The following is a 144,179-nucleotide window of genomic DNA, read 5'->3' as shown; positions in this document are numbered from 1 at the left end:
TATTAGAAACATATCTCATCATTTCAACAGGGCTACAGTCTCCAGCCTTCAACATTAAGTTCTCTACAAACAATTTCAACAAAAACTTAAAGGAACAATTCAGCCCCAAATCAAAAATACATATTTTTCCTCTGACCGGTTGGTTGATTGTTTGATTATGAATCAATTATTAAATTAATCAGCAGCTGTTTTACTAATGAAATAATTGGTCTGCATATATTTCTTTTAGAAAAACAGTCAAAATTCTCTGATTCCAGTCTCTGATCCCTTAAATGTGAATATTTTCAGGTTTCTTTACTTCCTTTACAACAGTAAATTCAGCATTTGGGTTGTGAACAAAACAAAACATTTGAGGATGTCATCTCTGATCCACATTTTCACCATTTTCTGACATTTTATAGATTAAGCAACTAATCAATTAATCAAGAAAATAATCGACAATGAAAATAATTGGTAGTTGCAGCCTTAGATGTCTGCGTTCTTTCCAGTATAATCAGGTTAGATGACAGTCTGCTTGTGGTGCTCAAAGCTTTGAAAAATAAATTAGAAAAATTCAACGACAGTGTCTCTTTACAGAAATCATGATCTGGTCACTCAAGACAATCCACAGATCTTGTTGTGAGAAGTTTCACAGAGGAACTACTTTGTTTCTAAAGCAGTTCCAGTAAATTCCACTGCAGAAAGTAGTTCCTACACGAAACTGCTCACAACAAGGTCTGTGGAGTACCTGTTATGATTTCCGTAAAGAGACACTGCTGTTGAATTTTTCAGATGTACTCTTGGTGCTTTGAACACCATGAGCAAAGTGACATTTAGTTAGAGTTTGCTGTAGGACTGTTGCATTAGACTGCATTAGTTTTAGCTAGGTGTTTAAGGGTTGATGTGATGTCATATACTGTGACGTTGTCATACATGGTAGAATATCATCTGTAACTCCTTTGCATTGTGCGCAAGGTCTCCTTGCCCTTGTGTTGGTTACTTTTGGGTGCTTCAGTCTAAAGATATTCATACTGCCAGGTAAACTAGAGACCCCAAATTCCCCCCAAGAATAGAAATGTGTGTAAACGTGTGTTTCTGTCTTTGTGTTAGCTCTGTAAATAACTGGCAACCTGTCCAGAGTGAATGCTGGGATGGGCTCCAGCCCCCAGTGACCCTGAACGGGTATTAGCAGATGTAGAAGATGGATGGATGTCTTGGCTGCAGGTTGGAGTCATTTTCTGAGCTGCTAAATGAGCCATTTGTCAGCAGGGTCAGCCGTGACTTTGACCTATGGTTGTCAGCACAATTTGGCTTCTGTTATGCAGAGCAGGTTGCTTCAATCCAGACGAGTCGACTGTCACATAAAATGTGGAGTGTGGGGTGTGAGGAGCCTAATTCAATGAAACATTTGTAAATGTAGATGCCAGTGAGATAAACCACAATGGAAAACCTGAATCCTGCTCTGTTACGTTTAATCGACACAGTTTGAAAAGATCCTATTAACTCTGAGACATCTCAGACATTTTAAGCTCTGGAGCGCTTCTGCTTTTTAGTACTTGAGCCTTTTGTCAGTGTATGACCATTATAGCTGTGAAAGGGGGCACGACTTACAGGTACATGCCCTCCTGTAAAACTGAATACAATGCAGTGAAAGAGTATTGGTGCCATTGGTGTCGTAGGGGATGTTTTCCTCTCTTCAATTACAGATTGCATCAAGTATCATGAGCTACCCTATAGGTACAACAGTTTTAGTTTTACATCTTGCACAGGTCAAACTCTACAATCTTCAGAAAACAAACAAAAATGTAAATTTCATATTAATAAATGACAGTTAATGACATTATCAGAAATGACAGTAAAATTACAGCTAAAAGGCTGTAGGACAAGTCCACCACAAGCTAAAAGTATATTTTATGGTATATAGAGCCTGACCAATGTGGATGTATTTGACACTTATATTAATTTAATACAGGAAAAATTCACAGATTACTGATATGGTGGCCAATACAGTGTGAAATTTTGAGCTAGAATAAAATTCGACCTTTTCTACAAGGATCGTGCACTGATATGACTGTTTTTTTCAATGTATAACTTTAATACAGAATACTATATAGTTAATTTAACATGTTAAATAATTTATTATATACATATGCCAACTAACTGTAGAAAGACACACTGAGAAAAGAAGAAATAAAACTAAAAAAAATTGCTAAATATATCAATTATTATATTATATATACATACACACACACACACACACACACACATACACACACACATATATATATATATATATATATATGTGTGTGTATAATGTATATATACTCTATTGGCCCATATCAAGCCAATATTGGGCGATATATCAGTCGACTGATATATTGGTCGGACTGTAATGCTGTGCTAGGTCAGGTTAGGGCCCATATTGAGACCATGCATGTATAATTCATTCACTAGACACATAGTCGCTGCTCAGTTTTGCTTCCAGTTTTTCCCCAGTGGCCACAAAATTTTCCCCACAGCCTACAATTACAAAAGAGATGACACGTTGAACTGCAAAGAAGGTCTATTATGACTTTCTATTATGATTTTTTTATCCACAGAGGTTTTATATTTTTAAAACTCCTGTTGGCTCCTTGAGCCAAAAAAGCGATTTGAAAATCTGTGAAGTTTATAGGCTGAAAGGGAATTTGTAAGAGGGGCCAGCGGGGGAAATACTACTGTGCATATTACAGTACATATTACAACTTTTTTGGCGTACGCGACAGGTGAGCATTTCTCATTGGGCCAAACAGGTGCCATGTTTGCGTCACAGAGGACAATAGTTCAGTCTTCTATGGCAGGGTTTGTGGAATTCTGAATTAATCTGGAAAAATCACATCCCAGATGGTTTATTTCTACATACCTGCTGAATTTGTTTCTACAGTGATATCTAATGTGGCTGTTTTGTTTTGTTGTATGTTTAGTCGTGGCACATGGTTCACTTTGATTAAGACCGTTCACCAATGGACAACAAATTCAATTCATCTTGCCACAGACATCAGTGTTAAAATTGACCTTTCTCGCAATGCTAAAGAAAGGGAAAAATAATTTGTGTATCTGCCATGTGACTAGGATCTGCTCCTCAGCTCATGCTACATCCTTCCACCAAGTTTCCATAAAAATCAGGCCAGTAGGTTTCCATTCTGCTGACAGACAAACAAACAGCACCGAAAACATAACTGCCTTGGCAGAGGTAGTAATAAATTTTGACAGTGTGTAATATTGGGTAAAATGCAGGACCCACTTAATGCCCCTTACATATTTAGTTTTTAATGGTGCTTACAAAGTAATCTATGATTGAAGTAGAACAAACTGATTGCTGCAAAGAAAACCTGGAACTTTTGGGGCCCCTAAAAGTCTGAGTTTCTGCGTAGATACACAGATTAGACTCTGACCAGCAGAGTTGATTCTTGAAGACAACCTGAATCATCGGCTCACTCCTGGCTGCACTGTGCACTAGAGTGGAGCACTGTAAACAACATTTATCAATGAGCAGTAATACTGCAGCGTCATACATCTTACCTACGACTTATTACTTTCCTTATCATTAAATCTGTCAGTCCAGATCAAATTAACAATCAATTAACCATCCAGTCCACCTGAGACTTAAATATTGACAAAAGCACATCATTTACTTCCATAACCTGAAGTGATATCTCTTCAGACTGTTTATTATGTTTGACCAGCAGGCCCAAAGCCCCACAAGTCTTCATGTTACAGACTCAAGCAGCAAACCGCAGCAGTGGAGAACTGGCAAGCGTTTGGTGTCTTTAGCAGATAAGTGACTCAAACTAATTAGCAAAACCGACGATTAAGTTTCTGTCGATCAGCTGGACTCATTTGTGCTCTGTTCTTCTTGTTATTACGTAAGCCAGTCTGACATTATGTACCGTACGCTCACTTTCTTTCCACCTCTCCTCTGTGTCCTTTGACAGGCATGGAATACTTTTGGAGAAATAACCATAAATAACTCTCGCTTTGTCACATGGCCCGGCCATATGGTCTAAATCTGCACTACAAAGACTCACCATGCACGTGACAATGGGACGCTATGAGCAGTCAGAACCATTCAGCTCTGTGGCTCTGTGGCTCAGGATGATACAGGCTGTTTTCACAGTCGGCTCAGCAGCTACAGGCCTAAGAATATGCCTGACCCACACACTTTGCTTGAAAAATGTTTTGGATTGCGCCTCTTGCCATAAGCCACATTATGTAAGTGTGAAGTGTGAGGTATCAAGAGAAATTGGCCCCATGCCACAATGGTGCTCTGTGTGTGCATGTGTGTGTCCATGTGTTTGTGTGTGGTTGTGGGTGCAGGTGTTGAAAATATCTTGTATGAATAGTTCTTCTGAGGATATGAACACACAGTGCAATAAATTATTATCCGCTGATGCAGTGATTATGTGTTGAGGAATGCTGAGAAGCACTGATGGAGTGAGTGACAGCCTTTATGGATCTACTGCATGAAGACAAAGGTCCATTGATTGAGACAAAAGTTGGCATACTTGTAAGTGCAGTATGTAGTATCTTTATTTTTATCAATACTTAAAACACTGCAAAGTGAAATTTTAACTTGTTAACTTTTCCCCCAACATGTGACACAGTTTGTAGGATCCATTTTGTGTATCATAAAGAAATGCTGACATATTTCAAAATCATATATGTTTTGGAGTATATACTGAATATAAAGCCTGACTGATACTGGATTTCTGGGGCAGATGCTGATATTCGGGAGTAAAAAAGTTCTGATACGTCGGCTGATATTCTTTATTTATATATATCAGTGGTTTTCAAAGTAGGAGACGTGGTTCCCCACAGGGTCTCCAAACAGTTTTAGGGGAGGCTTGGTGAATGGAAATGAAAAAATATTACAAGGAGATCACAAAGAAAAGCCTAAAGGTGAGTGACGTGGTTAAAGAGATGGTTCAGATATACAGTTTAGGGGAATTTTACTCCACTTTTCTGGAGTCAGAAACTGAAAAATTCCTACCTTTTCTATGCATTTATTGTAGTCTGAAGAATGTCAACAGCAAGATTAGGCTATTTTGGCTCAACTGTTGAGTGTCTAATGAGTCAAATAACATAATCATGGTACCATAGATGTCTAAGATTTAAGCAAATCAAACAAGTAAACTAAAGGGAGGTGTCTTTTTCTGAGCTTTGTCTGAGGGGAGGCCTTAGATTATACATATATATATATATATATATATATATATATATATATATATATATATATATATATATATATATGTATATATATGTATATATATGTATATATATATATATATATATATATATATATATATATATATATATATATATATATGTAGAAAATCCAAAAAGACGAGCACTTAAACAGTATACTTTCAGTGGTATTTTTAATAATTATAAATAGCTATACATAAAAAAGGTCACAACTAGAACAATTTTAGCTAAGAAAAATGATCAAAAATACATAAAATGCTGCCTATAAAGTTAAAAAACAAATACAAACTAAAAACAATCTGCATTATGGTCTGTAAAAAATATCAGACATCACATACACCAGCACTGATACAGACTGACGTGGCTGTGCTGTGCCAATATTGGGCTGATATATTGTATGCCTCTATATATACTATATTTTGTAATTCTATCTGCAAACCATGTGACCTCATGTTGGACAAACTTGAGAGGTTAAGAGTTAAGACATAAAAATACTCTGCTTTCAATATGTTTTTTTGTCTGGTGTAATTATTATTTTCCACAAAAAGTTAAATTACCTATTTGAAAGTTTTTAAAATTACATAAATATTTTCAATTTCACAAATTAAGATTTCTCCTTAACTGAAACATCCATTCTCAGTGTTTATGCACCTGAAGTTCCCACTTCACGCTTGTGAAAGTTTCAAACTAGCTATGAAGTCTAAAAATCCTGCTTGTGTGGATATGTCTTAAAATGAGATTTAAGGTGAGCACAGTTCAGACACGTAAAAAAATCCTATCCAAACGAAGAAACAGGAAGAACGCTTAAAAAAAAAAAAAAACTTTTCACATTTACAATCATACAAGTCATGATTTAGGTTGATAAATGAGATGAAATGATAAGTGAAACAATGTATTCTGGCTTCATGTGTCACAGTGTCCTCATGCTACATGTGCTGTGGAAATGAAAAATACTCTAATTAAGGAGCTGGACTGCAGAGACAAAACAAGAAAGATTAAAATCAATGGCTGAAATGTAGAGCTGCAATGATTAGTTGATTAATCAATTAGTTGTCAACTGTTAAATTAATTTACCAATTATTTTGATAACTGATTAATCTTTTTGAGTCATTTTAAAGAAAAAATGTCCAAATTCTTTGATTTTAGCGTCTCAAATATGAATATTTTCTGGGTTTTTTTTACTCATTTATAATATTTATCATTGCTCTTCAGCTTCTGGAAAAAGTGATCAACATTTTTAACCCTTTTTTTGACATTTCTGGGACTAAAAAGAAAATGTTCAATAAATGAATTGATAATGAAAATAATCATTAGTTGCAAACCTACTAAAATAAATCATATTTAGATGTGAGTACAATTAAGACTGCCAAACGAAGCAGAGCACGAAATCTGTTGCATTTAAACATTACTGTCACTGTTATTTAAAAATAACTACTGGTCTCAAGCTTCAGCTGAAAGGTAGAATCAGTAGGATTTGTCCGAGCTGTTCGTAAACGCACCATAAATACAGTTGATTGCTGAGTCTCATTGCCAGGATGACAAACACTGATGAAAGTGTCTGGAGCACAGCAAAATAATTAGAAAAGAAGGAAATGCAGTCAGAGGGCAGGATCTCTGTAGATACACACACAACACACACTTCTACTGAGTCATATGTGATGATTGAGCGGGATTGTGTTTATATGAGTTTATACTTTTTGTGGGGAGTGGGGGATTGAATATTATGCATTATACCTTATAGGCAGCAAAAAAGTTAAAATGTTCACATTTGAAATCATACAGGTCTTGGTCTAGGCTCACAAAAGGAGTGAAACTATATATTCTGGCTTCATGTATCACAATGTCCTCAAGCTACACCTGCTGTGGAAGGTGAGACTACTATCAATAAGACGACTGGACAGCAGAGACAAAACAAGAAAGACTCAAATCAATAACTAAAATCAATTATCTTTTGGTGTTAACACAGTCGAGACTGCCCACCAAAGCAGGGATTAAACTCTGACTTTACTTTGACTGTGTGTGTGTGTGTGTGTGTGTGTGTGTGTGTGTGTGTGTGTGTGTGTGTGTGTGTGCGTTTAGTAACTAATGTTGTCAAGTTTTAGCTCAAGAAGTGCATTTGTAGACTTTTCAGATACAATACTGTTCAACAGAATATCTTGTAAATGTGGCAAATCTAACACCTTTGGCACAAGTTCTCAGCAGGCTGACCTGATTTCACCTCAGATGAGACAATTACAGCTGTTATGAATGTTAATGTGTTTGTAATATTGTTGGATATTATACCTGAGTATTTTTTGTACAGGAGAAACATTAACTGACCATATAATGGCTGGAGTATGCGCCATAAACGGTCACCGTCCATCTACAGTATTTTACGCACTATTACGCACGCGTAATAATGCGTCATTCTTTGGTCTACGGGACAACCAAATGTTGAAAATAAAAGTCAGGGTCAGATATGATTAAATATGCTCTATGTCTAAATATGAGTGCTGTGTTTATCATCATTATTGGCTCAGCTACATGACACTGCGAGTTGTTTTCATCACTGGATAATCATCACTGTGACACACGAACTGCAGGCTCTACATACCTTGGAAGACATCCACATCCCGGCGATCCTCTGAGCTCGGAGATAATCATAGTCCTCTTGAGAGAAAAAAAAATATTTTGTGCACGAAGTCCAGCGGACAGGAGAGGAAGTTGCTCGCAAACTCCACTCCGAGGAGTTTCCATGACAGAGTCATTTTTGCTATAGCTTTCCATCTGCGTCCGTTGTAAAGGGATATTGTCATTTTGAGGTGGTTTCTTAAATGAAACTGGGGAGACTGTTGTTGCCAAGGCCCCCAATAAGCCTGTCCGTACAAAAAACCTGGCGGGGGCAAGTCACTTCTCCAGCCATTATTATTTAACTCTGGTGATTCCTGTGCTTAGCTCTCGGGGTGGCTCAACAACATTAACACAAGGCTTTGTTTGGCCTGTTGTGGAAAAGCATATTTCTTATGTGGATGTCATAGAAATAACTCTAGCCCTGGTTTATTTGATGACTGCTAAATGCTATGTCTTATCAATGAGCTGTTTTTTGTTCATATTAAGTCTTGGAACAGTAACAAAAGTCTTTTATCTGTCTTCGGCTTTTCCTTTAATGGAGTCCAATTTTTTTTATTGGCAGCGTATGAAAGAGGTTATTAATATCCTTTAGTTTGCTCTCTTTGAGGAAGTTACTCAAACATTCTTCGGCTAAATGGTCAGCTCAGGATAACAATGACTAAAATGTTGCCACTTGCATGGCCTACTACAGTTTCTGTCTCGAAAATAAAAGTCAGCCAAAACCCAGCGCAGATTCTACATTTAGTGCAAACAAATTTTTAACTTTATTGCATAACAGCAAAAACGACCATCCCCACTACTACCCCTTTCTGTTATTGACAGATGAAACTCATAAAGTGCGAATGCATAGCCTGTCTTGTATCGAATTTTGTTTTTTATGCCAGATTTGGAAGCCCGCACAGGATAGATGAATTAATTAATCAATCAATTAGGAAAATATTGGTCATTGAAGTGGATTTGGGAGAAACTATTGTTCTGGGATGGAGAGAGTGAAATATTTTAACCTGCGAATTTGTGATCCGTGTGTGTCTGTGTGTGTGTGTGTGTTTAGGCTCTGGGTCGTGCGTAAAACTTGCTTTAGGGGGGGACCACCTGCTCTTGGGCACACAGTATCTTTATAGGGCGAATTCTTCCTTGGACAAAAAAACGAAAAAAACAGAAACTCTACTTGTTATCACACGTCAGTCTGAATGGATTTAGAGTTAGTACTGTTTTTCCTGCCTATGTCTGTGCCGTTTCCTTTACTGGGGCTCTTGTCCAGCCCGCAGAGCGACTCCGTCACCCCCTCCTCCATCTCCATATACTCCGCTTTGTCACCCAGAGACGAGCCGGAGGGCGAGCCTTTGAATTTCCTTAGAAAGTCCGGGAAATACGGGCAGCCCGGGGGCATGCTCTCCACTACGGGCGTCTGGTCTTCGTTGTCGGTCTCCCTGTGATAGAAGTAGTTGAAGTTGGACACTATGACCGGCACCGGGAGCGCGATGGTTAACACTCCCGCGATGGCGCACAGGGAGCCCACTATCTTCCCCCCGACCGTGATGGGCTTCATGTCACCGTATCCCACCGTCGTCATGGTGACCACGGCCCACCAGAAGGCGTCGGGGATGCTCGTGAACTGAGAAGTGGGCTCGTCCGCTTCGGCGAAGTAGACCGCGCTGGAGAAGAGGATGACACCGATGACCAGGAAGAAGATGAGGAGGGCCAGCTCCCTCATGCTGGCGCGCAGAGTGTGACCCAGGATCTGCAGCCCCTTGGAGTGCCGGGAGAGTTTGAAGATGCGGAACACCCGGACGAGCCGAATTATTCTCAGGATGGCGAAGCTCATCGCCTGCTGCCCGTTGCCTTGGTGCTGCGCCAGGTCCGTGCCGAGAGTTATGAAATAAGGCAAAATGGAGACAATGTCTATCGAGTTCATAATGTTTTTAAAGAAAGCCGCTTTGCTGGGACTCGCAAAGAAGCGGACTATAATCTCAAAGGAGAACCAGATGATGCAGACCGTCTCCACGATGAAGAACGGGTCGTTGAAGGGAGTAAATCCGTGGTCGGGCTGAGAGGAGTTGTGTCGTGGCTGTAGATACTCTTTTTCATCCCTGAACTCCGGCAGCGTCTCCAGGCAGAAAATGACAATAGAAATCACAATAACGAGCACGGACACCACCGCGATCCCCCTGGCAGGACTCGAACTCTCCGGATACTCGAAAAGCAGCCAGATTTGGCGCTTGAACTCGTCCTCGGGCAGAGGCTTCTCCTCCTCCTTCACAAACCCTTCATCCTCCCGAAACTTGAGGATCGCCTCTTCCCCGAGTTCGTAAAACTTCACTTCCTCGGAGAAGATGTCAAACGGGACGTTGACGGGTCTTTTCAAGCGCCCCCCTGACTGGTAGTAGTACAGGATGGCGTCAAAGCTCGGTCTGTTCCTGTCGAAGAAGTATTCGTTCCTCAGCGGGTCGAAGTACCTGATCCTCTTGTCGGGGTCTCCCAGGAGCGTGTCGGGGAACTGAGTGAGAGTCTTGAGCTGAGTTTCAAACTTGAGCCCCGACACATTGATCACGACCCTCTCGCAGCAACCGCACTCGCTGTAGACGTTCTCGTATCCGGACTGAGGGCGCCTGTCCGTTAGCGACACCGTCTCCTCCTCATCATCCATGTTGCACAGAAAACTCGACCTCTTGCTGCCCCGGTGGCCCCCCTCCTCCCCCTCCTCATCCTCCTCCTCCTCTTCCTCCTCTGCTCCCTCGGCCTCTTCCTCCTCTATCATGATGTCCTCCTCGGATCCGAGCAGCGCCAGCTCCGAGTGGCGCAGGTCCCCGCCGAGACTCGTCCGGCTGCGTCTCCAGCGTCCGACGCCGCGCTGCTTCTTCCGCTCTCTGAGAACTCTGTGCTGCTGCTGCTGCTGCTGCTGCTGCTCGGGCTCCTGCTGGTGCTGCTGTGGCGGCTGCGAGGAGGAGGTGGAGGAGGTGGTGGAGGAGGAGGGGCGCAAGGCGGTACCGCCGCCGCCGCCGCTGATGTTGGTTGAGGAGGTGGTGCGAGACTGATGCTGGCGGTTGTTAAGGAGATGAGAGGAGGAGGAGGTGGTAGAGGTGGACCCCCCCGCGCCACCACCACCACTACCTCCACCACCCTCCGCACCCTCAGCAGCGGCCGCCGCAGCCGCTCGCGACTGGGCAGCCTGGCGCTCCCTCTCGCGCTCCCTCTCCCGTGCGCGAGCTTGGGCATACCCGTACGGCAGGTGGCTGCTGCACCCGCCGTCTGCACCCACCATGGCAAACTCCATCTTTTAAGTCAAAGAGCGGTGCGGTGACCGCCTCAGCAGGCCGGAGAGGAAAAGTTGCAGCTCAGCGCGCGCACACACAGAAAACGAGGCGACCAATCAGCGGTGAAGAATGTCAGAACAACAAACACACCTCATTCAGGTCCATGTTGAGGAGCGGTCCATGTGGCTACTTACATGATAGGAGGAGATATTGATCAGCCTGTCTTCTCCCGCTCAGGCCTCCAGCGTTTTATGACATCATTAAACCCAAACCTGGCACAGACAGCCTGTTGGTACGCAGCCGCTCTCCTCTCTGTGTGTGTCAAACTTGCAGCGCCCTTTTTTTTTATTTGTTGAGCATCATAAATCACCAAGTCAACAACCAAAACACTCCTCTCTGCTCGCTGTCTCCGGCGCCCATCAGGTGGTTAAATCCTCCACGCTTCCAAATGCGTCTTTTGATCCTCCGTGGTCACTCCTGGATGCCATTTTATTTGATGAGATGTTAAAAAACAGCTCCTTTGCGTGTTATATTCTGGAGCCCCGGTGAATCTGAATGAGTTTATCCCTCTGACGCTCTGTGGAGCTGCGAGAAAAACACAAGAGAGGAGAAAACAGCAGGGAAATTATGCATCTCTGTTGTTTTGGCGAGGATACTACGCATCTTTTGCAAAATAAGGGCGGTAAAACTTGATTGGCACCTCATTATCATCATTATTATGGAGTAAACATGAACACAGGCTCTCGCAAATGGATGCATTGCATCTATTTATCATTACGCACGACATTTTGCCCATTAAAACAGCCTCCCTTCATTCTGACATTCCTACTTACATGTGAAAAGGGGCCAAACGAAATCGCCTCAGCCCTCCTACAAACAAATCTGCCGGAGGATGAGGAGGAGGTGGAGGAGGAGGGAGGCTACGTGAGGATGCAGTTCTTCGCTTTTGCCCAAATTCCCTCCTGATTCTGGGGGGTAATATCACAAATCCCTCGTTGTATCCAAGCAGCGAGCATATCATCCACTACATGCATCCGTGCTCTGACGCACTCCGAGGAGGACACTTTTTTGGCTGCGTCTCGACGTCTTGTCTCAATTCAACAGGATCTATCGCCACTTCAGCCCCCGTTTCTGCTGCATCGCTCCTCATATACTGGCAGCAATGATCATTGAAGAAAAAAAAATGAAAATAAAAAAAGAAGCAGGTGTGCAAATATCAATGACAGCTCCACACGGTCACGGCGAAGAGAAGATGCGAGGGTGGGGAAAAGTTTACCTTCACGCAGGCGAGGGGAAATGGCCCCATGGTGGAGTCTAACCATCACACATCTGTCTGTCTGTCTGCCGCTGTAGCCCTACCTATACTCCGGTATCCTGCCCATTGTGTGTGTGTGATGATGGAGAGGAGGCTGCCTCGGTGAGAAAGTCGTTCATGTACCGCAGCGCGTGCAGGCGGTGCTCGGTCCTCCCCCAGTGGATGCAGCCGGTCACTGCGCACCGTGCTGCAGTCTCACACCCGAGCCTCCTCTGCCCTTCATCATCACTGCTGGGTGGCAACCGGTGTCCTTACCCAAAAAAAGTAATGCATTACTCTCCACTCGTTCCTCAAGTAACGTCAATACTTGTGACTAGCTGGGAGTAGAGTGTAGAATTCAGGTGCACTCGCAGTTCTCTGTTAAATTCATCCTCCAAACCCACCAAAACATTGGCTGATTTTGTCTTATTTTAACTTGAGACCTTTATACTCATTTTAGTTGTGGGTCACATACAGACCAATTGGATCTCAAGAGGCCAGACCAGTAAAATTATTGCATAATAACCAATAAATAACAACATCTTAATCCCCTACACCCTTTTTAATGTAAAGAAGTACAATATTTTTTGGTCGATTGATTGATTTTTATTTATTTATGTGTCCTGCACCATATGGTGAGCTTACAAGACACACAAAGAAGCAAGAACAACAGCCAGGATGACCACATGACAAATTAATAATATACATTTCCACAAATTCAAAACAGAGAAAATTTCAAAGCATTCAATTTACTTGATAGAAGCATCTTATTATGTTGAACACAGTGTTCTCTATTTTTATTGTCACGCATTTTCTATAAATCTTGCTAAAACAAAAGTCTGCTCATTAAGGAGCCAATGCAACATATTGCCTTCAGATGGATTTTTTTCAAACAGATGGTTCCTCAAGTCACTGTACACAGGGCAGTGAAACAGAAAATGAAATTCATCCTCAACAACACCACCAAGATAACAAAGAATACATATATTGTTCTTCAGGGATACCTTTATCTGCCTACTTCAGTTGCCAGCGATAAGGTACCAGTTCTCAACTGGGCACATAAGGACCTCTGCCCCCTTTATACATTAAAAGTTATGTAAGTTTCTGTGTAGAAATCTTATTTGAATCATTTTCTGAACTTTCAATTAGACCACATCTCTTCTTTCCATTGTTACTTATGGATCTTTAGTTTGACCATAGTTGTATTACACTGCAAACTGCTCCTGAAAATAAAATTTAAATGAGAAAGAGAAAGTATTACAGAAATATCTCTTGGGCCGAAGATGACAGTGAGCTCTATCCCAGCAAAAGATCCTTTTGGTCAGCAGTTCCTCTGGCAACTGAACAAGGCAGTTACTATTTAACATCTCTGTTTCACAACACATGACTTTTCAAGTGCATTTGGAAAATGTTCACAATTAATGAACCATCCATTTACAAAACAAATGGTGAACAGCCTGAGATGTCTTGAGTTAAATAAAAAATTACTATTTCAGTGCTGTCATTACATGTACATTACAATATACAGACCGCAGTGGAGCAACAAATGCAAAAACATTTATGTATTTTGGAACTGAACAACAATATAGTATTTTACTTTTTTATTATTTAAAAAACTTGATGAGATCTAAAAAATCTAATTTTCCTGACATGGATGTGGGATAATGAGGAGAAGGATAAGTTACTCACTGCCTCACAAACCATTTACACATCAAATGCTTTAGAGGTGCAGGTGCCTTATCAACCGGGCCTCACCAATATTATTTTAAGATGGAAGTCTGATAGAGATTATTTTGTACTGAAGCTGCTGGTTGACAATATTTTGCACAATGTTCAATATCTTTTCATTTGACCACAATCAGTATTAACTGTTTTTTTTTTCAGTGAAGCTGTATTCTGATGTAGGATTAATGACTGTTCTGCAATTTATGTTTTTTACACTTTACAAAGTCATCCAGTGGCCCGGATTGGATCCCTTGACAGACTGGTGCTCTGACCTTTCGTTTGACGTCGCTGCTTTAGACATTATTCTGGAAGAAGGTGTCTGCACATCTTTGAAATGCTCAGAAATCTTTATTGAACACTTTGCCTTTCAATATATTGTCTTTTTCAGGTGTACGTCACGTGACCGTATGTACATGTAAAGATTTCACCCGCACCTGCACAAGTGTGGGTCCCAAATCAGAGTTTATATTCAAAACAATTCAATAATAATTCAATCATTTACTTTCTGATAGATACTGGCATATTAATGGGGCCCCTTATACCCCTTTTTCCTGCTCACATAACCCAAGATACCTGTATAAAGAGCAACTACATGCATCATAACATGCCGATTAAGTTTGCGATAGAACTAGGGCAGGAAAAAAAAAAAATCAATATTCACCTCACATAGTATAGATTGGAGTATACAGGAGGGCGAAAACAATAAAAAGAAAAAAACATGCACAATACACAAAACAAAACAAAGTAAATGGAAACACAATTTTCAATATAAAGACCAGACTCTGGATTGTATTCTGTTTAATTACAGTTTGATTCTTGTGCTCATTGGGACTAGTCCACGACTGCTACACCTCATCGTCTCATTTCTCTGCATGTAAACACAGATGTAGCATCAGGCTAATCAATTCATTATCCCATATTTCACCCCCCAAAATAGATGTTTAGCTCTATGTTTTATAAACATTCAGAAATCTTAATTAATATACCTGCAGTGTCCTCCGTGAGTAAACAAGAAAATTGGTTATCATTAATGTCCACTGTTTCTGCTGTCCCTTTGATATTTGAATCAGTGAATGCCACCCAGTGTAGAAGTGAATTCATTTATTTGTTCATTATCTCATTACCACATCCCAGAGCAGTTCAGTCAGTATAAATCAGGAAGAAAACCACTGAATTTGTGTTGATGCTGCGGCTGTTAAAGCACCAGCTGCTCACACAAGTAATGGGCTGTTACAGAACAATACAATCTGACATTGGTGTTTATCATAGTGGAAATCCTCAGCAGTATAAAACACTAACATTCCTACATGTAAAAACATCTCATTGGTTATGACATCAGACTTGTATGGCCAAACAAGTGTTACACTTAGAATTAAGGTTTTTAAAATATACTTTTAAAGTAAAAGTGTCCCTCAGCTGCTATAAACTAAAAAGAATTTTTTATACACTCAACATTTATCACTAAATTAAAGTTAATCATGATTTCTAATCTGTTGAAGTTTGGCTTATATCATTAATATTTGAAAACAGCAGTAAAACTGTCTTATATTTTTAATTGTCAGGTGACAAACACAAGAAAATGCACATTATTCATCATTAATACAAACTCTTTAATTACTAATGTAAATGTATATTCAGAATAGCCAAAGAGCAGATGAGGATGAGGTCAAAGACATGTTTCACTAAGACTGAATCAGTATCTCAGTTAAATATTTTGTACAAAAAGTAATTAACATATAACACTGAATGAAACACAATACAACATTAACATAACCAGCAAACTGGTTGTAATATGAGGGCATCACGTCACAACCAAATGCTCTGAGGTTTGAATCAGGTGCGTACCTGAGAATTATGAGCTACATTCAACATGAAGTGACTTTTATTCAACTATACACTGTTTTCCCCTCATCCTCACACCACCAGCAAGAAACATCTGTCCACACAAACACACACTATCATATTTTTAGGAAGTTTCACAGGTTTGCAGGCTTGTGGATTTCAAACAAACCTTATTTAAAAACAAGTAATATGAGTATCAAACATTTGATATTATCTATGGCCCGTGGCCACAGAAAGTTACCCTGTGCCCACCACATACTCCATGTAGGTTCCAGGTATCCCCCTGTTTTCTCTCCATGCCGTGAGCCTTCATCAACACAACATTACACTTTCACAAGCATCACAATTCCTTTGCAGCTTTTAGTTCAACAGTTTACAGTAATAGTGAACAGCACTCGTTGCTGGCTAGCTACCGATTTGTTGGCGCTACTGAAATATGGGCTCACTAAGCCGACTCAAACTGCTCATGCGATCCTTACAGCAGAGCCAGAAACACAAAAGGCGGCCTATGAAAAAACTCAACGATAACAAAAAGACTAGAATATGTCACATACAGTATAAGGACATAATGACAAACTGAGTCTCGCTTGTTTTTCATTGGAAAACATCACACCACAATTCATGGGAAAAGTGGAAAACACAAGTGTCACTGTCAAGGAACGCTGTGTTAAGTTGCATTAAACAGCCTTTTCTGCGTTTCTTTCACATAAGTTCACATTTGGGCCACAAAAATTGACTTATCTACAAATGTAGGCACTTGGTGGCCTGTGTGGCCAGGGCTAAAAAAATATTAGCATCTATCTTTGTGTGAGAATGACGGCAGCTTTCTGCTGGATGGACCTGCCATCATCAGATCTCTGATAAAACCCCAACAGCTGAAACAATGCATTTGTGTTTCTGTGTCACCCAAAATGACTGAAATGTAATGAGCATAGTGTAATCACACTGCAACAGTTTCAGACATTTGCCTGTCTAATTTGAATCATAATTCAAAACTATAATACACCAGTTCATATACTGTATAATTCAGAGGTCATCTTCTCACCGAACACTCCATAGGTTCTTTATCTTTCAGATGAAAGAGACCTGAGCTGACTTACCTGAGTGTTTGAGAGAATGCAGTCATCAATTTGAAGACTGTAACACAACAAGCAGTCTAACAAATGACTGTGCTCAGATATTAATTAGTCAAACAACGCATTGCTATTGAAAAAGCAATTAAGAATGCATTACTTTTTTGAGTAATTACTATTGAAACCACAGACCAGTCAGTATATTGAATATCAGGGTGATTTTTCATTAATGTTGCCACATTAGCTCTTTTTTATGCACAGGTATATGCCGCAATTTTGTGTAAATAATTACATTTGACAAATAGGACACAATAAGACTTACTAATTCTGCAAACATTCTGCATTAATTTGAACTCTAATTATTGTGAAACGGGCAAACGAAGGGCTCAGAATAGAAATTTCAAAGGTAGACTCTGCAGCTGTAGAGTTGTTGTTAGAGAAGCAAGTATTTGTATGTTTCCTGAATGTCTGAAGACATATCATAGTCATTTTATGATGAATTGCGGTAAATATATTACAGATTTTGATGGAAAAAAATGGGAAGGATCACCTGCATGCAAAAATTATGTTTTGTTATGTTATTTGTATGCAGATTGAAGACAACAGAATGATAATTCTGTAATATTAACTTTACTTCAGCTTGAAAATCCAATGTTTGTGCTGTTGGTCATTCCCTGAGAAGTCAAAAGTGCACATAACCTCTAAAAACTTTAAAAGCCAACATTTCAGTACCTGGCGAGGTAGCTGTTGAGTCACTGTTATTGATCACCCTATTGCCACCACAGATTTATTTGGATCATTTTGCGCTATGGGACAGTAAAAGTCTTATTCATTGCACCTTTGAAAGCTCCCAGCTTTAATTTGATTGTGCAGATAATTGGTTTTTCTGCAGGTAGCACTGCAGGCCTGGTGCTGGGATACACAGCAATCAGCAGCAATAACCCACTCAGTCCAGTCCAGTTTGATTCAAACTATTCATTTGACTCAAAAACTCTAATTAGGACAAGAACAGCCTGTTATTCCAGAGCAGAAAACTGATGCAATATTCCTCTAAGGAATCCTAATCATTCCCTGAGGTATTTTAAAATCTCTAGTTGTAATATTCCTGTAGGGATATTTTTGGTTGCTTGTGCACTGTGCTTCTTTTTCGTCAGAGCAAATCTGAAACAAAATGTAAAATCCAATGCAGAGGCTTGTGCTAGTGAAATAATCGGTACTGCTGACAGTGCAAATATCACTCACTGACTCTTTAAAGTGCTCTTCTTCACACTCATCTCTCTTCTCTCTGTATTTCAGATACTTACCAAAGACATTAGAGGAGCTCTTTTCTAGTCTGCACAACATGTAGGCAACCTTCCACCCACCACACACACTGTGCACACACTCACCCCTTGCACTTCATTGAGCATCTACCTCAGTCAGCACCAGGGGGAGTTGTGAGGTCAGTAATAATAAGAGGTGATAGAGTGAGGATGGAAGGTGCCTTATTACACACAAGTTTAGCTGCACTTTGAACTGATGCCAGAGCTGCAACGCAGCTGCATCTGTTGACAAAATCCTCCTGAATCCTATTGAAACGCACTTTTATTTACAATTTGCCCATTTGTTCATCATTACAGGACTTGTAACTGAGGAAAATAGCAAATCATTCATTGAAAAATAACTATGAAAACTGTAAAAAAAAATAAATAAATAAATAAATTACTTTGTGTCATTTTTACAAGGATGTCATTCAGAATTCGCTGATGAAGTCAGAAAAGAGAGTTAAAGAAAAAAAAAGAGTTAACAGTGCAGTGATAACCTTTTAACATTGTCAGCATTATGGAAAGTCAAGTTTTGCATCAGTAGACAACAGTCAAATTAAATTTAGTCAGGTACAGATTCCTGAGAATAAAAATCATTCAGATAAACTGTTCAGTTCATGTAGAGCTTGGCAATATGGCTGATAGTGTCATGATATAAAGAACACTGGTACTATCATGATATGGAAGATGTGTGAAAATATGAAATTAAATTTAAAGCTGGAGTGTGTGGCTTTACATATAAATGACTGATTGAAGGTTTGTTTTTTGTTCTTTTAAAACTAACTAAAAAACTAAACTATGCATTTAAGCCTATCACTGTCAGGGAAATCTGTATTTTGCTGTAAACCAGCAATTTTAAGTCTGGTGCTGTGGTGATATTCCTGCATTGGGGCACATTAGTGATCTGTTTTACATCAAGCAGTGCTGATTGGTTTGTCAGAGCTGAAGCGGGAGCAACTGTAGCGAGTCAGGAGTTGCTGAGTGAGGTGGGCCGCCACCTGAAACAGTAGATGGCACATGGAGCCGGTTTCAACCCACGAGATGCAAATTTTTATGAATGTATGAAGAAATGTTAATATTAACTCCAGCATTAATGTGTTTCTTCAGTAATATTATTTAGTTTACAGCTCAAAAACTTGTTTAAGTGTGTAGTACTTTTCTAAAGAGTAAGCCCCAACAAATTCTTTTCTTTGCTGACCTCCAGTGGTTTCACTTGTCATCTTGCTGTGGTGATGTACAGATGTACTCCAGGATACTGTGACATCAGTGTTGGGTGTGGTTATAGGTTCAACCATGCACACTATGACCACATCCATTAGTGATGCTGGATGTGGTTAGAGGTGAAACAGACTTGAAACTTTCAACCAGACAGAGTGTTATCAACTCTTGTGACTCCAGAGGGAGCTGCACCATGTCTGTTGTATTACATAAATGGCTTCAAGTGTTGTTGCTAGAGTCGCTGTTGATTGGGTCTGAAGTATACGAGTTTGAAAATGAAGAAATCTCGGGGTGTGAAGTTAGAAAGTTCAATCAGGAGAGACAAGTGAATCAAGCAACAATAATTGTTTATTATACAGATGATAGGTGATAATTAATCTTGACAGAAAGTCTATGGAGCTGAGACTGCACAGTGAGATTTTGTATTTGGGGGACGTCTGCCCTGAGCAGCAGCAAAATAAAACCCAGACGCTGGTAGAGGTGGTGGTGGTAGCTGATGACTCTGCTGGGACTGATGAGTCTGATGAAATGATGAATTTGCCAAGAGTGGGTGAGTGATGGGGCGGTGGAGGGATGCACACACCAGCAGCATGAAGGACTAAAGGCAGAGAGGGAATCATATTTAAAAAGACAGCAGCAAAATGATGAAGGATAACAATGAAGGTGTGCTGCTGTGCTATTGGATAGAGGTGACCAGCTCATTGAAGGCCCAAAACAATGACAGCAAGGAAAATGCATGAGAATAGTGAAAGGCAGGATATAAGAGAAATAAAGTACAGGCCCAAACTTGCAAAAGAATATTCTTCTTCTTCTTCTTCTTCTAAGACTTAAGAAGACTTGAGACTACATTAGCTGCAACTGGTTTTGATAAGGGAGAACAATGCAAGGAATAAAAAACAACAGTATATCTGGTTCTGCTGCTTTTTTAACTGTTCATCATTAATTTGACAATGTACATTTAAGATCATCTTTATGTTTAAAGCAAACTCTTCGAATATGTAAAACAGAACTTATTGATAGTTTTTAATGCCATTTTCCTCAGAATCATTCATTCAGAATGTAGTAAAATAGATATTAGATATAATAAAACACAATATGATCATGTCTTGATGCACTAATCATTCTAAGACCAAAATACACAACAGATATTTTTGGATATTTTTTGGAATTTCAGGGGAGTAACATTATATGAAAAGAATCTGACAACATATTGCACAGGAGGGCTGATTCTGGTATTTATCTGATATATATCTTAATGCTTAGCTGTTTTTAGGCAAAAAAAAAAGAACTAAATAGTTAAAATTAAAGGGATTGGGTGTCCACCAGAATTACATACAGTTTAGAGAAGGAACACCCTAATGTAAAGAGATATAATAGTTAAATTAATAAATAAAAATGAAGTATTTTCAGATTTAAAAAAAACAAACATTTGCCTGAAAAACATTTCCATTGAGTTGTTTTTTTTTTATGACTACTCAAATGTCTGAGGTGGGTGGGGTTGTTTTGGGGCGGTTTGGACAAATTACCTCAGTTTTTTTTAATTTTTTTTATCCTGGCTACAGATCAGGACCGCACAGTTTAAAAGACCTCAGTACCTAAGTTACATATGATCTGTTTGATGTGGTCGTAAGATATTTAACAGACAAAAGAACTCAGGTGTGAGAAATAAGAAAATAGACTTGGTTATGAAAAATGGACAGAGAACAGAGAAAGTAGAGAACAAAAGACAGTAAAGAATCATCAGCAGTCGATACACATAAACACACCTACCACCTACGTCCACTCAGCCTGCACACAGAAACATCCAGCAGTCACTAAACAAAAGTCTTGTCCTTGGCTGCGCTGTGGAGGCGTTTTGTTTAGACCTGATGCAACGAGGGTGAAAACGTGAGTGTGGGGTGATGCGATGCGTTCAGGGCCTCAGTGAGCGTTTTTTTTCCTGCGACATGAAGATTTTAAAGGAGTGTGTTTCTGTCTGCGACTGACTGTGATCACGGACTCAAACAGTAGCAGATGGAAGCGGCAGAGGAGGCGAGGCTCTGCAGAGAGGGGAGCAAGGTGTGACTGAGTGGGTCTGTGGATGCTGTCAGTCCTGTTATGGCTGTGTTTACGGTGTGTTGATAAAAAAGAAGTGAGAGGACTCAGAGCCAATGACCCATGACGCAAATCTGTGATGTTTGCTAGACGTACGGCTCTGAGCTGTTTTATGTGTGGCTTCATATAAAGCTTGTTTGAGCTGTTACACCCAAATGAGGTTTTCTTTTATAGTAGTGCTTTAAGTTATGAACCAGAAAATCATCCCGGGCACTGAAACCATCACCTCGTCCATCATTTTCAAATTGATTCCCAGTGGACAGACAGGACAGACTTCTCTTTTCATGGCTGTGAGACAGAGAAATAAGATGCTCACTCAGACATCTATTTTTAAAGGACAGTTCATCGTGAAATCAACTAGAAGAGTGCGCTCTGCAGTTTTACCACCACGCAACCTGAAATGAATATTTGGATGCAACCCCTTTGTAATTGCCAACATTTTGTTTAGTAACTGTAATTTAATTCCATCTCTCTCTCAGCTAATGTAACAGATTACAATTAAATTCATTTTTAAATTTAATTACATGCAACTAGTTACGTGTTAGTAGTTACACTCCAGCACTGCTATCATCTTGGCCATCTATGTGAAATCTTATCATAATGAATTCTTGAGTTATGGTCAAATACTTGAGGTCAAAGTGACCGTACATGTTGACCTTTGACCTCTGAAATCAAAGCAGTTCATCCTTGAGCCCACCTGGAAGTTTGTACCAAATTTGGAGAAATTCCTTCCAAGTCTTCCTGAGAATGTGAGGCCACGGTCACCTTGACCTTTGAAATCTGACCACCAAAATTTAACTAGTTCTTCCTTGAGTCCAAGTGGACATTTGTGTCAAGTTTGAGAAAATTCCCTCAAGGCGCTCTTGAGATATTGCTTTCACAACAATGGGCTGACCTGAAAACAGAATCACAGATGCCCTTCAGCATACAGTCATGAATGTGCAAAATAAAACTCATGGCTCCAGTAGTATGAGAGGTGAGGTCCATTGATAACGCACTTACAAACATGCACACACGTAGGCAATTGCATGATGCCCTCCAGGCTCACACACGGTTGCCTTGTTTTGGAGATATTAGCTGTAGAGATATCTGTCTTCTCTTGAATGTAATGAAACTAGATGACGCTCAGCATGTGGCTCAAAACACATTTGAAAGGCTTAATGACTCTTTCTGAAAATTTTGACCTGGTTAGATAATCTAAAGACCATGTTGTGAGAAGTTTCATGTCGGAACTATTTCATTTTTTACCAAACTACACCTGCTAAGCGTATCACCACATGAGCTAGCGTAGTGGTTTGTTTTTCTCAGCTCAACTGAATATGCCATCAATGTTAACTAGGCCCACGTGTATCAAAGTATTATGGTATACAAAGACATTAAGAAACCTGATAGTATGATTTTCAATACTGTTAAAAATACAAACAGTCCTATTGAGGCGATGCTTTGTAGTGTGCAGCACGAACCACCAGAGGTCAGTCTGTCTACTGGTGGACAAGGCAGTGCAGCTGGGCTGAGGCACATGGCATCTGGGGGATAATGTTACAAGATAAGTAAAAGAGAAAAGAGTCACGACTGGTCAGAGTCACGTAATGTGTCTCCTCAAGGCACTCACACACAGCTCCAACTCCTGTGTGTGTTCATTCTCAACTGCTGGAATAGTGTTGCTAGTGTCGACTTGAGCTGTTTTACACAAGATTTACACAAATATCCTAATAATACCATGTATCCCACTTTATACCCCAGGCAGTCACAAGTATGAGCCACACATCCATGAATGGATGCGTGCTTTCTTCTGTGCGATGACACAGTTGGCTGGTGTTGTTCGATAGAAAAAAATAGCTTCAGTTGCTTACTACAAGCTCTGTGTGTAACTGGTTCATGATTTCTTGAAAGAGACACTGGTGCTGAATTTTTCAAATGCATTTTTTGATGCTTTGAGCACCACAAGCTGAGTGCCATCTAGTTCCATTATGTTCAAGAGAAGGCAGACGTCTCTGAAACAGTCTAAATGGACTAATAGCACTACAGGCAAAAGGAAAAATATGTATTTTGGATTTTTGGGTGAACAGTCCCTTTAATGCATCTTTAGTGTTGTTTCTTTTAACTTGCTGCAGCAAAAAATAGCTATTTTTAGGACAATGGTATTGATGTGAACATAACAGTCTCACCTGGCCTTTTGTAAGTAAAACAAGGTGTAAATGTAATTAGCATTTCAATGGAGTGCATGTGTGGAGGTAATGTTTTCAGCTCCACACTCAATAAATCAAGTTTCAGTGCAGATGTGCTCATTTTAAGAGGAATTACCAGCTGTTATTTAGACTACTCAGAATATGACTAATGATGTGTTCTACTTTGTATACAAGATTAATCAACTATGACTGGTGTTCATTAAGGCCAAAATGCATGCTAACAATGATGTATTTCAGCTGAGGAAGTGGAGCCTTGGAGGACGACGGTGACACTCTATAAAAGTCCTTGTTAGGCAGGTATGGCAGTTCGGCAGGATGTTGGGGGAACCTGAGTCCCTGGTGGCTGCAAGGGCAGACGGAGCAGCAGTTGGATGAACCGTGGCTGCTGCCCAAGTACTTATATTCTACTGTCACTGCAGACTGTCCAGCTCGTGGTGCAGTGCTAACTTTTTACTGAATGCAGCAGACTACAGAATGTCTCAAAACACACACAGTCGCAGGCTTGGAGGCTGCTTCAGCTGCATCAGACAAAAGGGAGGCAGTGGAGTAAAACCACTAACATTCACTCAAGTACAGTACTTTTTAGGGGTACTTCTACTTGAGTAGTTCTGTTGTATGTTACTCCATACCAGTAGGGGAGAAAGTATTCAGATTATTTATCTGCATTGAAAATGATACTTAAAGGAGAAATCTGTAATATATTTACTGTAATATAACATAAAATAACCACAGTATGTCATCAGATACTAAGGAAACATGCTAAGTTGAAATACTTGCTTCTCTGACATCAACCCTATAGCTGTGGTGCAGGATTACTTGTTTTTGTTTGTCTGTTTTATGTTAATTAAGTTCAAATTGATGTCAAATAATCGCTGAATGAGTAGGTGTCTGTTTATGAGTTGTAAGAAATCATTACTAATCTTGTAGAAGGTGTAGATGTTTATAACAGACAGGCATTCACTGAACTCAAAGTCCAGAGTGTGTCTTTTCAGAGCAGTGGGCTTTTGTTTTCAGGATAACAGGCTTAACTTTACATTGACAGCACACCTGCAGTGTTCCTGCAGCCTGTGTGAGTTTCTGGAAGGAGGGGGCAGGGGGAAACAACTCACTTCAACCACAGTTTGTATATTAAATAAGATTTCAATTTACTTAATATACCATCTGTGGCTCCAACTCGCTACTTGTACTCCAGTACAGTTGCTAGATATTGCTTCTTTAAAGGTGCAATATTTAAGAATCTGAAGTCATTTACATGTATTAATCACTTTGTACTGCCAATGTGTGAATGGATTGTGAAGTATCTGATAAAAAAAAAAAAAACAGTCCTCATCTTCCGTGGCTATAACAGCACATGGACTGATTTTTATGTGAAGGACTCCAGAGGATGGATGTTTCTGAGTGCCTTCTCTTCCGTTCCCCACGCTGTTGAACTTTACCTTAGAAATGGAGTCCGCTTACGTCAGAAAATAACTGGTACCTGCCGCAACACAAAGCCAATAGTCAATGTCCAGGATGATGCTCGCCTACACCTGCGGAGCGCATGTGCAAGCCAGAGGATCCTGTCTGTGGTTCACAGCCTTTAGTCAAAATATATCATCAATGATATCACTCTCAATAAAGCCACCAGACTCCTTTGCTAAAATCAATAATTTTACCTTGCAGGACATGAGTTGCAGTCTGCCACTGCCTCGATCCATTAGTTTGTATTATGGTTGGGCGATTGGATGTATATATCGATTGAGTTTTTTTGGTCGATTTTTAGGGCAATATTTGTCATTTTATATTGCTAATATAATGGTCTGCACACTATTTTTTTAGGTGGACCCTTTTAAGTGGCTAAAAACATTTTGCTGCTGTCCTTGTCCTCAGCAGTACTTTGCTTATATTCCTACACTGGTACTCCTGCTGCTTCTCCAAACTGGGGGCGTGTCACGTGCCATCTACTGTAGGTAAAACACTGACCTCATACAGGACAGCCCCACTTCATATAATCCAAACTATCCCTTTATTGCAGAACTTTTACATGTAATAGAGTATTTAGTCAGGGTGGGATTGGTGCTTGGTAGAACTAAATTGCATCTCATCAATTAAAAAAATGTTTTGGAGAGAGTCGACACTTGTAAACTTAGACAGATTATTCATACAGATTGAGAGTGCTGATGAGGTTCCCTGCAGTTGTGGGCGCACAGAAAAATACTTAAAGCCACTGTGGGAAACTCTTTTGGCTTTGGTTTCCCATAGCGGTGGAATCAAAAAATATGCTCTGGCACTGTTTTTTTCCCCAATACGACAGTGACTTGATGTAACACACTCTGTTCCAATACTCACTGGGAAGGTTTCATTTTTCATGAAACAAAAACCAATGCCAGAATTATTTAAAAGATAATTATATAAAAATACTGTGTTTGTGTGCTTTTGGAAATATAACAGACTTCACATGTTACATAATCTCGGTCTATTCTCCTTTTACGCATTTAAGTTTGTCTGCCATTAGTCTTGCACAGTTAACTCTGTTCACACAATTCAGGTGATCATGACCTAATCTGAGATTTAAACAGATATCTGTATATGAATGCAGACTCACAGACAAGGGACCAAATACTAGTATCATCAACATTCTGGTTTCTGTTTTTATTCTGTTTGTAGGCCAAGTATTGTTGACTGATCACATTTGTGCAGGCTTTGATTGTGTGCAGTTTAACAGACTGCGTGGGAAGCAAAAGAGACGGAACTCATGGCTGAAATGCAATCTCCTATCCTCCTGGCTATCGTCTGATGAAGATTTAGCTTTTCATTAGCTTTTTTCTAAATTTACCTGCATACATCTGTTTATAGAGACGAGCATCTGACTCCACTCTCGTGTCTCAAGTTGTTAACCAGACTGTACACAATGACCAGCCCACTGAAGAGAAAATCTTGTGCTGGATATCTGTTATCCAGATATTCGCTGGCTACACCAGAAGCCCTGAAACATTGACCATTGTCCGCAGAGGATAAATTGTCATCAGATGATAGCTGATGGGTTCTGAGATTGTTCACAAACTGATAATGTTGTTTTTATATGATGAAAGTTCAGCAGAAAATTCACAAAGCTTCTTTGATAACTTGTAGGACAATTTTACCCTGGTAGAAGAGGTAAAATAACTTCAAATATAAAAGTGAACATTTTTTTCCATATATATCAGGGTGGGAATGGTATTTGCTAGAACTAAATTGCATCTCATCAGTTTAGAAAACAATGTTTTGGGTAAAGCCTGTGGTTGTAAATGTATGATTCTTGCAGACAGATTATTCATACAGATTGAGACTGCAGATGAGATTCTCTGCAGTTCTAGACATTTATGTATCAGTTTTTAGAGCCTGCACAGAAAAATATTTATAGCTACTGGTGGAAATTGTTGTGGCTTTGGCAGTCCTATAGTACTGAGATCAAAAAAGACACTCTGGCATTATTGAATTTTTTGCCCTGGATATCCGCTATCCAGATATTCGCTGGCTACACCAAAAGCCCTGAAACGCTGGCCATTGCCCCGAGAGGATAAACTGTCGTCAGATGATAGCCGATGGGTTCTGAGAGAGTTCATGGACTGATAAGGTTGTTTTTATTTGATGGATGTTCAGCTGAAAATTCAAGTTTCTTTGATAACTTGTATGACAACTTTAACCTCAGTAAAAGAGAGAGATCACTTCAAATTTAAAAGTAAACATTTTTTCCATATATATTTGTATGTAATCATTAAACTGCATGAACATGCATGTGTTACTGCCATTAATACACTGGATAATTAATTACTGATGCTCCTGCCGGTGTTTTCCATCTCACTGTGGGGGCAGATTTATCTTTATTCCTGTGGTCCATCTAAGCCTTTCACTCATGTACTGTAGTCTAAACAAGATCTCTGTAGATACCAGGCCTCGAGCCACACAGCCATCCTTGAACTGTTGAGGGACAAAAGACGAGGATTTACTTCTAAGTCCAAACAGGTTGGAAAAATAGCACCAAGCAAAGGTTGAACAGATTAACGGGATTTAAGAGAAGCACTATTTAAGTAACAGAGGGGACGGACACAGGTGGACAGCTGCTGCAGATGTTCAGAGAGTGACAAGAAAGAAACAAGGTTCAAAGCGACAACAGAGCTCTACAGGTATGTGCAAACTGAAAACGTATTGATGACACTGCTTTAATAAAATAATAAGCTTGTAGTTATGCAGCTGGTTTGAACTTTTACAAGACTTTGATTTTCTGTGTTCATAAGAAAAATATCCAGTTTCAGCACTACGTGTTGTTGAACTCCTGCTCATTCTAGTCCATTAAAATCAACATATGTGTGAGCGAGTTCTGCGTGTTGGTTACTGAAGCAATAGGAGAAGATATCTGGTTTTGATCAGTATTTATTCCAGCAATCAAAGTTCAGTATACAGAGCTCTGGGTCGAGATCTTCTATTCCCTGACAGCAACAGAGTATTTGTTAGTTCGCGAAGTGAATTCTATCCTGACCCAGTCATTTATACTATACAGAGACAAACTAGAGATTGTAGGTAGATCTCTCTTCCGATTGGCTGTTGACCCGCTGGTGGAGTGTGTCGACTGGCTACCTCCTCTCAGCAACAGGGTGCACGCGCCTCGTTCATCTGTGTTGGCGCCCTGTTTTGAGGAAGTCAAGTTGGAAACATATGCACAAACAGCTCCTGTCTGGTATCTACCGCTCACCTACGTCTGAACCCTAACTGATAGACATATTTTCTCGTGTGGTTTTAACACAGTTCCTACTTTTACCTGTTAAAGCAGTACATTTTGTGCCAACATCCTGTCGTTCAGCTCTGTGTACGTGACTTTCTACCTGTTTGCCCTTCTTAGCATGATTATTCTTAATGCACCAGTGTAGACGTTTAATAGCACACTCATAACTGTCTAAAAGCTGTAATCAATGTATCAATGTATAAAAGCTGTAAAAAAGAAAAGGAACCTATGTTCACAGTGCAAAGAATGTAATTATCTTGTATCGGGGTAGTTTTGTCTAAATAATATCTTCATGTATACGCTGTGTTTCTAAAGGTCTAAAGTCTGGTAACTCTAAATCCATCACAGTTTGGTAGATGTGAGAATTAAAGTCTACATAGTTTAAAGTCTCAAAGATTATGTTAATGATCACTGATGGTCTCCTCGTCTCTCTTTTATCCCCAGTCACATTTTTTTCTCCTGGTTTTGTTAAAGGACATTTTCAAGAATATGCTTAATAAGCAGGGTTGGGTCAGATTACTTTGAAATGTTGTTAGTTATTTTACAGAAATTCCATGGCATTTTTGTAATTAGTAATATAATCCATTGGATTAAAATTGGAAGAAAGAAAATGTAATCTAGTCTTGCTTTTGGGTTGCACCAAAATTAAATCAAAATTTGAACAAATTAAATATAAACATTTTAATACAAACAAAATGCATTTTTGCAGAGGGTCTATTTTTGTCTCACCAGGTCCACCACAACGTGGAACATTTGTCTAAGAAATTCATCATTAAAAGAAAGTTTAATCATTTTAGAATGGCTGTGCTTTAAAGATGTAATCAAAAATGTAATAAAATAGTAACTACAGCATAAACTAAACTAAAAAAGGCTACCTTTTTTGGGTAATCTGATTACGTGCAGCATATTATAATGTTCCTTCTATCATACTTGATAAACAAGTTTCTGAGATGCTGTAGTGGAAAAATGGAGGACAGTATCTCAAAAATATGTTGTTGAGTTTTTAAGTTTTATTTTTTAATGTTTTGTGCAACTGAAACAAAATTCCTTCCACCTTCATTATGTTGGGGTGGAAATCTTCAAGATGTCTCAAATACAACCAGAACTATCTGTACATCTGCATCTAGAGAGGTATAATTTAGGTGAACCAACCCTTTAGTCTGCAGGGTGACTAAAAGTCTGAAGGTGAAGAGTTGAATTTCAGTTAATAGAGGTACTAAAAAAGCTATTTGGGTTTCCGCTATTTTTTTTTCCTTAATACTTTTAACACCATAAAATACAGTCATTTACATGATACGGTACACAGTTAAACTCTACAGAAAATTGCTGCATTGGCACAAAACAAAAGAAGAATAAACAAACGAATGCTCCTCTTATTTCTGAAAATGGTAATCTATACAAAATATGGTATATTAATTCCAATATATAACAGCTATTCAGATGAAACATAAAATTTCTGTAAATCCTTAACATGAATGATGACGGGCCTCATTTTTATGTTCAAAGTGTTTCTTCTCTATTGTATATTTGATTAAAGATGAGGTTCTATTATACAGCACATACATACTATGACCACTTTACTACCTGTACTACTACTTGAGTTTTACAAACTCTCCTACACAGTTATGTAGATTTGAAAAGCCTTTCTGTTCTAGATGGTGTTAGACATTAACCACAGATGATTTCATTGTGTTCACGTAGTAGCAGAGCTGATGAGATGATGATGACACAGTGCCTCACTTCAGTCCACATTAACCTGTTGTGTCTCCTGATGTGAAGTGTCTGACGTGAGACCCGATCCCCTCTTGTGGCAGGCGTCTGCGCTGCACCCGGCAGAGGATGCAGCTGGTCGTCATGGCAGCAGTGCTGGCACTGGCGGGGGCGGGGCAGGGCTGCAGCTTCGGCTGTCATCCAACCAACATCAGCATCCCCGTAGAGAGCTGTGGCAGCATCGAGTTCGTCTACACCACCATATGCGCAGGACAGTGCTACCACGAGGTAACAGATCAGGTTGATCTGATTATTCATCCCCACTCTGCCAACAGATCAGGCTCCAGTGTGTACAGCTGGCACAGTATGAAAATGTTAGATAAGCTTTGGGGAGTTTTTCCAACTAATTGATTTCACCTCAGTTGAGCTTAATGCAACTTAATCACCAGTATTGGGAAGGTGACTTTTGAAATGTAATAGGGTGTAATAAATCACTACGTATCCTGTTAAAAAAGCAATATGTAATATAACTATTTTCATTACTTCAAACTATTGTTATATTTGATTTCTTTCTAACAAATGTTCTAAACTGGGTGATGCAGCTGAAACGTCCTTAAAACAAATTTAAACCAGGTAGTATAAACCTCATCTTTATTTTATGTGACTGACTGCGGTTACATTAATTTACCTGTAGATGTTTCCTCACAGTAATGTCAGAGCCCTTTTCTGATTTCTTTTATTTTTCAGTTCTTTAATAGTTTAACCAGCTACAGAGGCAGAGAAATATCCTTGTGGTTACAGAGAGCAAGTCTGCAACATCTGCACCATAAAGCTTAACCACCAACCCTTCTCACTATCCTTTTTTTAAAGAGTATGCAAAATTTGCAAGAACTAGTTCATATACTGAAAGAGGGATGTATGACTTGTAACAAAGATGTATACTGACATGTTGACAGACAGTCTGCTAAGTTTTCTAAAGGTTAAAACAAAAAAAATGGTTTGGAAATCAGGCAACCTTTTCCTTAGACAGTAGGGAGAGCAGGAGAAAGAAGAAAAACAAAATGTATATTAATTTGTTCTCCATGAAGTTTTACTGTGACCTTCATACATTAAAAAATCCATTTAGGCCATAACTTAGTAAATCTATCCATTCATAATATGTACATATATTTCATTAACAATATCTGGCCATTGTTTTATTGTGGGGGAGTCAGGATGCAGCCAGTGCCAAGTAATGTTTTTCTTACCAGCAGATATCAGAACACCAAATAAATATTCATTGATGTTTGAATGAAAGTCAGCTTTTCCTAAATAAAAGCTTTAAACTGGTAAGGTACTCTTGTATTAAAGTCCCTGTAAAGGAAAACGGTAGAAATGATATCTGTTAGAACATAGTTGCTGAAAACATATTAAAACACCGAGAACTGTGCAGTGCTAAAATTGAGCACATACTGCCCGGTGATACTGCCCCGTCTAGACGTAGTAACCTTTTCTGCACTTGATGGTGTTGCACTCACATTTGGCTTTGCCTGACCTTATTGTCTGCACATATACCAAAAAAAAAAAGACGTTCCTACACGACAAAAAGATGCAAAGTAACAGACTGAACGTTCTATATATGAGCTTTTCACACAAAAGACTATGTTCAGATGTAACCTCTGTAATAACCAATATTTTTTCTCATTATCTGTAACAAATTACAATAACAGACACTGTTCATCACACATTTATCAAACTGCTGAGAGAAACCCAGTGTTCTCTGTAGTCTGGAACAAGAGCTCATATAAATGAGACCTGTTGCATGTTTTACTTCTCTACTTCTGTGTTTCTCTTCTCGCTTCTTGAAATTGCCTCCAGGTTTACTGTTGTATTCACAAATATTAGTTTTAGTTCTTTTATTAAAAGACCTGCCAATCACTCGCAGATTATAGCAGGCTGCAATCCTGTGTATTAAATTTTAGTGGTTAGACAGCTTCTTTGTCTCCGTTCGAAGTGTCTCTTTATCTGTTTGTGTCTGTGAGTGCAGGTAGAAGAAGTCAACAGTTTATATTGATCTGCTGTATAAAAGCTGAGGATGTTGATTTAAAACCTGAAGTGCTCTGGATTAAAGATCTTGTTCCTTTTTGTTATGGTTTGTCATGTTACCATAATCACTTTTTTTGCATTTATATCCATATTTTTCAATCATACACTCACTGTCGTCTATCGGTGACAGGATCCGGTCTACATCGGCCATCATGACTGGGCTGACCAGAAGATCTGTAACGGGGACTGGACCTATGAGGTGAAACACATTAAAGGGTGTCCAGTGGGCGTCACCTACCCTGTGGCCAGAAACTGCGAGTGCACCGCCTGTAACACAGCAAACACGTACTGCGGGCGCTTTCACGGAGACATACCCAGCTGTCACTCCTTTTAAAGGAACCTATCATCTGTCCTAAATTTTACTTTTTGTCTTTGTGCCACTTGGTACTAAAATAAAATGTATCACTGAGGAACTGGGGGTTTTGTCTTTTATTCATAAATTATATCATTTAAAGGTCCGGTGTGTAAGATTTACAAATATCTACTGGCAAAATATGGAACAAATGGAATATAATATAAATAAGTAAGTTTTCATTAGTGTATAATCACCTGAAAATAAGAATTGTTGCGTTTTTGTTACCTTAGAAAGAACCGTTTATATCTCCAGAGGCAGTGGGTTCTCTTCCACAGATTCTACTGTAGCCCAGAGTGGACAAACCAAATACCGATTGTAGATACAGCCCTCCATGTTTTGTGAGAGTTTTGCTACAACTGTAGGTTCACCTACACAGAACAGGTGAGTGAAACGAGCTCACTGTTAGCTGCCACAAATTATTTGTTTGTTTATTTGTATATTTTTAAAAGCATTAATTTATTTATTTATTTATTCATTAGAATAAATCTGTTAAAAAGAAGAAAATAAATGTGGAAATATATAGAAGAATACATGTATCTTTCACATTAATTTGTTAATTTATTTCTGTATATAGTTATACATTTAAATATATATGTATATTATTTCTGCACATTACTATATTTTCTGCATATTGTTTGAATGTATTTGTTTTTTATTTAATGTCATTTATTTAGTTCTGTCTCCATTGTAACTTATTATTTTCCTTATTGCTTTTGCTGTTCGTTGAGGGTTAAAGCTGTCAATCAGCTTGCTGTGGGCGGGCTTTCCTGCCCAGGGCTGAACAGTCAGTTCCTGCACACATGAATCTGAAAAATAATAAATGAAAAAAAATTTAAACATACAGAAAAAATAAAGTAACCTATATGCAATAATTAAGTAAATATATGACTTATTCTTTTATATTTAGTTTTTTGTCCTAATATGAACTCATTTATTTACTTATCTATTTATTTTTATATTACAACAGATTTTATTGACTTATTCTTTTAAAGATTTATTCATTTTTATGGCACTCCAAGGACTCCATAAATTACAGCTTGGCCACAAGAACACATCTGTCTTTAATCAAAATCATCAGTCAGTTATTATTATTAGCTGCATATTTCAATCTTCTCTGTTCTGTGGTTGTTAACTCTGCCAACACAGAGGAAATGTCACAAGTCAGTGCGTAAGAAACTGCTTGTAGATGTAGCAGTGAGATAGCTGAGTGGCTTTAAAGTTTTAAAGCCCGGCTGAGAGATTAAATGTCCCAACAACAGTTTCCCCTAAATCACTGACCCTGAACATTCAATAATCCCGAGACTCAAGTTTTCGTGCTGAGAACCGGAGGTCGTCCTATGAGAAAAAGAGCAGGCCTCACCTCTTTTTTGACAGGGGGGAAATGAAAATATAGAGTTTGCGGTTCTCCAAAAGCACCACTAAAGTGCCTGCTGATCAGTGGCTCTCTTCAGTCAGATACACTAAATTTAGAAATCGCTCAGTAGGCAAACTCTTCCACTCACCAGGACTCTTTTTACAATGCCGTATTGTTTGGGTGTAGCAGACACAATGTCAGGAAGATAATGTTTAGGACATAATGTTATGCAACATGAGGGATGAAAACTGTATCAACAAATTCCTACACTTGAGCCATTATTACAACAGGGCCCTGTGTGTGTGTTGATCTGCACTGTTGTTAAAGGAAGAGTTCAGGATTTTAGGAAATATGCTTATTCACTTTGGAGCTGAATGTTATTTCATGCACTTTTTAACAATATGTGCCTGAAACATGCCAAAGAAAATCCTTGTCTTTGTATACTAATATCAAAAGCCAATCACGTTGTCTTCCTGTAAAACGGCATGTGCTAAAGTGCTTTTGAACCAACTAATTTCAACCAGTAATATCATGGCGTCCACCCATCGATCAATCTTGAGCAGCTTATAGCAGCCCAGAGATTCATCAGTCTGCTAGCTAAGACCAGCGTGTTACGTCAGGTTATGACACGCCCACTTTTCAGTGTTCAAATCACATTCCTTCCTACGTTATGTCCTGCCGGCCTTTCCTGTTTCACTCTGAAATACTTCATGATACAGATGCTGCATCACTGATCGCTGATCACAGCAAACACAATCTCATTTTAATAAGTAATAACTGAACAAGCATATTTATAAAATGATTACGTTAATGTCAGTACTTCAGTATGTTTACACACTATATGACCTCCATACCAATCATTTCCCAAGTATTGACTGTTCTTCCCTCATTAGCAGTTTGGCTCTGAGACACACACTTCTCCTAATGGTTAAAGGAGGTAACTGCTCATCAGGTTGTCTTAAACAAGAGGACATGCAAGCGGCCTCATTGTGTGTTTTATCTTGAAGACAACAGCAACAACAACAAAAATCTGAAACATTTTTTCACTTGGTTTAAAAGTCAGTGCAGTGCTTTTACTCTGCAGGACTGCATTACTTTTTTTCTCTCTCTCAAACTGAGTTTTGCCTTAAAATTCAGGAAACCATCTGAATCCAAAAGGCAGAACTAATGTTTGCAGAGAAATGAGAAGAATAATAAATCATCTCTCTACTCTGAAGTCTGCTGCAGACTGTCATTGTCTCTGTGATACAGTATGGAAACAGCCTCTTTTAGCGAAAAGCAGGTGCAGCTTCTGAGTCTGCAGATTGTTAGAGTAACATCTTATTAATCCAGTGACATGGGCAAACCTGAGGCCTCTGCTAATGACAAAGAACTCACTCATTAACAAGACAAGCTGTTAATTACTACCTACAGATCTGGCAACTCACCAGCTTTACACTATTATGATCTCTTTTAGTGTGGACATCATCTAATTCAGGCTAACAATATAGGCCTATAATGTGTTGCCAGCATTAGTGCAGTGAAGGAATGTCATTGAGAAAATCAGCATGTTATGATTTATTTTAGTGTTTAATGTTTGCTCTGAGGCATAACAGCGATGACCCCAGTGGGAGGGAGCAGGACTAGCTGTTTCTATTTCTAAAATGTGTGAAAAACTGAGAAAAAAGAAAACACGAGGTGCTCCAAATTATGAAATATTTATTTTTACTGCTCGCAAAATGGAATATTGAAGCTCAAATATGGTCAAGAAACAGACAGAATAGTGACACCACACTGGCAAATACGGGTTTGTTGTGTAAGTTTAGTAATTTTTTTCAAGGACTGTAAAATTGTTGTACCACCATATTTGACAAGACTTTCTCATAAATGGGCACTTCAGCAATTTAGTGTTGCACTTTAAGGCATGGATTAAAGAAATAATGGTCGAAGTGGAAGTTGTCGCTGCAGGGGCTGATATATTTTGACTTGTAGTCTGCGTATGAAAGCAGTAGATCCTATATATCCAATAATGCAGCGCCACAGCATCTTTCTTTCTGCATGATTAGGGTTATTTTTTCAAACTTTGTAAAGCTCCCTCCAGAGCCAAAAAACGCAATCCACAACTGTTTTCACCAACAAATGATAATAAATATACATAGCTACTTGGTTAGGTTTCTGAAAAGATCATGGTTCGGGTTAAAATAAGTATCTTTGTTACGTAAGTTCAGATATGTGGCAAGTGCTGGCAGCTGGTTTGACTCGCTCTTTATACTACGTCACCTGACTTTGATGGCACATCAGAGCATAACACTGGAGCGGCACCTCCACAGATGATGCTACCGGAGTACCTGCAGCTTCATAGTTTGAAGCATAGAGGCACAGACCCAGCTGCTGTATTTACAGAGGTGGCAGTGAGAATGAGCCGGCCTTTACTCCTTACTACGAGTAAACTGAACTTAAAATCGGCAGAGTGCCCCTAATATACTGTCTAAGAAGGAAAGTGTTGATAAAAACAAAGTGTGGTTACAATACAACAGAAAAATATATATCTCTAAATATTTCTATTGTTGTTGAAGGTACTATGTGAAGCAATTTACATGTGTTAATTGCTTTGTATTGCCAATGTCTGAACAGGTTGCAATGTCACTTAAAAAATTAGACCTTCCCCCGACTTTCATGGTTGCCTATGACAGGCTGTGGACTAGGGTTGGGCTAATACATTGGGCTATGTTACATTTTTCCATCCAGCAACCATCAGCCCATCAACGGGTGATTGCAAATCTATTCCCCCTCTGTAGACTAATTTCTATGTAAAGGACTGTCTTCAGTTAACCTACAGCACCAACAGTGTGCAACACTACCTAACGTTAGCTTAGAAATGGAGTCCACTATCGTCAACAAACGACCAGCACCCATTGTAAGTCTATCAGCATGGTGCCTTCAAATCTAACCTGGAGCCTTAATCTGGAGTGATTTTACTGGAATTTGTGCAACTGTAGAGACTTGTATTTAAAGGATGTCAATATTCCAGTCAGACAGTAGAGTAGAGTCAATGCCAAAGTGCCCTAACAAGTGAGACAATCAGTGAAATAATTAATGACAGACCATAACGGAGCAGGATGATCAATGATGGAGAGGAGGTTGGCAAAACAAAATAAAATCTGGGACAGTCGCAGAAAGTATTTATGCACTTTAAGACCGCAGCATATTGAGGCGAGTTCAGGAAGAGAATGTATGAGAAATAGAGGGAGGTGAAGTGTGTACTCGACAGACAAGTGTTCAGCTTTCTGTTTGGAGGCTGGGAGGGAAAAAAAAAAGAGTTGAGACTAGATGGAGCGATGACCGACCCTGCAGGCGAAGCTGACCTAAGTTGCTTGCAGTGGAGGAGTACGAGCTGGCATGTAGAGATGGACTGTGACCTGAAGGTATACTGTGTGAGTGTGCTGCTCTCTTAGCCTGCACTATATCACAACATCAACATTTTTTTTTATTTCAGTACAAGCAGCCTGAGGCACAGAGCCAGACGAGGGAGAGCAGGATAGATGTGACATGAAGGAATCTCAGGAAGATGGAGATAAAGGAGCTCTTCTCCAGAAATATCGGCGCATAAAAGGTATTAGAAGGGAACAAACCTCCACCAGTGCTGATTAATTCCCCAAAGACATCATTTCTACCACTTACAGCTTCGGTTAAATTGAATTAATCGATCCCAAACCCTAGAGCTAAAGTTGGGGATCGATCTTTGTTATCTCTGTCAGTTTCATAGTTATGGCTACAAAAAGACAATAAAGACTGAATGCCAACCTTTAATCAATCGTTCTTTGGCCATTTACGAGGAAATCTGAGGTTTTGTTTAAAAGATAAGCGGCTCACAAACAAACTTGCACATGAAAACATGAACTTCTTGCCAAAGTTTAACCTGTGGATTTTTGCCCATTACTAAATAGACAAAAACAGGACGGTAAACGGCTTTGGAGATGGAGGTAATGATTATATTAATTGTTGGTTAATGCCTCTGTTATTTCTTTGACTCATTATTTTCTTTTCTTTCTTTTAAAGAATATTAAAATGTAAAGTGGCATCTTCAAAATAGGAGTCAGGGTGGAGCTAAAACCCAAACATATTACATTTCTTAAGATATAAAACAGCAACAAGCAGTGAATATTCACATATGAAACATGCTAAGGTCTGTTAGGGTTTAGCTCAAAGACTTAAAGTTTTGATGTCTGAAAAATGGTCGAAAAGATTATAAAATGATCAAAGTTTGTAGTTCTTCCTTCATGCTACACACATAAATAACAGCAACAAGATGATGACATGGTTGATACCTTCACCTTCACATAAAAAGTTGCATGACCATAGACATAGCAATATATCTACCTACATATCTAACACACTGCAGATTTGTGAACACAGTCAAGAAAAGTAAACCTACTGGTTGACCAACATGTTGGCTCATACTCAGAGGATAAATGAATAAATGGATGGAACAGCTTAAATATAAGTTTAGTGGCAAAAATCCATCTTTCTGGGGGATAAAACTTCTAAGACACTTCTCTGGAAAATAACTATTGCACACCCACATTTTCTCTGCAGGTTTGGCTGGGAAATTATGATTTTTCCAAATAAACTGCACCCATTTCTGTGATTTTCATATCCTTTGATAATACATGAAAGCATAGCCTTTCTCCTTGTTGTAAAGTTGCATTCAGAAACAGAATAAGTCTCATGGAAAACGCTTTGGAAATAATGAAATTTAGCTTGTAAAATACCATCTCATCTGATGTCCCTCATTTCACCATAGCAGGTAAGGAAAGCTCCACCCTGCAAGTTGACAGGATCCGTCTCTTCTGAGAGTCACTGGTAGATTATACTGCATTTCCAGTTAAACCATGGCTTTAACTGCGTATTTCGCTCATGGTAATTCTTCTAATGTATTTAAACAGGGTTCCCTACGCAGTATGGAAAAGTGTGGATTTTAATTTAAATAATTTCCAGGTGTGGATAAGTATGGAAAAAAGAAAAGAGAGTATGGGAAAATGTTTGTGTTTCCAGACTATCGCCCCTATTCTGTTTTCTAAAGTATAAAATTCAGGATTTGTGAAAAATAAATAGATCAAACAAGCAAAGTGTAAGATATTATTTGGAGCAAGCATTCAGTGCAAATTTAATTGTTAATTATTTGTCAACTCATTTTGGTTGTTGTGGTACAATTATATAATATTACTTATTCAATATGTCAAGGGAAAGGTATACGAGTATATGTAGCACTGGTTAGTTTAGCCTACTTACTCTTTAGGCAGAGATGTTTGATGGTGAAATGTACAAATTTTTACCTAGGAGTATGCACTGAAAGGTCAAAATGGATACCTGCAAGTTTTATGAGTACCAGCTGGACATCCCAAATATAAAGCCTTCAAAGCTTATTGAATGTAACACGTTAACAGTTGTATTTTAAACCCATTTATTCAGATAATAAACATAGTGCTATTTGTACTTAGATGTCAAATATGGTCTGAAAAATGCTAAGAAGTGTGGAAAAGTTTAGTTTAGATCACTTTAAAAATATATGGACATGTTAGCAAGGTTAAGGTCTTTAAAATAAAATGGCTCTTCATCCACTTCCTGATAGTATATATACTTAACTGCATACAGATACGGGGTGAAAGAAGGGACAGCCCCATTACTTCGTCTTCTCTGTCAACATCCAGGCGGGCCGTCGACGTCCTCGCTCTCATGTTCATAGATTTTGTTTCAGCCTTTGACTCAAGCAGACTCCTCTGTCACGTCTCCAGTTCAGTGTGAACGCTGCAGGCTGGAGATCTGCTGACAGATTTCTGTGCGTTCAGGTCATCGCTGTCCTTTAATAGCGGCTTGTTTTTATCCAGAGACTCCCTGGAGGTCCGTGCTCTCCTCTCGCTAATGACTGCCGCAGCCAATATTTAGATAGACGTTTTATCAAGTTTATAGACGAGTCTGTCGCTCTGCTGGAGGGAGGAAATGGATGCGGTCATGTAGCGGATGCTTTGTGTCAGGCTGTGATGAATTCTTCCGCAAGCTGAATTTCCTAAAAACTAAGGACATTATATTTTTCATAAGTTTATGGTCCAAAGCACACTATTATCATTACTACCTTTTATTAACGGCTGTTGAAGGCACACAGGGATGTGAATGGGCCTGTGAGTGTGTACTTTAGAGGAATTTGAAGGAGAAAACTTTTGATTTGGATGGAAGTTACATTGCTTTTTTTCTGTTTTATTTTTGTATGGTATCCTGGCATGCAGCTTGAATTTAATTACTGTGATTTAAGCCAGTGAGAGTACTGGTGTGAATGAGGCAAACCAAACTGAAATGTTTAAGAATCAGAGCTGCAGCCCTCCTCTGACACAACCAGTAATTTATTCATTCCCACAGCAACTGGGCTGCTTTGTGTTAGCAAATGAAATTATGTAGCCTATTAACAAGACTAAGAATCTACAGCCATGCTAGTGGCTCTGTGGGGCTCAGCTAAGGCACAGTGGTGCTTGGAGCTAATGTCAGTGTGCTAACATGCTCAAAATCGCTATGTCTACATGAGCACTAATTCTCCACTGTTGCTCAGAATATGACAGTATTCCAAATTTGATACAGGTTATTCAGTTTGGATATTAATTATGCTTTATTCCAAATATAGCATTTTCCAATTAAGATGTGGGGAATGCCAGTTTTATTCAGGTCTTAAGAGCGTTCTTTGGACGTGTGCATTATGTTCAGCTCTCTGTGTTATAATCAAACCCACTAGCCAACAGTTTGCATGGTTGAGGCAGAGATGCAGGCACAATAGCAAAGCCCACATGTCAGGTTGGAATGAGAAACACACCTACTTCTGCATATTATGTAACACTTGAATATCAACAGGTTTTTGGATATGTTCTGGATATGATATAAACCGTAGGACGAATGTCATTCTTGCAGGCCTCACTGGAAGCTTCTTATTAACAGAAATATTAGTGGATTATTTGTTTTATACAAAATGTAAATGGCATCGTAGAAATATTGTCTTTTTGGAAAAGGACAAACACTGGTTAGTGTTATAAGTTATTCCAATTCATCCTGAGGGGAACTTGGATGTCTATCAAATTTCATGGCAAGCCATCTAATGGTTGACAAGACATTTCACTAAAAACTACAAACATCAACCTCACTGTGGCACAACATATTATTGTACTGGTTTTCATGGAAGTAAATCTAATAGTTACTGAGATGTTTTACTGAAAAATAGTGGCTCTCGAGGAAAAGTCAGTGGAACTTCATTACAATTCATCCTCTGGGGACCATAAATATCTGTAACAAATTTCAAGTCAATGCAAATGCCATCCAATCGTTGTTGAGATATTTTGTGCTGGGTCAAAGTGATGGACCGACTGGCCACGCCTTCAAACCATGTTGCTAATTCCAAAACGTAAGAACTTTCGACATAAGAAAATCAGGTAATATTTTGAATTTACAAATGTGTTCAAAAATAAACTGCTTTCCAAAATGTCCTGCTGTTGTACCAACATGCCTTGACACCAACATAACAGTAACTTTTGCACTTAAAGGGTGATTCTGGTATTTTTAAACCTGGGTTCTATTTTTACATATTTTGGGATCTAAATGGCTGATAGGTACAAAAAGTTTTGGAATTGGTCCAGTAAGCAATCTTTCTTTTCCAGTATGGCAAAGGCACAACCCGCACTACTCTGCCTCTCATTGGTTAACCCTGATATTCTTACTCTAACCCTAACCAAATCACTTCTCATACGTAAACTTAACCAACCCAGCCAACCAAAGTAACAAGTATTAACCAATCATAGTCAGAGTAGAGTGGGCCATGAATTTCCTGGGGAGAAAAATGACCTCTAGTCGATCCCTTCAGCCGGCATTTGTGAAACAGGCTGCAATGGATGCAACATTATTCTTGGGGGCAAATGCACCCGTCAGAGTACATCCACCTCGGTGTTTTTGACATGTGTTAAAAAGTCACACAACAACACAAACTAATCGATCTAGGCAGCAGTTCATCACCAACTATGTGTTCTGAGTGGTAAAATTGGTCTTTTTGTCAAAGAAGTCTGGTGACTATGAAGAGTTATAACAGCTTCAGTTCCCTGTCGTATTAGTTCTATTTGTGGAGCGATGCTTTCCGTAATGTTGTAAGACACTTAAGATAATAAGAATCTGCAGGTTCTTTGACCTGCACATTTGCCTCCAAGGGTTACGATGCAGCCATTGTAGCTCGGTTAGCGTCTGCTGGCTGAGGCGATTTACTGGACTAACTCAAAAAGTATTTGTGCCAATCGTCATTTAACACACAAAATATATAAAAAGAAATAGGGAGTAGGTTTAAAGATGCTGGTATTGTCCTTTAATATTCCTGTCAGCCATCAGACAGAGTAGGTGAAGGCTGATATCTTCTTTCTCCTGTACTTGGAGTTGGTGCAACACGAATTGTCCCACTGGGAAAATATTTCAACTTGAACTTGAGTTTGCAGCAAAACTTGAGCTGCTTTGATGAATGGCTTGTTTGCATCGACTCTCTCTCTGCTCTCATCGACTAGGTTTTATAAATATTAATAAGCTTCATTTATATGTAGCCCTTTAAAAAAGAGCTATAATACACATTATGGAGACTGGCAATGAAAACAGAAAAAACAACAGAGAGGCACACTTTTATTATATTTACATTTAGTAAAAGACAAAGATTTAATTTACATTAATATCCACCGTTGTAATTCCTCAAAAGTCAAATTTGGCAGGACCATGTTTTCCAGAAATAAGCAGAGGATGTGGAGGCAAAGCAACCCTGGACTGTGTGACATTTGACCCGCAGCTGAGCTCAAGGACAGCAGGATGTGAACAGATGAGACATTACTGTCTGAGCAGTTCTGCAACTCTTTCTTTAGCCAGCGTGATGAACTGCTGTGTCATGCTGCCTTTGGCGAGTGTGGTGGGGGGAGTAAAAAAAAAAAAAAAAAAAAAAAAAAAGACGGGTCCTCTAGTGAGATAATCGGCCAAAAAAAATGACCTAATGGAAATAAAAATTAATTACATTTTAAAAGGGCATTTATTCACCAGGTGTATTACTGAGATGACTCACGCAGACGCATTAATTAATGTCTTTACTTGTTAAAAGGACTTCATATAACATCACACTGACAGAGCTCGTTCTATAGCACACATAAATAGAGTTATGACTTTCAGCTGCCATAAAAAGGAGCCGTGACACTGGACAGATAATACAGAGAGACTAAAGGTTTAGGCCTCACTTTTGAACCACATTTTGCTTCATAATAGATAATATTCTAATTCAGTGGTAAACAGCAGCTCCTGAACTGGTCGTGATGCTTTACAGAGATGATTTTTTTTTTTTAACAGATATTTTTCCATAAACAAAAACACATGAGAAAGACAATAAACAAAACACCCCCCTACCACCTCCCACCCGCAGCCCTGGTTCGGCAGAAATTTCTCCCTCGTTCGCAATTGGAAAATAGAGGAAAAAATGCGATCAAGTAAGCTATGAGGGCCGACTGTATGTTAATAAGGTATATATTACGACATTAAGCAGACAACGGGAGCACAGGAGGACACGTTTCCATACTAATTCACTAGCCATGGGGGAGTGATGATGGGAGCAAGGCCAGGAAAGAGCTCCATATTTTTTCACACATTGCTGGTTTCCTCCTTAAGATCTTTTCAGGTGAACTATAGGATGTTAAATCATTTAGCCATTGCCTCTGCTTAGGAGGAAGACTTCCATACTTTTATTTTGGGGTTTCTACTAGAACGGGTTCACATGCTCTCATGTTCAAAAAGACATTATTTTTTCTCTTACTGGCTTTGAAACACTCTGTTTTGGCTCCTCTCTTTAAGGCCCCAAGCCCATTTTAAATTCATTTCCAAACTAGTTGCACATCATGCAAATGTGTTACATCCTGATGTCACCACGTTACAGGACAAAGGCTGGATTACAAACCAGGTATTCAGGAGCAGTGTTTTCCTTTGGCACAGACTCCTTCTGACTGTTAGCTGCACAAAAACCTCCATAACACATTAAAGGAAAGGGAAAAACCCAAAAAGCATAAGGCCACTTCAGTATCTAAAGTTATTCTAACAACATATTTCCCAAAATTCTTTCAAATATATGAGGTAAATCTCCATGACTGGTCTCCCATCTCTGGCACCTGGGAGAGACACTGTGGTATATTTTGTGCAGCCTTTGTGAAGCATAATGGGTTCTATTAAAGATATTAAACTATATTTGTCTATGTTAAATTGAGATCAATACAGTCTGAGACATTTCAAGGATATCACCAATCAGCATCATCGTAATTGCATTTAAGATCTTTTTCTAGTTCATTATTTTTAATCTCAATCTTATCATGGATTTTAGATTAATTACTGAGCTTTCCAGACGTCTTGCTAAGCTTTTTTTTCACCCCCCTTTTTGTTCACCGCTACACTCGGTATGTTTCTGTTAGATGAACTGTTATTTCTCAGTTTTCCAGATTATCAGATCTGACTGCGATGAACAGTCCCTGAAGATGTTTGAGTGTAGATATCACAAGAGAAGTCGTACATGAGGAGATGTTTTGAAGCTTGAACACGACAAGGACTAAAATATTTTTCTCCTTTTACTATAAAACATTGTCAGGGATTTGATAAATCTTTCAGTTTTGCATTCAGTTTCTAAAAGAAAAATACTCCTTATAATGACTCCAAATTGTCATTTATTACTTAGAAATACTAAAAGGTTTTCTTGAACATTTTGGTCAAAGTTGTTTTTATTTTAAACAAAACTATACAGTGTGTACACATACATCATTCTGTCATTCGTCATCAAACCAAATGCACTACAGGTTACATAGTTCGGTGACATCCTTAATCTCTGTAACTCTTAAATTTTTCCTCCTGATGCCAGTTGTCTGTTTCAGATCTAATATGATTCCTTACTTCTTCTTCCCTTCTGTAAATACTTCAAGCAGAAAATGTCTTAAAGTACACTGAACAACACGCAATTAAAGGGAAAATTAGGCACTTTTTATGTGGAGTCAGTGTTGATGGGAATTGCAGTCACTTGAAGCAATAAATTTCAGTGTTTGCCAAAGAAAGCTGAGCTCTCCTGCTGCAAAATCTGTTCTGTCTGCATCCACTGATGTCACTGTGATGTCATTGGTTTGAAGGAAACTGCAGGCCATTTCAGCTTGGATTTCTAGTCTGCATCTCTGGGTTGCCAGGCGGCGTGCTTGATGATACATACACAGGCACTGTGATGGCAATGTCGCTGCCATTTTTGTTAGGTCAAGACTGACCTGTGAACAAACACACGGAAACATGGAAGCTGCAGTTTTTTGGATTAAAAAGCTCGATAACATTTATTTCTCAACTGATCTAGTAGGAGTAAGAAAATTTACTCCACACAGTCTTGACCTTTCCAACATGGCAGCGACTTTGACGTAATTCAGCAACAAGCCGAAGTGGTCAAGGCACGTCTACACATAATATGTCAGTGGTTTTTGTCACCCAACACTATGTTCTGGCCAACAAGTAAAAGTTATGGTGGTGAAGCTTGTGCACAATGCTTCCTGGTACCTGTAGGCACTGCTGGCACAGCTCTGAGCAGGAGAATCAGCTTTCTTGGTCAATACGGCACACCGCAAGGAATTTATGGCTAGATTTACCATCACCAGTGATCAGCCATCCACATGAAAGTGCTGAGTTTTGCCTTTTAGCAGCTCATTGTGACAAACTGGGATTTGGGATTTCACTTTAGACAGCTGGACATGAAAACATCAGGTGAAGTTATTCCCACCTCTGCAGATGTAACAGCACATCAACATTGCAGACATTAAAGAAAAGAGTTTATTAAAACTGAATGGCACGTAAGCATGGTTTTTACTGCAGTGCCCGATGTGAACAAATAAAAAAAAACATTAAAAAGGAAACGAGTAACATTTTTAAGAGCAACAAAATGCACATCAGACATTCAGCAGAATACTTAAATTGTTCTGCATAATCTTCTACCATCTGCAGAAGCTTTGCGAAACCTGATTGATATCAGACAACACTGTTGAGGATTCCTTCAGAAAAAACAAACAGTCTTGAATGTTCCATCAGATGGACTCTGCAGTGGAGTTCAGGGAAAGAGCACATTTTCATTCCCCTGATTCCAAAGTTGAGCATTTACAGCCTAAATGAGTCATTGTTAACTAAACAGCAAACTTGTTCCGGATGATTTCTCCACCCTCTACCTCCACCTGCTCGTAAAGCCACTTCCTGTCGCAGCGGCACTCGACTCCACACTTGCGTGAGCCGCATTCGGGGCAGGGGTAGAAGCAGCCCATACAGTCCACGTCCAGACAGTCACACATGTCCTTGCTGTTGGAGAGCAGTCGGCCTTTGCTGTCATACACTCTGCTCTTAGCTGCGATGCTCTGTCTGCGTGCACGGGATGAAAGAACGACGTTAACGACTGACTTCTTCACTCTCATGCAACAAATTCATTGAGTTTTCTTGAAGCGTCCTTCACCCTCAGTGTTTTCTTTAATTACCGTTTCAGTTTTATTTATATCTGACAGAATAAAATGATCACAGCTGAATATAAAGTCTGCATAAATTTACATCTTTAATGGCCAAGCGTACACCAGTGTGGCAATGACAATTAATATTATGAAACATTCACTTAGGGGTGAAAACCTGGGGACAGTTTTGTCTTTCACATCATTATGAGACAATGATCAAATCCACATTCAGATCTAATTAATTTCATTTACCAACGCGGTGCCTGAGGGAAAAGAAAACCTCTGAAAATTCAGACTCAGACTGGGATGTTTAATGTATTCCAGCTGTTGTTCTGTCATAAACTGTGCTGCAATTTATGGTCTCTTGGGCAGCAGTATTCAGAAATGGTAGCGAGTTTATCTGGGATGGGCTACATGAAAAGAGCTCAGTGTTTTAAAGGACACTCAATCACTTCACTGAAGAGCAGAGATAAAGAGGTGAAAAATGCACAGACATGCTTCTATTGTACAATTCAGTAGAGCTGCTGTGAGAATGAAGAAACACCCACACACTGTCTCACCTGTCAGACATTTGTTTTCCTCCACGGCTTCCTCGTCCACCCTGTGACAAAATAAATATGTACATTTTATGCAAAAGTAAATAATCCACATAGTAGTTTATACAATTGCTAAAGTTGATCATAAGAAGACATCTTTTCGGGGGCTTTTTGCAGAGACAGCTGAAGAGCAGACAGGAAAGAGGGTAGAGAGAAAGAGGGGACAACATGCAGCAAAGGGACGCATGTGGGAGTCAAACCGGCAGCTGCTGCAAAGGACTAATAGCCCCAGTCCATGGGGCGCATGCTCTATCAAATGAGCTACAGTGGCACCCCTGGTTTACTGCTCTTAAGGAAGCACAGAGACGGCTTTGTTTCAAATGATTTGATTTAACCAGTAGATGCTCGTGAGTATTTTACTGTAGATTATTGATTAATCTGCTGAGTATTTTCATGATTAATCAAATTATTGTTTATGCTAAGAAATATTTATCAATTTCCCAGAACCCAAAGTGCTGTCTTCAAACTGCTTCTGCTATCTAACCAATAGGGATGAGCCAATCCGATACTGGCCAACAGTCATGACGCTCAGGGATAGATGTATTGCATAACTGTGTCATATTGTGGGCTATGTATTCCTTCCTTTGGGGGGGGGGGGGGGGGGGGGGTATTTGTTTCACAGCTTGAGCATGATGTTTTTTAGATGGCTAGGTTAAGCAAAGTGTAACCATTAACAAGCATTAATACATTAAAGGTATTATTAACAGCTTAATTAATTAATTGTCTTTCTATCAAAAAAAAATCCCCTAAGTTTGACTGTTTTAAGCCAGAAGGATCAAGGTGAAAGTCACTGAGTGACCGGTGCTACTGAATTCACAGGGAATTTTAATTTTTTCATCTGGGACATCAGGTTGTGCTTGTTACTCTTCTAATTATGCTACAATGTGGCTCCCCACTGGGCCTCTAATGAGAACTCTACAAAGTTAGTGAGTCTCCAGTATCGGTTGTCCTTTTGACTTTATTTTGATGGTGTACCAGTGTAGCTTCTAGTCTAGTCTAGTTTTTGTTACAATAATATAATTTTCGATTCTGCTCTGCAGACGTTAATTAGGCAGATTAACATACAATAGACTTAACAGAACTTTTTAAGATTGTAAGAAAAAACCTTCTGAACTGATATTATCACTATTAACTACCATCACTATTATTACTGTTAGAAGTAAACGTAGCAGCAGTAAGAGCTGGATTATACTCCCAAAGGGACACACACAACTGTGGACACCACAGATGCCTATTCTATTCTGTTCTTCTCTCCATTTCAAATATATGCAATAGATGGGCTTCTATAGTAGCCATCATAACAAAATGGGGGCAAGCGGGTGTCTGCACAGAGTCCAAACATTGTCCTAATGACAAAATTTACGCTGCATGGACCCTAGTGGATCCTCACATCTTGTGGACATGTAAAGTATAACAACACCTTGACAGAAGCATGAAATCGTGATTGTGGCACAGGCCGTTTTTCAGCCTCCATTTGTTGCGCTTGTGTGACAATCATGGTACTGAGAGAAATTAAGAATTTAAGGTATTTTTTGCAGGTTTTAGCCTAACTTACCACTTAAAACTTAAAGGTATCCCTCAAAAAACAACTGTCTTTAATGTATACACCACCACATTATCTTACCACAGTACAGACAGCAGTTACAGAAAACTCACCCTCATTCCTCCTCTTTGTCTTTCTCTGCGTAGATTGGCCTCTCTTGCTCTGTCTCTGTCTGCTTGTGTTCCCATTTGATTTGCAACATTTGTCTCCTTTGGTATCACGCCTCTTTTACGAAGTTCAATCTGTGGAATTTTCACAGTTACTTATTCACTTTATATAAAGGTAAAACAGGATGACTGGTTTGGACTGAAAACAAACTGTTCAAGAAGAATAATATTTAATTTAGTGAAACCACACCTTTGATGAATCCTGCCCATGAGTGAATATGGTGGGTACTGCATCCTCCCTCAGAAACTGTTTGCCGTTGTAGTCCCTGAAGCAGTCGGTCCGGAAATGCTCTGAGCAGAGGCAGGTATTGGCTGTCGGGATGAAGTTTTTCATCCCCAGGCTGTGCACCCATTTGCTGGCAAGTTGAGGCTTGCTGAGTGGAAACCTGAAACACAGGAGAGGGAGGAGACGGTTTAGGACCAGGCTGCCGGATGATGAGTTCAATCGTGAGACCTGTTAAGATAATGACTACCAACCTGATGGTAATCTGTCTGTCAAAGTAGACAATAACAACTAAAGCCTAAACACTGTGGACAGTTATACAAAGGGAATGCGTGCTTTGTCAAATTCATAAAGAATATTTATTATTTGTCTTAACACCACACCAAGATGCTTCCCAAACCTCTAAATTATGTCTTTTCTGTATTTTGGAAATATTCAAGTGAACATATGTAACCGTCTGAAGCATCAACCAGAGAACAAAATCTGATGCAGTAACATTTTTATCAAGTCATAATAAGTTCTCTGCATCCCACATGTTGAAGGGCTTAGTATGCTGTTTGGTTTGTTGTGTACTCACACTAATTTTAGGAGTATTTTTTATTATCTTTAATTATTATGTTTGTTGATTATTATTGACAATATTATTTTCTGCTCATCACTACAGCATGGTGTTTAGCACTGTTGCCTCACTGGAAGAAGGTCAAGAGGGCCTTTCAGTGTGCAGTTTGCATGTTTGCGGTGTGGTTTCCTACCACTGCTCCTAATATGGACCAGTTAAATGCAGAGACTAAATCTCACTGTACTTTGTACTAAGTATAATTTTATATATAACTATAAAGATGACCTTTACTGCTTGGCAACTCTTTATAACCAACCATGAAATAACATAAAGCTGATGTTGATGCTGCTTGTTCACATTATCAGGTTAGTTTAGGATAATTATATTTCACTAAATGCAGCAGTGGAAAGAGCTGCAATGGACAATCTTTAGGATGCATTATCGTGTTTTTATGAAAAGTGTATTTTGTGAAAACAATTAACATTTATTGTGCTGTCACAAAATATTTACACAATGTGATTTTAGATAAATAATCATCCTTAAGGGTGGATACAAAGACTAAGTGGGTAAAGGCAAATAATAGAACAGCTAGAACAGTCTGGTAAGTTCAGAAATATAATGCATATAACAGTCCAATACCTATTTTCATAACACAGTATTAATATAATGTTAATACATTGCCCAGCCATAATACATGGATGGACAGAAATATAAAAGCAACAAGTAATGAAATTAATTTAAAAAGCTCAATAAAGATAAGACAAATCTTTAGCATACTGTATAAATATCATTAAATACATATCTATAGAATACACACGATAGTAATATATACAAGAACACACTATACTAGAATATAAAAATATTACAATATGATAAAATTAAAGGAGTGTGCAATTAGACAGAGTGGGAGTTTTAAGATAAAGGTGTGCAAATTAAGCTGCAGGTAAAACTGTGTGCTGCTAAATATTTGGATAGGCAACGTGCTGTGTTGTGCATTTAGGACCAAATTAGAAAAAAAAAATGGTCAGACGAGAAACTGCACTTTAAAAGAGAAATGTTTGAGGTTTGTGTGGTTAAGTATTTCAGTGTGCTAGCTTATTTTTCAACCTCGGATATGGTTTATGGTTTAGTCCAGTTTAGGACTTCCTCATCACAGTGTGGGAGAGGGAACAACTTCAGCAAAAAAAAAAAAAAAAAAAAAAAAACGCACACTAATACCAGAAAAGATGCAACACGAGGTCATTGCACACCTTTAATTGTTGATCATTTAGCGTTAACGTTATTTTAACTACGAGGACAACCGTTTACGTTAGCACAGATGCACCATGGTACCAGGAGGCGTTCGTTAAAAACGTTTAACGTTATTTAAAACGTACTGTGACCACGAGGAGATATCATTAATAAAAACATAAGCTAACCTATTCAATTTAAAAGCAAAGTTTTTCATGTCGCTTTGAAATTTCCGTTAAAGCTCCTATGCAAAATGATGAAAGATCGGCTGTACATCAAACTCCCTCTCCAGTTAACCGGTGAAAACTTACCTGTAAAATCTGATTTCCGACCCTTTGACAAACTTGTTGTTGCACCCTGTCGCCGCACAAAAAACGGGCATTGTGTCCTTTTTGTCGAAACTATGCGATAATGCAGAAAATTGTGCTTAAAATGTGCAGAGAAAAGATCCGACACTAGCGGTTTGTGATTGTTTTCCCTTCAACTTCTTCTTCGGCGATATTAAAAATGTATATCCGCTTCAACTTCCTGTTTTGCCTTGGACGAGTCTGCCCTCTAGCGGCGGTTCACATAACAAGCAGAACATACTGTAGATAACCTTTTCCTCATTGTCAGAGAAAAGGAGAGTCAACAACTGCTTTATAGGTCTATACCAGAGCTAAGAACATTATACTGTGCACGTTGATTCCAGATTTCGAGAATAAAGTCTAAGTTTTTAGTATTAGATCCAGACATAAGAAAAAAAGGGGTGAAGATGATGATTAGGCTTCCTCTGATCTACTTTTTCCTATGCCTGGCACTAATACTGAAAGTTTGACTTTATTCTCAAAATGCAAAGAATAAGATAAATTAAAAAAAACAAAACAAATATTTCTCCCTCATGCCTGTTTCTAAAACCCTTCCATAGATATAGGTGATTATTATTATTATTTTTGTTGTTGTTGTTGTTGTTGTTGTTGTTGAAATCTAAGAAGACCCACATGTAAAACTTTTCTCTAAATGTTGTACAATGTACAAACTGCTACTTTTTTCTTCAAATCAAAACAAGAAGGGGGACTGTTGGCATGGAGAGGTATTTACTCTGTGCTGGGATACAGTAGTAATATTTTAATGCACTTGTACTTCGAGTATTACCATTTGTTTCATTCATATGAAGCTACATCTCAGTGGAAACTCTGCTTTTTACTACATTTATTTCACAGCTGCAGTCACTAGTCATTTACATACAAAATATTATATCCATTTATATGACCGATATGCTGACATAGATTAATGACCCAAAGCATGGCAATAGTAATCCAGTGATATATAAGAATATTAAGATCTATTATATTATATTAAGATATATTATATAAGAATATATTATATAAGAATGCTAACAGGAGCCAGTCTTTGTTTTATAACTCTTACTTTGTTTTAGTGCATTTTGCTGATAATACTTCAATATACTGTCAGTAGGACCATGACATGCCCAGTCATTTACCAGTAGAAAGCAGTGTGAGATATTTCACATAGATGAAATAGGAAGATTTTTGTTGTTGTTGTTTTTTAGGCTAACCCCTCCATGGTATTTTTAGTACTGGCTTTTTGATAAATTAAGAAAAAAGATGTGTAGCTAAAAAGGGCTGTAAAATGTTTTTCTTTTTTCAACAAGATAATCTCAGCAAATAAACACTTTTTAAAAAAACTATTTTTATCATATTTAATCTTTTGGGTATTCTCAGCCTAAGGGTTTTCACCCCCTGACTTTATGCCCTGAATTTGACTTGTAAGGGACACTAAAAGTCATATAATCCTCTTTCTGTAAAGTTTCTGTTTAAAATGTTAATTTTATCAATGTCTAATTTAAAAGCCTTGGACACTGACTATAAAGCATTTATTTATTATTGCATATAATTTATTATTAATTTACTCAGTGGACTGAACAACCAAATTGGCAAAGCAAGCAACGACCCCAGGCCTCAGGTTCACTGAGTGTCAGCTGGTTTTGGGCAATTTGACTCACAGAAAATTTGTTTGGGAAGTCACACCAATGAATTACAACATCAACTAAAATCTAATCTAATATATTTTAATACATTTTTTTTGTTTAATAATTATACTATTAGGCCTGTGCATTGTATCATTAGATTATTATTACTCACGCATTAATGTTAAATCAGGATTTCACTTGGAGATGGCTAAGAGGAGCTTATTTTGAACTATTTTGCTCTAGAATGCAGCTACTAATTATTTACATGATGGATTAAACTGCTGATTATTTTATCCATAATCTGAAAATTGTGAGAAATGCTGTCATGAGTTCTCAGAGTCTAAAGTGATGCCTTCACAATGTTTGTTTTAGGCAACCAATGGTACAAATCTCAAAATGATTAAAATGTATTGAAATTATTAAACTAATCAACAGGAAAAGCAGCAAATCACATTTGAGAAGCTGGAATCATGCAGTGTTTTTACATGAAAAATGATGATTATTAAAATAGTTGCCAATTAATTTTTTTGTCAGTTGACTAATTTATCAATTGACTAATCATTTCAGCTCTGCTTGTATAAACTTTTGGGTAGTTTAATTAAGAACAAAACATATATCATATATATACATATATCTTTGTATGTTCATTTATTTGTAAAGTAACTTGTAAGCTAACCAAAACTGTCAAAATGTATATTCCAATTTTTCACATGGGAAGATACACATTACACCATGAAAATCCTCTAAAACTACACAAGCTCCATATATTTCACATGTGCTTTTTCATGTGTGAATGTGTACTTCTTTCTGTAAGAGATGGTATTGATAAATTATCCAATATTCCAAACAAATTAAAATTAAAAAAGAATTAAGAAACAGGGATCAAATATACACATATGGCTGTCTATAAAAATGAAATAAATAAATTTGCATTTTGTTGTGTAAAAAAACAGTTTTATATCAGCGCATATCAGACAACATACATATATTTTGTAGGTCAATATCGGGACGGTAATATCAACCAACGAATATATCTGTCTGGTACTAGTTTTATGTCATGTCATTTACCTCTGGAGCCCAACGTTTTTTTCTGCTTCTACCTGAACATTATGATTTGGGTACGTTTACACGCGCAGGTTGCCTGTAAGTCTAAACTCTGGGCTGAAATCTCCTGCGACTCTGCCTGATGAAATGCGTCTCCTGCTGCGCCAGCCAGCCGCAGCCTGAGCAGCTACCCGGGGACGCTCAATCACATGATAGGACGACGCTGGCTAGCGAGCTAACATGCTAGCTTCGGTTGTCAAAGCCGCTGTCAGCAGCCACGAACGGACGAAGTAACCGACCCCAACTAAGAAGTAGTCGCAAACTCTTGAAGTCTCTGGCAAGTCAAGCAGTTTTTCCTTCTGTCATGTTTATGGTGTCTGCAGTGTGAAGTTAGCCTAGCTAGCTAAGTTGAAGTTGTTAAAAGGGAGTTCCTTTCGAGTGCGGGGGTGTTAGGCTAACGATATTGGCCTTGTTTGGATTGACTGTGAAGCTAATCTTACATACACATCTTGTTGTAATTCTTTTATTATCAGTGTAGTGAGTTAACGGTTCGTACGTACCCATATTGTTAACGTTAGCTTGTGTTTACTAGCCGAACTTGTGGCTAGCTTGTTTGTTTTCACAGGAGTTAACTAACTAGCAGGCTGATTAACTTACTAACTTGGCTAATGTTAGCAGCAAGTATGTAGTCGAAACAACCGCGACACAACAGTGTCAACACAAAACTTGTCAAATGTGTTTTTCGTCGGCACTTGCTCTTTCAGTTGTTTACATAACAGGGTTGCGAAACAACGTCAGCTCTGCTAACACCAACTGACAGTTGACAACTAACAAACTAAAGACCGAGGCTAACTGCAAATTAGCCGATTTAGCTTGACAAAGACTGCCAAGCTGTGACAGTTTGGTTTGCTTCTTCTGGTTTAATATGCCTGGTTGTATGGTGTGTGCGCGTGTGTGTGCGCGCGCGCCCGCGTGTGTGCTGAGGGTGGTTGTGATCCACAAACCGGGACCCCCCTGTACTTGTGGGGTTCAAGCACCTTTGTGCACCCTATAGAGTTGGGGTTTTGGTGTTAGAATTAGGTTTGGATTAAGGTAAGGGTTAATGTTGGGCATTTAATAGGGTTAGGGTAAGACGCAAGGGAAAGAGTCAGCAACTTATACCACCAAGAGTTGGCCAAAAGAAAAAAGCAGGGGGTGTCTGTCTAGAGCAACTATTAAATTTTGTATTATCCTTGCAGAATTTTCTAGAGCTGCAGTGATCAATCAGTTAATAGATAGTTAATCGCCAAGCAAATGAATGGCTAACCCTTTTGATAAGCGCTTAATCATGTCAAGTCATATTTGAATCAAAACTGTCCAAATTCACTGATTTCAGCCTTTCAAATGCGAATATCTTCTGGTTTCTTTACTTCTCTTTGACAGTAAACTGAATATATCTGTGGACAAAACAAGACATTTGAGGAGGTCATATTTGACTGATCAACACTTTACCCCATTCTATGACATTTAATTGACAAACCAACTAATCGATCGATTGAGAAAATAATTGCTATTGAAAGTAATTGTTAGTTGCATCCCTAGACATTTCTTTTTTTGAATTTGGCATCCACAGCCATTTTGGCAAGACCCAAGACTATCCACAGGCAAAATTTAGAGGAAAAGGCAATGAGCTCATATAGGGTTATGACTATGACTTTCATTTCCATATAATTTTTTGTCAAAGCCACGGGCAGCCACTGGAGAGGGGCAAAAGAGCTGCATGTGGTGTCATGGGTTGCTGACCCCTGGCCTGGGGAATACATATTTTCAATAATGAGTCCCCACAAATATAGCAACACAAATCTGTGTGTGTATGTCTAAAGCAGGGATGGACAATTATTTTTCACGAGGGACCACATGAGAAATAGATCAGGCTGCCATTGGCCAGACACAAATGTTATAGGATCCTAATAATGGCCAAATCTCTAACAATGGAATGGTCAAAAGTGTTCTGTTTAGGGCACTTCTCCTATTGGCCACCCTTTCTGAATTGCCGTGTGATAAATTTTGGGCTAATTTTTTGTTACAGTTACAGTTTAATATTAAAATATACAGTTCATTGGTTACCAGTGAACCCAGCACCTACCCCTTTGAAAATAAAAGGTCTGATAAAGAATTTAATGGTAAACAAATTGACTGTCTTTGCCAGATTCTTAATTTTTGGTATTTACAAGATTTGTGGCCTTGAGGGCCCCATGACACCTGGGCCACATTTTGCTAAAGATTGTAACTGAAAACGCCAAATAGAGCCGAAAGAGTTAGTTGATTAAATGATCAGCCGATGGGAAGAAATTTAGCTGTGCACCTATTTTGACAATCCGTTAACGGTTTCAGTCTTTTTTTCTTTTTTTTTAAGCAAAAATGTCAAACATTTGTGGCTCCCAGCTTCTTAAATGTGAGGATTTGCTGCTTTTCTTTGTCTTATGATGGTAAATCTTTGGGTAATACCATTGGTTGGACAAAAGATACAATTTGAAGACATCACTTTGGACCACTTGTCAAATTCAAGGCCTTGGGGCCGAATCTGGTCTGGCACCTCTTTTTTTTTTTTTTTTTTGGCCCTTAAGAACTTGCGAAGAATATTATTTGCACACTATGTTTCAATGCTGTGTTCCTAAAGTGCAGTGTTCATAAACTGTATGTCCCAGAATGCTTACAATCTTACAGTTTCATTTAGCAGACGCTTTTATCCAAAGTGACATACATCTGAGAGCTGATACAACACAAGCAAGGATCTAGCACCCAGATTTTGCAAACATATGCAAAGGCAGCGGCAGTTATGTAATATGATACTAGATAGATACATTTATATAGTCCTACATTTACAACTGGCCCTTTGATCATGCTGATGTCTCCTGGGATAAAATTGAGTTTGATATCCCTGGACCTGACAAATCATGATGACCTTTTTTTTTTTTTTTTTTTTCAACGGACCAAACGAGTAATTGACTAATTGTGAAAATAATTGGCAGATTAATTGATAAAGAAAATAATCTTTGGTTGCAACAGTAGTCCCTAAACATCTCTGGTCCAGTCACACAGGTGGTTTCATTTATTTTGCGTAATTATTCCTCTGTGTGGTCGTGTACAAGCTTGACATCTGTTGCACCTGCTGTTAGTGTGCGATGACTTACATCTTTATCATTTTTATTAGTTTGGTGACCTCGCATAATTCCTGGCACAGCTCCACCCAGTGTTAACCTGAGCAGAAGTCTCCAGTGAGAAGAAGTGAAAACATCTGGGTGGGTCTGCAAGGCGTTGGAAGCACTGACTGTACTTCTTCTTATTCTTCCATCAGAGTGCTGGTGGGAACATAGATTAATTTTGGAGCCTTTGACTACTGAAAGCACTGACTCTTTGCTTTCACACCACGTTGTTGCTGAGTATGAGACTCCGTTTTTGCTTCACCGGAGAGGCTTACATCCGTTGGTACTCTGAGACTTTGAGAAAAGAACATTTCCCACTCAGTCATGCTGACTGTATTTGTAAGCTGATGTATGGTTTACTGATTTGAAGGCATTTATAAACACAGCTTTCTCACGATTGCACTGTAGCCACCAACTTGGCAACTTAAAAATTATTTTCATTATCCGAACGTTCTCGATTGATCAATTCATTGTTTCGTTTATAACATGTCGGAAAATTGTAAAAAATGTACATTATAATTTTCTAACGTCTAAGTTTACGTCGTATAATAGCTTATGTTTTCTGATCAGTAGTTCAGAACCCAAATATGTTCAGTTAACTATCATAGAAGATGAAGAAAACCAACAAATATCCTCATTTGAGGAGCTTGAACCAGTATAATTTTAGTGTTTCTGCTTTGAAGATGATGAAATGAATAATCAGCTATCTAGATTGTTGCAAATTTATTTGCTATCAATTGGCAGATTTTTCAATCAAGTGATTATTTCAGACCTAGTTGCCAAATAATCTGAAGTTGGTAGTTGTATTTACACTTGCTTGTCTCATAAACAGTCTTATTTGGGGTTTTGCCAAGATATTGTCTTGTCTAATGTTGTTGGATTGTTTGTCATGAAGCAATCCGGGGATTAAAGTGATATTTCGATTGGATTATTTGAAGTGGGGTTGAATGAGGTACTTATAGGCAGTCAGTGTATTATGTTTATGTGTATTATCTATGTCTATTATCTAATATATGGCAGTCGCAGCAACCCCAGTCTGGAGAAGCAGTGGACTCAGCAGAAAAAAAGTGTTTTAGCCACTTAAGAAAAAGCTGATTTCAAAAAATCTGTTTCAGTTAAAATGTACGCTATATTTTGAGATTTAGCTTGCCACCAGACACCCTTTTCTCACTGCACACCAAAGTTACCTCAACTCAATAGTGCTCTCTCTCACTTACCCAATTTCAACTGGGGAAATCTGTAATTTTACCTTGCAGAAAACAGGAGTCGCTGGTCTCCTGCTGCTTTGATTAGTTAGTTTGTTTGTGTTATTATGTGACTTTTGTGTTGTGTTTTGTGTTGTGTTTGTTGGGATTCACCAAAGTCTTCAATAACACAAAAAAATAAACAGATTAATACAGTGATAGACCATCAACTCCCATGGTCCGTGTGATAAAATAGCTGGTTTTGCAAATGGAGTCTGCTTGAGTGAGATAGAACAATATTTGGCTCCAAAAATTGTGGTTTGGTTTGGCCCTGTAGCTCAGTTTGTAGAGTGTCTGCCCCATGTAGGGAGGCTGTTAGGACCTCTGCAGCCACCACTGCTTTGACTCCTGCCTTTGGCCCTTTGCTGCGTGTCGTCCCCCCTCTCTTCACCCCGTTTCCTGTCTGCTCTTCACCTGTCCCATGTAATAAAGGCAAAAAAAATGTGGTTTTTCATCAGAGAAGGTTGTCTGATGGCAAGGTTAAGTTGTGAAATGAATTTAAAATAAAGACCCTGTGTGCCTGTCCACAGCAGTACATTGCTTAGCGTCCTACACCATTACTCCTGCTTCTTCTCCAAACTGGGGGCCTGTCAACCTTCATCTATTGTAGGTAATACACTCACCATTGATAAGTACCTCATATAACCCCACTTCAAATATATACGTACGTATGTAAGTACTATCCCTTTGACTTGTTGACATGCAAGATAAGACATGGTCCCATCTTTTAAGCTAGATTCCAAGTTATGATAGTGACTTTGTGAGTTATAAACAGTTTTGTAAAGTTTTAAACTACTAAACCATTGTGGACAAAACAATTTGGCTTTTATTCGGTGCTTTATTGATTTTGTTGGTGCATTCATTTAATTTCCACGAGTCTATGAAAACATGCACATGGACAAAGGTGGCTGGCTGATAAGATGCAGGGGACATTGGACTTGAACAGAGTCACTGGGGGTGGGGATGACATAAGTTCACACAGACAGAGTAGAACGGTTTTACAACCAGAATGAAGAATGTGAATTCACCCAATAAAAGCTGATACCTTTATGATTAACAGACCTATTGTCTGTAAAACAGATGTTAGAACTTGTTATAACAAAAATCACACAAGTATAGACCTACGATCTGCCATGCTGAGATGGTATTTGACATATTGATTCGCGGTTTCTCAATATGTGAGTATTAGAGTGCTCTGAATCTCAGTACCCCCTCAGGTTTCTCTTTCAGTTAAAATTTTGAGGCATTCAAGCCAGATGTAATATTGTTTTTGTGAATTTTCTTTTGTCTTAAAGTCGTAAAAGCCTTTGGGATCTCAGACAGTGGGTGACAAGGCTGGATATATTTTAAAAGAACTGGAGAAAAGAGGGGATCATCCTTAGGTGTCTGACACTTTGAGTAAAATTGGCTGCTTAAATACTCAAAGAGGAAAAGGCTGGAGCACTACAGCCCTGTGGGGATTTAAGAGCCATGCACATGACCAATAGTAACCTCTTGTGTTCCCTCTTTCACCCTCCCAACTCCCTCCTCCTCCCTCCCTCCTCCCTCCCCCTCTGTCTCTCTATCTGTTTTCACTCCTGTCTCCCATTGGGCATTGTAGAAAGGGACTCGTCTTCTTTCCTACACACTCTCTTCAAGATATTGAGTCATTAAACTTCCGCCCAATAAGCCACAGGGGTTTTGGCATCCTCAAGACTCCTCAGGCAAGCAAGTCCTCCATCAACGCTGGAATATCGACAGACTGAGGTTGTGGACTCGCATGGGGAAGATGGATAGGCGATAAATAAGACATCAACTTCAGAGGTAAGGTCAGTCTAAACACCATGCCTGTCACAGAGTCCCTACAGCACTTTAATTTGAGTTAAATGGAGCTTTGTATTAAAATGCTTTCCTTTTTGTTTTTATTTAGTCACAGATTGATGTGATTTGGAGCAAAACGCTTCAGTGGAAACATTTAAGTTGTTTTATTGAAAAAATATAGACTATTACTGAAAAATCCCATTAGAATCTCTGCTTAATGCTGATATGGATCTTTTAAAAGTAAAGATAGAATTAGTCATACCTCACTCACTTTAGTATAATATTATTAGCCAACATTAAGTGAACACAATCACAAAAAAGAAACCACCAAGGCATATTTAGACCAACAAGTGTTTCCTTCATTATTACTTCCTGTGTGAAAGCTTCTGACTTGTACTGCTGCGACAATGACCACTTTACAGGTTTACTATAGTATTTAGGAGCTTATCAGTGAGGCGTAAAATTACTTCCGTCACTGCTGTAGTGGCTCCTTCATGTATTATGGTTTTCCTCTTTATTTTGTAGAGAACATAGTCTGACTTGAGTTATGTAATTTCAGACAGTCCTATGTAATCAGAGTTGTACTTTCATTCTCTTCTATCTTTCCAGTTACCTGAGATTACCTGCCATTTTGTTGTGACTGTCTTTAGCAATCTTATTGATAATTTTTTGTGCTGTATTATATGGCGGGACCGGACAGTAAGTTTTAGAAATCACTGCCGGGCTCATTACCATAGTTGTCACATTTAAGTTGTTTGAAATTGCAGCAGTGTTGGGTTATTGTGTCCCATATTTTAGTGATGAGAAAAGCAATATCACAAACGTTTACATAATACAAACTTTGTTTTTACACACACACACACACACACACACACACACACACACACACACACACACACACACACACACACACACAGGTCCACAACAGAAGAATGGGACTACTAGCAAGCAGCTCAACTTTAATAATTAGGTAGTATTTATAGTGATAGACTAACGTTAACAAACCAATGTCAATCCACAGCGTACACACATTGTTACACACGTTTATATATATATATAGGAAAACTGATCTATTGTTATTCCCAGTCCCATGATGAATAGTGAAATTGTCTCCTATCTATCTCTCTTAATATAATTTGAAGACTGTAAGCTAAAATAAGTGACAATTAGAGTTGAGTGCGGGCGATGATATTGACATAATTCACTTATCATATGTCTGACTGATGTCACAGATCCATGTACTGATCCAGATCCCATAATCTGATGTTTTTATGAATTATAAATGTGTGATAAAGTAATTTTAAGTTCATTGCCAAAATGTTGAAACTCAAATGAATTATTAGTAATTAAACAGTTCGGTCCAGCAGTCACCTTTTTTTTTCCTTGTCTCTCCGAATTCTATGAATTGGACGTACAGGCAAAGTTTGAACCCGCCGTAATGTCACATGAGACAGTCGACTCGGGTAGTAACGTTTTGGCATTGGAATTTAACTGGGATAAAAAGTTGATCGGTGCATCTCTAATGGCATTATCTGTTATACTATGGAGGTTAGCACAGTCCTTGTGCACTATTATATTGTGTGTAACTGGTGGTCCTGTCCTTGTCACAGTGATTATTAGGATCTGTGAACCGGGTACCAAATCAAATAGCCAGTTTTGAGGCCAATTTTAATTTTGAAGCCCAATACCACAGTGCTCTGACTGAGCTTACTGTCTGCTCTCACCATGCTATGAATTTAAAGTAAAAATAAGAGGCTCAGTGCAAAAGAACTAGCTAGTCTATGGTCCGAATCAATGAGCAGGACTGCCTTATGGTAATATTGCAGGATTTATTTTATCAATATGATAAGGTCATTTGTCAGGTGTTAAATTCTCTGTATTTTACAGTAACCGATATCCCCATCTGGTTATTTAGTCCACCTAATTTATATAAAAGATGTTAAGTATCAGAAGCACCTCATTGGATAATGCAGTACAGTTCAACTGCACCACAGAGATGACTGTAAATTTGAATCATCACCCCTCTAAAACAGTTTAAACAAAAACAGAACATTATAACCTTCACGAAGGGAGGATTTATTGGCAAGGCTGATTGACTTTGAATTGATGTAAGAGAGTCATGAATTTGATATGAAATGGGTGTTTAAAGGTGGTACAAGTGATTCTGGAGAAAGATAATTGGTAGAGTGTGTGCGTGCCATGCACTGAGGCTGATTCCTCTGCAGTGGCCGTGGGTTTGATTCCAGCCTGAGACCCTTTGCTGCGTGATGAACCCCCATTCTCTCTCTACCTTTCCTGTCCTTGCTTCAGCTGTCCTATCACAATGAATGCACCCCCCCCCCCCCCCACACACACACAAAAAAAAAAAATAGATGGTTTATTGTTAATTATTCTTTATTTTTTTGAGTTATCATTTTCTTTTGTCACAACAAATTACAGAAAGCCTACATTTTTAAACTGGGTGTTCCTTTATGCCGGCTAGCTAAGAATAGCCATAAATCATGCATTGTGTGTCTGCTGAATCAGTTTCCTGAAATGCGTCCATATGTGACACATGACAAACTTTCATTTCTGCTTTTACGGCCAGTTGGCTTTCCTGTACACACAGAATCTGAGTCGATTCCAAAACTTGGCTTATTTTAGATCTTGAGTGCATGATTATGCTTTGTAAGATCATGATTGCCTCACACTTGATGTAATTTAACCACATCCCTGTTTTGAATGTGTATAAGGTTACTATGGGCAGTCTTTCACCGTGTCAGCAGGTTTAAGGGGGATTTTCTTGGTTATACTTTGTTTTGGTTAAATTGCCATCACAATTGAATATGATTTTTTTTTTGTGGTGCAGGTACATGTTGATTTCGTTATGACAAGCTGCTGTGCAGAAGATGTCCACGCTGTCTATGACTGATATCCCAGATGTTGGTCATGGTAAGAGGAACCACTTCTGTGTTACTCCACTATGTTTTACTGTTTCCACCTTGTTTTACTATGCCACAGTGTTTGTCCACAGTGTTCTTGCTGTATGCTCGAGGAGTAGCTATCCAGCCTGATCTTTTTATTCTATTGTCTATTATTTTGTCCACCTAAAAGGAACATCTTGATTTAGAATAAAATCAAGTTTTCGCATGGGTGTCTGCTAAATCAGTTTTCCGAAAAGCATCCGTATGTGGCACATGACTGCTTTGATTTCTACAGTCTCGAACAAAAGAACAGCTTCAGCAGAAAACAAGGTTCCTACACAGTATGGAAAAGTATGGAATGTGATTTTAATGATTTACAGATCTGGATAACTATAGAAAAAAGGAAAGAGAGTATGGGAGAGTATTTGTGTTTCCAGTGTATTGCCCCTGATCTGTTTTCTAAAATATGATATTCAAAATAAAATAAAAGCAGAGTGGTTTTCATGGCATGTCCAACAAATGAATGAATTATCTGTAAAATAAGAATAGCTATCTACACACTGTGTGGCTAAAATGCACAAGAAGCCTAATTCTCCTTTCCAGTAACTCAGTACTTAAAATCAGGTAGACAAAATAAGCAATAATAAAGATCAGTGTGTATATTGGAATAGTAGCATTAGAATGTGCAGGAGAATACCTAATTTGGACTTTTACAGCCAAATGTTTTCTCCAGACCCCTGAGCTGGCTATTTTTTTTCTCCCACCATCCCTGAAGAAACCCCTGCTTATGAGTTATGCAGTTATCATAAAATAAACAGCTTTTCTGTGAAAGGAAGCACTATCTTTATATCTGTGTTCGTCATTTCCATGGACACAGTAAACGAACAAGGTGGCAAATACACTGAAAATGATTTTACCCATTATTGACTTAAGACTATAGAGGAAAGAATAATATATTATTTATTCAATATGTTAAAGGAAAAAGTAGTATAGGTAGTACTGGTTAGTTTACTTCCTCTCCTGGGCAGAGATGTTTGACAGGGGAACATTGTCCAAATTTCTGCATCAGACGCAACAGGTACAATGGGTAAATGCAAATTTTCAGATGGCTGGCTCAAAAAATCCCAAATGTAGAGCCTGTTTGGCTGAGGATTCCAAACAGGAAAAGAAAGCTAAATGTCAAATATGGCTGGAAAAATCTACTGAGAAGGAAATTTGAGATTGGGGGGGGGCGTATGTAACTTTGGAATGGAAATGTTGTGTACCAGCTGCTGAACAATGTTTATTTTGGACACCTGTCACAGTTGTTGTTTTGAATGTAAATGTGTTTGTATGTCATCTGTCAGATGAGAGTAAGGTGTTTGACGGGGCCTCTGAGCTGCAGCTGGACTGCATGGTTGAGGAGAGCAGTGGAAGCACCACAATGAAGCATGAAGGCCTGCTGTCGCTGGCCGACCTCTCCCACCCAGATGACTTCACCGTCCCCCCTCATAATGGCCCCTCACTGACCGAGATGAGCAGCCCTCTGCCGTTAGAGCCGAGCGACATTAAGCTGGACCCAGCTGCAGGTGACACATCTGCCAGCACAGGTGAGCGAGAAGCATATTTACTTTAAATAGCTGCAGTATGCAACCTTGATGTTTTTCTACAGATACCTATAAGCAAAATCAGTGTGCAATTGCTGTAAATATTGCTGCTTTCATCAACATTGGCCATGGTTGAGGGAAACGGTGCATAAAATGAAAATGTCAGAGCGGGCATCTTGGTCAACATACAGTGAAGTGCAGAAGTACAGTGCTTTTAAAGCCTCTGAAAACTTGAGATAGTAAAAATGCATATATGATATCATAGTTGTGTGTCTCATTAAGTGTCCACAAAAAAAGAGTGGGACAAAAAAAAAAAACATTAGAAAACCTAGTTGAAAAAAGCAGTTCTTGCTGCTTTTCAAGACTGTTAAGTCGTGGTGATCATGTTTTGATTGATATCTTCCTCAAAGTACCAGCATGGAAGCTAAGCAATTTACAACTGTCAGCAGGATCAGCAGCAAAACATTTTAGCCACCTAAAAAATCAATGCCATTTTAAGTGTATGCTGTATTTAGAATGTTTCGCTGCTGTGAGACTGCCTTTTCTGAGGGGGAACTGAGGCAACCATGTATGCTTTCTTCAACTCCAAGGCTTCTTTGACAAAAAACTGTAATTTTATCTAGCACAAGAGGTACTACTGGACCACTGCTGCCTTAATTAGTTAGTTTGTTTGTGTTATTGTGTAACTTTGGTGTTTTAACATGTTTGTTTGGATCTGAAGTAACGTTACTTGCTGCAGATTGAGGCAGAGGTAGACTAGAAACTCTCAGGTTCTGCAAGGTGAAATGACCTTTTGTCAACGGAAACTGGCGCAGTATAACAGCTTCAGTTCCCTGTTGTCAAGTTGGTTCAGACTCAAAGAGACAGGCTGAGCAGGAGCAGAGAGGTTTTGTTGCACTCGTTTTAGTGGGACAACTGACATTTTTTTTGTTGTTTGGTTTGCAGAATTAATTACATAACTTCTGTAATAAATGTTTGAGGATGATCACACTCAATTCAGACCCAATATCAGGAAACTATACAAAAAGTAAATGATAATATTTATTTTTCATTATTTTTTTCAATACCCATTATATATGGAAGACCATAACATAGAGTTTATTGTGTATTTGGGTTTACAGTGATTTAGTATATTTTATAGCACCTTCACTGTCATATACCAGTCTGGAATATAATAAAGTAGTGTGTTTGTCTGGTGTGTTCTTTTTAAATGTCTGTGACAACTTCCACAGTCCAGACTATCCGGTATTTTTTTCTTTTTGCTAATTCCCTCTTAAACTCAGACATGTCATGACCGTTTCATGCTATGCTAATTGTTGGCATCCTTATTTTAGTTTAAAAGTTAGTTTTAAATCTCTATCTTAATTGCAGAATAAGCTTTTGAAATCGATATAAAGGTTAGACACTGAAGTACTAGTTTGTTAGGTACCTGCATCCATTTAGCCCTTTAGTTATTCTTGTTTTTATGAAGAACTGTTGGTATATTAACAGAGACAAAGAAACTTCAATGCAGTCCATCAAAAGTTATAGCCTTAAATTCACTACAGTTGACTGAACACATCGGACACAACAAAATTAAAGTTTTGAGTTGAACTGGAGCAGATTGTCCAAGTGTATCTAATAAACTGCTAACTTTGTGTATTTATTATTTTGCAAATTTACTCTCACTTGATGAAGTATGTCTATTTGAACCACAGATCCCTTTTTGGTTTAGAAATGAAATGTTTTTTCTTTGAATGTACAGACAGTCTGGACTTCCAGATGTTTTACAGGATGTGCGTGACTCAGTGAATTTGCTTTGTATATCTTACAGTATGTGCTGACATATTTTGCATACAGAGCTGTCTCTGACTTATCTCTGTTTAGATAGGATGCCTAGAAGTACTCATTTTTTCTTAATTCAAATGAGAGTAGACAAGCAGACATTGCCGAGCCTCCAGCACACATCTAATAACCCTCTGTATACAAGTTGTTGTCTAAGAGAATTTCCTTGTCAAATACTGTTGAAAATGCTAAATATGATTTATCCCCTCTTTATTATTTGTGTGAATAGATGGCCAGCCAGTGAAGAGAAAGAAGGGGCCTGCTCCCAAGATGCTTGGCAATGAGGTGTGCAGCGTATGTGGTGACAAGGCCTCTGGTTTTCATTACAATGTGTTGAGCTGTGAGGGCTGCAAGGGCTTCTTTCGACGCAGCGTCATTAAAAGTGCCCAGTACTCCTGCAAGAACAACGGCCGCTGTGAAATGGACATGTACATGCGCCGCAAGTGCCAGCAGTGCCGCCTGCGCAAGTGTCGGGAAGCGGGCATGCTGGAGCAGTGTGAGTGTCTGTGTGCCAAATGAATCAGAGATAGAGAAAAGTTAGATTCAATGGCATTTTGGCATGTGGGATTCCAGCCAGAGTGAAAATCGTGAGAATAAAATGGAACATTTTATTTACTCAGGGATTGAGCTTTAGTCAAGATGTGCATCCCTCTCCGACCTGTAGGTGTGCTCTCTGAGGAACAAATCAGACTGAAGAAGATGAAGAAGCAGCACGAAGAGGAGTCGGCCCGCTCGTCCACAGTGGTCACCCCCACCCCTCTACAGGAGGCAGCGGCCCTGGATCCACAGCAGCAGGAGATGATTGAGAAGCTGGTGTCCATGCAGAAGCAATGCAACAAGAGGTCTTTCCTTGACCGACCGAAAGTGACAGTAAGTGTACACGTCAGAGGATACATTTGGGTTGTTTCTGACCACCACTGTCTCTCGTGTAATATAAACCATGTAGTGACTTCAGTGACTTCATTCAGTAAGCCTTTTTAAAGATACAGCCAAAGAAACAGTAATAGTTTTAAGTTGTTGGCTAGTTTGTCAATGCAACAATGAATATGAGAGCGTGTCGGGGAATGACATGCAGCAAAAGGCTGCAGGTGGGATTCGAACCCACAGCCGCTGCAGAGGACTCACAGCCTTCATACATACTAAACAAAGCTATCCAGGTGCCCCTACAGCCAACATCATCAAAAAGCTCATTTCGGTACATGTCCAAAGAATGCTGCTAATGCCCGAATAATATTGGCACATAACATGTTTTGTTTATTTTTTTAAATCAAAAAATGTTACATCCAGAGTAAGGCCTAATTAGGAATATTGAAATGGAATATGCTGTTGTTACATTTGGAATAGTAGTGGAAAATTAGTGTGCATGTTAACATAGTCAATTTGTTTTCCCAATAAACTGGGACAATAAAAATGAGCTTCACTGAAAGAATAAGTAACAGGGGCTGCATTCAGGGTAGATATTCAGTGTGGGTGGCCAGCATTCTGCCAGGAGCTGGCAGCTGTAGGAGAAAATATAGCTGCTGTAGAGATAAAATGCAATTACTGTGTGACTGCTGATGTGTGTAGGTACATTGAGAGGTGTGAACATCTGTAGTCAATTTCTGGTTCAAACATACTTGATTTGAGCATCTCTCCTGTCCAGGTTAACCAAGACTATTCCTCTCTGCTGCTCTGAAAACATCAGGGAAATGTTTACTCCCCACTAATCACTTCATACATTTGTGTCTGCATCCAACAGCCGTGGCCACAGAGTCAGGACTTGCAGAATCGAGAAGTGCGTCAGCAGCGGTTCGCCCACTTCACTGAACTGGCAATCATGTCAGTCCAGGAGATTGTGGACTTTGCTAAGCAGCTTCCTGGTTTCCTGGAACTCACCAGGGAGGACCAGATTGCTCTGCTGAAGACGTCTACCATTGAGGTTTGTCATGATTTATCACAAGATATTGTTACTTATAGCTGTCGCTTTAATTTGGAAATGTTTGTTAAACTCTGAGTGCAAATTACTGCAAGTATACATCAGTGAGTTCAAATCAGTCATTTCTTGAAGATGTTACAGTATAAGTGAACTAAATGCAGGAACTTTAGAAGAAAGAACAATGGATTCATTTCAAAATATGGTACAAAGGTTAATTTTTTTGCATTTTTAGCAGAGGGTAGACATTCTACTCCTCAGCAATGTTGTTCTGAAAACTTAATTGTGACCTGCATAATTATAACAACTTGTTTGAGTATCTGTTGCATGTGAGTTTGTCTTAGTTTCACTCTTTATTGATTTTCCACTCACCAAGATGTGTTTGTCTTCCTCAGATTATGCTGCTTGAGACATCTCGGCGGTACAATCCTGCTATTGATAGCATTACATTTCTGAAGGACTTCAGCTATAATAAAGAGGATTTCGCCAAAGCAGGTACATTTCCTGACTTCTGCCTGTCAACTCTTTATGGAAGACATGAATTTTAGGCATTGTTTAAGCTGACTGGCAAACGATATGAGCAGACTAAACCAAGTTTTGCATGATTTCTCTTAATTTAAATAGTTTTGTTTTCTTCTTACCCATCCATGTAAATTATTGCAGCAACTACAGTCACCATCAAATATAAATGAAACTGATAGTGCTGTGTACAGTTGTGACAAAAGGGCACGTTTGATATGTAATTTATATAGAAAAAGAAACATTGGTTGCTTTTCACACACCTTCTGCTACCTTGTGTCCTAACTGAATGCTACGTAACTGAGTGACAGCGACAAAATCAGTTCAGCTTCATTTTTTGCCATTGGCATATCCTTCTTGGCTTCTAGCAAAGTTCGATTCATCAGTGTGGTGCTTTTTATACATGTTTATTGAATGAATGTTTTCTGTAGTATCTTAACATAAGGAAATATTAACTTAAATAAGAAATTGTAGATAATATAAAATGTAGAGGATATGAAATGTAACACTGAACTTTGGGTCTGTTGCCTGGAATTAGGCCACTCAGTGAATTCATTTTAAATAAAATATGTTATCCATCAGTCATGTCAAACGATTGCTTTCCATCTTGTATTAGTCCATATCTAAACCTTGACTGAGAGACTAGATAACTTGAGGAGTGCCATCACGCCCATTTACAGTATTGTCTGGTGGCACGAAAGGAGGAGGAGTTTCATTTCATGCACAAGCATATGAACACACATTCACACATGACACAGTGATCTTCTCCAGGCTGCAGTTTATAGACACCGTTTATCAAGTGTAATAAATAGTTGTATTCACTCCCGTCAAGCACAAAGTCACAGAACAGCCCTTGAAGTGACTGACAAGCACTCACATTCAGATACGACATGGGCTAAATGTCAATGTGTATTTTTGCAACACATTTCCCTCTTTAAAGTGACTTTCTGTTTCCTTGTTCCTCTCTGAACTCTCACCTCCTCAGGGCTCCAGGTTGAGTTCATTAACCCCATCTTCGAGTTCTCAAAAGGAATGAATGACCTGCATCTGGACGAGGCTGAATATGCCCTGCTCATCGCCATCAACATCTTTTCTGCAGGTCAGAATTTATAAAGCAGGCAACCTGCAGTGAATCCCTAGTGTGAAAATTATGTAGAGCTAATGCTGCAGCTGATAATTCTTAAAGGGACAAGTTTGATCATCTGTAATAAAAGAGATTGACAGTTTTTTTTTTTGTTGTTGTTGTGTTGTTGTTTAGATCGGCCGAATGTGCAGGATCATGATCTGGTGGAGAGGCTGCAGCAGCCATATGTGGACGCACTGCGCTCTTACATCATGATAAAGAGACCAAATGTAAGTGCCTATGGGTTCATGTAACCCCTTCTCTTACGACCGACAGTATGTCAGCATAACCTGGCTGTCGTCATCAAAACAAGCACATTGGGTCAGGGCTGAGGTTACATTGTGTTGTTCAGACTGGTGGGCGGCTTAAACAGAAGCCCAGATGAGAAAGGCCAAACTGTTTTTATTGTAATGCAGCTACAAAATGTGAGCCACTGAACTCCTGTTTTAATTTTTTTTTTACTTACAACATTTTAAATCGTTCTCATAGAGAGGCAGCAGAAGTGATTGTAAGGCAGAAGGCCTTCTGTCCTCATAGTACAACCCCAACACCCCCCCAAAAAAGTCGGGACACTGTAAAACAAATTCAAACAGACTGTGATCATTTATTAATCCTTTTTGACATATATTCAATTGAAAACAGACGATATATTTAATGTTTTACCTCAACATCTTCATTGCGTTTCAAACAAGTTGGGGCAGAAGCAACAAAAGACTGGGATGTTTTCTTTAGCATTCCACAACTTGCCCAAAGGTAAACAGGTTAACCGGTGATAGTATAGTGGCAGGCATTAAGAACAACTATCAGTAATAAATTGAAGTGTTTTATAACCAGTTGAAAACTCCTTGTACCAGCTTAAAAAAAAAAAATAATGAAAATTACAAAAAGAGGCATCCTCGAAAGGCTCAATTGTTATAATTAAGGATGGGGTGATGTTCACCACATGATTGTAAAAAAGATATACTACATGGCTCAGTAACACTTTGTACCCTTGTTGTTGGCGAACACAGTTTGTTTGTTAATCTGCATTCTGTTTTTATTTGCATTTTACACAGCATCCCAACTGTTTTGGAGCTGGGTTGTTAGATTTATTTTTTAAAATGTGTTTCAATGGTTTCCTCAGGATCACTTGATGTTTCCCCGTATGCTGATGAAGCTGGTGAGCCTTCGTACACTAAGTAGCGTCCACTCGGAGCAGGTTTTTGCCCTTCGTCTTCAGGACAAGAAGCTTCCCCCGCTGCTCTCTGAAATCTGGGACGTAAACGAGTGACTGCAAACCACACGGTGGCTTGATGAAGCCTTAGACAGACATGGCACCGAGCAGGAACACTGACTCCTTCCTGTCCATCTGGCCAGGGATTGGTTATAGCATTGAGATTTTTTTTTTCCTGGTGGGAGGAGAGCATCTTTGCCATTTGCTCTCAAACAGACTGCGAAAATGGTTTTGTGTTCATGAGGAGACACATGAACATTTAGTTTTCTTTGAGCGTTTTGTTGTTGTTCTGTTTGTGTAGATGCTGATTATGGCGATATTAAATACCAGCATCAGGCTCTTTAGCCAGTTATTTCTGATTTAATATTTGTTGAACGTTATGTTGATCTCTAGTGCAGTTCTATACTCATCATCTAAGAATTATAATCAGACATTTCTGAGCAGGTCTTGGCTGTTGCTGTCTCAAACATCAGGATTTACAGCTGCACATTCAGTTGAAATGGTGATTTTTGCAGTCGTGCAATAGGTGGAAATGGATACAGAGTTAAGCATGAACAGACGCATGTCTGCTGTTCACTTTATTGATGTTGGGGTAAAATTGTAGGCCATCTGGTCGGTATTGTGCATCGTGATATGGCAGCAAATAGTTTGTGTTCCTTTGAGGGCAAATGCAGAAATAAGAATGGTTGGTGTAGTCGCTCAGGTAAAGTAATGTGAAGTAGACCTCTGGGAAATGGAGGCTTCTTTAATTTCTATTAGGTTAGTTTTCTTCCAAGTGCATAAGGGACCCTTTTGGTCATTTATAGATGCCCATTAACTTTCATGTAAATTGTGTATTTATTTTCACAATAAAACTGTACAGAGTGCACACATGAAAAGTATCCACAAGATTGTACAATCACATACTAACGCACAAGAAAGTAAACCTCTGCAGATGACTGCGCCCTCATTTACAGGAAATGGTGATGCGACTAAAAAATTTTTTTTTCTTTGTTTTTTTTTTGTTTTTTTTTATACAGAGCACTGGTACCCTGAAATAGGTGGTACTAATGTGTCTTCAAATTCCATGTAAAGATTAATTGTTTAGAAAAGGGCATCAAACCATCATCTCTGTGAGCCTCTTTTCAAATTAATAAAACTCAACCTGACAAAGTTGTATCCTTAAATCAAAATCGAAGAAAGGACTGCCTCCATTAACAACTTATTTGTGTGTATGTGAGATGTACTTTTACTAATTTCATTACAAAGCAGTACAGTTATTTTCATATGTTGAGTTGTTTGTGTTTTTGACACAAGCATTTAAAGGTTTAGTGTGTAAGATTTATGGTTGTTTATTGGAAGAAAGTGGCAGAAATTGAATATAATATTCATAAGTATGTTTTCATTAGAATTGAAAAATAAGATTTGTTGTGTTTTCATTACCTTACAATGAGCCTTTTATATTCCAGAAGGCACGGGTCTTTCTTCCATGGAGGTCGCCATGTTGCACCGCCATGTTCTGACAATAGCTTGAACAGACAAACCAAACACTGACTCTAAATGTGGACTTTCTTGAAGGGGACAGTGAGATGAGGTGTTTGTAATCTGCAAACTCACTGCTAGATGCCACTAAATCCTACACACTGGTCCTTTAAAGGTGAGAGAAACTTGTAAGTAACGTACATGTAGTTTGAACAGGATATAGAGAATTTCACTTTTATTTTTGATAATATACTGTATGAATGATTCTGAGGAAAAGATGTATAGCTGAATATCTGGATGAAAACTACCATTAGTCTTAAGTATCTTCATGTAATGGATACTTAACATCCAACAGCTTTAACAGGCCAGATTCTGTAAGGTTTTGCTAAAAAACTGTACCAAAATCTTAAATAACAGGGAGCAGAGAACAACAGGCAGTGAGTAGAAACATTAATATTTTCCGTTAAATAGACTGCAGATATTTAGATGTTTATATTCATGCTGTGTTTTCCATGCATTTTCCTGTGCAGTGTAAACTTGAAATACGTAACGGTTGATAAAAAGAATGTCAATGCAAATTCATAATTGTGAAGTTTATTCTCCATTCATACTCGATGTTGCAGCGAGCGGGCTGAAAACTGGACAACACAATGCCATTGAAGCCCATTTTTTTGGACAGTAAACTCAGTGCCAGTTGAAATCAGGCATTGTCCATGATTGTAATTCTTTACCATTTTGAGCTATGATTTCTTAATGGCTTTTAATTAATAAAATTCTATTTAACAGCTAACATGTTACATGATTCTTCACATAAGCACAGATGCACCAATACACATGACTCAGTAACACACAAGACATAGAAGACGTGTCCTTCTCAGTTATACTAATAGACAGGCCTAGTTTTGATTTATTTGGAATGAGATAATCTTGTCCAAAAGCACTTTTTGTTTTAATCATTTGAATTTCAATGTTATCCTTGAGTTTTTTTTCTCTTGCTTCATTCATCAACATGTCTGCATTGCATAATGTTTTTGTTTAAATTAATGACCTGCTTTGGATCTCCCAGATGGTCAGACAGTGTTATTTTAAAAACAGGCCTTTTTCACAGCAAACATTATGATCTGTTACAGTGGGGAAAAAATACACAGGTGTTACTGATGCTGTTAAAAAGGCTCTATTCTATTCAAGTGTCCCAGTGAGCCATGGGGGCAATTGGCCACCATGGACCCCAGCAGACCCCTGAAACCGAAGCAGCTAAATACAGTTCAGACATGATATTTTTTTCTATTTACACCTGTCCTTTTCATAGAAGCTCTGAGAGGCAAGTGAAAAAAAAATTGGTGTTTCATTTTCTAAGTCTGATCTTAATTGTGAAAATAAGAGTTGTTGTGTTTTCATTACTTTATTATACGCTATATATGTTTTGACAGTAGCTAGTAACGATTTTCATGGCCACCATAGATAGCCTTTCACGCTTGAAAGAAAAGAGTGAAACTTTGTTAGGATAATCGTTCTAAGTTCCTTCTTCTTATTATTTTATTTAATCAGTGAAAAGGGGAACAAAACGTTTCACCAGGTTGAAAAAATTGTCGCAAAACTCATTTTGGCTAAAACACAGATTAAAACTCACCTGGAAAAAACAACATGAATGCTTTTAATCTGGTGGTGCACTTCAACCTCTTGTGGCCAAAATTAGTATTACAACAACAAACACCTGACAAAAAAAATAAAATGAGAAATAATAAGAAAAATTCACCCGCCCAAACCTTTTTTCCATCTACTCTTCAGTCATAAACACGAGGGAGAAAACATGTAGATCAGACTTGGATGAATCACCACAGTTTCTTTTTCCTCACTTCCCTCTCAGGGCTTCTATAGATTTTTCTTAGTGTGACATACAAAAGATCTACTGTTTTATATTCCTGTCAACTGCACTGTCTTTGACACAGATCAAGGAGATACAGTACTCACTAAGACGACTCTGATATGGCAAAAGCATGAATTGGTGAGTTAACTGCTTAGGTTTTATTTGCAATTCAATATATATGCAAACAGGAACAGTAGACCATAATTCAGTACCTCTGCCAGGTGCATCGTTGATCTAGTCAGGTGAACACTGACTTCAGATTTTAAAGACTTACCTCTTGCACCATAAGATAAAAAGACTGCAAATGGACGACACACAGCGAGCTCAATCTACTGGGTGGCTGAATGAACACAAACATCCTTCCATGTTCTTTATTGTATTAACAATGGCACAGTATGTTCTTGAGTCTGCAGAATCATAACAGAAACAATAGCAGCAACTGCACTGTGTTTTTCTTCCTCTCCTCCAACAGTCGCTCAGAAAAACACCTGACGAAAGGCTCCGATTATGTAACTGTTTCTGCTACTGGAGGAAAGTGCAGTGCACGAAGAGCTGAAGTTTCAGTCTCATCTTAAGCTGCATTGTGTTGCGTTGCTAATTTGAAAGTTGCCTGAATTAAATGTCAAACTTAATGTCAGCAAACTCGATTATGTTCTAAGTATAAAAGAAGAATTTCTGAGGCAGCAGTAACACATTAAGTCACAAGTCAATGGTGTCCTGGCACTTTTTGACCACATATTATATCAAGCCTTTGCCTTCCCCCTCAAAATTTGATTTGCTTTTAATTAATGCTCTAAAAATAGGGAGATGTTTTTGTATTGATTTTCTTACATCCTTTTGTAATGTGTTTAATGGTTTTTATTTTGACAGATAGATCAATATTAAAAGAAGTAGATTAATGTGGGAGTGTGCAGCACTTTGAAACCATGCCAGTGCTTTGTTTCAGTTGGATATGCAAGATTTTCTTTTGGGTCCCTTTGAAATTAAATGTTTGCTCTTGGGTTTTGATTTGCTGCTTGCAGGATGTCTCTAGCCAAAAACTTACCATTAAGTTTAAAAGTCGCCTCTGTAATATTGGGTTGAATTTCCCACCATGCCCTGATTCAACCCCAGGTCAACCGACATATGGAACTCATGCTGTGTTGTGCTCTGATCAAACAAGCAAAAAGCACCAGTTGTTGGCTCTTAAATAGTTGTTTCATAGTGTACAAGTTATGTTAATGCTGTATAGGTATCAAGTTTGATTGTTCTGTATATACTGTAATTGTCATCTCTGATCTCATGTAATTCCTCTCTTTAAAGGGTGACACTGTAAACACTGATATATAGAAATGCAAACCTATTTTAATACTTGTAACTCTTGAAGAGCCTCTGTTTTGTATGTACAGTATAAATTAAAGCTATGCTGTAGTGCTGATATGCTCATTTGTTTGCCGCTCTGGTGTGTTATGTGTTTATGCTCAGGGACTCAAGTCAGACCAACTTGGCTGGAGACAAGACCTTAGTGACTGTACACTCAGATTTATTTGGTATTCAAATGGGACATCATCCTGCCTTGGCTTAGTTGCTGGAGAGCAAAAACATTTCTATTATACATTTCTGAAACATTTATATAATGTTACTGTCTATATATAGTTTTATGTAAGACAGAGAGAAAGGAGGAAAGAAAGAAAGCAACTTTATTTATCTCTCTTGGGGAAATTCAATGTTGTAAGATATAATATGTATACCTAAAAGGATAACATGAGAAACATAAGGGGTACATTATCATAGAAATATATTAAATCAGTATGAACATGTCATATTAACAATAGATAAAATACAAAAAGTGTTCAAAGAAAGTTTGCTCCTGACCTTAGAAATAGTACTTTGATTTAAAAAAAAAAAAAAAAAAAAAGTTTTTGAAATGCAGTTGAATTTTCCAGAAAGAGCTAATGAGTCCACTTTGAGTAAAAATTTAAGGTCCAAATCATGTTATCGAATCACGCTCAGGGCTTTTCAAACTGTTCAGGCTGATTATTCTGAGTCACAGTAAGTGGTTTTCATGAGGTCGATCCCATTTTCCATTTTTCTGGTGTGCTTCAGAAACATCAGAAATTGTTAGAAATATTGAGGACTCTACTTAAAAATTTGGAATTAAGGGAATTCATAAAATATTTTGGGATCTTGACAACACACTTTATAGTCCCTTTATTGAAGTTGTGTGCCAGTGTCTTCTAGCCAAGGGCACCTCAAGTAGGGGGTACAAGGAGCCACTGGCCTCTCCACTTTACAGCCCTGTCCTACATTCTTCTCAAGATGTGCATAAAAGTATCCCTGTAAAATCCCCTACATTGCAGATGATTCAATCATTTCAGTTCATGGTGGATGTCTAGACTGCAAGTTTGCCAGCAGCATTTTTTACTCACACACTCACGCTACAGATACAGTTTTATTTTTATGCAGCTGCACTGCACTGGTGTCGTGCAGGCTTGTGTCTCAGCTTTGTCTCTGGGGTGTAACCACAACCTAAAGTGTTTATTTATTGTAGTTGATGCAACTACAACTGTGTGTTGATGCAATATGTATCATAATACAGTGGGTTACAATTCAATATATTGCGATATGTTGCAATACTGTAAGAAAGATGATGTTGCTTTTTTTTTAAATCTAATTTTAGGAAAACTGTCATTGTATAAAGAACAAACCACCATATGGATAAATCTGAGTTGAAAAAAGTTGACTTTGTCATGCAATCAGAGCAGTGTAGATGGGTAACAGCAATGCTTCCTAGCGGTCAGGGGTTTTAACACAACACAAAATTAACCGCTGTCCTGAATCCTTGTATTTATCATCGTGATACAGTGTTTTTAAAACCAGTATAGTATCACAAAATATAATATTGTGATATTTTCAATGTTTTCTCACACCCCTAATTCAAAGTCAGCCTAACATTTGGTCATGTGGTCAGTTATAGTATGTAAATTTGCCACAGGCTTATTGGCTATCCCATCCACCTCATGCCGATTGAAGGTTGTTGTTATTTATTTAGTCCACAAAACACTGCTGGACTTTCAGAAGAAAGCAGCATTGCAGAATCTCCCTACAGCGAATATTTAGGCTAAAAGCAAAAATGACATCTTTCTGGTCAACTTGGCATGCTGAGGCTTTAAGAGGCTTGGATTACACCAGACGAGCAGAATTGAGGCATTTTATATTTGTTTTTTTTCAGTTGTTGAAAACTGGTCACCATCCACTTACATTGTTTTGGGAGATTCTGCTACGCTCCTTTCCTGTGAAACTCCAGCAGTGTTTGTGTAGTAACAAACTAAACCCAACCTTCAGTCTGCATGAGGGGGAGAAGACAATGACGGGGTGAACTATCTCTTTAAACTCTAAATAAAAGTGGTATTGATATTCCTTTTTATTACATGGCTTCGTTAAATACTCGACTGATTGGTCAATTACAGCATTCTAAGGTCTGTTGTTATGAAGAACAGACCGTTGCTATGGACACTGTTCATATTATAAACTCTGGAGGAGCAATAAAGCAATTGCTAAATCACTAAAATTATTATAAAATTAATATTTTTGCATCAAATTATTGTTTTTTGGTACATAACCATGTAACAAGTAGGATAATGTACAATGAGCAGGTCACTCTTGCAGAATAAAGCCACAAAAATCTTTTCAAAGTTAATATTTTGTGTCGCATAAATGTGTGCTAAATATATATTTCTTGTTAAGTAACCATTTAATAAGTGGGATTATGTACAGTGAGCAGGTGATTATTGTGAAATGAACCCCTTCAGGATGATTCAAGACCCCCCTGCTTCATGTTGGGGTCCTGCATCACCCTGTTTGGATTAATTTCACCCAGAATTTGTTTTCGTTTCAGTAATTTTATATGTCATAAGTTTTAGTTAATAATTGAACAGTTTGTGGGTGGTGGGGTGGCCATCAGGTTACACTTATAGGTCCCCAAAAAGGATTTGTCCGGCCCTGCTAGACAATAAACTATAGTAAAATACTGCAAATCTTGAATGAAACTACTAGCTACTTCCACAGACACTCCAAGTAGCATTGTTATTATTTTTATTATTTTATCAAGCTTGTGAGTGGCTTCCGTTAGGTCGGGCTGTGAGTATGCGGAACTCGATGCAGACGGATGATGATGAGGAGGATGTTGTGAAGGCAGGTTGTAACTGACCGAGCCACCCGTTCATCGAGCAGCAGAGAGGCGGACACACATTTTGCATCATTTATGCTGCTGCGAACCAGCTGGACGGAGAAACGAGCCTTTTCAGCCGTCGTTCTTGTCCAGCGTCTCCAATGATAAACCGTAATCTGACAGAAAGAAGGCTGAATTCGGACAAACAGCGCTACCTCCCTCCCTCTGTGACCGAGGAGGGCACCCACCACCCAGGCCGTCATCAGCAGCTGGCTCCGCGGCGAACGTTAGCGGCTAATCGGCTAATGTAAGCAGGTAAGGATGTTGTTACTTAACGTCCGTGCTGTTTAAACCCGACCAACTCGTTCGTGCTGTGTGTCCTGGGCTGTTTTCTGGTGTCGCTACCTCTGTTACATTTGACAGGTTAGCTACTATTTATTAGCTACTGTTAGCTACTGAAGCTACTGTTAGCAGCTAGCTAACGGTTGACAGCTAGCTAGCTAATCCATCCGTGACGTAGGAAGCCGTGAAGCTAGCAGTAGAGTGGAGGTGAGAGGAGCATCGTTAGGACGAGTCAGGGCCCGACAGCTTGTCATAAATAGAAAGTAAAGGATAACACAGACACACTGTACACCACCAGCCCTCTCTGGACTATCAGGAGGCGTTGGCATCGCCTTATCACGGCTGTCATGATGTTACCCCGAGTGTTATCCTCCTTATGTCGTTACTGTAATCCCCAGTTAGCTTGTTATAGGAGGCAAAATTCCCCATTGCCCCTCGTATCCAACGTTAGCTCTCATGGGATTTGTACAGTGTAACGTTGCCTGCCACCCATTCCTTGCAAAATCGTGTGTCATTGTAAGCTCATCACTCATCACGCCATTAGCATCGTTACACAATGTCAAACCAGCATCCGACAAAAACATGACTGATGAGACAAGGTTTCTAATTTAACTAATCGAAAAACTGACTGAATGACAGTGACACTGGAGTGAATACAGAGATGGTTTACAACGTCAGCAAGGTGACGAACATTATATAGGATGAATGAACCTATGTTATCTTTAATATTTTAGAATACATTCTGATTTGTATTTGGGCTGCACAATCATCGAAATGGCAACATTAACAAGTGCAATATCCAAATCGCAGAACCAGGAACAAATCCCAATTTGTGAGAAAACAGCATTTTAATGTGGTAGTGTAGTGCTGCATAGAGACCCTGGCCTAAAAACCTCGTTCTCCAGGTGAAAGAAAACATGTTTGTTTGGTACAGACCCCAATAAATGTCACATCCTCATGGTTTAAATTATTTTCAGAAAAATGAAAATTGTAATACAAAAATGACCTTTCCCAACAATGGTATCATATATCACAATTGCAATTTCAGTCAAAATAATTGCAATGTGACTTTTTATACCATATTATAAGGGCATTATGATATACATTTTTTAAAATACATTTTAATGTAACATTGTCAGGTAGAAATTAGGTCAAAATATGAGAAAGCTGTATGTCAGGACTGAAAACTTGAATAGTGTAAGCAGCCACAGATGTCATGGATTAGCTTTATATTTATGACTTGAGAAAATATCAGCTTCGTTTGATTTCTTTTATTTATGCCCATAAGGAAAACATTAATCAGCATATCTGTAAATATGCCAATGTAAGTCAGCTGGCTAATTTTCAACTGTGGGCCATTGGCAAGATGTTTTGAAACCTATAAATGATAGATTTCACCCTGAAGTAAAATTGAGGGATGCACAATATGGATTTTTTTAAAGATGATATCAATACTCAATAATTTTCTGCTTCTTATAGCGGATACAGATAAGATGGCCAATGATTTCACATTTTAGTATTGTAAAAAGAAGTCCATGAAACCCATTGTTCATGGACACCCATGGGAAAGGAAAGAGTAAGATGCATTGAGCAAAGATGGATGATTTAATATTCCACAGCTTTGACCAAACAAAATCTAACTGACATCAGTATAACTACAAAAACAAAGGATGATTCTGACTCTTCAAATGTTATTTTTTCTTGCAAACTATATATATACTAAAAAAACTTTCACAAATAAGCTTTTGTTAAATAGAAAATGTTTGCAAAATAATTTAAATTAAATGGTTTTACATAATAACATTATTTAACCCAGTATTTACTGTGCATCCCTAGTAAGGACAAAATGCTCAGAATAGACTGAGTGTGAGCGGCTATACGTGTTATGGACCAGCTTCATATTTATGACCGAAGCTAATATCAACTCCATTGATCCTGAAATAACATTTGATATGGATTTCAATGCCTGAGCAAAAACAATAAAACAATGACAAATGGTTCATGGGGCAAATACATCATCTGTCATACACTGGAGTTAGGCTGCTGTGGATCAGCAGGGTCACCTGTGTGCTTTTAAGATGCAGCATGACTTGGAAGCTATTTTAATAACTGACTATTTGTTTTAGGCATTTTTCAAGCAAAAATGTCAAACATTTGCTGGTTCTAGCTTCTTTAATGTAAAGATTTGCTGTTTTTTTTTTTTTTTCACTTGTGATAGTAAATGATGAGTCATCATGCAGCCCTAATAGAGTCGAGGGATATTTTTAAGAACAATATATATGATTTATTCTGCAATGAAAATAAGGTATGAATGTCATCATTATGTAACCCACAACTCCCTCCCTGTTACCCAAGAAAAAATAAAAGCTAACCATTCTCAATTTGATGTGACAGCTTACGTGATGGCACACGACCCAAATGCAACCTGTTACCACACCACTGCCCCCAGCTATCACTGTTGCTACACAAATGAAAAGTGACCCTACAAGAATTAATACAGATTAACAAATACAATTATTTCCCCATTGACAAGCAGACAACAGAACACTATAAGTGCTTTGGTTATTTGAACTTTGCAACCAAAAGTGGGAGTCACAGCCTGGACAAGTTCTAGAAACCTTTTAGAAGGAGAGTATTGTAGTTTGTTACTGTAGGTTTTGGGAGTATCGGGCTGTCATTTTGTGCTCATTGTTATTAATGGAAGAAAAATAGTTTTTATCTGTTCATCATCGGAACATTGTACCATTGGCTTGGTAAGAAGAGATTGCAATGTAAAAGTGAGAATACAGTGATCTATACTTTGTTCATCTACACTTCATCCCTCTCTCGTCTCGTGTGTGTCCATTGCTAGTTACTGCTGTTCACTGTGACTGGCAAGGATTGCTATCCACGTTGGAGGCCTGTGAATCATATCTATCTCCTCTCTGTGCTTATATAACCAGTGAGTGCTGCCTGCAGACCACTCTGACCAGATTCATCTGTTGTGTTAACCTACACCATTATCTTTCCTTTGGAGATTACACAGTACTGTGGTGATTCTTTTATTATTCTTTGTTTTAGAGAGACAAACAGGGTTCAATACCAAGGTCACTCATTAAATACAATCAGCAAAGTGGCGTAGTCTTCTGTCGTTATCTAAAAATAATGCTGTGGTCTGTCCTGTATCTTTGTGCTGGATGAGTCTGCCTCCAGGTCTGCTGCTTCATGAAATAGCCATTTTGGCTTTGCACCAGGAAGCATTCACGTTGCCAGACCTGCACGTTGATTCATTGTCTTGATGGTTTTGCAAGATAAATAGGGTTAGATCTGTAATCTGCATAGGCCTAGGCCTCACTGGAATATATTTTGCTGTTGGAATCATTTCCTCTCTGTAATTTGCCATTGCTGTGAGGAAGGATCAAGTTGTTACCACTCTCCATCATGCTCAGAATTATGCCATGTATGTAGTATGGCTGCACAAATCAGCAAAATAATATCGAAACCACAACGTGGTCAAGTGCAATAGCAAATAGTGAAGCTGAAACTTTTGAGAGAAGAAAAATGTGGGGCAAAACATTATCATAATGATACAATGTAGTACTGCAGAGATGCCCTAGTCTACAAATCGTGTTGTCCAGGTGTAAAAAAAACATGTTTGTTTGGTACAGAACCCAACAGATGTTAGATTCTCATAATTTTTCAGTGAAAATTAAAATGGTGATGCCAAAATGATAATTTCCACCTATTGTGAATCAGATTGCAATCTCAATAGCTGTCAGAATAACTGTAATATATATATTTTTAAATATCCTGCAGCTCAAGTATGCAGAAATAGCTAGAACTGTGTAAAGAATTTGCTTTCAAAATGGAGTGTTTCAACAGGAGAGTGTGTATTCTTACCCGTGTTTCAGAGAGAAAGTATATGTATTAATGTTAAGTGACAGTTAGCTTTGGTCTTCTTGTTCACTGACATGCAAAAAGCAAGTAGGAGACTGTCAGACGTACAGTGTATTTGAATAATTTTACCAATGATGAGTGCTGACATTAAGCTGACTCAACAAGACATGGTTCAGTGCTATATGAACCGTGTTTGAACTGTGCCTTCTATGGCACTACGCACATCAAATACTTTTGCATCGGACAGTGTTAGCAGTTTACTCATTCCCTAAGTTAACCCTGTCAGCTTTCCAATCATAATAAGAAAGTACTCTGTAGCTAAAGTGGCTATGGTTTGATACTAATGTGTCAGTGACCAGGGTGTAAGTATTCTCTATTATGGGTCTATTTGGTAATTAAGTAAAATTTTGACCATTTTACCATCGTGTTCCATCAAGATGCCCCTCTGTGAATGACTCCTCTACTGAGAATTGGGGCTATTAGACATAATTAGACCCATAATGCATCTGGAGCCTTCAGTGATAAGTCACCCCTAATGTCCACTGGATACAGCTGCGTCACTCGCTGCCTGTGCTCGCTGCTGGGTATATGACAGCCTATGTCAGGATGTGAGACTTTGGTGTCCCACTTATGACTTGCATACAGTCTATTTGTCTTCCCTGTTATGTTTGAGTGCCTGGTCTGTTTTGCTTGACAAGCTCACATCTATGAAGCATTATTCTCACTTGTAAAATGTCAACTTTTATTTATAATTGACTGCAGCTACACAATTAATTGAAATATTATAGAAGTCTCAGTATGGTCAAGTGCAACATCCAAATCACAGAACCTGCAATTTTTTGATAAAGGAAAAGTGTGTGACAAAACAGCATAATAATGAAGCAATGTGGTGTTGCAACGATCCCTTGGCCTTAAAAATGTTCTCTCCAAAATTAACAAAACATGCTTGTTTGGTACAGACCCCGATAAATGTTAATCATCATGATTTTAAGAGGGTTATTGTCAGTGAAAATTAAAATTATATTGGAAAAAATTATCATTCCCACTTTTTATGAATCACATCGCAATTATAGTTATCTGTTAAAATAATTGTAATGTTTTTTTTTTTACCATATCGTGCAGCCCTAATTTCAACTGGTATCATTTTTAACATTGAAGAGAAACCAGTGTGATATTTACAGTTAAAGCTATTGAAAGAGAAACAGTTTGACAAGTCAATAGCATTCATAACTGAAGTCCAGAAACCATGTAAAACTAAAAAAAAACAACAAAAAAAACCCAACACAAAATCTGCCAGGCTGCTTATACTGCCTCTGAAATGTAAGCAGAGGACATTGACACTATCACAACTATATGGAAGTGTGACTTTTATAACAGCAATAGAGTTTTAATCTTCGATACAATACTTGTATAAAGAAAAGATGCATCTTTTGATACCAAGGCAAAATGAAAAAAAGAAGTCCTAGATCTTTTTATAGTAGCTTCAGCACTTTTGATACTCTATTTAACAAATCTATTATTTTAAATGTGGCATTCAAAAAGTACTGATGTATTGATACTTTTGACAACCTTTAACAGCAGTGAAACTCGTACAACAGCACTGAAACATGAATTTTTGCACAAAATGTGCCCAAATTCCAATGTTGTTGTCATTTATTAAACATTTGTCTTTATGTAATATGTCAAAATAATAATGAATCTATTAATCTTTCTTGGCTGTAGGTTTTTGAATTTAATAAATTTGCAAATAATGAAATAAAATTAAACTTGAAGCCACTGCAGACCTCTGTCTGATTATCTAAAATATTAAGAATTACTATTTTCACAGCATGGATCTGGCTTGTAAGTGAGAGGTGTGGTCAGTTTAAATCAGTGACACATTTTATAGTCCTTTACTTCCAGGTTACTCTTAACTTTTTCAACTGGAATGTATACATAGTATGTACAGTTGCATTTATGTTTGAGATAATAGACCCATTAGCTTATCAGCGCGGGGATAACAACCTTAGGAGACAGTTTAAAAAAAACCTGCTCGGGGTAAAGTGTTTGTGTTTCAGGGTGGAGTGTCGGCATGTGCCATTTGTTCAGTAATATGGTATGACACTCTGGTTAAAGTAGATCCTGTCACCGTAGATATTCTTTTTCACCACACATTTATCAGAGTTGCTAATGCGGACTTGTCCTGTCAGATGGGTTTTAACACCTTGGGATTTTTTTCATACAAATATAATGTATGAAGTGTAATATAATATATGTGTGTGGTTTTAAGCAGTATAAAGCATCAGTAATTAACAGTCAGGTTGTGGGGCTCCTCCCTCAGAATGAAACAGCATGGGTTTCTTTAGAGAGCCACCATTTTGTAACAACGTTTAACAATCATGCTGAGAGAAATCTGTTGTGGAGGAGACAGAGATACCAAGTTCTCCTCTGACTGTAGTCTTCACTGCAGCCACAAGCTGTTCTTTGAAATGAAAATGCCCATTATGCTCTTCCGATGCTGTTTACGTAACTGTAAATATAAAACACAGTGATATTAACAGTAGTTAACTAAGATTTAAATGAAACAGGTTGCGTTTGATCTGACTTGTGTTGGGGGGTGTCAATTTCTAATGTATATAACATTATTGCAGCGTATAGCATGACAAGATATCTGGGGGATGTGAAAATAAATAGTGTTTCTGTAAAGGCAAAGTCTTAAGAGTTGAGCCTAGCATAATCCCTTTCCTCTCCTGGTTTGTTTGTTTGTTTTTTCAATTGAGTGGCTTATGCATCCTCATCTTACCTTTACAAGAGTACATCCAGGACACTGTTTCTTTGAGATGATTAAGTACCAGTGTTTTTGATGTACCTTTGTTTGACATAAGCACAGCCTGCACGCTAGTGATATCATGTCACCGAAGCTGGGGAAATATTGTTTTTAACGTTGTAACATTGCCAGGTAATAGCTGTGCAGTTGTAGATTATGTTGTCATGTAAGAAATTCTCATCCCAATGCGTCAAGTTAATATTGTGACAATTGAAAACATGTTGGACTGTAGCTCCATGTGGCTCCACGGTGGGGAATAGTAATGTGTAGAGATGCTGGTTGAGTTTGCTGCAGTTACCTGTCTGTCAAAGGGCTGTAAGGGCCATAGTACAAGCTTTGAAGGGTGCTTATTCCACCAAGGCCCCTAAGCTGCTTACTACATCACCGGGCTTCTACTGCAAAGTCTTTACCCTCTGACAAAAACAACCAGCTAACATAATCATCAGAACAGAAAAATCTGTGCAAAAAACTGACAAGACTGTCAAAGTTTTATAGGAATGTACCATGCATTGCACTGTCCATCCTGTTCAGAGGGATGCTTTTATTTCCTTTTTGTTATAATGTAGGCAACATTGTTTTACACCATGCCGATGCTGGCTTGTCAGGTCTGACATCTTTTGTGCTCCTCCAGCTTTGTCTTCTTGTCTGCCATGCACCCTGTCTGGTGATCACACTGCAAAATGGGAATTTGTACTGTCAACATAACATAATTGTTGTCTTTCATTTCCTGCAAAGTAAAATGTAGATGTGACATTGCAGTGACATTTCCAGCAGAGGAACAATGCTGTTTGATAGCAAGAAAACATCTTACAAAATTAATTATCCCTGTCCGGTTTGATCGCTTTTTCGCCCCAAGATTCAGATTTTTCACAAAATAATGAACTGTCAAACAAAAAGGAAATGAATCTTAGACGTTGTTACTGGCAATAGCCTCAGTAAACTGGAATGCAATGTAACTACATTTTGCATCTTTGCTGATGTGTCATAAAATTGTTTCCTTGATGGGTTATCTGTTGCAGGTTTGAACAACCAGGGACAGCACAACAAAACATTTTTATTTCTCTGTCAGTTTTTACAAGAACTGAAAATCTCCTGTCTCATGAATGTAGAAAAGCTTAGTATTTTTCATGCCTTACCTAACTTACCTGTATGTGAGCAATCAGCAGTCATATGGGGTTTAAAAAGTAGTTAATACTGACTGAAGTAGTAAATGAAACAGGTACAGTGAAGTGAAGACTACTGCAAACATTAGTAGCCTGTACAACTTCTTAAAGTGAATAAGATGGACTATAAATCATGACAATATGAGATCATGTTTAGCCCAGTTTTGCAGCTGTGAAAAATCATGTGACTGGGCAGTGTTATGCAGTGGTAGTGAACCAGATTTCTTCATAATGCATCTAGATTGTTTCTCATTGGTTTGCACTCCCACAGAAACACATGATTTAATATTTTTTCGTTATTTTCTTGTGTTACAGGTTTGATTCATTTTTCCGAACTATGACAATGATAATCAAGGAGCTGTGTTTCAACTTTACACCCGAGCCTTCCCATTTGTGATGAAAAGGCGCCACTGACTTAAGAGGGACTAAATCTTGGATGCCGTGACATACAGGGTGTGGTCAATCCAAGATGGAGAAAAAGAAAATGTGCCCTCGCCTTCTCGACTACCTGGTGGTGGTCGGAGCAAGGTAAGAACTCTGACTTTAAGAAGTAGTTTTGGTTTCATGAAATATCTGATCGTCATAAGGGCGGCTGTAAATATTGCTTTGAAAATTTTGTGATGCTTACTGAAGCAAGTGGTTTTGTTCTTTACAACAAATTCATTTTCTTGACAAGCCAACTTGGCATCTTGGCCCCATCAGACCAACAGTTGTACTGTGCCAAAATTGCAAAAACTCTTTCATGTCAGTGATGCAATGCATTGCTGCTGTAGAGGATGTTGTTGCAAACGTTCCAGTAGATAAATGCAGGGTAGTCTTGCAAAAAATATAGGTTCCAGCTCTACCTTTGTCACAGAACAAGGCAACATCATCACTCACAATGACAACATCAGATACTGGAAAGCACAGATAGCGCACACCCATATGACGTAGCATGCATAATGAAGCATAGTAGCACAGTGTTTCAGGCACAGTAGCCACAAGGGAAAATGATGATTCACATGAACACAATGAAATTAGAGAACTGTCCAGTCTGTCACTGTTTTTAGAGTTAGCCACAGATATTTTTGTTTTAAGTGTTCTGCTTGAGGGATTCCAGAGTTGTTCGATGGAATGCATTTTATTTGTTTTCTTTCTCTGAGCAGATTTTCCTAAAAGGTTCTTGGATTCTTGGCTAAACATAGTTATAAATATGCTTCTCTTAACCCCCAGGCTACTCTCAGGGCTTTATTAGTCATTGTGTTGTACTATCAAGTGTTACAGCTTTGATTCATCCCTTATGAAATACTTCTCATCATTAAATGACCCTTTCAAATTCAATTCAAATTTTTTTTATAGAGCCTAATATCACAAATCACAATTTGCCTCAGGGGGCTTACAATCTTTACACTAATGTGACAGTGTGTGACCCCCCCCTGTCCTGTAAAGCCTCAAAAGAGTAAGGAAAACATCCCACCCCCAAAAATTCTTTTAACAGAGAAAACAATGGAGGAAACCCCCTCCCAGGATTGACATACGTGCAGGGGATGTTGCATGTACAGAACAGAACAGCAAAATCACATTAAATGCAGGACACATATAGATTATAATTACAAAAGTTAAGAGAATCATTGAGACTGCAACTGACCAACCGAAAGGATAATGTTAAGAGGTGCAAGGCCTGAACTAATCAAAGAATAAGCACTAGTTAAAAAATAAGGCATACAGATGAGTTTTATATTTGGATTTAAAGGCCTCAGAGTCAGATCATCTGATGTCAGCAGGGAGGTTATTCCGGAGAGAGGGGACATGGTAGAAAAACACCCTGCTGCAGGCTGACTTCATTTTGACTTTATTCTGAGAGTGAAGAGCACAGGATGGGACATAAGGTTTAATGAGATCATAGAGATAGGATGGAGCGAGCCCGTTTCCAATTTTGGAAGTCATCAGAAACACCTTAAAGCCTGATCTGACATGAACAGGAAGCCAATGAAGTGAAGCTAAGATTGGTATAATATGATCAAATTTTCTGGTTCTAGTTAAGATACTAGCTGCAGCATTCTGAACCATTTGAAAGCTTTTAGTGCTAGCATAAGCGTGACCAGACAACAAAACAGCACAATTATCAAGCCTGGCTGAAACAAAGGCATGAATTAAGATCTCTGCATGAATTCAACACTGTTTACACATGAGGGGAGATTTATTTGCAGATACATACAATATGAGTTGAAAAATGCACAGAGTACAGTTTTTAACCAATGCTGGATGCAGCACTACAACCTACGTAGCTGCTTGAAAAACAAATTTTTGTCCATCTCCCCTTTAGGCAACCAAGCAGTGACAGTGTGGCCCAGACGCCTCAACTCCTCCGCCGCTACCCGCTGGAAGACCACCACGACTTCCCACTTCCACCAGACGTGGTTTTTTTCTGCCAACCAGAAGGCTGCCTAAGCATACGCCAGCGTAGGGTTAGCCTTCGTGACGACTCCTCGTTTGTTTTCACGCTGACCGACAAGGACTCAGGAATCACTCGCTACGGAATCTGCGTCAACTTCTACCGCTCTTTTCAGCGAGGACATCATCGCACTCGTGGGGACAAAAGCAGCCACACAGAGACAGCAGCACAGGCCGCGGAGACTGCTAGTGAAGGGTCGGACGGCAGTGGTGGAGGCCCACAGTCCACATTGTCTCCACCCAAAAATGCAGAGTCAGCACCTCCACCTGCCTCTGGAGAAGAAGGTGTACAAGCGGCTGCCGAGCAAAACGCTGGCAAGTCCCCACAGCACAGACGAAGCGCTGCTAAGATGGCAGCCAGGAACCGCAACAGCACGCTGACCTCGCTGTGCATACTCAGCCACTACCCCTTCTTCTCCACCTTTAGGGAATGCCTATATATTCTCAAGAGGCTGGTGGATTGCTGTAGTCAGAGGCTAACTCAGCGAGCTGGGCTCCCTCGCGCCACCCAGAGGTGAGGCTTAAGACTGTATCTTAAAATGTACATGCAGCTCTTCTGTGTTGCTTACTTTTACACTACCATTTCACCCTGGTGCACCCTAGTGAAATAGTTAGACAGTTAAGAAAAAAACTTCATTGCAGAACCAATCCCAAGTCTTTAGGGCAGGCCTTCATATTGGGGTGGTAACATTATGTGCTTACTGCTGAGGAGAATGGGAGGAGAGCATTGTTTGTGGTAAGGTGTGTCCTTGAAAAAATGTAAGGGGCAAAGTTTTGTTTGTGGCTGTTGTCACTGTCATTCAAGCCACTAAATTGCATTTAGAAATCCCCAGACTGTCAGGTATCGGAAGATACGGATATTAATTCAGATTGCAGGGTTATTCAGTAAGACTGATGATTTTTAAAAGTAACTAAGTAGATTACATAGTGTAATGCATACTTAAATATGATTATAGTGACAAACTTGGAAAGAATACTAATAAAATAAAATGTTTTGTTGTAATTAGTGACTTCCACCTCTGCCCTGGTGCACATTAAAACCTACTCACATGGCTATTAAAACAAACATTTTACACTAGAAATACCAAAACCTGGTTGATTATTGTGAAATTGCTGAGCACATTTATTATGATGGTCATTTGAAATTACTTTACCTCAGTGTGCAATTATTTTCTGAAAAAAGAATTCATGCTTGCAATTATGGTAGATAAACACTTACTGCTTTTGACACTCTTTGACCTTTTTTTGTTGTGCAATCTTTAGGCCAAATGTCAGCTTTGGTCGCAAGAGCTCATCATCTAACAGGCAGATTGCCGTTAAATTTGCTGAGTACATTCATATTACCAAAGGGATAAAACCTTTGATTTTAATGAACCCAGGACATTTACTCTGACGTCACCAATTCCAAATCCTTGACTTGCTCAGTACATCTTTCATTCCTATCAAAAATGTTGTATTATATAACGTAATTAATTTCATCGCCTCTAGGGGGTAAGACTTAAAAGCAATTGGCCCATAGTAAGTCTACATGCACACCCATTAATTATTTAAAAGAATGAATATCACTGCTTAAAAATGCAAGATAATTAGGTAAATATAGGTCATGCTTCATCAGCTCTGAGCCGCGGAATAGCATGACGTGGCATTGCGTGCAAATAAGGACTGCACAATTAATGTGCAATTTCACAATTTTTTGATATTGGAAATATGTCAGACAGCATTATAATGAAATCCTTTAGTGCTGCAGAGATGTTCTGGCCTAAAAAATCTTGTTCTCCTGATGTAAGAATTTTTTTTTGGTACAGACCCTGACAAAAATCATGATTTTAAAAGTATTTTTCAATGAAAATGAAAATTGTGATGTAAAAACAGCCATTCCCTCTAATTCTGAATCATATTGCAATCTCAATATCTGTCACAGTGTTTGCAGTATAATTTCTTTTTATCATATTGTGCAGCTTATTGCAGATTATTGACCACACAAACACAGAGTTCATAGTTTTTTGCTTCAGTTTAACATTTACAAGGCTAGAAAAGTTGTGAAAACAATAGCAAATATGTGTTGCTTTTACAGTGTTCCCGCTGATGTTTTCTTCAGTGCCCACTGCTTTCTTTCTCCCCCCATCTGCTTCTCTCATTGTCCACCTGTTCTGGGTATGTTTGTGTTGCAGCATTAACACAAGAGCCTTTGTCCGTGGCTCTGTGTAGTTTTGCAGGCCATCTGCAGCCTGTGTCATGTTTTCACAGAACACTTTATGCTATCACACTCCACCTTGATGATAAATAATGGACACCAAAATATCAACAGTGCATTTAAAAGATTTAGTTTTGAATGATCTATATTACAGCAAATATTAGTTAACCTGGTGTTATAGGGTCAGAGGCTGCTTTTAAGAATGACTGTTGTACAACTTTGTATGTTAAGTCATTTCTCAGACATGTGACCAAAAATGGTCATGTTGAGAATTAGTTGCATATGCCAGAATTTGTTCATGATAGTTGCTTGAGAGTTGTGTACCTTTTCTATAAATGGGATGAAGTTATAGTCCTAAACAAGAAAATAAAAGCAGAAAGTGTGCAGTGGCTGCATGGTATACCCACTCAACTGTAGATACAACATCATGAAGAGGTGGTATGTAGTGTGGTATTTTGACTAACAGACCAGAGAGGTCTACTATGAAGCGAGATTAATGGGTTAGCGAGGTATGTTGAGTCTAATTTCAGAATTTTCAGTGTCACAAAGATGGCTTTATTTTAACCTGGCTAGATCCAGGTCATATTAAGAGTATATTAAATTTTCCATAAAAAAACGCTGCTCTTTAACAAATTCTTTTCTTTATAAAGTTCTTTATGAGCGAAATAGATTATAAATTATATTATATTATAAATTGAGGGCCTTTGACCTTTGTAATATCAACAAACAAAGCCATTTAATGTAGAAATGTAACATAATGTAATGTAACAGTAGCACAAACTGTTTGCATCGCACTGTCACGGGAACCTCCATTTGGTTTGATTAGAAAATTAATTAGTCTGTCCTATTTATCATGGAAACTCTTCAATCAGTTACATTGATTTTACTTTAATTTGGCCAAAAACTGAAGTGAAATCCTCATCTCTGTCGTCATGGGACAGTGTCAGACTGACAGCATCATGTTTCAACCTGCTGTGTGAAGTTAAATCGTGCAGTTGTCATGTTAGAAATAAATGGCAGCATTAAGATCGCATTCAGTCGTTCGGCAATTTTCTGACAGCATTCTTCTTCTTCTGCCTCATTTGCAGCAATAGTGTTGCTTTTTTGAGTGATATTTTTTTTAAATATTTTCCACAGTTCTTAATTATAACAACCTGTTAATTCTGTCTGAAGTGGGCAGCTCGTGACTGACGCACCAAATGACGCACCAACCGCCCTTTTTTATGTGAGCGCACACAGAGTCTGAAGAAGAAAGCTTGAGTTAACAAAGCAAGTTGATAACCACTGTTGTGATATCTGTTATCTCTAACTGGAGTTTTAGGTTTTGTCAAGCCAGCTCATGCAACGAAAGCCTGGCTGTGTTGAGCTTCCTTCATAGTACAGCTCTCTGAAGCAAAGAGTTGATCATATTGTATGTTGATTTCTTTTAATTAGCTACCAAGCGTGATTGGCTCATATTTTATTTAAGCCGCAGAAAGTACCCACAGCTGTACATTGTGTTTTGTTGTGACGTTGTGTTGTGGCAGTATTTGCTGTGCTCTTGTAGATATTTTGTTGCCATGGGTGACACAATAGATTGCAATTTTGGAGTGACAAAGTGTTAATTAGGCTGTCACTTCCCACTGGCTTGGGCCCAGTGTGATTGTTGGTCACCCAAGGTGCACGTTTTCCCCACAGTCATCTATTTATAGCTGGAGCACCAGTGCAGCTTTCTCCCTCATCACAACAAGGGATTGTGGGAATGTGTAATGCACAGTTAATCTCATACCTTGACATATTATTCTCTGGTAAAATGCTGCAGCATCTCGAAATATCATCAGTGTACAACTGTGGTTTCTCCGATAGCCTCGAAAAGGCCATTCAAGCCAAAGGCTCAACAGACTTTTCTTTCTTTTCTCTTTTTTTTCCTGATATGGTTGAAATGTGGTGTGGTGATGATGACAGAGAAGGAGGGGAACCATTGCATAATGGCTGCAAGCGCTTGATGGTATGGCGGCTCTGACAGATTGAGGTCTCTGGCTGCCTTTGGGTAGCAGCTGCAGTTGGTGGGAGGGCTCCTAAGGACTAATGATTTATCTCCCTCCTTGCTACACACACACACACACACTGGGTATCCACTCTAGAAGGGTTTAATGGCACCACATGTGTGGAGTGGAAGGTTTTTACATGAATATTTTGACAGTTGCTTAAGAGACTTTCCTGTGTTTTCAGTCTCATTTGCACATCATGTTAGTGATTTCACTGGGTGTTTGCTGAAGCATCATGGTAGCTGTTTGCAGTAATAAAATGAGCAAATGAATCATTTTAATCTGGTTTTAACTGTAAAATTACAAGTAACTGAAAACACTATGCTGTTTGTTAAGCTTAACATATTTTGCCTGTCAGTGAAACATTTTTGATTGTATGAATGCTATTGGAAATCACTATGTACAATGTCAGTTTGTAGTCATGCTCTTACACAATATGCAGCATGTTTTCTTTTCCTGCAGTTTCTCGTGACTGTTCAGTAATTTTCAGTTTGACCCTTGAGACACAAGCAGTCCCAGTATGGTGTTGCATTTTAAGAGTGATGTTTGCATTGATATTAATTTCATATTTTGTAGTATTTGTACTATTTCTGTGGGTTGTTTCAGTTCATGAGCAGTATGATGAGACAAAATTATGTTATTCATCCTCTTAAGTGCTTCGTGCGTCTTTAGGTAGTATTAAACCAATCGATCCTTAAGTTGGTCAAGCAAAAGCTACTCACTGTTTCTTCTCCAATTTGAGGATCTATTTATTCTCTCTGTTATATCATTATAAATTCAGTACCTGTTTATCTGGACTTTTGGTCAGAAAAAACAAGACATTTGAAGGTGTCATAAAACTGTTGATAAAAAAAAACAACCAATTTGGAGATATTGCATTTTGGGGCATTTTTTACAATTGTTTGACATTTTAGAGATCAAGAATAAAAATAATGTTTAATGAAAATAATATAGAAATTTAAATTAAACACTTCTGTGTGCAATGAGTTCTCAATATACACTTGATTTATGTCCTTCCTAGGGACACCATGTGGCGGGTGTTCACTGGGGCCTCGTCTGTGGACGAGAAAGGCAGCCAGCTGCTGGCCGACCTGCGGGAGATCGAATCCTGGGTGTACCGGTTGCTGCGCTCACCGGTACCAGTGGCAGGTCAGAGGCGTGTGGATGTGGAAGTCCTGCCCCATGAACTCAAACGAGCACTCACCTTTGCCCTGCCTGACAACTCTCGCTTCTCCATGGTCGACTTCCCCCTGCACCTGCCTTTAGAGCTGCTGGGTGTGGACGCCTGTCTTCAGGTCCTCAGCTGTGTCCTGCTAGAGCACAAGGTAAGGACAGGCACAAACAGTCCCTTATCAATAATTAACAATCATAATTGGAGCTGTCTCTTTGTTTTCCTTTTTACTGCGGTATGGACAAAGTATGATGGGTAATATGAAGACTGGAAATAAAGACACTTCATCTCTGTCACTCCTGTCATTAACATTAGAAGCATTAGTAGGGATGTAATAGAATTCCTCATTTGGCTGGTGCTGGTGTAGTGTTCTGTTGTTGCTCTTGGTTTACAGTGACATTGATACACAGACTCATTTGCAGCCATCCAGAATCAAACCTAAGCTTCACAGCTTCAGTCACACTGCTGACACACCATACTGCTGCAAAAATGCTGGACAGTCTCTGCTTTTCTATCACACAGTGTTTCTAAAATATATAATTTATCTGGGCAACCTGCCTAAATAGATGTTCTGCCACCCAAAAGACTCTGCTTAAAATGAAGATTGATTGAAAAGTCTCTCTGAATGCTGCATCCATGTGCAGTCTTTAGGTGTAAGCTTCTGTGTTGTTTGCAGCCCACCCAACCTTCTCCTTTTTCGGGGTCGACCACTGCAAATAAATTCTCAACCTGGATGAAACGCTGCCATCTTGTATTCATCCGTTTTGGTCTTTTGAAGATGAATTCAATACATCATTAAATTCAGTCGGGCTGAACTAAGTGCTGTCTGAAAGCTTTCTGAGTGACTTCCTTTCAAGGCCTTTGTGCTGCCAAATGAATTTTTCATAACAGTTCAGTTTTCAATGTTGCAGTTATGAATCCAAGGTAAACTCTGGATGTTCACATCTTTACATTTCAGTCAAAAAGAAGAAATAGGGTTAGATTGTACAAATAATTATGTGATGGAGCAGCAGAACAAGAAGTCAATAGACTGTGTGTCTGTTTATGTGCATATTACATAAGAACATAACAGGGCAGCGATCACCCAACAAGTTTATAATGTAATATACAGGAAAATAAAAGTTTGCAATGTTTGCCTTATAAATCCTTTATTTTGTGTTTTTGTGTTTTCCTGTTTTTCTCAGGTCATTCTTCAATCCAGAGATTACAATGCTTTGTCTATGAGTGTCATGGCCTTTGTGGCCATGATCTACCCTCTGGAGTACATGTTCCCCGTCATCCCCTTACTGCCGACATGCATGGCCTCTGCTGAACAGGTAAAACTTGTCATTTGTTTTAAAGCCTCTAGAAATTTTGCCTGAAATAGTAAAAATGCACATATGTTATCAAGGTTAACTGTCTCTTCAACACTCATACAATTCTGAGTGAATATAAATGTTCAGAATTATAAAATCTAGTTAAAAAACATTAATTTTGCTGTTAAGACTTTCTCAAGACCGTGTAGGCCTGACAGAGCATGTTTTGATTGACGTCTCCCTCAAGAGTACTGGCACAAAAGCTGAGCTGTGGATAGCATCACCAGAAAAACGTAATTTAGCCACCTAAGAAAAATCTATATCAGTTTAAGTGTATGTTATATTTAGAATATTTTCACAGCATTGCCATCAGACAGCCTTTTCTTTTGGGAAACTGAACCCACCATCTATGCTCTTTTGAAAGCCATTAGACACCTTTGACAAAAATGGTAATTTTGCCTTGCAGACCGCATGAGCTGCTGGACTACCACTGCCTTGACTGGTCTTTTCATTAGTTTAGATCTGAATTAACCTTACTTACCGTGCTTCAAAGCAGCAGTAGACCAGCAGCTCCCGTGTTCTGTGAGGTAAAATTACTGTTTTTGTCAAAAGAGTCTGGAACAGTTTAACATCTTACAATACCCATTGTTAAGTTGGTGAGTTGTTGAGTTGGCCCAGACTCAAAGAGGCAGATGAATCAGGAGCAGAAAACTTTTGTTGCACTTGTGTAAGTGGGACAACTGATGTGCATTTTTCATGGTTAGTTTGCAGAATTTTTGTAATAAATGTCTGAGCATGAACGTGCCAGTTCAAACCCAATATAAGGCAATATTTTAAATTTTTTCTTACTATTATGTACATAAGACCCTAAATTACATAGTTAGAAGGCTACTGTGGATCTGAGTTACCAGTGGTTTTAAACATGTTTTAAGTAAGTGGATGATTTTTACCAAATGTCCAGTTTTTAATTGCAAATGCTCTCTGTTGTGGTAACATCAGATTGTGACTGACTGGTCTGTTTTCTTCTCCCCACAGCTCCTTCTTGCCCCAACTCCCTACATTATAGGTGTACCAGCCAGCTTCTTCCTCTACAAATCTGATTTCAAAATGCCAGACGATGTGTGGCTTGTGGACCTTGACAGCAGCAAGGTCAGTGCACCAGCATGGCATTCTACTCCTCCCTCTGACCTTGTTTTGTCTGTTTTTATGATATCCAGATTTAACTGACAGTAAGTCTATTAGTTTAGCAGCTTTTATTCTTATTTGTCTAAATATAATTTTTTTTTTGTCTGCAGGTTATAGCACCCACCAATGCAGAGATTCTACCACCTCTTCCAGAGCCAGAAGCAGGCGAGCTTAAGAAACATCTGAAACAGGTACTGCATTAAATTTGTCTTATTCTTCTTAAATTTTTTATCATTGTAACATTTTCAGATTCTGCTGCACTGTGGCAGCCAGGGCTCAGCCAAAAATCAGTGCAACCACTGAACCACCCAAACCCATTTTACAGAGAAATTTCTTAAACCCAGGTACTGCTCTGGAGCCAACGTTTTATTGTTTGTTCCTCTGAGTTTTAGTAAATGGACTCTTATATGAATGTAAAATTTCTCTTTCAGCAGTGTGAAGAGTAGGTGCTTCGTTCTTCAACACAGTTGTATGTATTGTAGATGAGTGTGAGAGCATTTGAAATGGGTTTTGTAGCACACTAACATAAACAAATGTTTTTCTTTTCTTTTTTCCCCCATTTTCTTTGCATGCTCTAGCTCTTGGAGGTAAAATCAGATCGTAGGACCCTGCTACCCAAGCAAAACCTTTAGTAATGCTGGTGTTAACTAACTTGCCCCCCAACCTGATTATCTAACATAACATTAGAAACTGGTTCTGATTCATGGGCACACCTTTTCTTTTTTTGCACTTCCACACTGCAAGCAAAACCAGTAACATATCCCACAAGAAGTCCCTTCTTGTCACATTTGAAAACTCCTGATATGATCATTGAGTATGCTTATTGCCTAAGACAAGTTAACTTAGACTTAACTTTCACCCCGCCTTGCATCTTTGTTTTTCCACAGTAATTCCAAAACTTTAAGAAGTTAGTCACATTTTTTTTTTTACAAGTTTACCGGTTATCTGAACTCTTATTTGCATGACAATAGGAAGAAAAATGTTAAATGTTTCTTAAGCATAATAAAGCTCACAAATAGCAACAATAAGCTGTGTTATAACCTAATGAGAAGTAATATACCTGATGTAATTACCTCAAACAGAAAAGGCTAACCTGATCCAGCCCAATTGAAAGGATTTTCAAACAGGTGGAGAGAGGTGGTGTAAATCTTTGATAATTCACACAGTAGGAAAATAGTAGCACCTAATAACCATGTGAACACTTAATCCAGTTGATTCTCACTGGTTGGATTAAATATATTCTGTCTGCACGTTTGTCCCTCATGGGGGTGATGTGGTTGAAGTGAGTTGTGCCTATACTTACAAGTGTTATAAAATAGTTACAGGAAGCTCTGTAGTCATTGTCAACAACAGTACATTGCAGATCCACTTCTTATGTGTTACACCTTTCACAATAAAGGCCCAAGACATGTACACTGTGTAAATGCTTATCAGAGGGAACTTAAATTCACTCAGAACATTTCACCAGAAGGCAACTTAATAAAATGCATTACAGTAACATTAGGTGGTGTGAACAGGAAGGAACCACTTCTTCTTTTGTATTTACAGCAGACTAGATGTTAGATGATAGAATGAATACAACCAGTATACAGTAGAAGTTTGCTTTTATGTTCCGTTCATACATAACTTCATGTTCTTGAAACTAATTTAAAGTTACTTTAAAGTTAGTTTAAAATCCTTGCATACTCCTACTGTATTTTTTTTTTTAAATATGCCTTGAATCAGAGCCGGTTTGTTAGCAGTGTGTGATTAGCAGCTCTCTCCCTGTGTGCGGGTGTGTGACTGAGAGGCTGGTGTGTAGGAGTGTGCAAAGCCTCAGATTAGCAGTTGTGTATTTGGAAACAAGCACACAATATTGATATCTGTGAATGGAGAAAATGTCACTGACAATGGTTTAACTGATTATCTGAAGACTGTGATGCCAAAGCAGAATGCTGCTGATGTGAGAGTCACTGAAAATACTTGCACTTAACACTGGCTAACTCAAATAAATTGGTCCCAGAGGAGCTACTGATTTATTAATGGTGGTTATATTTCTGCTCACCCTTTTTTGGAATAATTAGAAGTTACAAGTAAGACTTTTATTTAGCTACAGGTGCTTTATTGTGCAAGTATTTTATATCTGTTTCTGAAAAGATCTGCTGTTTTGTATGTTATGTCATTACCACTCCATTGTAACCACTGGTTTGTCCCAGTTGGTCACCATGGATGGTCTTCATGTGTCTTTCAGTGGCTGGATTCTGTAGGTGAAGAGTGGTTTTTGGTCACATAATTGCTTTGTCTGTGTCTCTCACTGTCTTTCATGTTGAGCATAAAAAGCATCTTTTCTTTCTTCATATTCCTCTTTCTCTTTTGGTCTTATCTCTCCTCACTCTTACTCAGTCCTGCAAATTTCTCTTGCACCACTGGCCGTCCATCACCTTGTCAAAACGAACACAAATTTATCTTTTCTTATCTCCTTTCTTCAGTAAATTGCAGAATTGAAAATAGAAGTGATGAAACGGCAAGACACCTTTCTCATTGCAAAATCAAAAATAACATCAGCATATTTTTTCATGAAGTTAGCTCTATTTGAGTCACATTTGGGTGGTGCCAAATTATACTTAATATATCGGTGTCAGCAAAAACAGAGAAATAGGGAAGTACTGTTGAAAGGAGACAAAGAAAAGAAAGGGAAAGGGCCGTGGTGATGACCCTTCCGTCATGTGCTGTTCCAGTGTCAGTCACGACGTTATCATCCCAGGCCTTCATGTGATTCTCCTCGCATCTCTCTTATCCCCTTCCTAGTGTCTGGTTAGGTTGACCGTGATCACCCAAAAGCAGATCTTCTCCTCTGAAAATAAGGTTACTCATTTCTCCTCCTGTGGAATGTGTAATGCCCCTGCACGGATATCTTCTTCTCTCTCTCACATTATTTTGCTTGTCACTACTACTACTTGTCTCCTACTCTTCAAGACTTGAATAAAAAATGCATAACAGTGTCACAGAATGTTGCGGACCAGTTCTTGATACACTGCTTAGCTCTGGCTTGAGCATGACTGAATGTGCGTGCATCTATCTTGGCATCAGTGAGTGTTCTCGTAACCAAAACAAGATATGATGAAGCTAATCACTTTGACAAAGTTAACATTCATCCAGACCCAGCAACTAAATGTTCCATTATGCTAAGCTAAACATTGACACTTGAGTCTGCAGCAGTTCCCTCAAAGCAAACCATGCATAGTGACTTACTTCCCTTGTGCCCCTCCTCTCCAAAATGACACACCCACTACAGGCATCAACATGCACAAAAATTTCAGCTACTGTATAAAAACAAGAGGAAAATAATATTGTAAAATCAGTAAAAATGGGGAAAATCTGTGTTGGGACCCTACGGTTTATCAACTCTTACATCTCTTTAGCTCACTGATGGGCAGCAGAGATGCTTGGTAGTAAGAGGGATTACTATTTAGATCAATTCTAACAATTTGGATTATCCCATAAAATCCCTTAAACCATATAAAGTCCCGATTTGTGCAGTGAGTCCCTTTGGCCCTAACCATTTTCCCTCTATAGAGAAGGAAAATGTTTGCATAATGTCCCATTAAGAGCAGAAACTGATATTATTTACCCAAATGTTGATGCCAATCGTGGGAGTGGTCCATCACAGCGCTGTATTGTTGTGTTTAGATCCACTGCTGTTTTTGTAATTTGTGTCACTGTCACCTGTTCTAGGCCTTGGCCAGTATGAGTTTGAACACCCAACCCATTCTGAACCTGGAGAAGTTCCAGGAAGGTCAGGAGATGCCCCTGCTGCCACCTGGACGCGATAAAGCCTCGCCATCATCCACAGAGTTCAACCCGCTAATTTACGGCAATGATGTTGATTCTGTGGATGTAGCCACCAGGCAAGCCACAAATGTCTCTTTACTTTGTCCATTGTCATGTTTCTGTCTGTCTATGTAAGGAACGGGGACCGGATGTGGCCCACTGAAAGGTTGTGTGTGGCCAGCAAGGCCATCATGAATACCAAAAATTAAAAACCTAGCAAAGACAGTCAATGACATTTTGCTTACCATTAAATCATTATCAAATCTTTGCTCTGAATGGGACCAATGCTGTCATTTGTAATGATAATGAACTGTATCTTTTGTATAAAACTCTTAACTGTATTCACTCAATGCTGTACATCCATGTTGTTTATGTTGTTCTAATTCTACTTTTGCATGGAGTTTGGGACATTGCCAACAACACAAGTCCACAATTCAATATATCAATTCAGAAAGGATGACCAACTGTAGAAGTAATTAACCTTTTCTTTCACAGGGTTGCTATGGTACGGTTCTTCAACTCCCCAAATGTTCTCCAGGGGTTCCAGATGCACACTCGCACCTTGCGCCTCTTCCCCCGACCTGTGGTGGCTTTTCAGTCATCTTCTTTTCTTGCATCTCGGCCACGGCGCTCTGGCTTTGCAGATAAACTTTCTCACACCCAGGCAGTGGAGTTCTATGGAGAATGGGCTCTAAATCCTTCCAACCTTGCCTTTCAGAGGATACATAACAGTAAGACTAATTTCAGATGAAAGTGGTCTGTATCTCAGTGTTGTGTGAAGTGTTAAAAACATTATACCCTGCAAACTTGTGTTTCAGATGTGTTTGACCCCTCCCTAATTGGAGACAAGCCTAAGTGGTATGCTCACCAGCTGCAGCCTGTGGTCTACCGAGTGTATGATGGGAGCTCCCAGCTGGTCGAAGCTATGGCTGGTCCATTGGAGGATGAAGGCAACGAGTCTGACCCCACAGACAGGTTGGGAAGAACAATAATCCATTTCAATCTGCTTATCTTATTTCTTGGTTTATTTTAGTTTTTGCTGTGTGCAGTTTCACTTAGGCAGCTCTTGATAATATGTATTTGTTGCAGTGGTAGTGACAGTGAGGCATATGATGACTCCAGCTCCTCCTATTCTTCACTTGGAGACCTTGTGAGTGAGATGATCCAAGGTGACATTCAGGGAGACACACCAAGTAAGTTCTCGACTCATTGCAAAAAGTACATTTAACTTATACATACAGTTCCCGTACTTAAAATATTCTACCTTAATGTCCTAGGCCTGGACCCACCTACCCATGCTGCGCTGGGAGATGCTAGTGAGGTTGAGTTTCAACACTACGAGGACTTCAGGGAAGGTCAGGGCCCTGAGGGTCCCCCCGGTGGGGACGGACCTGCCGAACCATCTGATGGACAACCTCTTCGCTCGAGCTCCAGCACAACTGCAAGTTCGAGTCCTAGCACAATCATCCAGGGAGTCAACCATGTATGTAATCATTTCAAACAGTTTTAAGCTTAAATTCACTTTTGGAAACTGTATTTTTATGACTCTGTGCTGGTGTTAGCTGTGGCCAGAAGAATTATGTTTTGGGTTGTCCATCGGTGCATCCACCCCGTTTTCGTGAACATGATATTTCAGGAATGACGTAAGAGAATTTCTTCAAATTTCACACAAATGTCCACCTGGTCTTAACGATGAGCTGATTAGAATTTAGAGGTCAAAGGTCATTGTGACCTCACAATACACACTTTAAGCCATAGCTAAAAAAAAAATTCATACGCTAATTATGCTAAAATTTCACACAGATGTCTAATAGGATAAAATTATGGCACTGTAAAAGGCCAACTTCATTAACATCATAATTTTCTCCAGCAACACCTCTCTGGTCATCATTCAACGCCATAACTCAGACCACATTTCATATTCAGATACTGAATTGGTGTGAAGGATGCATATTTTAGAATGTGTAGCTTCTTTGCAGCAACATCGATATTTGAAATGTTGTAGTCCACCACAAAGTCATTGGTTTTGCTGATTTTTAGCCTCAGCTGATTGTTGCTGTACCATATAATGTCTGTACAGAGATCTGTCAGTTCTCTGTACTCCTTTTTAAAAAAGTCTGCAAGTAAAGGCAGGATGTTTCTCACTGGGAATTATTCACTGGAATCATACTGTTAATATAATGATAACTCCCATTTCACTCAAAAATAAATGTAATACCTTTTATTAAATCCTTTCAAAGTCTTTACTACATATATTCAAATCCAGTCATCATTCATTTATAAAGCACATTTAAAAGCAACTCACAGAACAGGTAGATAAAGTCCCAAACAACAACAGTTATAATATGTGATATATATATAACATATGACTCATCAAGTCTGTACAGACATGGATTTAAAAATGCAACTTGCTGAGTCATACAACCGCATTGATAATTCTAGTTCTTTGTCATCTTTTTACTTTTTAGAAACTAAATGTCTCTTATTTTGATGACTAATTTGGAGAGGGATTTATTTATTTATTTTTTGTTGAGCAGAAAAATGAGTATGTTCAGCTGGTAGTCAGTCAGAATTGATCCAATATGTATTCAAATTAAGAAAGGGACACAAATGCTCACAGAGGAGAAATTTTCACAGTTGCCATTATACGATAGGATTAAGCTTTATTAATCCTCAAGAAGAATCTCTTGTGCCAGAGATCATTTCATGCAAAAAATAGCACCTAATAGAATAACAATAGAAGTAAGAAAAGTTAAATAAAAAAAAGTAAACTAAAATAAACTAATATAGAAAAAGCAGTATAGGCGATGACATTGGTAGTAATAAAACAGTAATAGTAGTAAAATAAATCAATAAAAAAGAATATTGTGCATGATGTTAAACATAATATTGTACATTTTATTGTACATTGTACAAAAATTATATTACACATGATGTTGAAAAAGTAATACTGCACCTAATACTGGTATTACTGTTCTCAGTGTCTGATTGTTTCAGCTGTTCTTCCTGCAGAAAGTCATGCAGTTTGATGGCCATTGGTAGAAAAAGGCTTCCTGTGGCGTTCTGTGGTTAATTAATCTGTGTACTTCCTTTTTCCAGGAGCAGGGGGAACCACCTGAAATGGAAGCATCAGCGAGTGCAGCTTTACAGAACCCTGTCCCTGCTTTGGGCAGTCAGCCGTTCCTCAGACCTGCAGCTGACACTGGCCTGGTGGACCCAGCCAACAAAAAGCAAGAGTATGACAACCCATACTTTGAGCCTCAGTACGGCTTCCCCTCAGAGGATGACCCTGATGCAGAGGAGCAAGTGGAGTCATACACCCCTCGATTCAACCAGAACCTCAATGGCAACAAGTGTGTTAAACTTGTTCATCACTTGAATGAATGCACTATCATCATTCAAATGGGCTCTCTGACCAATCCATGCACTGTTCACTATCAAAACCCAGCATGTCAAATTAATCTCTCCAGTCATGGTGGTCTTGAATCTTTGGTGGTGTGATGTTGTGATGTGGTGTGAATGCTTGAGAGTTTCCCATATGTAGTCTGCACATGTTCCTGTGTCTGTGACGCGCGGCTAATGTCTTTTGGTCATTGATTTAGGGCGCAGCGTCCTTTACGTCCCAGTAGCCTGAGGCTCCCAGGAGAGTCTGACGGGGAGGGAGACTCTCGCAACAGCTCACCAAACTCCACCATTTCCAACAGCAGCAATGATGGATTCGGAGGACTCATGTCATTTGCCAGTAAGAACATTTGAATTTCATTTGCTTTCTTTTCAGTTGCATCCATGGAAAGTGGGCTGCTTTATGTGGGTGATGATGAATTGGAGCGCCAAAACTAAAAGCACTTGTCAGAACCAATTCACCCATTCTTAAAGACTTACCACCCACTTCAAGCTTGCACACACCCACTCAAACAAATTAAAAAATGCTTTCAAATCCAGAGTGTGTGCATTTTACTAGATGAAATTGAACATAATTTTGCCTTGTTTTAGAATATTTTATATATATATATATTTTTTTTTTTGGCTTGACTCTAGAGGACAGAGTGAGTTGTTCTGAAGCAAAGACCTGCCATTGCAATGAACACTGTAAAGTTGGAGTAGAATCAATAGTGTTTCATAAATAATTGCCATTTTTCATTTTAGCAGATGTCAATAATTATTGCTAATTTTTAATGACCTATTTTTAATTGAGACCAGGTTGAATGTAACTTTGAATTTAACCACCTCTCTTTAAATGTAACCATTTTATTTATGCATGTCACCTGTAACACTCTCCCTTGTCAAGGGGTTTGATAGGCTGTTAGGCCACAATGTTTTTGTTATGTGCTTTGGCAGTTTGCATTTATGGTTTCAGGTGAAACTATTAAACATACAGTTGAACATAAAGCATTTAGTGGCTAAAGAATTAGATATATACCTCAGGAGTTAGCTGATATCAAAAAAGGCTAAAAGTCAGTGTTGGATTTGAATTGATGGTGATTGCAAATGAATGCTAATGCTGTTCTGGATGTGTGAAAAGGCAAATGTATCCTTACAACTTCACTATAGCAACTAAAAAGCTTTACTTAGTGCTGCATTTAGCAAATAAATCAGCAATGGCAGGTTTAAATGACCAGTGTGTTGGATTTAGTCCAAGTGTGAAGGAAACCCTATGGTGGCTGCGAAACTCGCAAAAAATGTGAAAAGTCCCATCTAGAGCCACTGTTCTTTTTTCTCTTTTTTCGTTCTCTTTTTTCTGTTACTCTAGACACATTGTGGTGTAACATGGTGACCTCCATGAAATAGGTCATGCTCTGTAGATGTAAAAAAACCCCCCAAAAAAACAAAAAAACACAATTCTTGTTGTCAGGTGATTATACAGGAATATTATATTCTATTTCTGCCATATTCTGCCATTACATCCCTGTAAATCGTACACATTTGATCTTTAAAGAGAGGTTGTTTTTACTGTAGATAAGGATGTTGACATATTTACTATTTGTTAATTCAACAATGTAATTTTTCCTAAAGCTGATATATCACTGTATTGATGAGTGTTTCTCCTAAATTCATGATAATGATGAGTGACGATATAATACCTTAGATTTTTTTTTCTGGTTTTCTGATTATATAATTATCACTCCCACTACAGGCAATCTTTACAAGAACCACGGCACCAGTTTCAGTCTGTCCAACCTTGCCCTTCCCAACAAGGCAGCGAGGGACAAAGCAACGCCTTTTCCCAGCCTAAAAGGTAGAACAACACCGCTTTTACATCTGTTCAAGTTCCTCATGAAATTGGTGTTTTTGTTTATTGTCTGTCCCAGTTGTTCAGTGTGGTTTCAAGAATAATAGGTTATAGGAAAAATTGTAAAAGTTTTGTTTAGGACATACAGGTGGAGTAAGGAGAGCTGATAAAGTTAAAGGATAAGAGTCAACATTTTTTTGTTGTTTTTTTTTTTTAACCCTCTCATTTAATATATATTTTTTTAATCACTGGCTTCATGCTTGCAGTCATGTACCTGTTTGTTAAGTGATTTTTTTAAATGATATTTTATCATACTAATTCAGACACAACACAAATGATTTGGATCCTCTCATTTAATATATTTATAAAATTTTCATAATAAACAAGTCCTAACTCATCATAGATTTTCTTATGGCCAACATTGCTTACCCACTAACAAAACCATAACTAATGTACACATGACTAAACAGAAAAAAAAAACAACTTTCTTAGTATTTTCTTAGTATTTTCTTAACTTTAGTATTCTTAATTCATTTACTGTCTGTCCTTCTCTGCTTTTTTGTTTTCATTTATTTTTCTAAATTGTTTTTTTGGGGTAAAAGAATATTTCAATATTGATATTGAGGAGGAAATGGAGCAAGCAGGTTCGTAGAGCTGTTTTTATAGCCTGACTTTCTTCCCACTGGATTGCCAAACAGATATGGCACTATTTTAAAGGAGAATATTGAGGATATATTAAACAGAGTTTTTCTCTCAAGAGTAATAGGAAAATCCACTCAAAAACAGACTTAACGTTTGAGGTTGCCACCGTTGTGCACAGTTGGTTATTCGTTTGCAGAGACGAGCAACTCTTTCTCATGTGCAGTTTTTCTTAGACGATTGATTAATTTGCGTTTTCTACCATATCTCTAGCTGATGGTGTAGAATGTGTTCTTAATAAGCATGTTGGTATTATTTTAAGCAATACATTGGTACAAATGTGCACCCGAGTATCATTTGGAGGCAGATAGATGTGGGAAGGAAGGTATTTTTCCAAACAGAGAAAGAGGAAGAAATCCAAACCAACTGCAGAATATATGGTTTTAGGGGTATAAGGACTGCAGTTACACATGAATGGAAACCTAAACATAACAAAATAAATCCAACCACAGTCTTAACTGTTATGAACATTAGACAAGGTAGATTATGCAGAGCACAGACACATCTGTTATGCTTTGATTAAGTTACAGGGACTAAAATTGCATTTGGGAATGGAGTCATTAAACTGGCCAATGTTTCTAATTTTGTAGACCAATACAAGGCCAGTACAACTCAGTGGTGGAAGAAGTACTCAGATCTTTTACTGACGTAAAGGTATAAATGCTGTTGTATAAAGATACTAATATCACAGTCTAAAAATAGTCAAGTAAAAGTATAGAAGTGTTTTTCAGCTAAATATACTGAAAATATTAAATGTAAAAGTACTCATTATGCAGAATACCTCCTTTTACCTTCCCGACGGATGCTGGACTTTTGGGGCTGATGCTGATACCTATATAAGGAGTAAAAGAATTCCAATATCAATATATTGACTGATATTCTTTATACAAAATATAATATATGGAGTATATACTTATACACCAAAATCCTTTGTAATAATCCCTCGAAAGTGACAAATATGCAATGGAGGCAGGATATTTTACAGTTTAACAAGAACCTTTATTGTCCAAAATGATATCAAGGCACTGAAGCAGTCCACTTTTACTGGGATTTTAACATTTTTAAATAAGAAAACACAAATAGAGCAAAACGTGTGTACATATTAAACATGAATTAAGAAAAAAGGATCAAATATAATCAGAATCTGCATTATCTTCTGTAAAAAAATTAAGAGTATTATAATGTAGTTTGTCAATATAGAGCCAATTTTTTAAGTACGACTGAGTAGATTAGTAGTACAGTACTTTAGTAAATGTATTTAGTTACTTTCCACCACTGATATGAATTCTGTTTGGGATGGATTTTCCTTTTAACTGAGAGAAAAAACAGGTGAAGCATGGCAATCTAACTCAATAGCTCCACTCCATGTGGAATAGCTGCCATAGAAAATGTTCCGTTCCTTTGATTATGATGTGTTTTGTCTTTGTTGTTCAGACGCCCCTGACAGCCCGGGTATGTTATGTCTGGTGTGATAGTTTGTTTTTAGCCCCCTGGCTAGGCATTTCTTTATCCTTGAAGTGACCTATACCTATCTTACACCCTGTTTCTCAGCATAGGACTAAGATAGAAGACACGCCTTTAATATTGTTCATGTAAATATCCACGCCTTCCCCTCTGTTCCCTTTGCCATTCCGCTCTGTGTGACTGGTGGGAGTCTTCTTGATGCATTATGATGCACACATTCTCCTCTGTGACTTCAGACTGTTATTGGTGTGGCATCTGCACATCCTTACTACTACAACAAGGATGCTCAGTCCTTTTTAACTGCATTTATCCAGTTCATGTTTTAATGTAGTAACATTTATGTCCTTGGATGACGTTCACAGAAAGTTCTGTCCTCCTCAGTGAATGGAATTTATTTCCCTGACTCTCATATGTGTTTGCCTTGCTTGCTTGTTTGGTGGCTCCCATTGTTGAGTGTTTCCTTCCCTTTTTGAGGTTAATCACTATTTTAATCAAAACATTGAAGAAACTTTGAAGATCAAAGGTTTTCTAATGAAGTATTTTCATTTCATTATTTATCCTTTGTGTTTTGTGCTCAAAACTAGATTTCTGCCTTATTTCATTCACAAATTGTAAAAAAACCCAACTTCATTCATTGCTCTAGATTTACATTTTCATTGTTCAACTGTTTCCTTCACATAGTTCAGGCTGATGTATATACAATAAAGTATGAGCTATACGCAGCTCCTACTTGGTAATGTAAATATTGAATGTGTTACCAAACACATGGTATTAGTCTTATCAAACACTTACAGGGTTGAAACCATCATCAGGACATATTGTCTTTTTCTCTTTTCTGTCTGCCCTTTTCTCTTTTACTTTTTCATAGGGATGTAATGATATCAAAAACTCAAGGTACAGTAATACCACGATTAAAAAAAAGCTCACAATACAATATTTGTCGTGATATTAAAAAACAAAGAAAAGTGACGACTTGAAAAAATGTCCCAGATTAAATTATAAATCTGAAGTCCACAGCAATTTTTGTGCAAAAATTATTTTTCCTTTTAAGTTAAAGAGCTTCTAATTTCCATCATTAGTAAAATAAAAGTAGCCAGACATGCCCTAATTAGCTTTTGAAAAAAAAAGAATAAATTGTCTTTAAATTAATGCTTGATTATGTATGTACAATTTCAAAACAAAAACCACTGCAGCCGTCAGAAGCAGTCCTTTTATAAAATAGAATAAAAACAATTAAATAAAATAATTTACTATGTAATATCACGATATATATTGTCACAGTCCAGTACAGGTATTGAGGAAATGTTTTATTGCGGTATCAGGATATTCGATATATCGTTACATCCCTACTTTTTTTATTTTCTGTGTTTTGGCGCCATGTTGAGTGTGCATGTCTGTTATGGGTTGATGTTCAGACTGGTTGTGTCTGGGCCGGTGTCCCTCTCTCTGTCCACTTTTTCGCGGCACTAATTCTGGGTTTTGTGTGCAGTATTTGGGCTAAATTCTCTAATGGAGATAATTACAGAGGCCGGCCCGGGGAGCGGAGAAGGTGGGTTCTGCCCTTTTTATCGAGTGAGCTGCATGCTTCTCCAAGCCAGTCAACTACATCTCCCAGCATCCCCCTCTCTCTATCCTCATTTCAATCACCGTGTGTGTCATCAAAGATCCAGTGGAGCATTTAGTCTGTTGTCTTACATCTCTGCCATTCATAGTGACTGTTCCCCTTCCTCAGACTAACTGTTATTTCACTCCACAGTATGATTAATTTGATTTATTGAACTAGCCTCGTCACAGGCAAGCATCAAAGGACTTATGAGAAGATTTTTACCTAGATGAAACATCACGTAATCACAGGAAAAACTGAAATAATTCATTATGCAACAAATAACTACAGGGAAGCAAAGAGCAACATGCTGGAGATACAGAATAACAATAAAGAAAACTAAGCTAAGCTAATCTACCAGCAGCATCCATTGTTTGTCATTGTTTTCTTGTCTTTTATGCTCCCACAGAGTACAAATGGGGTTGGGCCCAATCATACTGTAATTGTGCTGCAGTGACTATGACAATGAGCAGTGACTATAGTAAATTTATGCAAATGTTGAACCTAACTGCTGAAAACTTTATGTTTTATCATCAGTGAACTAAATTCAGGCTTTTTGCAGACAAAATTCTGGCTGTCTTGACATGTGAGTTGAGTTTTTGGCAACATTACAGTTATTTAGATGAAATGTTCCAGACTTCAATGAAACACACAAAATTCTCCAGAATATATGGAGCATGATCCCTAATCCTGTGAGTTTTGGGTTGCGGTTTGCGGGAACTGAGGCTGTCACTGTTTGTCAGAACTATCTCAAGATGCTTTGGGTGTTTGGTGTAATTACAACAGGACTGAAACAGAATTAATTTTTCAAAAGTATTGGACTCACAGCCTTTTCCGATGGGAAATTGAAGTTATGTCACTTGTTATACAGCTCTCTCCAAAGCAACCAGGCTCCTTTGACAAAACCAGTAATTTTACCTCAAACAACTGCTGTCTTGATCGATTAGTTTGTTTGCGCTATTGTGTGACATTGGTGAATCCAAACTAACTCTTTAAAACAGTGTGTGTGTTTTACATTTACATTTCCTTTTGTAAAACTTTTGTAAAACATTACAAGAAATGACCCTTCACTTATACTGGGGTTTGTCTGGTGATGTTATATTTACAAGGTAGTTCTATATGTTTTATGCACCGCTGTTAAAGAGATATATAATTGCACTAATCCCCAGAAGGGAATCTAGTTTGTTCACCCATGCACAATAAGAAAATATGAGTCAGTCACTTCACAGCAGACAACAATAAAAGACATAATGTTACAATGGTAGTAACGCCAACCCACAAACTAACACATATTTCAAGAGGACTTTATTGGAGCTCAGGAGACCACCGAGCCACTAAATTATAAAACAGGATATTATTACAATCAGTCAATTAATAAATGAATAAAAAGGAGACCATTAGTGGTGCACCTAAAACTGGACCAGAAATACAGGCAGTAAACATGAAATAAAATCATTTATACTTAACAAAGGTAAATATAATAAATGTAAAAGATTTCAGATTAAGTAAAAAAACACAACCTGTATCTCTGGAATCAGCCAACTGCTCACTCTGTAAATATGTGTATCAAAAACCCATCTGACCAAACAAACATTAGTTTTCAGTCATTGTCTGTGATGGCTGAACACCAGTTTTATAGGGCCATCTGCAGAGCTGCCATTTTCTTTCAATGCAGAATTATAAATGAGAGCAATCATCACAAACTTTTAAATCACTTAGAAAGCTGGACAACCTTAATAAAAAGCTTACCTGCAGTTCACATTATAACAGTTAATTTACTGTTTTTACAGGGTTTGTGTGTCTCCCTGAAGGCTTTTTAGGTTTTTCTTTCTTTGTACGTGCAGACTTCCAATTAGGTTTGTGTTTCGGTGTAAATGGTTTCCTATCCATCAAGTTGACCAAACAATTTTCACTTGTGCCAGCATGCTACACAGCATGTGTGCAGAGCTGATGAAATTCAGTATCAGAAATGCTCAGGGTTTAGTCCAGAAGAGACCTGAATTAAGTGTGGCACATGAAGAGTACCTGGTGCTATAGGCAATACTTGGAGGAAAAAAAAAAGGTGAAATTACATATGTGTACTTGGAGTGGGATCATTAAAGTCTGAATAGCACTTGTAATGTTTTAATCCCACCAGATATTTGTAAAAACAAATCCCTTAAAGTTGACATAAATTAAAAATACCTTTTAACCATTTTATATCCGTCATGATATGGAACCCGATACTCTCAAAAGCCAGTTTCATTGGGACATTAAAGATAAATTATATCAGAAAATTGTATTTGTGATATTACGCATTTTATCATCAGTCATCTCTTTGACTGTGTATGAAATCAGACCGTTATTGATACTAGAGTGGTTTGCTTTTATACTGGTGATCTGCTGCAAGCTGGATAATTTAACTGTTTTTTAACTTTGCTTGCAAGCTGACCTGTTTGTGCAGTTACATTTAAGCTTTTGTCGGCTCAGACTTTGGTTTCATATCGGCTTCACAACAGTCTCTCCCTTGTTACTCAGGTCAAAAAATCATTTGACCCCCAAGGTTAAGGACCATTTTAAGAAAGCTGCAGTCTCAAAGTACCCACCGTTGATGTACCCCTGGACTCTTGTTGCTGCCAAGACCTGCAGACTGTCCAGCAATAAATATTGATGAAAGATTGCAGGCAGAGAGTCCACTGGAGCTGCCTCTGTTTGTTACAAACTAACTTTTTCATTTGACCTTAACGTCTATCTCACCATATTCATGGTGGACAAAATCCATACACAGTCTCTACCATCTTCCTGCAGTAATTTTTTATCATGCTCATGCTCAGGAGCCTTTAGAGTTCAAGTGCAGTTTGTATTGCATTTGCTTTAGAATAAATTATGAAGAAAACCTAACAGCTGTGCACTGGTGGTTTTCAAACTTGCGAAAAGATTCTGCTTGTGCAGTCAAAGTATTAGTATCAGGAATAAAACCTCATTTCTTGTCCCCATGACACTCCAGCAACAACAATAAACAATAGATCCCTGCTGTCACATGAAAGTGACAATAAAGCAGCCCGTAATGACAGATGTCAGATCAGAACAGCTTTCTGCTCCCCTCTTGTAGGAGGGTGCTCCTCCCCTGTCCCTTCATGCCTTAGAGAGAAAATCAGCAAGTAACAAAATGGAAAATTTGAGCTCATCTTTAACTTAGCCCTGTCTTTATATTTGAGGTCTTTTCTGGCTTAAGGCTCACAAAATGAGCTGATCACGTGTTGTCTAGGATTCATTGTATTGCAGTGAAAGTGAAAGGATCAGAGGATTGCTGATGCTCGATGCTCTTAAACATGCTACATGTGCAAAAACTCTTGGGTTACAAAAACAATATTGTGGTGATGGCACACATCATTTATGCACTGCTTTGCATGTTTGCTAGAGCTGTGATTCAACTTAAATCCTGTACATAGACTGTATATAAAAACGGATGATGTGACTGCACTGCCTCCCACTGAACAAAAATGAAGCCAAAATATCCCCAACAGTTTGTACTGTAGTCATCAGGGCTGGAGCTGCTGTATCAAGGTCCTGCCCATACACATACATGGCTTACTCAATCACGAGCAAGGATCAGCTGTCAATCATGCTGTGAAACTCCATTTTAATAACACCAAGTAACTAATTAAAACCAAGCTTATTGGAAAAATGACCCCTTGTACAAATATCAGTGTGATAAGAACTACCTAAAATGAAAGAAATCATCTTTGGCAAAAAAAATATTTTACATGTTTTTAGTTTGGCCTATGTCCCATCTGCTAACATGAAGGGGGCGGGATTTTTTGACCTAAACAGCAACCAGCCACCAGGGGGTGATTTTAGATGAGATAGGTGATCATGTCTCCTGTTGTTATATACAGTCAATGATCTTGATCATATTAGTTCCTCTCAGAATTTAATCAGGTCGGTTTTATTTCTTTTAATGTGAACCGATGTGCTGTATCAACATGTGATAGGGACTTTGGCAGACGCTTTACGGATTAAGTCTGATTGTAGGTCAGAATTGGTCGCCCTCGACTAAATTTAGAATCACGGCAGGTTTCTGCCAAATCATTTGTTGCTGTTGTGCAGTTTGAGGGTGGGGCACTGGATTAATTGCCTGAACAATCAGCTACTGGCTGTTGAGTGACTGGTTGAATTTCCAGCATATCAGAAATTTTGGTTGACTTAAAATTGGCCTGTGGAATTGACCAATTTACTTACTTAGTAAGCTTGTTTTAATATTACTAGGGTAGTATTTTAAGTGATGTGGGTATATGTATGATAGTGGGAACCTTACTGCAGAATAGAAACCGTAGTGTCTGCATCTTACAGCTATTTGCGCTATTTGCAGCTTTTTATTTTTTTTCCTTTCCTCGTTTTCTGTTCATGTTGTAGAATTGCACAAAGTAATGATGGATGCGGCTGTCTTATTTGAATAAACCCTATCAATCATGAATGGACACGACCCCCCAGGGGTTCGGTGTTTACGTTCAGTGTGAGCATCACATTGCAGCCAGTTTATTTAGCCATACAGCCTGAGTCATTGAGGTTGCAGGTTGCCGAAAAGCAGATAATGATTAAACATACGGCTAACACAACATACACAATGAAAAAAAAACCTGCACAGTCTGCTTAGCTTTAGATTACATTAAAAAATCTCATCAGGGGAATTTATTTTGCCTGAATCTTCAACAACTTTGAGGTTATTAATAGCAGTGTGAAAAATATAAGGTATGTAAAACAGGGCGTTCTGCATGATGATGTGACACTCATTAATAACCAGCTTCATTATTATGCTGCAATGGTTTGAAGTCTCTTACATATTTTCGTTTGAGTCAGTTGAGTGAGAAAATAAATAGACTTGCCTAAATGTTTTGAACATCTGTAACAATTCTATCATAATATAAAGATAAATCGATTGACCCAACCCCCACGAGTGGTTCACTGGCAGATGCTGAGCATTTTACAGCACTGCAGCAGTGTATTAAAATGAGTCAGCTCCTGATGTTGTAGTGTAGCTCTTTCTCCTTTCCATCTACACATCCGTTGACTTTCTTTCATGCATGATATCACTGATGTAGTCACTGTCCTCTGTCTGACCTCACATCACAATGCTGCTAATGTGTGATGCCACCACCAAGAGCACCATTTGGACTCCTCTGTGCGCGTGTGTGTGTGTGTGTGTGCGTGTGCATCATGTCCCCGTTTGATTTGTCCTTCACCTCCCTTGTTGTAATAATAGACTCTAGCAGCCCCAGTAAATTGTCTGTTCAGCAGTAGATAACCTTCAGTAGAATCCAGGTGTGTCTGTCCTCTTCACAAACTGCTTTCTTTTCTATTTGATGTGGTAGCTTTAAACAAAGTTTGAAAGCTGTTTCCTCTCCTGATTTACAGTTCCTGGTGAGCAAGTGCCTTTGTGTGTGTCCAGTCCACTTCTACTGAGTTCTCTTCTGTCTAGTGACCTTGTAGTTTGCAGTTTTTGTTTTGTTGTTTTGGTTTTCTCGCTCTGTGGTGTTCAGAAACCTCATTGTTTTGGTTCTTCTTCCAGGCGCACGTGCACCTCGAGCACTTGTGGACCAGAAGTCTTCTGTAATCAAGCACAGTCCAACAGTGAAGAGAGAATCGCCCTCTCCTCAGGGTCGAGTCAACAACACAAGGTAATAAATTCTTTAAAATGTACAGCTTATATCAGGGCGTGAATTTCATGGTGACTAGGAAGGCCATGGCCTTGTGCCTTCTCAGTTTCGCCTTATGCGATTCAAAAAATTATATTCCCTGCATCCGCAGTGGCCTTGATGCCCAGCCTGCACTGTCCCAGCTGATTCTGCTGTTTTCTCATCTGCCTCTTTTCTGTCAATATGGTTTTTAAACACCAGTATCTTGTTCAGATTCTGATTTGAGCCTGGTATGAACGACTGGAAAACCTGGCTATTTAAGTGTTAGGACTCGCAGCAGAGACAGAGCACTCAGGGTGATAAAAGAGTCGATGTGATATGAACTTTCTTTGATCATGAAGTCTGATGATGCTCTACAAGTCTGTAGTTTACACTGCAGACTGGAGTCTCTGTTAACAGTGACAAATAGCTGGAGCCGTTCTATATATGCTTGTCTCCTCTTCATTACACTGCTGGATGTGTTAAAGATCCTTTAAGCCATAATGAGTTAGTCCATGTCCGTGTATTCTGACTATTTTGAGAAAGTTTCTCATTATTTGACATAATAACTCATTATTTTGAGATATTAATTCATTATATTGCACACTGTGTTGTATGACATATAGACTGACATCTGACTGACTTCCAATGTCCCTGTACTTGGCGTTAACAAATTAGGAAATCAAATAAAAATATTTGAAAAAATGATGAAATTCCAGGCCTGACTGTCAAAATAATAGATTGGAGCATATTGTCATCACGCGTTTTATTTCATAATGTTATATTTGTGAGGTTTAAAGGGAGTGCTGTGTATCACATGCTGTGTAATTACTTGAATCTGTTGAACGTGACTGAAACTGTTATTTTGATTCAGTGAGAACCAGCAGTTCTTGAAGGAGGTGGTGCAGAGTGTTCTGGATGGTCAGGGAGTCGGCTGGCTCAACATGAAAAAAGTGCGCCGCCTGTTGGAGAACGAGCAGCTTCGTGTCTTTGTGCTGAGTAAGCTAAACAGAGCCATCCAGTCAGAGGAAGACGCCAGACAGGAAATCATACGTGATGTGGTGAGATGCTTGTAGCTGTCCTCTTGTCTGTGAACTGATGTGCCAAGAAATACACAATAATTACAACAAAACCCGAGGAATAACAGCTTGAATATAATATTTAGACGACTAAAGTCTGCCTAGATTATTTCATACTGATTTATTCCTTTATTGAAGATCACATTTGCTATTGTTTCTTTTCCTTCAATCAAGGTTTTTTATTTTTTGTTTGGCAAATTGGAATTCATAATGTTAGGGCTGCAAGTAATTCTTTTTATTATCAGTTATTCTGTTGATTATCATTTTATGCTGTATATAAAATGTCAGAAAATAATTTTTAAAAAATGCAGGTTATAATATCCTACAGGCAAAGGTGATGTATTTAAGTTGCTTATTTTCTTCATGAACAACCAGTTGGTTTGGATGTGCATGTGTGCATGTGCAAGTGACGTTTTGCAGCTTTAGGTAACCTAATAATTAATGTTAATGTTAATGTTGTTTTTGTATGGGCTAAATTAATGTGACATTGCAATAACAACAACAGTCTTCTGAGTCAACAACTGGCAGTTGATTTGAATTGCAGAGATATGTAAAAACGGCAAATTTTTACTTTATTTCTTTTGTCTTTTGTTATTTCAGTCATATCTGTAACGTTTATGATTTTGAGTTAAACATGGTGATCTGACCTGTCTGATGATTCTGATGTGCTCATTTTATGCACTGTGTTGCTTGCGGGTGTCAGTGACAGACTTACTGCTAGTTTGGGGTAGATTCGGGTAGATTTGTCATTTTCTGTAGTCTTTGTCCCAACAAGAGAATTAAGTCTCCAATCTAACGTTAGTGAAAACATAAAACATGCATTTTAGATAAATGAAGTGTGTATACTTTGAAATAACATCATGAAAAAAGAAATCATTCAACATTTTGTTGCCATTAAATTGTACGTGACGCAGGGGAAGTAATTGTAAACAAAAACTGTGATGTGTACAGGCACTCACTAATTTGTCTCTTGCAACATATGACAGTTTCTATCCTTAGGCTGTGGGGCTTGTAGTGCTTGTATTTTTCAGACTTTGAAATCATTATAAACCTTGTTGATACTCTTATTTTGTCTCCAGGAGGTAAGCAGGAAGGTGTACAAAGGCATGCTGGACATCTTGAAGTGCACAGTTTCCAGTCTGGAGCATTCTTACACTAACGCAGGCCTCGGAGGAATGGCCAGTGTCTTCAGCTTACTGGAAATCGCACGCACGCATTATCAAACCAAAGGTATGTCTCATATATTTAGCACAGGAATGCACACATTTATTGCTGGCTTGTTGGATTTATACAAAGTAGATTTTTAAAATTTTGTCAGCTCGTTTTCTTGACACTTTTTGTGCTTAGAAGCATAACAGGAATGGGCCTGTGCTACTAACACTTGTCCATGTCCGTGTTTGAATTAATCCTTTAGCTGCATGCTTGATGCTGACTTACTAAAACACTAACTATATTTGTAAAGTTCAGATCTCTTTGCTGTTTTTCTGTCTTTGTCTAATATTGTCAATCCTCTCCCTGTTTAAACCTCCACATATTCTCTTTTCCTGTCATTTTGATGAACTCTGTCTCTGGCCCCTTAATTTTGGTAACTTGGTAGACCCAGAAAAGCGCAAGCGAAGCCCCACAGACAGTGCTGGCAGCCCGGGGAGTAAAGAGAGTCCTTCTGGTCGTATGGAGACCGCCAGACCTCAGGGCCTTCTGAACGTTCCCCACCTGCAGCTGCCACACCACACACCGGGCAAAGGAGCCCGCCATTTTGATACCCGGAGTCTGAACGAGGAGAACTTTATTGCCTCGATTGGTGTGTACACCACTCCAGCCCGGTTGCATGTGCACTGTGAGATCCCCCACCCCGTCCCCTTACAAGCTCATCAACCTTAAATACCAGTCTCCCACCCCCTCCTCCAACCGTCTCAAAGAAAGATCCCTTCACTTGTCCCAGACAGATTCTTACAGGTGTTATAATATTCCACACACTTTGACCTGAAATTCTGGTGATAATCACTGGGGTGGGCTATAAAAAGAATTATAATAATAATTAATAATGTTGTGATAATTTACTCTTGAGATTGTATACCAAATGGTAAATGGTGTCTCCCCGTCTGGCAATGATTTTCATAAATTAAAAAAAGTCTAAATTCAGAATTTGGCCTTGAATAAAACATTCCTATTATAGCCTTGAGAAGTGTCTGGAATATTTCCCTGTGTTCCAGGCTGGACTGCGTGTGTTTGTCTCCCCTTCCTTTAACATCTGTGCCCCTGTTTGCCTCTCCTCTGGAGTTCTGTTTGTTGGCCTCTTAGCACCTTGACTGCATGTCTTTCGTTTGGTCTTCCAATACCTAAATCTGCAGTAGTGGACGAGGGAAACCAGAGGTATGCGCATCGATACTCACATCGGTGCTCGTCTTTGCCTTTACTGCAGGTTTCTGCGAGGCGTGCTGTAGAAAATGGCAGCTCCCTTTGCTCTCAGCATGGAGGGTGGAAGCATCACTCCCCAGTAAACAGTCCCAGTAAAGAGACAAATTTCACTACAGAAAGTGTTTCTATTGGTCGCCAAAAAAAACAACTGATTTAGAAAATCCTTAATAATCACTTTACCGCTTAACTCTCTGAGAATTATTCTGGGTCTGTATACAGGGGACACTTTCAGTCAACCACCCTGACACCTCTCCTACCCGCACCCCTTCTTTTCCTGTTAGAAGTTGCACCTTCAATTCTACAGAATGCTGTGAGACTTGCATCCCGGCTTCAGCAACTGCTCCATTTCACCTGCTGGCTAGTCGGCCTCTCAACCCCATCCCATGCTATTTTTTCCGAATCAACCATCTCTCTCTCTCCCACCTTTGCTCTGGAGAGCCAGACAAATGCAGTCAGTGGCCTGTGGTCTGACGTCACTGTGTGGCTCCCCAGGACTTTGGGCAAGGAGCTCTGGGTGTGTTGTAATGTTACCTTAGTAGCTGCTACACACAGTGGATCCACCGTAACAGCAAAATACTTCTTTTTCATTTTGTCCAGATTGAAGTGCAGCTACATGCAAACATTACAAAACACCTTTCATTCAATAATGACAGATTCTCAATGCTTATTTTGTTTTTGTTTTGATTTTAATGCTCATCCACCATACATGCCTTTTCAACCAGCTCTCTGACTCTCTCTCTGTCTTTCTCTCCTTGCTTGCAATGCATCTTGGGTAGAATTGTGGAGCAAGCACCAGGATAAGCAAAAAGCTATGGAAAAACCACAGAGTAAGAGACTTTTCACACACCAAGAAAAAAAAAGAGAAAAAGGATTGGGGTGTTCAGCTGTTGACCTTTTTCCACCTCCTTCTCTCCACTTTTTCAAACTCACCAGTGTCTAAACGCATTAATAAAGGAAAAGTGCGCCAAATAAGAATGTCAGAATGAATAACCATAGAAAATATAGGTGTAAGAATCTTACTGTGAGCTCAAGAAGAAGATTTTTACTTTGGATTAATACTGTAATATTAATATGATGTGGATCAATGCGATTTTCAGTTGAGAGTTTATTTTTATTAGTGGAGATGCTCTTGATTTTCTAGTTTTGTACCTACTGCACGTGACATGGAATTCCTGTAATGGTGATAAATTTGTTCTATTTGCTATCTGACAACTAGGGTCACAGAATTTGTCACAGATATAACGCTGTGAGAAATTATACCTTTGTTGAACTTCCTAAAATGTATTTTAAGACTTGAGGTGGTAGCCAGGCTTGGTATGTTATGGTAAGTTCTCCCAGCAGGCATTATGACAGTATGTGCTAGTTTTACTAGAATACACTATGAAATGATCTTAGCTTTGATAGCCTGATGAGTTTAGCTCACAAGGTGGAATGCAGAATATACTGTAGAAGCTAACGTGTGGAAATACAGTGCTGTATAAACGTCTTTTTAAGACATTTTTATTCTCACTGCCTACAGTTTAGGCTTGTAAAAGCCCTGCATCAAAAAAGTTTGGATGAAGTGCAAAATGTGAATAAAAACAGACTGAGTTTATATTTACAACAATCAAATATATGGCTTAAAACATGAAATCTCTTGTCTTCATACAGTATTTACGTGGATAAAGATTTGCAAATCACTACTTTCTGTTTTTATTTATGTTTTACTCAACGTCCTGACTTTATTAGAATTGGAGTTTCTACAATATTTAATTCTGTGCATTTAAAATAAAATTGCAAATGTTTACTGATGCAGATATATGGAACAAATTTCTGTGGACAGTTTCAAGGTCCTTGAATTACAAAAATATTGGAATTTTATGTTATATTCACTGGCTTAAGCTGATGCAATATGTCATTTTGTTTTGCAGTGTGTTTTTTTCCCCTTGACACCCTGCATCAAGACGAGCAGAAATGAATACCTGCTGCCCTGTCCTGCTCTTTTAACTGTATTTTTTCCAGTTTCAAGTGGCTTGCTGTAAATTACACATCTATAGTTGATATTTTACAGTTGCTGGCACATTTTAAGGCTTTATAAATGGTTTGCAAATGTTAAGTGACACAAAAACAAGGAAGTGTCAGGATCTACTTGTCACCATGCCTGCACCCACTGAGGTGACGAATAACAAAGTACAAATCACACTTGAAACAGAAAATGTCTCCTTTACCGTCCATCAGTTTGTCTGCATGCCTAACTGCCTGTGTCTGTTTGTTGTTTCTGGTGTAATTTGGGCCACATTTGCAGCATTGACTTGAGAATTAATGTCGCGCTCTTGCAGTTTTGTTTTCGTTTGTAAGTTTTCCCCCAGTTTTATGGCACACTCTGCTTGCCCCCTTGTAACTTCTCTGTCTGGTCCTTAAAAACTTTATCTGTTACTGCTCAGTTATGCACCAGCATTGTATACTGAAAGTTGTAAAAATATTTAATGTACCAAGTTTTCTTACCTCTTAAGATTAGATATATTATAGTCATTTGTAGCTCGAGGCAGCTTAAGGCTCTGACTCTTCAATATAAAAACTATTTAATAAAATAATAAGGTACTGTTATTCTGATTGCTTTGCTGTGTCACAAGTGCAACGCAGTGTTTAAATAGAGGCTTTGGCATTTTAATGGCCGTAGCATCAGTGTTGCTGTGCTGTGTTGGCTTTGAGTGAGGCGACTCTCAGTAAGGCAAGAAGATAATGTCGTTCTGTTCATGAAAACATGCTGATAATCATGTCTGTCCTGCAGGGTCAGAAGGAGCAAAGCAGCAGCGCCCCCAGGTGACGGACGCAGAGGAGAAGAAATCACAGATCAGTGCTGACAGTGGCCTCAGTGTCACATCTGGATCTCAGGTTTGTTCATGGAGTGTTGTTATGTGAAAATTTGTTGCTCTTCTCAAGTACACAATTACATTAATGTGAAAAACATGTAGGAAACAGCTGTTTGTGACACCTGTGAAATCCTAAGGGCTGCAGGTTGCACACATAACAAACTGATGTTTAGTGTCAGTGTTCAGTTCATACAGATTTACGTTCAGCACTGTGTTCTGACCTTGTGTCCTTCAGAGGGGTCTGTTGTGCTGCCAACTTTCATGGCTTGTATGGTGTTGGTCTTTGACTGTTACAAAACACATTTTTACTGACGACCACTGAATTCTCTCCTCCTTGTTTTTGTTTGGGTTTACAGAAGAGCGACACAGAATCTGTAACAAGCTCAGAACCTCCGATCCTGACCAGAAGCACCAGCCAGGACTCAGAGGCCAGCACAGTGGTAGGGCACAGCCAACTCAGACATTATGCTTTGTTCCAGGGTGGTATTTTTGGTGCAACCATTTTAAGCCCTCTTTATTGTTGATTTCCGTTCATGAACAAGGAAAAATAGGTAAATGAGTGGCATGTTCAGCACATTGTTAGGAGCTGGACGAATCTTTAACAGTATTCTGTTTGAAAGTTTTGAAAGTTTAGTTAGTCTGCATATATATAGTCTATCTACCTGATTCCTCTTAATCAGCCAGTACCAGTCATCACAAATTAATGGCATGCAGCCAAATATTTTTTAACCCCATAAAATTGTATTTTAAATTCTTGTGGAGACCCTAAAATTTTTGAAGATGCCAAATTTGTCAGGTTGAATTTTACGGATTTGTGTAAGAAAATAATCCTGTTCACTATCTGTTTTTCCTGTATTTATGACATTTCAGTCCTCAGACCTTTATCAGTTCAGTTCAGTTCAGTAAATCTTTCTGCATGCGAAACATCTACACTTGTGCATCGTTCTTACACGTGGATTCTTATGTTTTTAGATAAGCAATAGCTCTGGAGAGACTCTGGGGGCTGACAGTGACCTGAGCAGCACGGCAGGAGACGGCCTCGGTGGGAGAGTTGCTCCTCATTTAAATCAGTCCAGAGGGACTCTTTCTGACAGCGAGATCGAAACCAATCCAGCCACCAGCACTGTGTTTGTAAGTATAAAACTCAGTATAAATAAAATGTGTAGATTCTTGTTTGAGACAATGGCCAACTTAAAATGAGACTCTTTAATTGCAAACTTACTTCTTTGAGCTCATAATGCCATTAATTAGTTATAAAAATCCCCACAGAAGGTGCCTGGAATTGATGGGATGTCAGGTTTCCCATGGATACTCAAAAAACTGGACGACTGCTGACTATTTTTCCACAACTTATAAAACACCTGAAAAAAAGATGTGAAGTTTAATGTTCTGGAAAATTGTTTCTGTGTGGTGATGATTGGTTAAAGCTCAGCTACTGGTGAACAGTGAAAGCACTTGAAATGAGCAACATTTGTTGTTTTATTTCAAAACACTACGGAAAACCATCAAATTGAGCAGAAAGACGTCTTCATCAGTTCTGCAGTATTTATATATAGACAGGGCGGAGACACTCGTATGTGTTTTGTGATGCCTCTTAAGCAGCTTGTGGTTGGAAGTTTGTGCAGGGCATAAATGAGAAAGGTCTGCACACTGTTAGACCTCAAATAGTTAAAATCTCTTTTAGGGCAATATTTTGAGCCACAAGATCTTCCTACAGTAGATCGAAACTGTGCCTTAAAAAGAAATTAATCTATTCGTTTGGAGTTTGAGAGTGTGCAGATCTTTCTCCACTGTGCCTTGCAGATTTTTGTTTTGCGCCTGAATGTTTCTGCCTGGATTTGCGCAGACAGGTCCCTCTTCTGTTGCATATTTGAGAACAATGAATAGGCAGGTTCATGTCTCTATATTCATGGCTTATTCAAGAGTGCTACCAACATAGCAACTCATTATTCTCTGCTCAGAGTCATGTGCTGTAAACAGAGCTGACTCTCCCTCTCCACAGCTCCATGATGTGAACTCCATAACTGTTCTGTTTTTATTCAGAGTCCTGCCAATACAAGATATTCTTGGCCCGTCCTATCTCAGAGATTCTTAAGTGCACTAATCCTTCAGACTCGAGGTGTATTGATTCCTTGAACAACTCGGCAGGTGATATTACCAGAGGAAAAACTCTTGCAGAACTGGCTGCATCACACCGAGGGCATTAGAGCCCTCTTTTTTTGTACTTGCTATGGTATTCCTGGAACCAGACTATCACTTGGATAAAGGTGTTCAACCTGAATAATTTACAGCAAAGGTTTTCGAAGTGGGAGGCGGGCCTACCCAGGGGGGGCTACAAACTGTTTCAGGTGAGGCTCAGTGAATGAAAGTGAAAAAAATATTTCATTATTTATTACTCAAGTTATCAAAATGAGATCACACAGAATTGCCAAAATGTGTGTGATTTATTTGAAGAGGTAATTCATAGACATTGGAGAATTTTTGCAGTTTTCCTCAGTTTTCCAGTCAGAATCTAATGAATGACTTTGGATAAACAGGTTTTTTTGTATATATCTTGGCTCTACTGTTGAGTGTCTATGTGATCAAATAACATAATCACGATCCCATAGACATCCAGGTTTTGAGTGAAACCAGGAAAGTAAACTAAGGGGGGCGCCTTTCCAAGCTTTGACCGAGGGGAAGCCTGCGGTCTCAGTCCCTGATCTCTAGTACACATGATGCTATGATCAATATAGGGCATAAACAGATAAAACAATACTCAAAATACATGAAGTGGTACTTTGGTCTCTGTACTACTGTAGGTGTTGACTGACTGTATCCTGTTTCCACAGGGAAAGACCCACACTCTGAAACCAAGTGCAAAAGATCATGCACTTGCTATGGCAAAGGGGCCGCCTGCGCAGCCCATGGAGGACATCAGTACGAGGATTTACCTTTGTGAAGGCCTGCTGGGTATGTCCTGCTGCTCTCCAGTTTACTTCTTCACTACCTCTCACAGTTCTGTCAAACAGCTGACGTTTATTCTGATGTTTCAAGAAATTGTGTCCTTCCTGTGTTCTGTATAACTCTCAACAGTGTGATTTGAGGATTTATCTTCTCGTTCCTGTCACTGTCACTAGAATGTTTTGCATTGCTTTACTAACATTATCTCTTTGTCAAAGAAAATCGTTTGAACCACACAACCCTAAATATTATCTTCCACTAATAACTACACTAATTCATCTGTTGTTAGCTATGGTGACCTTTTGCTTCCTTTAACTTGTGCAAGCTCTTGCTTTGGTTTGCCTATTACAGTGAAATTTCACTAATAGTGGAAGGACTTATTTTTATGAGGAGAAAAAGCAGAAGTCAGACATGTGATTACCTAGAAAGGGTGTAATGTTAAATGTTTGTTATGAAACAGTGAACTGAATATAAGTCAAAAGGTAAAAGGTCATGCCCTGATGTCTTTTTATCAGATATGACTTTACATAATGTGACTGTCCACTGTCCAACCTAAAGTCAAAAAAATATATTTTTCCTCTGGCCTGTAGTGTTGTTTATCCATCTAGATCTACTTTTGGTGTGAGTTGCAGAGATTTGTAGAATGGAACTGAAAGCACTAAAAAGTACTTTTGAAAAACTCAATCCCAGTGAATCGGTTACTTAAGATAATCCACAGACCTTGTTGTGAGCAGTTTAATGCAGGAGACATTTCCTTTCTACCGAATTACACCCACCAACAGTATCACCATGTGGAAGGCAGCATGCACCTACGCATGGATGAGAGGCTCATGCTCGTGACAGCGTGAGATGTAAACAGTAATGGCGTCCTCCCCGGCTGAGCTGTAACCTCTCATCCATGAGTGGATGTGCGGTTATTTGGTTGTAGTTAAGCTGACAGAAAATAGTTCTTACATGAAACTGCTCACAACAAGTTTGTGTTTTCATTTTGGGGTGAACTGTCCCTTTGAAGAAATAGAACAAAAATAATCTTAAGAATATTTATTTGCATTTTGGTAAGTCATGACTGCAGCTGCTGCTAGTTACTTGAGTTTAATTCTAATTTAACCCATACAAAACAACAGTCTTTAAACATCTTTAAACAATAAGAACTGAATAGTAAGACTGAATATTCTGTGTAAACAGATCACAAACATATAGTCTCATCACCACAGATCACAGTAACAGGATTATTGCACAGCTACTTGACTGTGTTAAACATATTTTTTGAAAAATTGCATCCTGTGTATAGGTCAATGTGTATATGAGTGCGATATCTTTGTTTGTCTTTGTTTTTGTTCCTCTGGTGTGGTTCTCGGCTCGCTCTGCTTTTGTTTTTGCCATTAAACCTACTCACCTCTCCGCCTAACCCCCTCCTGCTCTCACTGCTTCTCGTCCCTCCTGCTGCTCCTCCTGGGAAATTCTTCCAGGCCGCGATAAGAGCTCCGTTTGGGATCAACTAGAGGATGCTGCCATGGAAACCTTTTCTCTAAGTAGGGCTAATCTCTTGCCTTTGCCCTTTTTCCAATGTTTGTGTGTGTGTGTTGGAAGAGTGTATCCATTGTTCGCATGGAGCAGTTCTGTGTTTAATCTTTGATGTGATGTGGGTTTTTCCTGTCTGTTGGTGAGCTGCACATCTGATAGAGGTGGAAAATGTAAGCAGCTCTGCAGAATTTGGTCACAGCTTTCCCTCACAGGGATATCAAATACAGCAGAGTGTGCGTGTTTTCTGTTCACCTTTGGTCTAACTTTGTAACAACATTTTATTTTCTGCTCACCTACTTTTTCAACCAGCCTTCTGACTACCTTTCATGTTAACCCAAAAGCTTAACATTTAATGGGTTTGCATATTGGATAAGTGTATGTTGCCTTCAAGTGCTGTCAGAAATGTAATTATGAGTTGAGCGCACTCATACGAGCCACCAGCTAGTAAATAATATTAGGAAATGTCAAGATTTCCAATGAGTTCCTGCAGTCAGTAGAGGTGGGAAACTGGCTCAGCCACTGATATTACAAGTGAAATATTTTGTTCCTATTTTGCATCTTGTAAAAACGATTAGTTTTATTTCTTTTATGTCATAGATTTTGTTTTATGGTTTTAATAATTTTGTAGCTATTTACAAATTTATTTCTAAATTAGAAGAAGAAGAAAATGTAATTTCCTCAGTCCATATAATGAGGTTACAAAGAGCAGCACTTAGTAAATGCCACAATAAATGCAATGTTGGCCCTTAAAAATGATAGCTGCTCTCAAAACACTTAAAATTTTTAATAGATCTTTTAGTTGTGAGTCTCATCAGGAAGTGTATAGTGTTATACTACAACAAACATGATGTGCATTATCAGTTGGCCTAAGTGACTTATACTGTTGTCTTTCTGCATGACTGAAACCTATAAACTTGCAGATATAGTTGATAAGTAGAGCTACAGTAACATGTTACAATATCAGTTTCCCACTTTACTGAAACATTGTAGTAACTAACGAAGGCTGTACTGATTAATTTAAAACTTCATTCATAATGTCGAATGATGACGTTTGCGTTCTAGATCAGCATTCGAATGCTGTGCAGTTTTTTGTCTTTATTACACGTCTATTTATTCTGTTTAAAAGTATTTGTGGAATTAGATTCCAGTGATGGCCTCATAGGATTGTTTCAGACTTGTGCGATTCAGACATTTCCAATAACTAGTAACTTATAATATAATATATATATAATTTGTATTGCCAACACATATCTATCTTTTTCACGTGTTCTCAGAACTTTGAATAGATGCTTGTGGCTGCATACATTATGGGTTGTGAGTGGATCAGCTGCGTTGTGGATGAACCTTTGCACATTTTAGGAGCTACATGTGTACGTGTGTCCATGTGTTCAGGTAAGGAGCGCTCCACACTGTGGGACCAGCTACAGTTCTGGGAGGACGCTTACTTAGATGCTGTGATGTTGGAGCGTGAGGGCATGGGCATGGACCAGGGACCCCAGGAGATGATTGAAAGGTTCAACACGGCTTTACTATTTTTATTTTATTTTTTTTTGTTAGCGTCACATTTTTCACAGTTAGTAGATAACTTTGTGATTCTGGTCATGGACTAGTAATATGTGCTTTTCTATGTTTTGTTTGTCAACACAGATACTTGTCACTAGGAGAACATGACCGCAAGCGTCTGGAGGATGATGAAGACAGACTCCTGGCTACCCTGCTGCACAATATGATTGCATACATGCTAATGATGAAAGTACGGAAGCCTGTTTCTCATAAAACAACATTTTTTTTTGTTGAACTGTTCCGTGCCCAGTTTTTGTACCTCCAGATATCTTAACTTTTGTTCCCTGTGGATGTTTTTGTTTGTTTAGTTGAACAAAAATGACATCAGGAAAAAAGTGAGGCGTTTGATGGGGAAGTCCCATATCGGCCTCACATACAGCCAAGAGATCAATGAGATACTGGACAAACTGGCCACCATGGTGAGTATCTGTCCCTATTTGAATTCGCTTAGCTCAGATCCTGTTCATCCTTTGTAACTTTCTGTTCTGAACTGTGTTTTTAGAACGGCCGGGAGCTGCCCATCAGGCCCAGTGGAAGCCGTCACATCAAGAAGCAAACATTTGTTGTACACGCTGGCACTGATACCACAGGAGACATCTTTTTCATGGAGGTACACAAAGTCTCGCCTCTAAGTTTAAACCCTGATATTACATCTGTGATTGTATCTGTAACTTTTAGAAGGTATATTGTTGATTATTTTACTTAAACTAAATTTAACTCCTGTTTGTTTTCAGGTTTGTGATGACTGCATAGTCCTGCGCAGCAACATCGGCACAGTTTATGAGCGCTGGTGGTACGAGAAGCTCATCAACATGACTTACTGCCCCAAGACCAAGGTGCTGTGTCTGTGGAGACGCAACGGCCAAGAGACGCAGCTCAACAAGTTCTATACCAAAAAGGTCAGAAACCGTATCTCTCTGCATCCTATTCTCTTGTAAAATCATCAATTAGAAATTCAAATAATTTTCCTCTTTTCATTCTAGTGTCGTGAACTCTACTACTGTGTGAAAGACAGTATGGAAAGAGCTGCAGCAAGACAGCAAAGCATTAAACCAGGTATGGAATGAGCTGACTGTGCCTAACCTTGTGCTTTTTGCACTTTTGTTCTTTCTCTTTCCTCCCACCTCTTTTCTTTGTGTTTTTCTTTCTTTCTGGGTTTCTGAAAAATGTCCATCCAGCATGACCTTTTTACATTTTTAACAGTTTATCTCTTTCAAAGATGACTGAGCTTCTCCTGAGACTAATGAGACACGTAACTTGGTTTCAGGGTCACAGTTTAGCATATTTTTGGTAAAGCAGAGAGAAGGCAGAGCTTGTTGCCAAAAGATTAGTAATTTGTTTGAAAAAATGGAAGCATCATTTGGTCAATAGGTGAGTGATGGAAAATTGTTATTACGAATAGGAATGCACGATAATATCAGCATGTCATTGACATCAGTTGATAAAGGCCTTCAAATGAAATATTGTTATCAGTCCAAAATGATTATTTCTGCTGATATGACAGGCAGATAAAATGACGCTTGAATTATGCTCAGAGACATGAGTATGTCTGCAGTGTGGAGGTTTTGAAATGTCCAAAATGGAAAGCATTGGTCAGCATGAAATTCTTCAATATTAAATATCACGTATCCATTATTATAAAAGACTCTAATCCAGGTACTCTCAAATACAGTATAAATAAAAAAGCAACTTGTTACATTACAGCGTTACTACTGGGAAAAGTAACTTGTTAAAGTACTTTTGCGTTACCAAAAATGAAAATGACTTTGTGATTCTTAGTGCTTAGTTTTTTGACAATCTAACAGTGGAATGGGCAGAGGCATATTACAGAGCTGTGTCTATGAAAACAATAAAACAAGAGTTTCTATAGCCTTCAACATTTAACTTATGAACCAGTGAGCTTCTCAGAACACAGCCCTACAGACTGAAAAGTGCACAAGCTTTTCTAATCACGTAAACCTAGTTTGCTCATTTTTTTATGCAGAGGTTTCACACAGTCGGTTCCTCTGACGAGACTTCCAAGGCTATAAAGCTTTTCCACAGGCGCACTGGATGGTGTTGGAGTATTTATGAAAAAGAAAGATTTGTCATTATATATCCATCTCAAGACCTGACTTTAGATACTTGACGATTTCAGAGAAGTCACCCTCAGTGTCTCCTTTGTTAACAGGTGCAGGTGGCATCAGTTCTAAATAACTGAGTACATGAATTGGAAAACTGATGTGTTAAGTTGCTTTTTACAGCAAAAGAGTAATCAGATGAGTTACTTAATAATGTGTCACCCCAACACTTGAGATTACACATAAATAATTGTTCACAGGTTGTGCCCAACTAGAGTCTCATATTACCCCGGTGTACTGCAGTAAACAGTTTGGGAAGAATCAAGGCACAGTTACACTCCTGTTCTTCTGGGGGTGCAGTGTTGTGATTTCCCTTTAAAAATTCTGTGATTCTTCTCGCATTTTGGAGTCAGTTTATAACATAAAAATTCAAATCAACAAGGACAAGTTGAAACATTCCTGCCCCACATCCCAGCGCTGTCTAATGTTTTTCTTTTCTGCGTGCAGTCAGACTGCTTAGGTTTGATGTTTTTTTTTTGAGACTTTATCATCCTCCAGCTCTAATACTTGGATGTGGTCTTGTTCAGGTCCGGAGCTGGGCGGAGAGTTCCCGGTCCAGGACATGAAAACTGGTGAAGGTGGACTGCTGCAGGTCACACTGGAGGGAATCAACCTTAAATTCATGCACAGCCAGGTAAGAGGCCAGTACCACAGCAGAGAAACTGCTGCTCATCTCACACAAAGGGCATGAAGATAAAAATCACTCATGATGGTTCAGAGTTCATCCCGTCCTTCTCCTGTCCACCTCTGTGCTCATCTCTCCTGTTTGCCTCATTTCCTTTCATCTCGTGACATCTTCCTCTATTGTCATTCAAAAGAAATCTCAGTAGTCAAAACGTTAGCGATGACTGACAACATGTTTGATTGGCATTTAATTGTACCTGATGTTCAACCCTTAGAGGAAGAGTTCCTGTTTGTGCTTTTGCTTTTTTGGATTTGCTTTTTTTCAGTTTCAGTTTGTTTGTTTGTTTGTGCGTGTGTGTTCATATGCATGTGTTTCCCAAAAACAGTATTAACACATCCTTCCACACGAGTTTCTTTTTACATCCGTGGTGCTCAAACCTCATTGTTCATTTATTGTGTGGGAGGAGATGAAGTGTTAATGTGTGTGTGTTGTGCATCAGTGGTAAGACGGATGACCTTGAGCAAAGACTTTTCATTAATAATTGGCTATTTCAATAGCAACTTTTCACATTTAAGTTTGGACCCTTGAACATCGTCATGTGTTGTCTTCACATCTGCGCAGGTAGTCGTAGTCGGGGTTCGTCTTTTCTGCAGGTTTATTAGAATGTGGAGCTGTGATTGAACAATGTTCTGTAGGTGAAGAGTCTGAGAAGGGACCATGCTGAGAGATCAGGGACCCAATGCAGCTAACAGACACTTCAGACATATTTAGCATCTTAAAAACAATTAAACAAAACTGTGAGGTGTTATTAATAAGAGTAAAAAGGATTGAACAGCTATGTTCTTCTTCAGATCTTTAAACTGATTTTTCAACAACAAAAGTCATTTAAAAGGTTGGTTCATCCAAATTATAAGAAAAGAAGACAGATTCTCACTTATTCTTTTGTGGTATCTATCCATGCAGACGGTTTTGGTTAAAATGGATGAGGTTTTGAGATATTTGAGATAGTTTTCTGCTTACAGTCCATTGCAGTGGAAGTGAATGGAATCTCATTAGTGGTGCAGGTACAAGTATAAAGCAGCAGCATAGTCCTGGTTACTGAAAATCCAAAGACTTCACAGCGGTGAGACTTTGTTGGAACTACAAATAGTACCAACTAAAATTGAATAGCTTTTTTCTGCTACAGTGTACATACAGTATCTCCTGCTCATTTGTCCTGTATTACTCTCTTTTCAGAGAAGATCAGAACCTAAGAGGGAGAAATTTGTACTTAAAATTTTTTGTTCTGTGATGGCACTGTTAGCTGTGCAAAACAGTTGGTTCATTTTTCTTGTTTTGTCTGCGCAACAGTCCAAAAAATAGATATTTATTTCATTATCAAGAAAATGAGCAAATAATTCACTTTTGAGAAGCTGAAACTGGTCAATTATTTTTGGCATTTGTGTCCAGAACAATGAACCCATAGATTCACATGTTCTCCTTTCAGTTCTGCAGATCTTTCCAGTGTCTTAAAGCACATTGTTTAGATTTTGTGGCCAGCAGCGTTACTATTTTGGTTCAATCTCAGCCCTCTCATACTGTAGCTTTGTTTTCATCCTGTACAACCCACAGTGCGCTGACTGTTCAGCACCAAACGACACATGGACGAGGTTAGCAGCTGGATTTACTAAGTGAAGAGAAAGAGATTTCCCTCAGGAGATGTTTGAGAGCAAAAAAGAGCTAAAAGGAAAGTGAATATTGGACTTAGATTCATCATCGATTCAACAGACAGAATCAGGATTCCACATGAAAGATGAAGTTGCTCAGCTGGATGCACAAATGAGCAACTTTCATCAAATTAAAATTTGATCATGTCAGTGTTGTGTTTGTAGCTTGATTCTGCTTCCACCAGCTGTCCAAAAAGTCAGGCACTGCAGGTTTAAATGTAATTTTTCCTCGCTGCGAGCATCACAAATAAAATTCCATTAATCTTTATTGTACAACCAAAACTTTCTGCTTAGCCAGATATAATGTCTTTTTATGATTTGGGTGAGCCGACCCTGTAACTTGGATCTTGCTGCACTGAGTCATTATTATGATTACTGCCTGCTTATTCTTGCTGCTTCCACCTTTTTCTACCTCAGGCTCTTATGGCTCAAGTTGAATTTTTTCGCTTTATATTGCAAGGGGAAGAGTGTCACATGGAAAAGTTTTTTAATTTCCATACAAGCGGAACACAATTAACCTCAGATATGAGTTTCACACCACATATACCACATCTAGAAAAAACGATTTTCATTAGCCGCTTCGCTACAGTTGTCAGATAGAGAAACTCAGATCAGATTTGCAGATCAGCTCATGAAACTACATGGATCGTTTTTATGGTTTTTTTTTAAAAAACACTTCACCAAACCCTCAGCAGGAGCTTTATTTTACATGATAGCGTTTCAGTGAGCGAGCACTGGGTCGGGTTCTGGGCAGCTCTGCAGTGAGATGGTGTCGGAGGTGACATTTTTAACATCGTAGCGTCGGGATTTCCTGTCCATCAGTGACTGCCCTCATTTATCTGTTCTGCTGTGTGAGCAAGTGGTGTTGGTGCCAGCCCTTGTTGCTGGAGGAGGAGGCATGGAGGGCTCTGGGGGACTGAGATGTTTAAAGTCCAGGAAAACAAAGGTGAATCCAGCTCTCAATACCCTAGTCAAACCTCTAGTCCTCTTTTATTTCTCTCCTATTTCCTAGTTTCTGGGGCTGTGATGGGTTTTTTTCATATTGGCTCTGGTAACTTCTTAGCTAGATTCTTGATCTGAATCCGTACGAGGCTCCTGTGGATAGCGCCCTCTCGGAGTGTCGTCGAGTGTTTGTGCTCTTCTGTCCGATAATAATCCAAACCATTTCTCTCCCATGCTCTCTCCCCCTGCAAGGAGCGGAAGGTACACAACCTCTGCTGTGTTTGCTTATTAGCAGTTACATCTTATTGGGTTCCTTTTTGTTCTTCTCTATCTTTTCTTTTAACTGTTGTAGCTGTATGGCAAATCTAATTTTGTGTCCTTGTCTACATTTTTATATGGAACTTCCATGTATGCATCATATGGGCCATATTGCATCTCTGAGCATAAAATAAAATGTGTTGTTTTGAACAACTTCTGCTGTTTACATCCAAATATAACTGTAAATTACTCCAGTACTGATACACTTCATTGATGTTGAATTAGTTTTGAGCTTTGAGCAGACTAAAATGCATTTCTCCTCATTTAACCGTCGCCCATGTATGCGTTTGATCATGGAAACTTCTCATAGTGTGCTTTTCTTTTCTTTCGTTAGCTGTTAAAGAGCTTGCATTCCATGTGTAGTTGTTTTATTTTAACCTTTCATACTGAATAAAACAAGTTTAACATGGTTAATTTTTTTAAATATGAAGTGTTTACTTTTCATCCAGTGTTGTTGAGTTAATAATGTTCTGTCTTGTTTTGTTTGTTTTTTGTTTGTTTTTAGGTTTTCATAGAGCTGAGTCACATTAAAAAGTGCAATACAGTGAAGGGAGTCTTTGTCCTGGAGGAATTTGGTAATTACACCATCTATTGATTCTAGGCCTGTACTCGGCACGGCAGTAACTCAGCTTCATGGCAAAATGTATCGACGAGAGCTAATAAGGGTTCACTAAATTGGATACTCGCTCTCCTCGAGGAGCACTGAGACACTGATGTCTTTAGGTGATTAAGTGAGTGATGAATTCTTCAGAAGAGGTGGTTTTCTTTAAATTACAGTTTAGTGGAAGAGGAAGTTCAGAGGAAGCAGTGACATTTCTTCATTTAGCTGATATAAAAGGACAGAGCTGGTTAGAGAAACAATCAGTCTGTGAAGTCTTAAAGTGAAGTGTGAGGACAGAAAGTCACATATGCATTTTTCACATATTTTTATAGAAATTAAAATTAAATTGTTCCATTATAAGAGGCAATGTCAGTTCATTTTTTAGAGTTAGATTCATATTAAGTTTAATAAAATAATTAAAATCAAAGTAACTATGTATAAGGGATTACTGAAACCGGATTCTCAATACCTCTTATGATATCGGAACAAAAAGAAAAACAAGTCCTAATTGCACAAAAGAGGATAATCTCTTTTTTGTTTGTTTTATTAACAACGTGCACGTTGTGCTGGTACATGAAAATCCACTGAACTAGTTTTGCTGTGCTTCAAGCCAAATTTCAGTCAGGACAATAAAGACTGAACTGACGTCATAAATGAACACTTATTTTTTTTTCTATAGCTTTGGTACTTTTGATACTATAATTAATCGATACTGTATCATTTCAAATGTGTTAACTTTCATTTGTTCATAACATTGAAAAGATACAACTTAATCTGTAGATGAACTGAATCAAATGTGATTGGTACATACAAAAAAAAAACCTCAGAAAGGCTTGATTAGGGCACTTTCCAGTGCATACCTCAATCTGTTAAAATATTAAAAGAACTGAAGAGAAAAAGAAAGTGAAAAAGAGGGCAAATATAAGAAGAGAGAAGAAGAGGTAAGAAGAGATAAGAGAAGAAGATAAATGATAAGATTGCACACACTAGCAAACATCCATATATTCATATTTTTAATGAGAAATTATTAGCCATAACAGAAGGAGAGGAACAGCAACTGTTGTGCCAGAAACAACAGTAACACTCTTAATTTACTTGTAATCAGTAAATGAGGGCAACATAAATATTTCATCTTGCCGTGCAACGATTTGTGATGAAGTTTCCTGGAAAAAGAAAATCACTAGCAAAGAATAAGTTGTAGTTTAATCTCTCACTAGGTGTTAGTCATGTTTTAAAAGACTCATTGAAAAGCAACAGTTTCTATAGCCCACATTTTCATTTAAATTCACGGAGGGAAAAGTTTAAACGGTACAGGCATTTATTAAGAAGGTTTCTTAAAAAAGGAGTCAGATATAGCAAGTGGCTTAATGGAGAGAAGAGAGCGTAGAGGGATTGTTCTGTAGCTCAGACTGCCTTTGTGTTTCAGACTGTAGTGAGGAGTGTGGAGGTTTAGTACACTGTCTGCATCGCTGAAAAGAAGTCAAAAAGCTGACTCACAGTTATGACGGTGCAGCATATGATTGTCAGAGGCTGAAGTTGAGTGCCAGGCTGGGTTACTGTCGTGTCTCTGTGCTGCTTTTGTAATGTTGCCCTCATCTTTGCCACTATGAAAACCTTCATTCTCCAGCAGGTAAAGTGTTGTCACCTTTCTCCTTTCTTATTCAAACTGATTCCGTGCAGAGTAATTTCCTCACTCGATCCTTTTCATTGATTCACCTTTTCTGTTGTTGTACCACGAGTTTCCCTCCGCTTCCCTCATCACTTGCTTTTCATTTCGGAGATCACCCCCAGACTCCATCTCCCATGTGTCCTCTGACAGTCTGCCTCTGGATCTCAGCAAGTGGAGATCTGTGATGGGACTGTTGTTGTTTTTTTTGGGGGGGGGGTAGCGGGGTTTGCTGAGCAGAGGGCTTTAACATTTCACATCTGTCCAGATCTCAGCCTTCTCATCTCTGCTATGGGTTCACAGTTACTAATGAAAAGTCAATCTGTCCACTGTGGACACTGACATGGTCCTGGGTCAAAGGATTTTGGCCTCTTGTAGCTGCTTCTCTGTGATGTCTCTTAACTTTCCGTTCTCTGGGGTGTCAGGGGTCGGGAAGGGGAGGTTGTCCTTTTTTTTCTTGTGTTTACACTTTAAAACCTTTGCAGTCTCTTGTTATAAGACGTGTTTTTATTTGTCCATTTTGTGGGCCATGAATGTCTCACCTGCAGTTCAGATTTAATATATAAACATTTTAATCATGACACACACTATTGACATAGTCCGAATATTAATATATTTCAACATGGCCAGGATTTAACAGCACAATTTTGCCTGTAACCTAAAGTCGACGAGGCATTTATGCTCTTGTCACCGTCTCCTGTCTAAATTTCATGTCCTGCTGACTGTTGAGGTGGACTCTTCTTGGCCCACATCCCATTTTACACCTTTGTATAAAAGTGCACCCCTGTAATCCCCAAAGCTCTTAAACAGTTAACTCATTAAGGTTCCTGCTGCCTTTGAATTCTTTGTTTTGTCTCTTGCACCGGCATAGTTCCTGAAACTAAAGAAGTGGTGATCCACAAGTACAAGACCCCCATGGTGAGTCCTCACTTCTTCTGTCAGAGTCAGTACTGTTTTATCAGGTCATCCTGACTGTTTGTTAGTCACAAGGTGTGACAGTAGAAATGTGACTCACAATATTTGACATTTGTATCTATAAACATGACACCAGCAACACTATGGAGTCTCATCTGTAAGAAAACTAACATGAACTTAGGTCTGAAAACTAAAGCTGTATTCCCACTGGAAGCACTTAACACTTTATAAAAATGTGTGAGCTTCATCATTAATGGCTTGATTCTAGCGGGCTCGGCTGCATCGCGTTCTGGCTGTGACGTGGCCACTTGAGCCGATTGTGGGCAATTCATCCAGAAGCACCGCAGTGCATTTTAGAAATGTTCTCCGCTTTACCCTGCTTAAAAAAGAGTGCCTGGTCTATTTTTGATGGAAGCCGCCTCGAGTTGCACAGAGCAGATGGAGCCAGGCAGGACGTCAGAGACAGGAATGGTAAAGAGCATCTGGTCAATATTCTAAATAAAACACCCTGCGCAGACTACAGACTGTAAAAATGTATGAAAAAAGAAGCAAAACACAATAGAGAAGAAGCGCTGCTCAGTCTTTCTGTTCATCACATACAGGTACATTGAATATTTGAGGTGTACTATGCTTATTCTTCTTGTTCACGGCTCATTGCATAGGTGGAACATGCTCAACAAAAAAGCAAAAAATGCTAGTCTCCTTCAAAAACAAGGCACGCCATCGTGCTGCAAGCTTATTGGTCAGAAACAAGGAAAGAAAAAAGGATGGATGAGAGCAGCTGTGTGTAAAAGTGGCCAGTCTTTTTGTGTGTCTGTGGCAAATACCTCATCACAGGCTACTTCATGATGTTACTGAGTAAAACACGCGTGTACTAATTGTGTCCGTAGATCAGAGTGAATCAGAGAAGAGGCTTGGTGACGTTGTAACCAAAGTTTTTAATTTTTTTTTGTGAAAATAAGTATGGCCCTACCATAAAACACCTGCTTTGGTTCAACAGCACCAACACAGCAAAATAAAGTGTCTTAATGAAATAAAAAAGTGACAGATGTCTGGAATACATCACTTGAAGATTCAATAAGGTAGTTGTGTGACAAGTTTGCCACTTTAATTGAGGCAGACTGAAAGGACGACTATTTCTTTATTTTTTTTTTCCTATGCAACAACACTGACTGTCTACTGGAAAAGAACAGCATAACTGCTCACCTGGCCAGAGGATTTTGGGTCCTAATAGCGAAACAGCAATATGGTTGAGAGCAGGAGCAAACCAAAAATTATAAAGAAGATGGATGTAATGTGGCTGTCAAGTCAAGATGGACCTAAACTTTACTTGATGTGACTGTTGTTGAAGGAGACTTTTTCACCCTTGCAATGAGCCTTTCACACGAAGAATAAAAAAGAAACAGTTTAACTATGTAGCCTACTTAACTATGGTAGAAGTACAAAAATCAAACAATAGCCAAATCAACAAAATCAGGCAGGCAAAACATGAAATGCTCTGTGGGATATGAAGCAGGACAAAAGGGCATCAGAAATGTGACGTCATGGAGCCAAGCTCGCTGGAATCAAAGCATGAGAGAGAAGCAGTGTGACTTCCTCCGGTGATTAAAGGATTACAGCAACTTTTAAGAGTTTAGCCCTTTAGTCACCTTACTCAGTTTAGTCTGTTATGTCTCTGCTTCATCTTACAGTATATTACTGATATAAAAACACAAGGGTCTGCTGTTGTGTTGATCACATGCAGTTCTGGAAAAATCCAGTCTGAGTAAAATATCCTTGAGTTTTAAGTCTGTTAGACACCAAAACACAACTCTGTCACTGTGATAACTTCCCAGAGTTGTAAAATCGCATCTCAGAGTATTATAAAACACACATTTTATCCTGTGCCTTGATGATCATGTGGTTAAACTGCAGAATTAAGAGTGATCTCTTTTCAGTAACACAACAGCAGTCTGAACATGATCTCCATCTAACACTGTACTCCATCTTTAACTCAGAACTGATCTTAAACGATAAAATTAGGACATTTCAGTTTCAATATTCTGACGTGAGCTCTAACCGGAGCTAACGGGCTACATTACAAATAAATTACAATGCACTGGTCAATCTGTTTTTTTTTTTTTCAGTTCAGGTAAATGTGCCATGAAGAATACAGCATGAAGGGCAGACAAATCAAAGACTCCCTCTTATTCAGTGTTACCCTTGAGGTCTCACGAACATGTTGACTTAATCTCCTTCCTCATAAAACATTTGATGAGCTGATTTTGAAAGAATTTAAATTGTGCACTGTTTACATCTGTGTTAACTCGATAGCAGCCTTCGGGAAATTGCTCCACTTCTTGAGCTATCGATAAGCAGAACATCGTGAAACTGGCAGCAGGCGTGTTTATCATAAGGCCAGCATGCTCAACACAAAAAAAAAAAAAAGGAAATTCCCTCACAGAAATGTTGCTCAATGTTATTATCAGTGGTCATAAAACTCCACAGGTTCCCTTTTAAACAGAGTTTCTGCAGGTTTCGACAAGTTAAAAGGCAAAAATGTACAGGCGCAGTTTGGATTAGTGGTTATTGGGTCAGTGGTTTTGTTTTGTAGTTGTTACAGTGTGATCAACACATATTTTCCCAAAACACATTTAAAAGTGAGGCTGAAGGTAGGGCAACTTTTTAAAGACCTGTCGAATGCTTCTTGAAGTATGCAACAGTCCACATTCCTACAGTATTTAGACTGAGGGGACCCTCTTATTTGTTGTTTCTAACTGTACACAGATGTTGCCTCACGCATGGGTTGTAATCTTCTTCATGGTTATTTCTTCCTCCTGCAGGCACATCAGATCTGTTACTCGGTCCTCTGCCTTTTCTCCTACGTGGCGGCAGTGAAGGGGAAGGAGGCGGAAGGAAAACCCAAGATTCTGTCACCGAGACCCCTTCCTAGCTAGTCTCCACCCCACGCGCCCTCTCCCCCTTCTCTCCTCCACCACATCCTCGGTGTGCCTCTCTACTTGAAACGGCATCTCAGCTCTAGAACCACAGACTTCTGACAATCCCTAACTTTACTCTAAGCACACGACCCCCCGCTCCTTCCTCCTGTATATACAAGCCTTTTTCAACCCTATTGTGTAGACGTGTTTGGTCTGTGATGTCGTGTAAATACTTCCAGCCCCTCATCGCTGTCGTCCCGATGATCATACCAACTAGCTAAATGTTTGCCTGCTCCTTAACTCGGGAGAAGCGACTCCCCTCGAGCTCTTCTCCTCGGTGTGAAAGTCTTCTCTTGTTCCCGCTGCCAAGACCCAACTGTTTTTACCAAAAGAGGGAGAAATGAGGTTCTAGCCCCGAGGCACAGAGTGCATGCAGGTCCCGTGCACAGCCTTGACAGTTCACTACAGAGTAGCTTCCCGTCCCCCGCCTCCCTCCTTCCTTCCCCGTCTCCATACGACTGTGTGAGTTATTCTGTGATATGTGGTTACTGTAAAGTTCCAGTCTGTCCAAGTTTAAGCTGGTGAAACATCCAGAGAGCCTCTCGTAGTGCAGGACGTCCCATACTGAAAATGCTACTGTATACTGCACCAGAGCACCGCATGTAAACGCTTCTTCAAAGTGTTTGAACCCTAAAATAATGTGAGTGTTCTCAGATGTGTTCTCTTGCCCTCTGAATTACTGTTCTAGTTCTACTGTAAAATTTCTCGTCTGTGGTCTGCTGTTATCAATTGCATGTTACTATGAGGATGACAAATAAATATTATATATATTTCTATATATAGTATTTATTTAATATATACATATATTGACTGTACATTTCTCTGGAAAAAAAAAATGTTACAAATTGTTGATTTGCTAGATGTGCAATACTTAATAAGTAGTTAGCCATTGCCAGAGCCAGGTTTTCTTAAGTTCACTGGCGTTCACAGGGTGACGAATGTAAGAAAGAACTTTTTTTTTCTATAGTTCATATTGATTGAGGTGAATCTGCTGACTTCAGTTTGCCTGTTAAAAGTTTGTCTTTTGAACCCTGAATCACACGTGACAAAAACAGCTGCTGTGTTACTCTCTAGTCTCTACAGGTGCAAACTTTGGAGAATTTTGCAGTCAGGCCACGCCCCCAATCAGTGATGTCACAGCAGGTGTTTTCAAACAGCAGCAGGTGGAGATGCTGCGGTGAATGTCGGCAGAGCTGGTACAGTACCTTTTCCATTTGAATTCAGCCGCTACAAGTCACGTGGGACACGTCTTTGATAGTCTGATGACCTGACACAGACTGGTGTTACACCATCGTGTGACTGCAGGGGGCACTGTTGCGTGGTTGTTTATACCTTTGCCAAGTCTTGTTTTCGATGCAGTTTGTTTGTCTGGGGAATTCCAGAAAAACTACTGACACGATTGTCATGAAACTTGGTGGAAGGATGTGACACGGGCCGAGGAAGAACCCATTCAATTCTGTAGTGGATCCAAACCACAGCGCGGATACACAAAGTATTTAATTTTCCACTGTGGTTTAGGACATTTGGCCTTAGCAGTGGTCTGTGCTGTCCGAGTGCCGTTCTATTTATTAATGTTATTCAGTCTATTAAACAGGTCAGCAATAAAAAAAAAAAAAATCCATGTAAAGGACCACAATTTATGTTGATAGTGACATGTCATCAGTTTACCTGTTAACCAGTGCCTGCACTCATTTTTTCAAATTGCTGCATAATTCCAAGTGGTATTTCTACTTGATAAGAACTACAGATGTGTCAACAAAATAGTGGCAAAATGGCTGCAGACCCTCTGTCATGGCAGTTTTCAAAATAAAACAAGAACATAAAGTAGTTATAAATGTTTTTGATCTGGTTTCACTGGAAGAACTAAAAGGTTCCTGCAGCCCACTGTTATCTGTGGTTCCACCATGGATTATTCTGTTGGTGTAAGAAAAAGTGAAGGTTTTATATGTCGTTTTTGTGCATGAAGATACAGCTACGACGGCTTATAGAGCGACAGAAAGGCGTCGTTATTTGTGCAATCTCGGGCTCAACTGGTTTGCGGCTGCAGATTTTTTTTGTAATGGTGGCTGAAATATTCTGCGAGTACTCGAACAATCAGAAGCCCCACCATTAAAGTTCCTGTGGTGAAAATGTGGCTTAAGTTAGCACTGTTTTAATGATGCGACTAAAAGGCTAGCGCTGAAAGTAACGTAATATGAGAGCGCACCGAAACAACAAGACAATAACAAGACATTTTCCGTCCATTCTGCACAAAAGCAGCATAATCATTATGTTCTGTTTATATTTAGTCTTTAAATGTGTTAGCAATATTTTTTAATTTGCAGGTACAGAGTCATATTTTCTGATGGCCTTTGTCAGAAATAGTGACTTGTTTTGTGTTGTGCCTCTGTTGACCTGCACCTGGAAATTAAAAAAATATTGTCATTTACTTGGCCTCCCTCGCACCTGTTCTAACGACTGAATGACAAAAAAAAAAAAATCTATTAAGGATCAAAAGAAGAAGTATTTAAAGTTACAAAACAGAGCATCCAAATATTTTCAACCACTTGGCATTTCTTATATTATTCAGACTAAAATAATGTTGAAAGCCAATACTTACTCACATTAGGGCTTTAACTTATTATCTATTAATCGTCAAAAAAATTACACGACTTTAAAATATGCCAAACTAACTAGTTATTCAATTAGCTATCATAGTAATTTTGCTCATGACAGGACTTCGAACTGTTAGCTCTTGGTCACAGGATATGGTGTAACACTGGCACTGTTTGGTCAGGTTTTTTTTAAGTGCACTCTATAAGCAGCCACGGAAAAACACCTGCTTTTACATCACAAGAGAGGTTGTGACAAAAGTACAAAATGCTCCAGAGTCGCAGCAGCGGTTTTGCGTCGTGTGATTGATGTTTCAGACGTGTTGAAGCCTACAGCTGTGGTCCTCTGCTCCCCGAGGAGATCATCGAGTCTTAATGTTGTTTCTGTTCTGTGACAGTAAAGAACGGTTGAATCTGGTCCTATCGCTGGCTGGCCCATTAACTTTCACAGTGCAGAGTGTGTGGGTTTGCGTGTGTGTGTGTGCGTGCACGTTTGTTCATGTGGTGAACCGTTTTTCTCCAGATCAGCAATATATATCGGTACAGCTATATCACTGGAAGATGTTTCTTTCTTTCTTTTTTTTTTTTTGATTATGACACGCTTGTATTTTTAGTAATTTAACTTGCAAAGGAAAATAATCAGCAGGATGTTCAGAAGATGCCGTTCCGTTAATGACGCACGCCACACACGTCAGTGTGACGACTTCTGAAGCATCTCCAGAAAGGGTTTGATTGGCGGGAATGGGACACAGCTCTTTCTGCTTAAGTTAAAAGGACATTTTTTTAAACTGGATAATTACAACTCATCTCTGTCATTGTACTAGCCAGCTGCTGTAACGAGAGGGAATAAATGAAATGAGATGCCAGGTGTAAGTATTCCAGTCTTTGAAAAAAGTATTTATAGAATATGTACAGCTTTGGCAATATAATAAAGTTGTCGCAAACAAAGCTCAGTGTAGTTCATTGTCCTTTTATGAAGAAAAAAAAAACAGTTTGTATGAAAGATCAAATGTGTAAACAAATGGAAGACAGAATTTAGAGCTTTGAAGATTTATTTTAGCTTTTTGTTTTACAAAATGAAAGTTTGCTCAGTAGTTTGAGTCCAGTTTGACCAACAGCCTGATGAGTAAAATTGTTGAAGAGATAATTTGAATTATTTGAAGTGGGGTTATATGAGGTGTTTATTCATAGTCAGTGTACGTCCCTGGTTTGGAGGAGCACCAGCATGGAAGCTAAGCAGTGTACTGCTGTGGTCAGGGCCAGCAGTATGTAATGTAATTTCACTACCACCCCCCAAAAAAGTGTATGTAATATTTAGAGTATTTTCACTGCTTTACATTGCCATCACACAGCCTTCTCTGACAGGAAGACGTTGTTATATAATATCACTCTCTCTCACTCAACCAGACTCCTTTGGCAAAACAGTTGTCTGTTGTCTGATGACAACAGAGGGTTGAGTACACTGACTGGATAAGTAACTCATACAACACCACTTCTATAAAATCAGAATTATCCCTTTAAGACTGGTTTGATAGAAAAAAAAAAAAGGCACATTATTAAGCATATCAACAAAAGGTTTAAACAGCCACAGAGGATGAACCATCAATCCCAACTATCACTGGTAAATATGTTTGTGAATGCCTGATCAGACTTCACAGGATTGTTTTTTTTCT

At 38.7% G+C, this 144,179-nt stretch overlaps 5 protein-coding genes across 23 annotated transcripts; 3 read left to right on the top strand and 2 right to left on the bottom strand.

The window, feature by feature from the left end:
• Positions 1-8,867: 8,867 nt before the first annotated feature.
• kcna4 (potassium voltage-gated channel, shaker-related subfamily, member 4) lies at positions 8,868-11,178 on the bottom strand. Its single transcript, XM_084723626.1, has one exon. The coding sequence runs from the start codon at positions 11,105-11,107 to the stop codon at positions 9,008-9,010; it is 2,100 nt and encodes a 699-aa protein (XP_084579752.1). The 5' UTR covers positions 11,108-11,178; the 3' UTR covers positions 8,868-9,007.
• Positions 11,179-29,967: 18,789 nt separating this feature from the next.
• LOC146332612 (gonadotropin subunit beta-1-like) lies at positions 29,968-32,738 on the top strand. Its single transcript, XM_084723614.1, has 2 exons — positions 29,968-30,565; positions 32,493-32,738. Exons 1-2 carry the CDS (start codon positions 30,407-30,409, stop codon positions 32,694-32,696), a joined length of 363 nt encoding a protein of 120 aa, XP_084579740.1. The 5' UTR covers positions 29,968-30,406; the 3' UTR covers positions 32,697-32,738.
• A 13,022-nt stretch (positions 32,739-45,760) lies between these two features.
• Positions 45,761-51,420, bottom strand: arl14ep (ADP-ribosylation factor-like 14 effector protein). The gene is made up of 5 exons (XM_084723602.1): positions 51,222-51,420; positions 49,089-49,284; positions 48,845-48,973; positions 47,153-47,193; positions 45,761-46,509 (listed from the first exon to the last, which is right to left on the bottom strand). Exons 1-5 carry the CDS (start codon positions 51,290-51,292, stop codon positions 46,281-46,283), a joined length of 666 nt encoding a protein of 221 aa, XP_084579728.1. The 5' UTR covers positions 51,293-51,420; the 3' UTR covers positions 45,761-46,280.
• A 2,681-nt stretch (positions 51,421-54,101) lies between these two features.
• Positions 54,102-72,103, top strand: nr1h3 (nuclear receptor subfamily 1, group H, member 3). Of its 2 annotated transcripts, none has more exons than XM_084737216.1 (11): positions 54,102-54,263; positions 59,956-60,158; positions 63,004-63,086; positions 64,405-64,647; positions 66,698-66,964; positions 67,133-67,338; positions 68,207-68,386; positions 68,776-68,875; positions 69,885-69,998; positions 70,158-70,252; positions 71,146-72,103. In XM_084737216.1, exons 3-11 carry the CDS (start codon positions 63,044-63,046, stop codon positions 71,290-71,292), a joined length of 1,395 nt encoding a protein of 464 aa, XP_084593342.1. In that variant the 5' UTR covers positions 54,102-54,263; positions 59,956-60,158; positions 63,004-63,043; the 3' UTR covers positions 71,293-72,103. The 2 variants fall into 2 exon arrangements, with proteins under 2 accessions (XP_084593342.1, XP_084593423.1); XM_084737297.1 differs by having other exon boundaries at positions 59,956-60,163.
• Positions 72,104-78,702: 6,599 nt separating this feature from the next.
• madd (MAP-kinase activating death domain) lies at positions 78,703-140,568 on the top strand. Of its 18 annotated transcripts, none has more exons than XM_084735909.1 (37): positions 78,704-79,020; positions 87,216-87,428; positions 89,206-89,847; positions 94,576-94,879; positions 95,910-96,041; positions 97,056-97,169; positions 97,316-97,396; positions 99,993-100,049; positions 100,920-101,092; positions 101,511-101,746; positions 101,834-101,990; positions 102,105-102,208; positions 102,293-102,498; positions 104,115-104,368; positions 104,618-104,757; positions 106,150-106,251; positions 109,898-109,957; positions 115,560-115,668; positions 116,540-116,726; positions 117,824-117,974; positions 118,342-118,545; positions 119,939-119,989; positions 121,933-122,036; positions 122,371-122,454; positions 122,987-123,145; positions 124,846-124,966; positions 126,427-126,489; positions 127,874-127,994; positions 128,129-128,234; positions 128,353-128,463; positions 128,547-128,654; positions 128,779-128,943; positions 129,028-129,100; positions 130,692-130,798; positions 134,261-134,330; positions 136,894-136,940; positions 139,760-140,568. In XM_084735909.1, the coding sequence occupies exons 2-37, from the start codon at positions 87,370-87,372 to the stop codon at positions 139,871-139,873; spliced, it is 5,076 nt and encodes a 1,691-aa protein (XP_084592035.1). In that variant the 5' UTR covers positions 78,704-79,020; positions 87,216-87,369; the 3' UTR covers positions 139,874-140,568. The 18 variants fall into 18 exon arrangements, with proteins under 18 accessions (XP_084592679.1, XP_084592824.1, XP_084592035.1 ...); XM_084735988.1 differs by having other exon boundaries at positions 78,704-79,028; positions 122,371-122,451; XM_084735835.1 differs by having other exon boundaries at positions 78,704-79,028.
• Positions 140,569-144,179: the final 3,611 nt, after the last annotated feature.

This window comes from Lutjanus erythropterus, chromosome 1, assembly GCF_056507025.1.
Source record: "Lutjanus erythropterus isolate fLutEry1 chromosome 1, fLutEry1.hap2, whole genome shotgun sequence".
NCBI classification, from domain to species: Eukaryota; Metazoa; Chordata; class Actinopteri; order Lutjaniformes; family Lutjanidae; genus Lutjanus; species Lutjanus erythropterus.
This window is presented reverse-complemented; position numbering and strand designations above follow the sequence as displayed.

Bases quoted from the DNA above. Each gene is read 5' to 3' on its own strand.
- nr1h3 (XM_084737216.1), top strand. From the start codon at position 63,044: ATGTCCACGCTGTCTATGACTGATATCCCAGATGTTGGTCATG. The intron at 67,339-68,206 runs GTAAGTGTACAC...TGCATCCAACAG, and splicing joins TTGACCGACCGAAAGTGACA to CCGTGGCCACAGAGTCAGGA. The intron at 68,876-69,884 runs GTACATTTCCTG...TCACCTCCTCAG, and splicing joins AGAGGATTTCGCCAAAGCAG to GGCTCCAGGTTGAGTTCATT.
- arl14ep (XM_084723602.1), bottom strand. From the start codon at position 51,292: ATGCCCGTTTTTTGTGCGGCGACAGGGTGCAACAACAAGTTTGTCAAA. The intron at 49,285-51,221 runs GTAAGTTTTCAC...CCTGTGTTTCAG, and splicing joins TCGGAAATCAGATTTTACAG to GTTTCCACTCAGCAAGCCTC. The intron at 48,974-49,088 runs GTGTGGTTTCAC...AAAATTCCACAG, and splicing joins ATGGGCAGGATTCATCAAAG to ATTGAACTTCGTAAAAGAGG.
- LOC146332612 (XM_084723614.1), top strand. From the start codon at position 30,407: ATGCAGCTGGTCGTCATGGCAGCAGTGCTGGCACTGGCGGGGGCGGGG. The intron at 30,566-32,492 runs GTAACAGATCAG...TATCGGTGACAG, and splicing joins CAGGACAGTGCTACCACGAG to GATCCGGTCTACATCGGCCA.
- kcna4 (XM_084723626.1), bottom strand. From the start codon at position 11,107: ATGGAGTTTGCCATGGTGGGTGCAGACGGCGGGTGCAGCAGCCACCTG.
- madd (XM_084735909.1), top strand. From the start codon at position 87,370: ATGGAGAAAAAGAAAATGTGCCCTCGCCTTCTCGACTACCTGGTGGTG. The intron at 116,727-117,823 runs GTGAGATGCTTG...TTTTGTCTCCAG, and splicing joins AGGAAATCATACGTGATGTG to GAGGTAAGCAGGAAGGTGTA. The intron at 134,331-136,893 runs GTAATTACACCA...GCACCGGCATAG, and splicing joins CTTTGTCCTGGAGGAATTTG to TTCCTGAAACTAAAGAAGTG.